This window comes from Aulonocara sp. 'chitande type north' Nkhata Bay, linkage group LG20 (genome assembly GCF_057382095.1).
Source record: "Aulonocara sp. 'chitande type north' Nkhata Bay isolate Kocher_YH1m ecotype deep benthic linkage group LG20, A_spYH_male_GT1.1, whole genome shotgun sequence".
NCBI classification, from domain to species: Eukaryota; Metazoa; Chordata; class Actinopteri; order Cichliformes; family Cichlidae; genus Aulonocara; species Aulonocara sp. 'chitande type north' Nkhata Bay.
In genome coordinates, this window is record NC_141363.1 from 29916864 (window position 1) to 30061042 (window position 144179).

At 40.7% G+C, this 144179-nt stretch overlaps 1 protein-coding gene and 1 long non-coding RNA gene across 4 annotated transcripts; both read right to left on the bottom strand.

Annotated features, from left to right (window-relative positions):
- Positions 1 to 18537: 18537 nt before the first annotated feature.
- On the bottom strand, positions 18538 to 119249 carry opn7b (opsin 7, group member b). Of its 3 annotated transcripts, none has more exons than XM_086277717.1 (6): positions 118975 to 119249; positions 34635 to 34722; positions 34386 to 34548; positions 33069 to 33196; positions 25304 to 25638; positions 18538 to 25198 (listed from the first exon to the last, which is right to left on the bottom strand). In XM_086277717.1, exons 2-6 carry the CDS (start codon positions 34720 to 34722, stop codon positions 24698 to 24700), a joined length of 1215 nt encoding a protein of 404 aa, XP_086133843.1. In that variant the 5' UTR covers positions 118975 to 119249; the 3' UTR covers positions 18538 to 24697. The 3 variants fall into 3 exon arrangements, with proteins under 3 accessions (XP_086133843.1, XP_086133844.1, XP_086133842.1); XM_086277718.1 differs by lacking the exon at positions 118975 to 119249 and adding an exon at positions 109938 to 110026; XM_086277716.1 differs by lacking the exon at positions 118975 to 119249 and adding an exon at positions 39160 to 39348.
- Positions 119250 to 127504: 8255 nt separating this feature from the next.
- Positions 127505 to 128058, bottom strand: LOC147305901 (uncharacterized). Its single transcript, XR_015126733.1, has 2 exons — positions 127794 to 128058; positions 127505 to 127706 (listed from the first exon to the last, which is right to left on the bottom strand). It is a non-coding gene; the product is annotated as an uncharacterized LOC147305901 (long non-coding RNA).
- Positions 128059 to 144179: the final 16121 nt, after the last annotated feature.

Consider the following 144179-nt stretch of genomic DNA (forward strand, 5'->3'; position numbering starts at 1 on the left):
AAACAGGTGTTCTGTGTACTGTGTTAATGTTAGAATAATTAAGACATTAGCATGCAACCGCTGTAATGATGCATGAGATTATTTAATCATTTTGCATTAAAATTCATAAAACTATCAACTGTGTCTGTTATCTCAGATAGTGATTCCAGTAAATTGCCTCCTGTGTGAGAAGTTTCTCTCATCCATGCCCTTTATTCTCCTTCACATTATTCATGTCTTCTGTTGGGGTCACGTTTGCCTGAGCAAACGTGAAAAAAGATATGTTCAGTAAAAAGCAAATCAAGATAAGCTGTAGCTTGATGAGTGAGTAGAGAGATTAGGACCACAACTGCTCCACTAAGAAGTTAATTGTATAGCAGCTTGTAGTGGAAAATAAATCCATATATGGGAGATAAGTTATATTCTGTCTGACAGCTGGAAGCCTTATCACTGCACTGTTGCATAATTAAGAGGGGATCATTTCTAAAGATCCCTATGAAGGCAGTCAGAAGGGACACAGTGTGTTATGGAAAAATCTTCACTCTATTTATATCATGAGCAACTCTGTCTTTGCATCAGGCCACTTTACCAAACTTGTATTTGAGAGAAGAGCTTGCACATCACCAGGTTACTGGACATACTGGACATTTTAAGCTCATAGATTTTAATTTTTTCCAAATGAAAAGCTGCACACAAGTCATAGTTAATGTCTTCATCAAAGCATTTTTTTGTATCTTTGATATTTTATCAGAAACCAGATATTTTCTAATGGGGCTCTTTATCTTCTGTGCAGATTCAAGCAGAATATATTTATGACGTTTTTATTTTTTTTCTGCAAGTGCAAGAAATTAGAAATAACTAAATACATAATCATGCTTTTGATTCTACAGGGTGGGCCATTTATATGGATACACCGTAATAAAATGTGAATGGTTGGTGATATTAAAGTCCTGTTTGTGGCACATTAGTATATGTGAGGGGGCAAACTCCTCAAGATGGGTGGTGACCATGGTGGCCATTTAGAAGTCGGCCATCTTGGATACAAGTTTTGTTTTTTCAATAGGAAGAGGGCCATGTGACACATCAAACTTATTGGTAATGTCACAAGAAAAACAATGGTGTGCTTGGTTTCAACGTAACTTTATTCTTTCATGAGTTATTTACAAGTTTCTCTTTCTTCACAGCCATTGACATGTCGAAGAGGTTAACACATGAGGAGCAGTTCAAAATTGTGTTGATATCTGGTGAACGCAGTAACCGGGTCATTGCAGCAGATTTCAATGCAAGACCCCCTACGAGACCACTCATCTCCCATGCTACAGTTAGCAAACTGCTTGATAAGTTTCGTGAAACTGGTTCAGTGTTGGATTTGCCAAAACGTGGATGTAAGAAAACTGTCACTAATGAAGAAACATCAGTGCCTGTCCTAGCTTCATTCAGCAAGAGCCCAGTGTTGGATTCAGTGAGGACCAACTCCTCTGACTAAAAACCTCAAGTGACATATAGTGTCAGATTTTACAAATACCAAAAGTTTGCACATTTTTTTCCTTGTCTTTTTGCACAGTCTGTACATTCCCTTCAGATTTGCAGTAGTAAATCTGAGAGGTTACTCTGGGATACCACATAAACTAGGGGCTGCAATCGCTGCACATTCTTCAGGGAGCTACTGCACACCAGCTTATGACCTGCAAACACTCAAATTATGCATGCACAACTAAGCTTGTTGACAGTTTGTGTTAAGGTCTCGTTTTTGAAAAACACAGTGAAAATCAAAGTTCGACACCAGTAAAATTAGATGCCATTCTTGGTTTCAGTTTCTGGTGAAAATAGTCAGCACTGATACTGCTCTTTTATTCAGAACACTTTACAGTCACACCAAAACCACTCACAGCAAACAAGGGACTGTCATATTTATCAGAAGACTCTGGAGTTCTGCATTTCGTTCAGGGGCATTTTGACATGTGGACCGGAGGGGCTGCCCTCAGTTTTGGAAAAAGTGCTGCAATGCTCTGTCATCCAAAAACCAAACAGAATTATATTCAACTGTTCAAATAGAGCTCAGCAAGTACAGGTCTGAAACATGGATGTGCAGAAGGGCAGCATAAATAAATATTTTACTCTGTGTTCCATATGTTAAAAATGTGATTTCCTAAATATGATCAAAACAGGATGTGACTCATAACACGCGGGGTGAAAGTATGTCATTTAGAAATTCACTTGTAGTGTTATGAGTCATTACGGGGGTTGTGAATGCGGGGTGAAATTAAATGGGGAGCAAAAGAGAGGGACAGAAACAGAGACATATGGTGCTGTCACAGTAACAGACGGGGTGTAGACATGCGGTAAGTTGCGGATGTGAACAAAGATGCAGGGTCAGCAATGGTTTCATACACACATACACACATACAAAAACCACATCTCTTCATCTTGCAAAGCTTCTGTATTTAAAAAGCATAACAATGCTCCCACTGACTGACAATAAGAACTGCTAAAAAGATTATTCAGCTTACTTTTCATTATGCACATTTTCTAAAATACAAACAGAGTGAATTATTGGGGTTTGGTTCTCTAACTCAAATCAAATCAAATCAAATCACTTTTATTGTTACATCACATGTGCAGGTACATTGGTACAGCACATGTGAGTGAAATTCTTGTGTGCGAGCCCCACAAGCAACAGAGTTGTGCAAAATACAATAATGTAAACAAGCAAAATACAAGAATGGCTACATCTGAAACTAATAAATATATGTACAATATATAATAGTATATGCATTTCTGGATGTGTATACTAAATGTTTTTCTACGTGTGTGTGTGTGTGTGTGTGTGTGTACACATATTTTACAAATTAAATAGCGTAAACAATAAATAAAATATATAAAATATACAGAGTTGAGACATGTGCAAAACAGTGGCGTTACTGTACAGTATGGAGTGCATAATGTTAAAGTTCCAGTAGTGGAGGTGAGGTGTCTATGAAGTGTTCAGCAGTCTGATGGCCTGATGGAAGAAGCTGTCTCTCAGTCTGCTGGTACGGGACCGGATGCTGCAGAACCTCCTTCCTGATGGAAGCAGTCTGAACAGTTTATGGCTGGGGCGACTGGAGTCCTTGATGATCCTCCCCGCTTTCCTCAGGCAGCGCTTCCTGTAGATGTCTTGGAGGGAGGGAAGCTCACCTCCAATTATCCGTTCAGAGCACCGCACTACTCGCTGGAGAGCTTTGCAGTTGTAGGCGGTGCTGTTGCCGTACCAGGTGGTGATGCATCCAGTGAGGATGCTCTCAATGGCACAGTGATAGAAGGTCCTGAGGATGCGGGGGCTCATGCCGAATCTTTTCAGTCTCCTGAGAAAGAAGAGGTGCTGCTGCGCCTTCTTCACTGTTTTGTTTGTGTGTACTGACCACGTAAGATCCTCAGCCAGATGTACACCAAGGAACCGGAAGCTGCTCACTCTCTCCACAGCAGCGCTGACTCAATGGCATTATTAGCATTATTCTTCCTGTTTGCATTCCCAAAGCTTCCAAATTATGGAAATAGTAGTTCCAAAAATCGATTATCATAGAGATAATGGCTTATGTTTACAGAAACTGTTTTTCAGTGAAAAAAAGTGCATTTTTGTACCAGATATAAGAGGTACTTGGCTTCTGTGCCAAGTGCCTTTGATGGGCTTGAAATCATCACACTTCATCAGACATCAACCGGAGACCATTTAAAAAATTAAGGCCATGATCTTGGCCTTAATTTGTTCTGTCCTTAAGGACAGAACAAGCTTACAGTTTTAGTGACACGGAGTTTTATGTCAGGGGAATATAAATGTTGTTTATAGGAGGTGGCTTAGAAAGGCAGATGGGCTATATTTAAAATAGAAGCTATAACTCAAAAGAATCAAAGAAGCCATGATCAAGACAATCTTCTTGTCATATAATGCTGAATTGTACACTTAAGTCATGTGTGCAAATGCAAGCTAATTAGACTGGATGTTAGGTGAAACTGGAATGGCAGATCTGCTTTATGAAGCATGTCTGCCTACAGTGAGGACATTAAAACATTCAGTTTAAATCATAAAATGTTCTATAGTCTCCTCAAATAACACAGCTGACAAAGTATCTGTATTAAATCCTTTCTAGGCAAGTGGGACTTCAGCAGCTCATTATCTGAATCAAGCATCGTGGTGGCTCAGAGTGAGGCATTTCTGTGGGACTCTGCATGCAGGGCTGCACAAGAACTAGAGTTGGCCCCAGGGCATCTCCTAAGATCTCATAATGATGTAAACATTTCACACAAGTTGTAAGCATTTTTAAAAACAGGATTAATGCTATTCATCATGTTTTCTATCATGTCTAAGTAGTCAAAGAACAAAGGATTTTTAACAGTCCAGGGTGTAATTATTTTCTGAAGAGACAGCACTGTAAGCTGTGAATGTCCTCCACGTGACTGTGTGTGTTATCTCCAGGCACTTTTTCCTACAGTCCAAAGACATGTGGTTAGTCGGGTAAACTGGTGAGTCTAAACTGGCTGTAGGTGTGAATGTGAGCGTGAATGGTTGTCTGGCTCTCTGTGTTAGTACCGTGACAGACCAAGTGACCTGGGATATGCTCCAGCCCCACTATGAGCTGAAATTGGTTGAATGGATGTATGGAAGGTGTATCTGGTGTTGTTTGTCTCTTTAACCAAGAAAAAACCCATATAAACAATAACAATTTATAAATAATAAATAATAAAGCTAAAATAAATAATAATAATAATAATAATAATAATAATAATAAAAAGAAACAAACATGTTCTCTCACTGTGACTGTAGTGAATGTTGTTATTGTTTCTGCTGGTCTTTACTTCCTCCATTAACATGGTCTGACTTGTATCACCTGATTCATGTTAATGTACATGAACAGGGTTAACATTTGGAGGCTTGAGGCTAAAGACTTCAGAGTTTGATGTGTCATAAATTATTTTGTGAAATAACCATAGTCCCCACACGCAGCTGATTTACATTTCATTATCTGTGTTTAAGTTAAAATTCAGGGACTGACACTTTTTTCCCAAAGCTTTGGTTCTTGGTTGCCATGGTGATGAGTGCCCTGTGGAGAGTCTGAAGAAAAAGTACATGCTGCATGGATGAAACATACTTACTCTTGAAATACATTCATTGTTTGCTAACTGTATCCACCACATTGGTTTTTACACAGTCAAGATGTGATTGAAGTGCAGACTTTCAGCTCTATTTTAAGCAGTTTAACAAAAGTATTTTATAAACTTGACAGACATTATTGTCTTTGAAAACAGTCATTTTCAGAGGCTCAAAAGTAACAGGAAAATTGTATTGTATGAGTAGCAGAGTCCTTTTTATTCCACGACAAACTAGGCAGGCAAAAGATGTTGAGTTGAACTTTTTGTTAGCAGTTCACTGGAAGTCAATGATGCAGTTGATGCACATTAGGGAAACCATCATCATTAATCTGACAAAATGCAAAACAGAATAAACCTACTCAAGAACAATCAACAATCTGGTACATTCTCAAAAATGAATGAATGCACTGGCCATGATAACGGCCCAAAGCTTGGTGCAAAAGTGGCCCAAAAGTTTCTCAAGGCAAATAAATTAAATATCATTCAACGGCCAAGCATGCTTTTCAGATACTGAAGACAAAACTTAATGCAGAAAGACCCACAAACAAGGAGCAACTGGAAGTGGCTGCAATAAAGCAGAGCATCTCAAAGGAGGAAACACAGCATTTGGTTGTGCCCATCTGTTCTACGCCTCAGATGGTCACTGACTACAAAGGATTTGAATCTAAGTATGAAAAACAATCCTTATATTTAACATTATGTTTGTGTGCCCAATTAATTTTAAGTCTCTGAAGACAGTGGACTGAACTGGGTCCAGTTCCTCAAGAGTTAATGCAATATTTTGTTAAACCCTCTGCACGTCAATCACATCTAGATTGTCTTAGTTAAAATAAAATAAAATGTCCAAAAAGTTATGACTTTATGTGAGTATTCTGATCATGTGTGACTTTATAACTGACAGCAAAGAAGTAAAATGATGGTAATCCGTCAGACTGAGAGCTTAATTTACTGCTTGTTAGTAAACTGTTGTTGATTTGTGAATGAGTGGATAAAGGGATGATTTTGAACACAGTCCAGAGGCTTTATTAAATCAAGTAATCAGATTTTCACTAAATGCTATCATGAGAAAGTATAACGTGTTTGGCTGAAGACTGACAGAAGCTCTTATTCATCGTCAAATGAAATGTTTGAGAGATGAAACAGAGATATCAGCGGCGGAGAGAACATTTACTTTACCCCCCTAAACACTTACTTGCTTAGGTCCTGTTTTGATCCTGAAATGACATCCTGAAATGACCTGTATCCCCTCAAAAGGAGTCCTAGAAGTACACATACACACATCTGTTAGTGTTTAAGAGACTATTTTGAGATGCTCTCCAGGCTTAAATGTTTAATCCAGTTAAATTTGTACTTCTCAGATTGTTAAATCCATCATGTGGAATGTCAGCTGAGTGTACAAGGTCAGCAAAACGTTGAAAGTAATTATTCAGTGAAAGAGTAACACACTTTTTCTCCTGCTTCTGCCTCAGCCAGAACCAGTTAAATCTAGTTTCATTTACTGCCCCTACATGTTTTTCAGTAAAGTGAGCTTCTGCTACCTTTATAAATACCTTTATAAGCCTGTAATGATCAGAGCACCCAGAAAAAAAACAACACACCTACAGCAAAAGATGGATTACAAATTTAGACAACACTTTCAGACAAAAGAAACATTAAAACAAAAGCAGCCGTCACTTTCAGTTAATTAATAGTTAAATAAAATGAAATTTAATACAATATACTGTCGAGTGAGTTCATTTTTCTAGACATGTAGAAAGTTAAATCACCACCACATTTTAAACAGCTAACTAAAGGTCCGTGTGTTTTCCAGGTTCATAGAACAAATCTTGCAAAATGCCACCTGAAAGCAGTTGTGTGTTACATGAATGCATTGAACTGATAGATGTTTTTTTGCCTTTGTAAGTCTATGTTGAACCAACCCCTTTTTCTCATACTACAGAAGTGACTTTCACTTTCCCACACTGTCAAGCTGATTGTGACATCATTGGTCTAATCCAATCATCTTTCTGCTGACCTTCTTCTGGCCAATCAGCCTTGACACTGCATAAATCTTACTTTGGATCTGTCATTCTCCCTTGCTGACGCATTTGTGCAACCCACCTCCTCCCCATCACCGCATCTCCATCATCACTCAGACTCCATTCAAGCCTCCATCTTCATCTCCAGCACCAACGTCATGACTCCAGGGAGTCCTGCACTAATTCCTATCACTGCTGGGATTCCATTCTGCTGTGAAGGTCCGTCGGAGTCTAACCACAAAATACTTCAAACTGAATTCTGTACATCAATAAATCATTTTCAGTTCCTTCTAATGGCCTCTACTTTTTGAAATACAAATACTAATAGTAAAAATGTTGTATTGTTTAAAAACTACACAAAAAACACTGAAAAGTAATAAATAAAGTGGAATCATTGTACAAAGAACAAAATGGAAACATTATTCATAGAACATTACTATTCATAGTATAGTATAAACAGTAAATTACTATCATATTCAAAGATAAACTGAATGTAAAGTGTAATGTGATTCAACAGTAAATTATGTCTACTGCAGTTACAGAAACTGTACTAGACGGTTGAAGGACTTTAGCAGGAAGTTAAGCTCCTCCTTGAATCGCTACCTTATCGTGGTGGAGGGGTTTGTGTGTCACAGGGATCCCAGGGGCTATGTTGTCTGGGGGCTTTTGCCCCCTGGTAGGGTCTCCCATGGCAAATTGGCCCTGGGTGAGGGACCAGACAAAGAGCGATTCATAAGACCCTTATGAAAAGGACACCGAGGGAACAGTTTACCCTGCCCGGGATAGGGTTACCGGGGCCTCGCCCTGGAGCCAGGCCCGGGGAGGGTGCCCGAGGGCGAGCGTCTGGTGGCCGGGCCTTAGTCCATGGGGCCCGGCCGGGCACAGCCTGAAGAGGAGACATGGGCCCATCCTCCCGCAGGCCCACCACCCGCAGGAGGCGCCATAGGGGTCGGGTGCATTGTGTGCCGGGTGGCGGCCAGGAGCGGAGGCCCTGGCGGACTGACCCCCGGCTGCCAAGACTGGCAATAGGGACATGGAATGTCACCTCTCTGGTGGGGAAGGAGCCTGAGTTAGTGCGTGAGGTTGAGAGGTACCAGCTAGATATAGTCGGGCTCACCTCTACACATGGCTTGGGCTCTGGAACCAGTCTCCTGGAGAGGGGCTGGACTCTGTCTCAGTCAGGAGTTGCCCTTGGTGAGAGGCGGCGGGCTGGGGTGGGTATCCTAATATCCCCTCGGCTTGCTGCCGGTACGTTGGGGGTACGAGAGGGTTTGTTCCCTGCGCCTTAGGGTCGGGGAACGGGTCCTGACTGTCATCTGCGCTTATGCGCCGAGTGGCAGTTCAGAGTACCCAGCCTTCTTAGAGTCCCTGGGGGGGGGGGGGGGGGGGGGGGGGGGGGTGCTGGAGGGTGCTCCACCTGGAGACTCTGTTGTCCTGCTGGGAGACTTCAATGCTCACGTGGGTAACGACAGCGAGACCTGGAGGGGCGTGATTGGGAGGAACGGCCTCCCTGATCTGAACCCGAGCGGTGCTCTGTTATTGTACTTCTGTGCTAATCACAGTTTGGCCATAACGAACACCCTGTTCGAACATAAGAGTGTCCATAAGTGCACGTGGCACCAGGACGCTCTAGGCCGTAGGTCGATGATCGATTTTGTAATCGTATCAGCAGACCTGCGACCATATGTTCTGGACACTCGGGTAAAGAGAGGGGCTGAGCTGTCAACTGATCACCACCTGGTGGTGAGTTGGATCAGGTGGCGGGGGAAGACGCTGGACAGACCTGGTGCACCTAAACGCGTAGTGAGGGTGTGCTGGGAACGTCTAGCAGAGGCCCCAGTCCGCGAGATCTTCAACGCACACCTCCGGCAGAGCTTCAACAGCATTCCGAGGGAGACTGGGGACATTGAGTCCGAATGGACCATGTTCAGCGTCTCCATTGCCGAAGCTGCTGCATTGAGCTGCGGCCGCAAGGTGGTTGGTGCCTGCCATGGTGGTAACCCCCGAACCAAATGGTGGACACCAGAGGTGAAGGGAGCCACTAGGCTGAAGAAGGAGTCCTATCGGGCTTGGTTAGCCTGTGGGACTCCGGAGGCAACCGACAGGTATCGACAGGCCAAGTGGAATGCGGCTCGGGCAGTGGCTGAAGCAAAAACTCGGGTGTGGGAGGAGTTCGGAGAGGCCATGGAAAAAGACTTTCGGACTGCCTCGAAGAGATTCTGGCAAACCGTCAGACGTCTCAGGAGGGGAAAGCGGTGCTCTACCTGCACTGTGTATAGTGCTGGCGGAGCGCTGCTGACGTCGACTGAGAAAATTGTCAGGCGGTGGAAGGAATACTTCGAGGACCTCCTTAATCCCACTGACACGTCTTCCGAGGAGGAAGCAGAGTCTGGGGATGAGGGGAATGACCCGCCAATTTCCGGGGGCGAGGTCACTGAGGCAGTTAAACAACTCCTTGGTGGCAGAGCCCCTGGTGTTGATGAGGTCCGCCCCGAGTTCCTGAAGGCTCTGGACGTTGTAGGGCTGTCCTGGTTGACACGCCTCTGCAATGTTGCGTGGAGATCAGGGGCAGTACCTGTGGACTGGCAGACCGGGGTGGTGGTCCCCATCTTTAAGAAAGGGGACCGGAGGGTGTGTTCCAACTACAGGGGGATCACACTCCTCAGCCTCCCTGGGAAAGTCTATGCCAGGGTGCTGGAAAGGAGAGTTCGTCCATTAGTCGAACCTCGGATACAGGAGGAACAATGCGGTTTCCGTCCTGGTCGCGGAACACTGGACCAGCTCTTTATCCTCTCCAGGATACTTGAGGGTGCATGGGAGTTTGCCCAACCAGTCTACATGTGTTTTGTGGACTTGGAGAAGGCATTCAACCGTGTCCCTCGGGGTGTCCTGTGGGAGGTGTTGCGGGAATATGGGGTGTCTGGCCCATTGCTACGGGCCATTCGATCCCTATACAACCGTTGCAAGAGCTTGGTTCGCATTGCCGGCAATAAGTCGGACTCGTTCCCGGTGGGTGATGGGCTCCGCCAGGGCTGCCCTTTGTCACCGGTTCTGTTCATAATTTTTATGGACAGGATTTCTAGGCGCAGCCAAGTGGCGGAGGGCTTTCGCTTTGGTGGCCTCAGAATCTCATCTCTGATTTTTGCAGATGATGTGGTTCTGTTGGCTTCATCAGGTGAGGGCCTCCAGCTCGCACTGGAACGGTTCGCAGCCGAGTGTGAAGCAGCGGGAATGAGGATCAGCACCTCCAAATCTGAGGCCATGGTTCTCAGCCGGAAAAGGGTGGAGTGCCCACTCCGGGTCGGGGATGAGTTCCTGCCCCAAGTGGAGGAGTTCAAGTATCTCGGGGTCTTGTTCGCGAGTGATGGGAGAAGGGAGCCGGAGATCGACAGACGGATTGGGGCTGCAGCTGCAGTAATGCGGACGCTGCACCTGTCCGTCGTGGTGAAGAGGGAGCTGAGTGTAAAAGCGAAGCTCTCAATTTACCGGTCGATCTACGTCCCTACCCTCACCTATGGCCACGAGCTGTGGGTAGTGACCGAAAGAACGAGATCGCGGATACAAGCGGCAGAAATGAGCTTCCTCCGAAGGGTGGCTGGCCTCTCCCTTAGAGATAGGGTGAGAAGTTCGGCCATCCGGGAGGGGCTCAGAGTAGAGCAGCTGCTGCTCCACATCGAAAGGAGCCAGCTGAGGTGGTTCGGGCATCTGACAAGGATGCCCCCTGGGCGCCTCCTGGGTGAGGTGTTCCAGGCATGTCCCACCGGGAGGAGGTCCCGGGGCAGACCCAGGACACGCTGGAGAGATTATATCTCTCGGCTGGCCTGGGAACGCCTTGGTATCCCCCCGGATAAGCTGGAGGAGGTGGCTGGGGAGAGGGAGGTCTGGGCCTCTTTGCTTAGGCTGCTGCCCCCACGACCCGGCCCCGGACAAAGCGGATGAGGATGGATGGTTAATGAACTGAGATCTCCAAATTTTGACAGCATCCACCTCTCTACATCTGTATGCAGAGGGTAGAACTCCACCCTCAGGACTAAGCTATTGCCCACCTTCACCAGACCACAGCATAGAAAACAGCATTCACCACCACAGTGTTAAAACTTTTCACAGCATCTACTAAAGACTCACTTACTTATATTGAAATTTTGAGGCATTGCCTGCATTGAAGTTAACATTACAGCTAATATTACAGTTTTTATATTTCTAATCACTATTGTCTGTGGCCTCATATTTATAATAAAAGTACTATAGATAGATAGATAGATAGATAGATAGATAGATAGATAGATAGATAGATAGATAGATAGATAGATAGATAGATAGATAGATAGATAGATAGATAGATAGATAGATAGATAGATAGATAGATAGATAGATAGACACTATCTCTACTTTCAAGATTAGGCTTAAAACTTTCCTTTTTGCTAAAGCATATAGTTAGGGCTGGACCAGGTGACCCTGAATCCTCCCTTAGTTATGCTGCAATAGACATAGGCTGCCGGGGGATTCCCATGATGCATTGAGTTTTTCCTTTCCAGTCACCTTTCTCGCTCACTATGTATTAACAGACCTCTCTGGAGGACGGGGCTGTGGCCCCCCCACACTCCCTAGCAGATCATTACATGGAGAAACCTTTGGAATGCAAGCATGCTGATCCACACAGGTATGCACACATGGGTATTCACAGACGCGGACTAAAGCTTTCTTGGCTGCTGCCTCAAAGCACACTGTGCGCTGTCTATCTTGCGTGCTGCACAATATCGTTTATTACTTAGTAAATACTGATATCTATGACTAGCTAGTTTATTGTGATGGTGCTTTGTTTTCTCTATTATTATGTTGCTCTTTGTTGTTTGCTGTCTCCTCTGTTTGTTTGTTTGTTTGTTTGTTTGTTTTTTCTCCATACAGGTGACCCAGGAGTTTTTTTTTTTTTTTTTTTTGTCTCTCTTCCCCCCCCTTCTCACCGTCTCTTCTCCCCTTGGGTTTTCTTTCTTTCTCTCCCCCTCTCTCTCTCATTCATTCCCCCTGTCCTATTTATTAAAAAAAAAAAAAAAAAAAAAAATGACAAAGGATGAACTGAAGCTCTGCCATCACGTAATGTCGCATACTGCTGTTTCTGATGTCATTTATAAAAAAACAAACAAAAAAAAAAAAAAAAAACAAAAAAAACAAAAAAAAAAAAAAAACAGACCTCTCTGCATTGAATCATATCTGTTATTAACCTCTGTCTCTCTTCCACAGCATGTCTTTTATCCTGTCTTCCTTCTCTCACCCCAACCGGTCGCAGCAGATGGCCGCCCCTCCCTGAGCCTGGTTCTGCCGGAGGTTTCTTCCTGTTAAAAGGGAGTTTTTCCTTCCCACTGTTGCCAAAGTGCTTGCTCATAGGGGGTCATATGATTGTTGGGTTTTTGTCTGTATCTATGAAGCGCCTTGAGGCGACTTATGTTGTGATTTGGCGCTATATAAATAAAATTGAATTGAATTGAATAGATAGATAGATAGATAGATAGATAGATAGATAGATAGATAGATAGATAGATAGATAGATAGATAGATAGATAGATAGATAGATAGATAGATAGATAGATAGATAGATAGATAGATAGATAGTGGTGTGGTGGTTAACACTGTTACCTCACTCAGTACTGAGTTTGACTCTACCATCTCCACTACAATCCAGAGATGTGTAGTTAGTGGGGTCACGTTAAATGGTGATTCTAAATTGCCCATAGGTGTGAATGAGAGTGGTAATGGTTGTCTGTCTTTCTGTGTAAGCCCTGCAATAGACTGGCGATCTCTGGCCTTATGACTGTTGGGATAGGCTCCACCCCTGAAAATGTTGAATTGGATAAAGGGAAGAGAATGGATGGATGGATGTACTCTAGATACTTACATTCTTGATCTCTCATATATAAAGGGCTAAACATCCTTGAACTAATCAGTTATAGTGCATTTTAGGAGGCACACATACTTTCCCACACAAATTTCACAGGCTACGATTTAAGAGAAGGATTTAAAGATTAGAATGATGGAACAAGACAGATGGTCAACTATATAGCATTGCCTGTCCAGTCCTGATAATCACATCTGACACTGACATGCTATTATGAAATCATATCATCCCACTGCAAGAAAAATTCTGTTTCTGAACTGCATGAATACTGTTGATCGTTGCAAAATGATTCCTTATTCCACCTTACAGTGAAAAAACAACGACCAAAAAACATGCAAATATTGCAGATAATCATCAGGAGGATTTACACACATCAATAAGTAACTGCAGGCACTGACAATAGTCTGCCCAAAGAGATGAAAAATACCTGCTTCTGGTTTCCAAATCTTACCTTATTCTACCTGAACATGACAGCATTTTAATGACCAATCATTTTCCCCGATCAAAGACAAGTGTCTACAACACCTATATTATAGATGTATCATTAATATTAAAGACATACAGTAGATTAGAGGCATTGGCACTGTCACACATCATTTGTAAAATTAGTTTTGAATGTCTACATGAGGAAAATATGCCCTGTCATTCAGTAACTAGGGGGAAATTACATAATGTCCATGTGAATAACAATAGGGGCTTCTCCAAATGTGGACCTTAACATGAGTGTGTATTATTAAAAATAGATCAGAAATGGCCTCTTTAAAGCCTGATCCATAAAACAATTGCCGGAAAAACATGTTTATTGATCACTCTGACAAATTAAAAAAATCTGGGGAGGGGCATCACACTGGTGATGTATGTAGAAGTGTCAAAACTCACAAAAAATGCCGTATCAATATGTCACACATGGCATTGCAAGATTATACACCAGTATAAGCAGTATGGCAAACAGCAGTAATAGTATAAATAGATGTTTTTTCATTTGACAGCGGATTGCAAGTAGTTGTGGAGTGGTTGAGCAACATCCTAAACATCTGGTTACTGCTTTCAATCGATTTTAGATTTTTGTCTAATTCATAAACACAGACAGTGCAATCAGTCTGAGACGGTCTGCACCAATAAGTGCAGCTTGTCTGGGACATCTGCCTTTGCAGTGGGGGACTGGACTGAACAGGTTTCCAACAGGTTGGATTCTGATTATATTTCCATAAAAATGAAAGCTGCTGTGTGCCCACTATATGGTTTGGTTGCTACCAGCTGACCAACTTGCCAACCGGTCAGAGAGTAGACATGTTTCCTTGGTGATTGGAGGTTGCCAGGGGTTGCTGACTGGTCACTTGGCTTATGTGACTAATTGCTTTTTTAACTTCACTCAATCATGATTTATTGAAATTATTTAAAAAAGACCCTGTGGCTGCTTATTATATGGGAAATAATCACCAACCTTAAAACAGAATATTTATTACAGTGTATTGTTTTTAATAGTCAGTGTTTTGGGCTCGAGTCTTAGAAAACCATTTAGCCTTTGGCACAGTTAATTATACAGTAACCTCAGTGGCTGTGTTGTTATTGCAGCTGCAGACTGGTTCACTCATGTGTTGCACTCACATTTAAAAAATTTCTGTTTGTGTTTCTGTATATTTTAGGGCGAGTTACTGCAAACTACAATTTACATACTACATGCTATTTTCTAAAGCACCCAAAATGTTTTGGGAGTGTATAAATTAAATCTCATACCAATTAATCTGTCAGAGCAATAATTTGTAAGTCATGTACACATTATTTTCTTCTTTTATGCTCTTTGCTTAAGCACAGAAAGGTATGAGTTTTCTTCTGAAAGTCTGGTGGGAAAACATTAATGCTTAACACAAGCATGCTACAAAGTAGGCAGCATCTCACTCTGTCTGAGGCACAGGAAATATCCATAAAACCTCTCAGAGGTAGCAATTATCCAAACACACTGATGAGCTCAGAGCACTTTGAATATCACTTAATTTCTACACATATTCTCAAGATATTAACGTTTGTTGAAACATTCTGGGTAATCTTTGTGTTGAAAAATGTAAATCCTATTTAACTTTTCCTTGCAGGTTGGGAATGTAAATAAAATACATAGTGTGGCTTGGACCCAAATTTTATGTCAGGAAAATCTTCAGAATGAAACGAGTGATTCATTTTGGCTTCATATCACTGTCACCAGGGTGCAGGATCTTAAAAATGAGCTAACTGTTGTTGGCAATATTATGACAGATGTGACTAGAAGAGACGTACTGGCCCTGGATGATGCTCAGGCAACTGAATGGGAAGATTAAAATGACAGTACTTCATTGGTTTTCAGGTGGGTTCTTCTTTGTTCACTACCGCTGGAAGGAAACAAAAATAGTGTTTCTATTACAGCTTTTTAATTAACTCTCTGTCCTGCGTTACTTTCTTCCTCTTACTTGATTTGTGGCAGCATGCCTTGCAGGTACAGGAGGGGAGGTGTTGGCAGATGATAACACCTCTAAAACTGACAACACCTGAGCACAGTGATCCATTTAAAACAGTTCTTGAAGCCCAGTTTCTGTCCTAGCTGACATTTTTTTGCACCATACTGCATCATACTCAACATTCTATCCCACCCATCTTCTCACAGCTTGTCTTAAACAAATTGGCTTGTTCAGTGACTTCTGCAGTGACATACTTCTACTTTTACAAAGACAGCATACAGAAAGAGACCACCATTGTGTTCCTTTCTGAATTGGTTGGTTATTTCAGTTGTGTCTAACCTACTTTAATACTATTCCAGCCAGAAAATCTAATTAGACTAATATCCTGTGTTCGTGGATGACTTATTCATGTATGGGAGATTGGATGTTATTATTCATTGATGAAATTATTGTTACTGGCAGTGTAGTGTAGTTTGAGTCACTACAGCATGCAGACTGTGGAAGTGAAGACAAGGGTAGGGATTCTAAATGAATTTTAAGCAGGAAATGATGACTTGGCTTAGGTCTTAACGAGGACATTTTTCACATCATAAGATGTGGAACCAGGATCAAGAGAAGAAAGAATCCAACAAGTAAATAAAATGCGAGCATAAGTGTGAAAGCACAAAGGATTTGATCCCTGAAACTATTAAAAACACTGCAAGTACTGGCACTTGGAGAAGAAGTTTATGATTAAAAGCTGTCCCTGAAACTGAAGCCTTGTTAAGATTAATTGTACTTCATTACTTTGAAATAAAGAAGGAGGAAAATGTAATAAATTCACATTTTGCTGCTTTTTGCTGACAGTGTATACAAGGACCTTGGGATTCATTTACATATGCTCAGCCCTGTTTACACAGCTAGTTCACTCATTATTTGGCTCACTGAAGTAAATTTTCACATAAAGGGACAACAGTCAGGCACCCTTCCTGGTGCCTTGGGCAAGATTAGGATTTGATGTGCAGCGATTTAGGTAATTAAGTAATTTATTATTTATATTCTTCACAAAACAAACCAGATGATGTCTGTTAGTCTGGATTCTTATTGATCGACCAGCTGCAATTACCATCGTAACAAAGGCTGTGGGAAAGTTGCTAGATGATAGTGTTGTCAATGTGTCAGGACAAAAACGCGGAGGACAAGCTTGTTCCAGATGGAAAAAGTTTGCTTTATGTGTTTGAATGTGAAGTGAATGTGTGCCTATATAACCTGTATTTATTTATTTTTATTTTTAGTAAATCTAACCTCAAAGTTTCTGATAATGAAAACCTACAAAGTAGAAGGATGCATGAGATATAATCTTGTTCCTTCTAGCTGAAAATCCTAGTTTAAACCACCACCTCATGTGTCTCCAGTTGTAAACTTTGCTTAGTGTGTTTGTGCTTTCTCATTTGCATTTTGCTTTATTTCAAAGTACTACCCTGCGAGGGGAAAAACACTGCTAAAGGGGTACCCAGTTCATTGAAGTATAACCAAATGGGGTCAGAATGTGACGAGCCGGCAGTGAGAATGTGTTGACTTAGCTTCTGCAGTCACTCCACGATCATACTTGCCTCCCCATCCTGCTACTGGCAGAGTGTAGCTATTTTGGCAGATGGCGTTCAGCAGGGACATCTTGTTCAGGTGAGGTAGCCAGATCACGTCCATCTGTTTGCATGGAGTGCAACTGCTCTCAACTATATCTAAATCTGCAGGGTTAATGCAATAAGCCAGGTGTGCAAGGAAAAGAATGGGAAAAAAATGATGGGCAGAAACAACAGCAGCTGATAGTGTTTTCAATCTCCCATGAAATAAAATGGGGAAAAAATATTTGGCTTTTTAACGTTGTTTCAAGGTCAAAGATGTTGCTAAAACATAGATTTAAATATATGAGCTCAATTTTTCTTTTTCACGTTCATAATATATCCACGCACACAAGAAAGGAAGTTCATGTAAAAACCTCTCATTTTAGGTGAATAGCTGACAAATAATCACCACTGTCAGTCAGGATTCGTGTTTTGGAAGTGCACACCGCTGTTGTAAAAGTCAATTATGACTAAAAGTCCATGCCATCCTCTTAATGAAACCCCAATAAAACATGATGTACATGTTTGTGTGTGCACACAAGCAGGACATAATACAAGAAAATAGGGATAGACACAAGTTACAAGTTAGCAGAGACAGAGAGAGGCTGACCTTCACCTCAGGCAATGCTTTTCCTTAGAACATTTTTTTTCCTCAAACTGAAGGCTGATGCTCAAAAATACACGGATCAGTAAAGTAATCTAGTTGGCGGTCACTTGACAGGACCGTCTGAGATGTATGGCTACAAGCTGATATGACAAAAAGTCTATTATTGACCTTTGGCCTAGGGTACTGCAGTGACAAGTGCACTCATAAGCTACTTCATGCTTGAACATGATATTTGCGATAGCTTTTTAATGCTTAGTGCAGAATCAAAAGCTGCTATGTTTTAGGTCAGGGAGGCCAATCTTCCCATTACTAACCTCCATGTTTTTCTACTGAAGATGAATGAAATCCCCACATAAAGACAGATATATGGAACTACTACCATATTATGGTAAATGGCCTGTATTTGTATAGCGCTTTACTAGTCCCTAAGGACCCCAAAGCGCTTTACACATTCAGTCATCCACCCATTCACACACACATTGGTGATGGCAAGCTACATTGTTGCCACAGCTACACTGACAGAGGCGAGGCTGCTGGACACTGGCGCCACCGGGCCCTCTGACCACCACCAGTAGGCAACGGGTGAAGTGTCTTGCCCAAGGACACAACGACTGAGACTGTCCGAGCCGGGGATCGAACCGGCAACCTTCCGATTACAAGGCAAACTCGTGGTTGGTAAGATCCAGTAAGTTAAAGTGAGGTAAGGCTCTCCAGGAAAAACACCAGAAAAGCAGTAGTGATCAGCAGGGGCTTGTGGCTATCCCGTCACAACAAGAAGCCCTGCCTATGTCTGATGCCTGAACTGCACTGGACCCAGTTTCAGTGTTTATGGTTGGAGGACTAAGTTGTGTCTTTTAGGGCTCTGTGTATAGTATTTAAAAGTAGTTAAAGAAAACCCCAATTAAATACCAAATAATATTTATTTATCATTCCATTTTACTTCTGAACAAATGATATTGCATTGGCTAAATATATGTTACACTTTTTTAAACAATCTTTAATAATTTTAAAACAAGAAACAAAAGCTGTAAACATTTTCACAGTGCATCTGAAACATCACTGACAACAATGAGAATAATTTAATACATCTAACGCATTTGTTCAAGCCTATGTAGTTAGACAGAATTGTTTTCATATACATACATACAGACACACATATACATATTTACACAACACATTCAGCTTTGTTTGTGTCTAAAAAGCTGAAGAAAGGTGCATCAAAACTCCTGGTGTTTGTGTACTCATGAACAAAACTGCATCTCAGAAAATAAAAAGGGAAACATGGACTGATTTAAAGACTTGGCTGTTTTAGTCAGAAAATTCTAGTTGCATTGCTCAATTACATTAATCTTTATTTACAATGCATTAATACAGCTATTATAACACAGTGCAAACAGAATGTAACGTAATATTCTGACCAAGCATAGACTCAAAGGTCTTTGCCATGTTGCCAGGCTGTATCTTGACAGAATATAGAGATACAGAAGATACAGATACAGAAACCTTCAGAAAGAAGGTTAAGATTAATATGATTAGCAAAAGTTTTAACACACTCTAATGGTGGGAACAGGATTTATTAATGCAAGGACTAACTATAATTGCACCAAGCTTGAACTTTTTCAGACAGCTCAGACATATTGGCACTAAATGTAACCTCCCTCATTGTAAAATGCTCATATAAGCTTGTTTAACAACATTAAAGCCTTCAAAGTACTTAAATCTTTCAATTCAAGTTCACCAGATGCATGCACATTAACATCATTATAGATAAGTTTTCCACTTGGATAATGGGCTTTATATTATGGCCAATTGAATATCCAGCCTTTTTTCTCTTTTCTATAGACATTAGAAGGGGGAAAAGGAAGTAAGCAGCTCGTTTGGACTGAAACTTGTTTGGACTGCATTTAAAACATCAAGAAAATAAAAATCATCACCATTTCAAGACACTGCAAGGTGTTGCTCCATCTCTATTTTCATGTTTTGACTGATATTTATAATAACATACATCATAATTAGGCATTTGTACAAACACGTATTATCTTCATCCATGCAAACAATCGACATGAAATCCCTGACGTCAGATATATACAATGCAATATTATTTGAAGGAGTAAAGTCAGTGTAGATTACCCAGGTGAATGGCTAGTAGTACAGACTGCACACCTAGGTACTTGCAATATTTGTTCATAGAGTAGAACAGAATAGAAAAAATAGACATCAGAATCAGATTTTCACAGTTATGTTTCCTGTTTTGAATGTCCTTTTTTTGCCCAAAGACTGTGGGCAAAACAGAGCCTATCAAGCACTGGACTTGAAGCCGAGTCTTTGATATGTTGTTTTTCATTTTCTTTTCTTTTTTATTATGTTAACCTGGATATTGGTAGAAAAATATGACAGTCCAAGACAGTATTTTTTTGGCTTTGACAGTTAGTGTAAAGGTGACTGTAACCTTTGGTTGCAGCATGACAAGCAGAAACTTCACACACTTCAGTTTTTATACTACTTTTCTCATGTTTAAAATGTTATAGTTACTATGAAACCACCATCATTAGTCACATAACAGAAAAATAAGTACAATCATTTGTTTCTTTCTAGGAAATGTTTACCATACCATCCTGCACACAGTTCAAAGGCTTTGTGTCACTTATTTTTTTCCAACCTGGAGGTTGTGGAGCAAGAAACAGCAATGAGCTGCTTACCCTGAACATCCAGGAAATCTTTGATATATAAATGAAAAGCTGAAGATAATGTTGTCTACAACATCCTCATAAAAAATAAAAAACTGACTCTATGAGTCCGTGGAGAGCCTGTTGTTGTCTTTGCAAAGGGAGCAAGTTTTCACATGTACATGAGTCAGCTGAAATAAACTCGAGCTCCAGACGGCCCGAGGCTTTCCTCACCTCATTTCACAGTTAGCTCCAGGTTCAAAAGATTCTCAAACTTGAACTTCACAACACTTGACGTGTATAACTCTTTTAATATGGCCAGACTCGAGATTTTCCATTGCTTTTATTCTCGTGAAACCTCACAAAATAGTTTTAAGAACAATCAGAGTTATATCACAGCAAATACTACAGATCTGGGCTTTGTAAACTCTGAGCTGAAGGTTGCCTGGGGTTATCCCACTTTAGAGACTGAAGCAGCTGTCATTTGGTGTTCAGCCAGGAAACAGCACTGCAGTAGAAAACGCAAAAGGCTGCACTGTTGGTGGTGTGTTGCATGAGGATGAAGACGCACCAACCTAGTATCATATCGCATTAAAGTACCTCCTGACTGATCTTTAGTGTCGGTGTGGGAGAGAGTTTTTATGCGATGCAGAAAGTGTTGACCTTATTAGCTTTGATTAGTCGCATAACCAAAATGGATACAATCATACTTATGGCCTTCCCTTATCTTAATGACATTGTAGTTAATGAATATTGTAGGAAATTATATATTCAATAAACTAATAAGATGTGACTAACTAATAAATAAAACTAAACTAATCATAAAGTCAGTAGTGGATCTGATTGAGTAACATATTCATGCAAAGCTGGTTTAAGTAATAGATGAGTCCCATCAGATGGCAAAAAACTGTGAAGTAATTCCTAACACCGAGACAAAAGTTAGAATTACAACACTATGAGACATGCTTCTGCAACCTACCTCTCTCATATTCTGCATTGCTGTCACATATTTAATGAGTATCTAGTGAGTTATCACATTTAATCACTATTCTGCCCTAACTTGTGTCTTTTCTTTGCAGAAGTAATTTCTTTAAAGGTGGAGAATCTGGCACTCGTTCATATCTGTGACATATATAAGTAAGTATGACTTACTTTAATTTATTCAAACTCCCTGGATTCACAGTGCTCATACGTGTTTCAGAAAGAATTCTGCTAATATTTTAAAAAATTCCTGGATTTGAAATAGTTAATAAGTTTGGCAGTGTTTTTTGGGACAATTTTATTAAAGCTGCTTAATAGAATAAATTGGACTTCCCCCTCCTTTTCTTTCCTGGCTTGTCCAAGGTTATACAGTTTACTGCCTGTGCACAGTGCCAGAGCAAGTGAGGAAATACTGTGCAGCTGCTGTTTTCGGCATCATCCACATTTGAATAATATTGTGTGCAGCTGTGCATATTCATTTTCATATTCAATAGACCTCACCACAAAGTTTTACATGCACAACACCAAAAAGAGAAGTACATAATTCTGCTGAATCTCCCACGTATCAGTGTTCTAGCCTCAGCAAACTGAGCAATGCTAATGTCAGCCTGAACACAACTTAAGTTCACAACTGAGAAATAAGCCTTGAGCTAACAAGCGTCTAAGCCCAGGGCTAAGTGTCTTGTGAAAAGCCCATGTGGAGTATTATAGTTCAGGTGGTATTAGTAATTTTGAATCCATTTCTCCATAAACTGTCCCGACTGAGGCTAGAGGAGTTATTGTAGCAAACAGCAGAATGCACCACATGTGCTGACCTGGTTGTTTTGCATGACTTTAAGCTAATTATTCCATGCCAAACTGAACGTGAAAGCAGAAAATCTGAAATGCTTTTGTAGTTTTTGTGTGTGTGTGCGCGCTTGTGTGTAAACTGCACAGAACTGCAGTCTTCGGTCTCAGCCTTTCTGTAAGAAAGGAATAATGGTATCAAAGTCATGCCAGTTAATCACAAGTTGCACTCCAGCACATCCAATTAATTTTGCCCATGGCAGGTCGTTTTGTACTTTTGAGTTGATGGCCTATGCTGTCGGGAGGGAGGTGGTATAAAATTGCTTGTTGGACAAACATTTCAGTTAACCTCATCCATCCTCACTATGCTTTTTTTTTTTTTTTTTTTCAAATTAAAATAATGTTGATGGGTGCTGAGGCAAAGCCTTGTGTCTCTCACATTAAAAACAAGCAAAAGAAGTACTAAAGGCAAGCGTTCTATCCACAGGCAGGCTTTTTTCTCCCATTTTGTTAAAATGGCTCTGATTAAAAGATCGCTCAGCTTTATTACAATTTTGGGTCTTAGTCTCATAGGTTTGGTGCTCAGTGAAGCCAGTAATAATAACACACTAACTTGTTTATTTGCGGAAATTTGGAACAGGACAACATTTTTTTAGTACCCTGATTAAAGCCTCTTTCCAAGCCCTAAGGCAACCAAAGATAATGAAAAAGTTTGTTTTCCTAAAGTGCTTGTTTTAAACCAAATAACCATCTCACTTTTTCCTTGGCTAGTTGGGCTACATTGTAGAGATGCTTCTGTGACATGAAAAAAAAATCCTAACCCAAAATATGAAAAATAAGCTTTTAAGTTCTAAATGCTGCAGGTGTTTTTTTTTTTTCATTTTATTTATTTATTTTTTCTTCTTCCTTTTGAAAAGAATGAAAATATGACCCAGCTCTGCCACCAAAGGCAACCTTATAATCCCAGGCTCGGAATTCAAGATAAATAAATCATCAATCAGCCTTTTAATGAGTCTTTTCCACAGTTAATGTCATAAAAGATACTAATTCATTTGCAGCAGAAATTCTGCACAAAGAAATTTCTTTTTGCTCTTTTAAACTGGTCTTCAGAAAGTGCTAAAACCACCCAAACAGAATCACTGACAGAGTTCAATGTAGTTCTGATCACAAACAGTTAGTGTCCATAAGTATTTGGACAGTGTTTTCTTTTTTTTTGGCAATTTTGCCTCTGCACACCATCACGGTGAGTTTTAAATCAGACAAGAAGTTTAACAAAAGTAACTGCAATAACCTAAAGTTTAAGTTCAGAAATTACAGTCATTTTTATTGTATTGTATTTTATTTTATTTTATTTTTTTTCAACTTTATATGTCCCTCAATTTTAGAGGCTCAAATGTAACTGGACGATTTACTGTCAAAAGGTTTCATGCCCAGATGAGACCTGTTCCATCGTTACTCTACGACAAATTAAAATTGATGAAAGAATTGGAGTTAATTGCTGAACATGCTTTTTGGTAGCTGTTCACTCTAAATGTTGATATTTTCTTTGTAGATTAGCCTAAAAAGTCATATAAAATCTATCAGAGAGATAGTCTAAGGAGCTTGGAAAGAAAGTGGCTGAACTTCTTTAAGTTTTGTGAAGATGTTGCATGAAGACTTTTCACCTCTTCAGTTCTATCAGAAAAAACATTAGGACCGGTGAAATCAACAACCTGGTGACGTCCATGTTCTAGATTTCAGCCAATGATTGACTGCAGCGTATTTTCATCGAAGTATTGAAAACAATAAAATTATGTTAGTTAGTCCAATTACTTTTGAGTCACTGAAAAAGGGCTTATTATAAAAAATGGCTGAAACGCCTAAACAGCTGACACTCTCCACTCCATCAAAATCTTCTTGCCTGGACAGAGGTGACTAGGAAAAATGGAAATAGAAGACAACATCTCCTCCTTGCAGATGTACCTTCTGGACAAAAAGGTGGCTCACCAAGCCAAATCTTTCCCTAAGTGCTTTGTATTAACACCCAAAGTGTCTGCTTTAACTATAGGAGTAGAGGTTTTGATTTCTCCTCGACAATGAGGTGAAAGCACTCTTTTCATTTTAGATACAACAACAAAGACAACAACAACAATAACAATAACCCTGTGGTCCTTCAATTTGAGGCATACATAAATACATAATATTTAAATACAGTACTCATAATAAACAGATAAAATGTGGTTCAGGGAGTAGGAAGTTTCATCGTCAGTTCCTCCCTCCAAGCCCAGCGTAAAATGACTTGCATGGTGACTCTTCAGTCTTGGTTTACACTTGAACTGATCACATAGTTGCTGACACTTGTTCATTTGACCTGATAAAATGCTGATGCACACACCAGTGAAATGTTTGGCTTGCTTATCCTCCTGTATTGGCTTTTAACCACATATTTTTTTGGCAGTATCACATATTTGAGGCATGAAAGTAGTTTTAAACTTTTTATTTCTTTTAAATCAGTCTTACCATTTTTGTTTGTTTGATTGCATTTTCACTTTCCCCCCAACTTGCACTTACTGTTATTTGGGCTTCATTCGTGCCACTTTTTGCTTCATACTTCATTTTCCACTTGTTCCTCTAGAGAAAGTCACTCTGCATCTCATTGGAGAGCTGGCTGACAGCCACTTCACTGTGTACGGATCCTTGAAGAATCCTGGCGGTTTGCTGAGGACTGTAGTCTATACAATTTTCTCTATTACCGTTGTCTGTTTCTGGGCAAGGACAGTGTCTGCAGGTCCTGTGGTTCTCTGGTAACCCATTGGATAACCTTGTAGAGTTGCATTCTTCTTTGTGATGGGACTGCCTGCAAATTCCCTTCTCTGCAGAGCCACCCTGGCACAAACATCCACAGAGTCTCCTTCTGCAATTCGCCACATCTTGACACAAGGACTTGCGAAAATTGGGCTTGAAAGCCAGGTAGACGATAGGGTTGTAAAGGGTGGAGGACTTGGCAAAGATAGCTGCCACAGCAAAAGCTATAGGTGGTACAGTTGTTGAGTTACCAAACGCTGCCCACATAGACACAATAGCATATGGACTCCATGCTGTCAGGAAACCGATGCAAACTGCCACTGAAAGCTAAAAAATAGACACAACACAGCAAATAAAATGCAATGCAAACATGAATTCATGAAGGAAATAATATTTAGTATAAGTCATTTGAAAAGAAAATAATGCACGTACCTTAACGATAAGCGCTTGTGCATTGGTGATCTTGTTCTGTGGGGACATATGCTGCTGCACAGCCTGGTGTGAGCCACGGACAGTCAGCAGGATGAATGTGTAGGAAAGAAAAATTATAGTGCAGGGCAAAATATAGCAGAAGAAGAAGAGACAGATGATGTAGCTCATAGCTGCAGAATTATAGTTCGGCGCATGCCAGTTGATGCAGCATGCTGTACCATAAGGCTCAGGCCCGTACTCTCCCCAGCCCGACAGGGGACCGACAGCAAAGACTCCACCGTAGCACCAGATGCCTGCAACCAGCAGGCATGCATGGACATATGAAAACTTGTTACCTAAAGACGAGTGTGAGAAGGCAGAGGGAGGACAAGAGAAAAGAGTTTTAGAATTGATTATTGACAGATAAGGACATAAAGAAGATATAGTAGGCTCCATTTAAGATACACTGTGATTTATTAACATACTACAAGTAGTACTGCACTTATCCAGCAAATAAGGGGCTCAGAAAAAAATGCCAAAACAACCCTGGCAACTAGTGATGTGCGATACCACTGATTTCCTTTCCGATCCGATACCAAGTAAAATTCAGGGTGGTATCAGTGATACTGATCCGATACCGATACTTTGTACAAAAACATATTTTATTTATTGTATCTTTTACTGTATCTCAAATTATAGCTTCATAATGATTACGGGACATCAGACTACTTGTTCTTATCGCTTAATAATGCAGAATTATCATATAGAAATAAAAAAAAACTGAAGTTGTGCCTACTTGAAAACATTGCCTGTAGCACTAAAGGACTCCGTGAGAGACGTCTGTCTCCCTCTAGCACCACCTGTCCCTCTCCTCCTCTTCAGTTCGCCTCAACATACACTCGTCATATTCTGTGATACGATTTACTGTGAGGTGTTTGATGAGGTTAGTGGTGTTGCCACAACACCTCACTGTCTTGCCACATGTATCGCAAACCACGTCTCGGCTGTTTGTGGAGGTAAAATACATCCATGCATGACTCCATTTACGCTCAGTCATTGTTGTGAGTGCGCACGCCAAGGGGCTGCGACACATTTATACAGCCGTATTTCACACATGACTATGAAAGGCGGAACATGAAGTAGTTCCTTCAAAAGTAGACAATTATATAGTTTCTTTCCACTGTGTTCCTGTTAAAGATAAACTACAAATTTACCCTAAATTACCAAAATATCGATATTTTAATATGAGAATCGATTCTAGAACATAAATGACTGGTATCGGAGGAATCGATATTTCAGTATCGATTCGCACATCACTACTGGCAACACTCTTCTAAAGTTGTTGTGAGTGAAGTGAAGATGAGAACAGAGGAAACCTTACTCATGACACCACACAGCCCCTTCAGCAGGATGCCAGCCCTTTTTTATGGTTCAAGCTGATGGTGGGGGGTCATTTTGCCCCAAGGCACTCACTCAACTGTGTCAGCAATTACAGTTGGCTTTTATCTGATTTTGGCCACCCCTTTCCCAATCAGAACTCCAGCTATCCACGTGGCACATGAAGGAATTATTATTTCTAAGAAAGTCCTCAACTCTCCCTTTTATAGTCTAGCCCACTGGAAGCTATTAGAATCATTCTTACATAAAGTAGCGTGAGACCAAGGATTTCTGAGGCGCAAATATGTTGGAGGCTTGCTCTGAGTCAATAAATTACACTTATTCTTGGTCTAACCTTCTGCTAGCAGATGGGATAAGTTGGTGTGAAACTCCTGTCACTGCATGTTTGCAATTATTGTCTGGATCCAAACATCCACATTGTTTTGTTTGTGTGCTTGTTTGACTAGGAGGGCTGTGTAACAGTGTATAAAAGCAAGAAAACAACACATTTGAACAAAGTTTCTTGCAGGAAAAAATATATGACAGTGTAATTATTTGTGCTCATTTGCATTTCAAACACATTTGCTTGTGAAGCTTGTAGTCTCTTGGCTTTTATTCTCTGCATTATAGACTGTGCGCCACTGAAAAACAGACAAGAGGAGCTATTTCATAACACAGCCTTCAATTATAATGTGCCTATTAGCCAAAGTTAGGACAAATCCTGAAATATCTGCATCATATACTGTAAGTGGACACTTTTCATTAGATGTATATAATCTCCACCTTTTCCATTTGTTTTGATTTTGTTTCTTGAACAGCTTGACCTGCTTTTCTATTATATTAAAGTACTAGAACATGCCTGTTAGGCAGGGTTTTACTTAGTGGACTATAAAGATGATCGATGCAGCCCCCAGTTCTGTGATCCCTGCAGTGTGTATGGGCAAGTGTGCAAAGGATATAAATGAGAATATTGCTTAAATCTGGCACTTAATCAGCACACCCATTCATCGAGTGAGGATAGTAATAAGGGTTCCTAATTAAAACTAAATTACAGGTTATCAATTAATTTATGCCTGCATATTCAGTGTTTTTTTTAAATTATGATATAAATTATGAATTATAGTCAAGTGCTGCTTCGGATTATCAAAGTTTCAAATATTAAAGAAAAGAATGGTTTAATGAAGCACATACAAGTAAATGATAAGTCTTGAAAATTAACCTTTATCAACCATGAATTCAGTGCTTTTTGGATGTGCTAACGGTGTATTGAAATGTTACACTGATCCAGAATCAGCTATTTGTGCTGGTTTGGCTTAGTCATAAATAACTGTGTAGAACAACAAATTCTCAGAGCCCACAAAACGTAACTGTGCTTTTTAACATTTTGTGGAGGAGTGCAGCAGCAGAATTTCCCTCAGTTTATAGTGTCCCATAAAACCCTTGGTTTCTATGGATTCAAGAGGAAAGGGCACCATATTACCATCAGATTTGTAGCAGTACAAACGCCAGCATGATGGTGAGAACTAAAGAGGTAAAATCCAGGATTAAAAACAAAATGCTAACTGTGAATAATTAATATATATGACACAATGAAATTTTAACTGGTTTATACTGTCCAGCTACACAAACATGAATGTTGCAATAAATGTTTCTCTTCCCTAATTCTGTCCCTGTTTTGAGAATTTAATTTCAAAACTTCAGCATTTCTAAATCTGGTCTTTTTTTCAATAATCAGTCTACTTTTACTCTTTTACTGCTGCTAATTAGCAAATAGCTGAACCCTTTTAGTTGTGACTGGAAAAAATCTCATTATTCTATCTGAACTCAATGGGAATTTTATCTAAAACTTTTAGACTATGGATGCAAACCCACAAATAAAAGAAGGTGAGTAGAAGTATGATTAGTGAAGCTTCGCATAGCAATAACACTAAGACTCTATTGGTATATATTGAAAAAAATTACTCACTTTAACCTGTGTAAAGAGCTGATGCTTTGAAGACGAAACTATTATTATTATTATTATTATTATTGTTGTTGTGCAGCCAACTCTATGATTACCTTAAGTACTTGTATGAATACGAAGCAGACCTTGAGTTAAGCTAATACAGATAAATAATAAAGAAACGGTGAAGAGGTTTGAAAGTGAACACGTAAGGACCATCGTAGCTGAACTAAAAGAGCTTTCAGACAAGCCTGGCACACAGTTTTGAAAGGTTGAGATCAAGGAATCAACACCTTGATTTTTAACCCAGAATAAAGATGCCTTTGATGCTTTCACGATATTTAGATAACTGAAATACTGAAATGTTACATTCATTACAGTTTTTAAGAACAATTACCAGTTTTTCTATAACATCTGAAGTGGTAAAAATGCACATGTGAACAACTAACAGTTTAAAACACACAATGAATGACAGGAAACACAAACTTTTATGTATTACAATTATTTGGATTCATTCAATTCATCTATAGCAGCCTTTCTTGCTGCTAAAGCTGCAGTCATTAGTTGTTTTCGGACAATGACACATTTCGCGTTGTAATTTCTGTCTTTGTACACACCAGAGTGGATGATTAAATAAATTGTGACAAAAGCGCAGACTTTCAGCTTTAATTCAAGGGGCTTAACGAACCATTAAAATAGTACAGCTATTTCTGGCCTTCATAATCTTCAGTGTAACTACTAATATAAACCTTGAGGAAACCCTCTTGTTATCTAGTCATGAAGACATATATTGACTATAGACATATCTTGATTATAAACCTTAACAATGACACGCAAACTACCGTGGAGATGGAAGAGTTTTTCTTAACCATGGAAATAATTCTGTCATCACGCACTTTAGTTCTCTTCTGTGGTCTCTCGTGCCTTTTGGTTGTCTGGTGGTTTATTTCGATTTTTCAACCTATACAGTGGGGCAAAAAAGTATTTAGTCAGCCACCGATTGTGCAAGTTCCCCCACTTAAAATGATGACAGAGGTCAGTAATTTGCACCAGAGGTACACTTCAACTGTGAGAGACAGAATGTGAAAAAAAAAAAAATCCATGAATCCACATGGTAGGATTTGTAAAGAATTTATTCGTAAATTAGGGTGGAAAATAAGTATTTGGTCACCTCAAACATGGAAAATCTCTGGCTCTCACAGACCTGTAACGTCTTCTGTAAGAAGCTTTTCTGTCCCCCACTCGTTACCTGTATGAATGGCACCTGTTTGAACTCATCATCTGTATAAAAGACACCTGTCCACAGCCTCAAACAGTCAGACTCCAAACGCCGCCATGGCCAAGACCAAAGAGCTTTCGAAGGACACCAGGAAAAGTATTGTAGACCTGCACCAGACTGGGAAGAGTGAATCTACAATAGGCAAGCAGCTTGGTGTGAAAAAATCAACTGTGGGAGCAATCATCAGAAAATGGAAGACATACAAGACCACTGATAATCTCCCTCGATCTGGGGCTCCACGCAAGATCTCATCCCGTGGGGTCAAAATGATCATGAGAACGGTGAGCAAAGATCCCAGAACCACACGGGGGGACCTGGTGAATGACTTGCAGAGAGCTGGGACCAAAGTAACAAAGGTCACCATCAGTAACACACTACAACGGCAGGGAATCAAATCCCGCAGTGCCAGACGTGTTCCGCTGCTGAAGCCAGTGCATGTCCAGGCCCGTCTGAAGTTTGCCAGAGAGCACATGGATGATACAGCAGAGGATTGGGAGAATGTCATGTGGTCAGATGAAACCAAAGTAGAACTTTTTGGTATAAACTCAACTCGTCGTGTTTGGAGGAAGAAGAATACTGAGTTGCATCCCAAGAACACCATACCTACTGTGAAGCATGGGGGTGGAAACATCATGCTATGGGGCTGTTTTTCTGCCAAGGGGACAGGACGACTGATCCGTGTTAAGGACAGAATGAATGGGGCCATGTATCGTGAGATTTTGAGCCAAAACCTCCTTCAATCAGTGAGAACTTTGAAGATGAAACGAGGCTGGGTCTTCCAACATGACAATGATCCAAAACACACCGCCCGGGCAACAAAGGAGTGGCTCCGTAAGAAGCATTTGAAAGTCCTGGAGTGGCCTAGCCAGTCTCCAGACCTCAACCCCATAGAAAATCTGTGGCGGGAGTTGAAAGTCCGTGTTGCTCGGCGACAGCCCCAAAACATCACTGCTCTCGAGAAGATCTGCATGGAGGAATGGGCCAAAATACCAGCTACTGCGTGTGCAAACCTGGTAAAGACCTATAGTAAACGTTTGACCTCTGTTATTGCCAACAAAGGTTATGTTACAAAGTATTGAGTTGTATTTTTGTTATTGACCAAATACTTATTTTCCACCCTGATTTACGAATAAATTCTTTACAAATCCTACCATGTGGATTCATGGATTTTTTTTTCACATTCTGTCTCTCACAGTTGAAGTGTACCTCTGGTGCAAATTACTGACCTCTGTCATCATTTTAAGTGGGGGAACTTGCACAATCGGTGGCTGACTAAATACTTTTTTGCCCCACTGTACATATATCACACAGAACCTTTGGGGATGTATGATACAGAATAAGAAAAAAACCCTTCTGCAACAGTAATTTTTTTTGGTCTTCTTAGAGCTACGCTGGAATTAAGCTATATCTACACTGGAAGCATCATACAGCCAGCCCTTTGATTCCTTGACCAAGTCAAATAAATAAGGTAATGCTAGCTAAGAGGCCAAATGTGGATATCAGATATGACTTGTTCATCCTAAACTGTAACAAGAATGGAACAAAGTATTGAATCATGTCATTCAATGAAGAAAGAAGAAATATCTGTTTAAATGTGCAGGAATGAAACAGGGAAAAAAGAGAGATGCATCAGTTAGGTCTCATTCCAAGGGCATGAAACATTGATGTTGTGTCAATTTGGTAGCATCTCACAGATATGCGCCACGTGTCATTTTTTTTGTCAGCGCCTTATGTGCACAGTCTAGGCAGCAGTGAGACAAACCTCTCACTCACATGCTTGTAATAGACTCCTGCATATCATTTTAATGGAAGGGGTAAACACGCATTGAGGTAATTTCCAGTGCCAAAGCCTATTTTCTCTATCTTCGCCCAAGGAAGTACTCTATACAACACAACCTAACCAATGAGTTAAGTCCATCCATTCATTCTTCCACTCAATCAAATTCAGGGCTGGAGCCTATCCCAGCTGTCTTAGGAGAAGAGGCACCCTGGGCCTGGACAGGTTTCCAGTCTGTCACAGACCTAACAGTAGATTGCTCACATTCACACCTGTGAGCAATTTAGATTTACCAGTTGACCCCAATAATTGGATGTCTTTGGACTGTGAGAGAAGCCAGAGAGAACCCACACAAGCACAGGGAGATGCACATGCAAACTCCACAAAGAAAGGCCCTGGCCTGATGGTGGAATTGAACTCAGGACTGTCTTGATGTGAGGCACCAGTGAGTCAGGTGAGAATAAAAAATAGCCACAAATGAAATAAATAAAAGGGTTAAAACAAAGCCAAAGCTCCAAACTCAAATATCCAAAAGGAGTATAAACAAGAAACTAGCATACTCCACCACCACTCCTCTCAATGCAGACTTTTTCTAGTAACATCCAATAATGCTGCTGTTTTGGCAGCCACTTAAAAAGCAACAACGACAACAAAAAAGAACAAAACAAAAACACCTTCTGGGTTTGTTTGTGATGTTATCTGCGTCTAACAAAAGAATATTACTTGATGCACTGCAATGTGTACGTGTTGGTAGTGTATGTTGTCTCTCTATGCTTTTCTTTCTCTCTTCTTCTCATACTCCCCAATGGCTACAGCAGATTGCTCTCCCTCCCTGAGTCTGGGTCTGCCAGAGGTCTCTTCCTGTTAAAATGAGTTCTTCATTCCCACTGCTGCCAAGTGGCTGCCGGGATAGTTGGATTGTTAGGGGGCCTTGGAATAATACTGTAGAGTCTTTAGTTACAATATAAAGCATCGTGAAATAATGACTGTGAAGTGATACTGGAAAGAGGCAGGGACACTTGCATCTTATGCCAACTGCATCCTGAGAACTCCCATAGAGAAACAGTTTGACACAGCAAAGTGGTTCATGTGAGTGAGTGAGCATAAGTTTGGTTGTGATTCAAAATGAGTTGCAGAATGAAAAAATGTTAAATGGAAAACACCTGAAAAGTTGCAAAAGGTTTCTGTAGATCATCCATGGAAAACAACCAATAATGGAATTACATTTCAAGTAAACTCACTGAGATCACACAGAATCTTATTTCACTGGTTTCACAATAACCCTAAACAACCATGTCTTTGATTTTCTTTATTGCCTCAGTTTGGGTCATTCTCGCGGGTCACTAAATTCCTTAGTGTTAAAATAGTGCATTGTTTTGCAATGTAAAGCATTAAAAACTGGTGTTGTTACCGTAGTTAGGACAGCAGACCTTGAGCCAGCAGACACAGGAGAGCACTGTTAGGTTGGTCAGACTGCACAGGCCAAACAAAACACCACAAAAGGCATACACAGTACAGGCTGTCTCATTAAACAACCACCTGAATGGAGAGAGAAAGAAAACAGAACATGTGATACTGTGTGATATTAAGTGAGAGTTTGCCTGCAAATTCCCTTTGGTGAATTTCAGTCAATGAGACTGCAATACATTTTCTGGTCTCCTGGATCATATTCAACTGTAGCATGCGGTGAAGCACTCTGACCCAATAATGGTGCATATGACAGCTATCAGCAGCAAATGGTCAGAGAATAAGACAGCAGGCAGACAATCATAGGAAGAGACAGAAGACAGACAAAGGTATTATGTAGGATGCATGAACAAAGGAGACATAAATGCTTTCCACATTATCTAAAACATTTTTATCAGTGCAACACATAGAAAATATTACAAAAATAGGAAACATGTTATTGTCCAAAGCTCAATGACAGTGGAGTTAAAAAGACATTTGCATTGTTTATTGTTTTTTTGCACAAATACTACTTAAAATCATACACCTGGAAACTTCACACAGAGTTAAACTGAAAATTCTGGCTTTTCATCTGCACTACACAGGGCCTTGCTATGCTACTTGTGTCTTTTTCAGCATTTTTTCCAACCTTGAGTAGCATCTGTAGTCATCTTTTCAGGCTGCAGTTGGGCTCAACAACCTTGTAAAGCCTCAGAGGCAAAACCCTCAGAGGCAGAAATCACTTACTGCTTCTTCCCAAGGTCTATGCTATGAGCACACAGCAAGAATTACAAGCAAAAATGATCTCAAAATTAGAATATCAACGTTTTCATAAATGTGGAGGGTTTTTTCAAATTTTGATTGCTGAAGTGACAATATCAGATATACCATTAATGTGTTGCAAATCTAGCATGATAGTATATTTCCACCTCCATTTTATACAAATGGAAAAATCACAAAATCCTTTAAAAATGCATTTATTTGTATTTTATCTGTCGTATCCACAAACAATCAAATATGATGAATTTATGTCTGCAAGCATCTGCTTACAAAACCTTAATTTGTCTTTTAATGCATGTCGTAAACTACTGCTCAGGCTGTTAAAGCCCTGGTTTTCGTCGGCAGCTACAGCCTTGCCTTTCAAACCACTCCTCTAACCTCACTCTTCATCTGTCTTTTTCCTTCTATCCTTGTCTCTCATGAAGATAAAAATGTGAAGATGACATAAAAGAGGACTAGATGAAATTTGAAAAAAAAATTGAAAACCTGAATTGTCACTCACATGTGTGTGTAGGTTGAAGGTATTGCAAATGGAAACAAGGTTACGGTCATGCTCAGGTCACTGATGGACAGGTTTACCACAAAGAACTCTGCTGGCTTCAAGGAGGACTTCTTTCTATAGGCCACGAACAGCAGGATGCCATTTCCAAGCACCGACAGCACACCTAGGACACAGAGCAATATAATGTAAAGAGCTGAAGAATTTGAGTCCACATTAAAAGGATTGACCTTGGGGGGATAAATCACTCACCAAAAATGGTGTAGAGCGTTCCCATGATGAAGTCATTTTCTTTTGATATTTTAGACATGAACAGAAATGTTTCGGAGGCATTTCCCATCTAGAACAAAAATGGAAAAACAGACGGGTATAATAAAAAGGAAGAAAAACACAGAATATGTGTTTTCACCCTCAGGCATAAAAACACAACGGCAAAAATATCTGCATTAAAATGTTACATACTGACATCTTTGGAGGATTGAACACAACAACAAAATAGTTCACCCTGATCAACACTGTGTAAATAGGAGGCCATATCAAGCATATTTCATCATTTACATCAGACAGTCATTAAACATATCAGCCACATAAGTAAGAATTCCTTGAAGTTGATGTGTTGGAGGGCAAAAATGGATAAGGATTGTAACTTAAGGTGACTTTACATGGGTCAAGTCATGTTGGGGGCTGCTACTAATTTTCATGGTTAGTACCTTCCAAAACTTGTCCAAGGAAGATCAACTGATGAAGCAACAGTGGGGACATTGGTGCCCAAGGAAAAGAGTGCCAAAACTGCATACTGCAAACCATTTTGTTTCACACTTAAATGTGCTTGTGATGGACATCAGGACTAGACCATAGGTCAACGAAAGACAGTGAGGGTGGTCTGATGAGTCATGTAATTCTTTTTCAGTATGTTTACAGGCATGCTGCTGAAGTGCTGGCTTGTCCTTTCAGTTCTCCAGATGTTAGCCTGGTCATGCATCCATTGGATGTGCAAAAAAAGTTATCCTTGTAACTTATTTTTCTTGCTATACTTCAAGAGACCAAAAGTCTTTTGGTTGCATATTGTGATTCTACAGAAGAATAGGCAAGTGGCTTTAATGCTTCCCCCTGCTTCTTTTTGAAACCTTCAGAAAATTCGCGCAGTCTCATCAAAGACTAGAGCAGAGAAGAGAAGAGAAGATGGTGCAGAAATCCGATGCCACCCTTCACTTCATAATCACTCTTATCTTGAAAGGCCGGCAGAGATGTGCATACACAGCATGACCCACTGCCAATACAGTTTTCATTGTGACCAACACAAGTTGCTGATGTAAGCTTTCTACAGAAAATTATGGGCGGAGATAAGATGGAAATATATTCATAGCCTTTCTATTTACTCAATTACTTCACCTGTACTGAGGGGCACAGGCAAGTTAAATCACCTGGGGTTAAGAGTTGAGCTGCTTGTGTATAAATCCCTATAACCATTCACACTAGAATTTATCTTCAAAGAGCCAGAGATTTCTTTGTGTGGGTTTTCTAATTCAATTTTATGTGGCCCTTATGTGGCCAAGCATAGCTTGTAAGTAGATACAGTCCTGCTCAAGTTTGTGTGTAAGTGTAAACACTTGCTTTAGTATTTGCATAAGTATTGAGATATGCAATTTCAGTATTTAAGTAGATTTTTTCTCATAAACTGCTGGATGTAATATGTGACAAGCTGTAGTTACTACATCAGCTGATATGTATACTTTCAAGCCAGCCATGTTTTGTGACATATGATTTTTCGCCTTTTCCCTTTTCATTTGTTTTTTAAGATTAAATAGAAATATGACCTGAAACATCATATTTTAAAGTCCTAAAAGTTAAATGTGAGAACCTAATTAATCAAATTATGTGAAACCATTACACTTGTTCATTTACCTAAGAAAAATAATTATACACTTCACGTTTGCAAAGGGCCATAATAAGTGAATCCCAGATTTATCAGTATGTTTGGTTAAATTAGAATTAGGTGTTTTCAATGGCACTAGTGACAACTGTTCGTAGGAAACAATTTTTATTTAAGAAAGAAGGCTCTAAAAAAAATTTGATCTTCACTTCATACCATGATGGAAAAAAAGGAGAAGGCTGGTCACGTAGTTGATAAATACTCCACTTAGACAGGGTATACACATGAAGGAAATTCAAGACTATTGATCTGCTCTTCATGAGCGATCAAACGTCACTCCAGAAAGAGTTCACAAGGAACTACAAGCCTGTCCCATATTTGCTAATGTTCATGTGTCAATAATCGTGAGAATACTGAGCAACAATAAAGCACTGCGTCCCAAAAAAGAGCACATGTGCACATCTGTTTTCCGCTAAAAATGAAATGATAGGCTTTTGGAATAATGTTTTGAGGACTGATGAGACATAGAGCGTATTGTCTTATGTCTAGGGAAAGAAAACCACTGCATTCCCATTTGTGGAAAATGGTAATGGTTTTCAGCCTGGAGCTTGAACACAGAGCAAGTTGGAGCAGGTTATACTGTATGTGGAGCATAGGCTACCATAGTGATATATCCTAGAGTGATCTACCCGAAGATACCAGACTAACGGTCTAACCCTGCCACACACTACAGGCCCATTTTGAAACTGAACCTTGACAGGGTCGTACAATTTGAAGGTGGAATAGAAGACAATACTAAAATAAAACTAAAAATGGGGAACAAGTATAATTGGGTGGACAGTAGCCAAAAGAGGGATGGTAACCAGGGAGTCAGGGACCAAGCTGAGAATTAAAAAGTTGATTGATATACAAATTTGTTTTTCAGAGATTCTAAAAAAAAGAGGCAATCTTTTTTTGCATGTTTTATAATCAGGTGCAGAGAATGGTGGTTCAATTTTTGTATGATGAGCAGAGAGCTGATTACAGTTTTTAGTGACGAAAAAAATGGTCAGCATGCAAACATAGAGGTATAAAGGAACCCAGAGTGAATGTATGCTGACCTCAAGTCCAGTAGCGAGAGCAAGAGGAAAATACTTACCAATGAACAGCAGAATTAATGAATTAATGAAAATAAGTTGATGAACTTCTAGTGCATGAACTTCTTTAAATTAAGATGCATTTTTTAATGTTCATTGAAAACAAAGTGTTTTTTTTCTCTTGATAAGTGAACAATTACACAATAACAATTACTCTTAGCAAAAATAATTGTTAAATTGTCATCATCACTGAACACGTTGCTGTTAAAAAACAAAAACAAATTCTGCTTTATAGCTTGTCTTTTTCTTCCATTCATGTAATGTGATCCCAAAGCAAAAGTATGCTGCATTTTCAGTCTCCTTGATTGACCTGAAATTTCAGAATCAGTTCAATAATCCACAGAATGCTTAAATCTTCTGCTTCTCATTCTCCTTCATCTCAACCTGACTCAAGTTTGACGACTTATCACCAAGGCAGCACCAAATGGATATCTCACACATGAAAAAAAACAAATGCATATTTATACCCTTTTCCTGTTTCGTGTAAAGCAAAACATCCCAAGACACAGCATTTGAAAATGAATGATGGAATAAATGTGCTCTTGTTGTGCACTCAGACTTTCAGACTACATTTTATGTGCAGTTCTGAGTATGTGCAACAAGTTAAGTGTACATGGGAGCCAAGCCAAACTTCCATTAAGGTTTTTTATGCCTTAATGAATAAACACTGAATATTCAGCATTCAGACATTTGTATTCAGACTTCATACCATGGCTGGACTATCAGCAAGTTGATTCTAAATGATTGCAAATGATAAAAAAAAAAATACTCTACCATCACATGTTGGAACAAAGTTTGTGCTAAAGCAAGGATATTTTCACATGGGCTGTCTATGTCTATGGCCCGAAGGGAGGTAAACTACTGTACTGGTCAACCTGAGTTGTTTGTGACTGCTATTATGGGTCATGAATGAGGAGATACTAATGATTTTATTGGCTAAAAAGAAGAAATAGTTGGTTAGGGTACATGAGAAGATGTGAGTTTGGACAAACAAATAGGTATGGACAAATACTTTATTTGTAATACTTGGGTGTTGCTGTTCACTCTCCATTATATCATTTAAAATTTATATTAGTCTTAATAAAAAAGTGTGTTGGTAGCTCTGGTTTCAAAAACATATATTTCAATTGGCAGTCAGTTCAGGAAATGAACCATTTAAATGAAGAATGTGGCAAAATTGAAAAGATCAAATAATGACATACAGCATACCTGGGCCTCAGAGACGCAGCTATGCAGACCTCTACTAAAATGTTAACAATTTAGTGTGATCCATTTTTAAAACATTTTCATGTTTGTTTTGGTTCTTTTGACGAGTTATTAATAGGGATGGGTATTGTTTAGGTTTTATCCGATACCGGTGCCAAATCGGTACTTTTGAAACGGTGCCGGTGCTCAAACGGTGCTCAAACCGGTGCTTAAAGAATGGAGAACACAAAATTGGTCCAAAAACCTCTCATGTTCAGCTGTTTTTTGTAAAAATATAACAATGTTAGCCTTTTCTGCAGCTATGGGGCATATATGGTATCACTCTTGGCTGGAAGCAGTGCTTAAACAATGGAAAAAACACAAACTTTGTCCTAAACCTCTCATGTTTAACTGTTTTCCACTTTTTCTTTGGTCATTTTAGCCTTTTTAGCCAGGGTGAAGGGAGTATCTGCCATCAAACAAGAGGACAGCCGCATGTAGCTATGATGATGTTTGCTAGTTCACCTTACATGCATTAATGTAATAACGTGGTTAGCCTACTCAACGTAAATTAGCTACTCACGCAGAGAAGAACGGCTGCTGCTGCCACCATCATCCGTCATCATTTCTGCTACACTGGCAGGGCTAGGGGCCAGGACTCTCCTCTTCGTGTTTTTGGGGGATGTTGCATAACAGGCAACCCACCCGCAGTAGATGTGCTCGGTGTGAGGTCTCGCAGCAAGCTATCAAATACAGCGCATTTCTGGGCTTTTAAAAAAAACGCTATGCGTCGCCAGGTGTTTCATCGGATTTGAGGTGTTACCTCCTTTGACAGTATCACAGTATCAGCTTAAAGCACTTGTTGCAGGCTGCTGAGTTTGCATCTTTTGCTGTGAAGTACAGCCAGACTTCTGACCGCTTCGCCTTGGACATTTTTAATCTGTAGCTCTGCTCTAACAGAACGTACGTACCTGGCCCCGCCTACTATCCTCGGAAACGTAAAATGATTGGCTAGATTCTAAAGTGTATCACAGCTCAGGAAAAAAAAGCACCGAAATAAAGCACCGAAATGTGCGCTGCTTTTCGGTCTGGTTACTACCGTTTATGTCAGAACCGGTGCCATCATGGCACCGGACACCGGTACCCATCCCTAGTTATTAATATTTGTTATTGCAGTAAAGTACTGCAGCTATAAAGTCAGACCATCTACAGGTTTAGTTGATAAGAAGCCTGATGCACTCAAACAGCATTATCGAGTGGAGGAAATACTGTAAACTACACAATCTTTTAGCTTACAATCACCTATTACTCTTCAGGAGGAATGAAAGATTCATATATATGCAATTATTTTAGCACAAAATATTAGGAAAATTTTTTTCTGTTACCATCTATAATTATTTATGAGTAAACTAAGAAACTACACCACAAAGTCAGGTAAGACACAAATAGCAGGAATTTCCACCGAGATTACTTGAAATCATATCACCACCTCTCTGTCATTATATTATTGTATTATTAAATAATTCAGGTTCATCTTGTTGATCATTTCAGGTCTTGGGCTACTAGAATGACACATTATTTAGGTTACAACTAAATATTACAAAAAATCTAGCTGTTGTCAGTAATAACAAGCAAATGAAGTAGAAGCTGTACTTCATATATTTGTTATAAACCCAAATTTACTACTCTTTTGTGTATAATTTAGGCTATTAAGAAGAATGTCCAAAAAACTGCTTTATCCATTTATTTTTTGCAGCCACGACACCTCATTTCATTTAGCATGCTTCCATAAAAATCAGAGATCAGCTATTGCAATAAACAAAAGATGCACACAGTTCCCGGGGCGATTGTGGCTCAAGAGTTGGGAGTTCGCCTTGTAATTGGAAGGTTGCCAGTTCGAGCCCCGGCTTGGACAGTCTCGGTCGTTGTGTCCTTGGGCAAGACACTTCACCTGTTGCCTACTGGTGGTGGTCAGAGGGCCCGGTGGCGCCAGTGTCCGGCAGCCTCGCCTCTGTCAGTGCGCCCCAGGGTGGCTGTGGCTACAATGTAGCTTGCCATCACCAGTGTGTGAATGTGTGTGTGAATGGGTGGATGACTGGATATGTAAAGCGCTTTGGGGTCCTTAGGGACTAGTAAAGCGCTATATAAATACAGGCCATTTACCATTTATTCCTTGTAAGGGGTAGAATTTGAAGTGTGATTTCATCTGGTCTACTCTAAAGAATGCAATATGCCAACAAAAAGAAACACTGAAAGAGCACAAAACAGAAAAGAAAATTCAGTACAAAAGGCTGAAAGAATGTAAAGCAGCTTTAATACGTGTAATTTTAAAGAATCTGGTTAAAGATAGATAATAACAAAAGCAATAAGGTTGCTCATTGTTTCAGCATAATAGGTGGTTTATGTCAGGTCTGAAAGATACCTAATAGCAGGGCTGAGCATCTGGGGTTGCCTAAGAAATAGATTAGAAAAGTTGTAAATGAATTCTTTACACAAGACAGGATTTGAAGGTTTCTTTATTGAAAAGATAAAATTGAAGGTTTTCTTTAGCACGCAAACAAACAAAACAAAACAAGAAACAAAACAAACAAACAAACATCTTTGCTACTGCTGAAGATTTATCCAAAAAATAAATAAATAAATAAAAAATAAAAGAAATCAGACTCTAAATCTACTGCTATTGGGTCTACTGCTGAAGATTTCTAAATCCCTCATCTTTAATAGCATGTTTATGCTTTTGCAAATAGTTTGAAAAGAGCCAAAGAACGGACTGTTCAGTTTTTGTCAGACTCTCATAGGAAACAAATATAATAGTAGCTGCAGATTTGGAGCCAAGTTATGCAGTTATTCTCAAACAATTTCAAAATGTGAGAATATAAGCATTCTCACCCAGGCAAATTGGCCCTGGGTGAGGGACCAGACAAAGAGCGATTCATAAGACCCTTATGAAAAGGACACCGAGGGAACAGTTTACCCTGCCTGGGATAGGGTTACCGGGGCCCCGCCCTGGAGCCAGGCCTGGGGAGGGTGCCCGAGGGCGAGCGTCTGGTGGCCGGGCCTCAGTCCATGGGGCCCGGCCGGGCACAGCCCGAAGAGGAGACATGGGCCCATCCTCCCGCAGGCCCACCACCCGCAGGAGGCGCCATAGGGGTCGGGTGCATTGTGTGCCGGGTGGCGGCCAGGAGCGGAGGCCCTGGCGGACTGACCCCCGGCTGCCAAGACTGGCAATAGGGACATGGAATGTCACCTCTTTGGTGGGGAAGGAGCCTGAGTTAGTGCGTGAGGTTGGAGGGTGCTCCACCTGGAGACTCTGTTGTCCTGCTGGGAGACTTCAATGCTCACGTGGGTAACAACAGCGAGACCTGGAGGGGCGTGATTGGGAGGAACGGCCTCCCTGATCTGAACCCGAGCGGTGCTTTGTTATTGGACTTCTGTGCTAATCACAGTTTGGCCATAACGAACACCCTGTTCGAACATAAGAGTGTCCATAAGTGCACGTGGCACCAGGACGCTCTAGGCCGATTTTGTAATCGTATCAGCAGACCTGCGACCATATGTTCTGGACACTCGGGTAAAGAGAGGGGCTGAGCTGTCAACTGATCACCACCTGGTGGTGAGTTGGATCAGGTGGCGGGGGAGGACGCTGGACAGACCTGGTGCACCTAAACGCATAGTGAGGGTGTGCTGGGAACGTCTAGCAGAGGCCCCAGTCCGCGAGATCTTCAACGCACACCTCCAGCAGAGCTTCAACAGCATTCCGAGGGAGACTGGGGACATTGAGTCCGAATGGACCATGTTCAGCGTCTCCATTGCCGAAGCTGCTGCATTGAGCTTCGGCCGCAAGGTGGTTGGTGCCTGCCGTGGTGGTAATCCCCGAACCAAATGGTGGACACCAGAGGTGAAGGGAGCCACCAGGCTGAAGAAGGAGTCCTATCGGGCTTGGTTAGCCTGTGGGACTCCGGAGGCAGCCGACAGGTATCGACAGGCCAAGCGGAATGCGGCTCGGGCAGTGGCTGAAGCAAAAACTCGGGTGTGGGAGGAGTTCGGAGAGGCCATGGAAAAAGACTTTCGGACTGCCTCGAAGAGATTCTGGCAAACCGTCAGACGTCTCAGGAGGGGAAAGCGGTGCTCTACCTGCACTGTGTATAGTGCTGGCGGAGCGCTGCTGACGTCGACTGAGAAAATTGTCAGGCGGTGGAAGGAATACTTCGAGGACCTCCTTAATCCCACTGACACGTCTTCCGAGGAGGAAGCAGAGTCTGGGGATGAGGGGAATGACCCGCCAATTTCCGGGGGCGAGGTCACTGAGGCAGTTAAACAATTCCCTGGTGGCAGAGCCCCTGGTGTTGATGAGGTCTGCCCCGAGTTCCTGAAGGCTCTGGACGTTGTAGGGCTGTCCTGGTTGACACGCCTCTGCAATGTTGCGTGGAGATCAGGGGCAGTACCTGTGGACTGGCAGACCGGGGTGGTGGTCCCCATCTTTAAGAAAGGGGACCAGAGGGTGTGTTCCAACTACAGGGGGATCACACTCCTCAGCCTCCCTGGGAAAGTCTATGCCAGGGTGCTGGAAAGGAGAGTTCGTCCGTTAGTCGAACCTCGGATACAGGAGGAACAATGCGGTTTTCGTCCTGGTCGCGGAACACTGGACCAGCTCTTTATCCTCTCCAGGATACTTGAGGGTGCATGGGAGTTTGCCCAACCAGTCTACATGTGTTTTGTGGACTTGGAGAAGGCATTCGACCGTGTCCCTCGGGGTGTCCTGTGGGAGGTGTTGCGGGAATATGGGGTGTCTGGCCCATTGCTACGGGCCATTCGATCCCTATATAACCGTTGCAAGAGCTTGGTTCGCATTGCCGGCAATAAGTCGGACTCGTTCCCGGTGGGTGATGGGCTTCGCCAGGGCTGCCCTTTGTCTCCGGTTCTGTTCATAATTTTTATGGACAGGATTTCTAGGCGCAGCCAAGTGGCGGAGGGCTTTTGCTTTGGTGGCCTCAGAATCTCATCTCTGATTTTTGCAGATGATGTGGTTCTGTTGGCTTCATCGGGTGAGGGCCTCCAGCTCGCACTGGAACGGTTCGCAGCCGAGTGTGAAGCAGCGGGAATGAGGATCAGCACCTCCAAATCTGAGGCCATGGTTCTCAGCCGGAAAAGGGTGGAGTGCCCACTCCGGGTCGGTGATGAGTTCCTGCCCCAAGTGGAGGAGTTCAAGTATCTCAGGGTCTTGTTCTCGAGTGATGGGAGAAGGGAGCCGGAGATCGACAGACGGATTGGGGCTGCACCTGCAGTAATGCGGACGCTGCACCGGTCCGTCGTGGTGAAGAGGGAGCTGAGTGTAAAAGCGAAGCTCTCAATTTACCGGTCGATCTACGTCCCTACCCTCACTTATGGCCATGAGCTGTGGGTAGTGACCGAAAGAACGAGATCGCGGATACAAGCGGCAGAAATGAGCTTTCTCCGAAGGGTGGCTGGCCTCTCCCTTAGAGATAGGGTGAGAAGTTCGGCCATCCGGGAGGGGCTCAGAGTAGAGCAGCTGCTGCTCCACATCGAAAGGAGCCAGCTGAGGTGGTTCGGGCATCTGACAAGGATGCCCCCTGGGCGCCTCCTGGGTGAGGTGTTCCAGGCATGTCCCACCGGGAGGAGGCCCCGGGGCAGACCCAGGACACGCTGGAGAGATTATATCTCTCAGCTGGCCTGGGAACGCCTTGGTATTCCCCCGGATAAGCTGGAGGAGGTGGCTGGGGAGAGGGAGGTCTGGGCCTCTTTGCTTAGGCTGCTGCCCCCGCGACCCGGCCCCGGATAAAGCGGATGAAGATGGATGGATGGATGGAGAATATAAGCAGTGAAATGACTGGACTTTGCATTGCTGCCACAAGATCTGGGCAAATTGGGCACTGAGCTGACCATGAATTCAGGTCAAAGTTCCTCTACAGCAATGTGAAAGACTGATATGGAAAAATAATACTTCAAGTTATTGCTGCTAAAAGTGCCTGTTAGTGTTCTTAGATTTCCATACACTGCTTTTGTACATTGGCTTAGTTTGTGTTAAATAAATAATCACACTGTGGACCAGATATTTTCTTATATGTCGTAATATGTAAAACTTTAGAATTAATGGAAGGTGTACTTTCTTTTTAACCATGGTTATACGTACTGGTTTTACCTTGAAAGATCAATAATGGAAATGTTCCACGTTAGGTTCTCTCTTTCTATATTTTAGCAATTTATTGGCAGTCTTGAGTCAAGCACTGGCACTGGAAGCTGATCTATATCACGCATGCTGATTTATGGAGGTGATTTATGGATTATATGTTATCAATGAGACCAGTATGAAGGTTCATAAGATCTCACAGAATGTGATCGTTTAGTGTGAAACCATTTCCTTAAATCGGGGTCACATCTAACAGAAAACATAACTCTCTGCTGACTTTTTATCAACACTGTGAAGGGTGCTAAAACTGTCTTGACTTCAGCTTGCCCTCTTTCCATACAAGTGACAAGCTTCAAAACAGAAGTACTGTACACAGAGAGAGAGACACACACACACACACACACACACACACACACACACACACACACACACACAGAACAGACCTTCACATGACACCACGTCTGCCTGTCTTTGTGATTATTTACGTTACCTCCCACTTCCTCCCTTTTACAATCTGCTCTTCTTGCGGCAATGTCAGGGGTACAAGGGGCAAGACTGGATTAGCAGTCCGAGAAGATGAAGTCAAGGCAGAGACACTTAAAATGAGAAAATGAAAGGGGAGGGACGTACAGCAAGATAGGAATGCATGCTCACCCCCATTAGTTTGAAAAGGGGAAAGTGCAATAAAATGTAAGAGAAAGTCATAACATGATTGTCAGCTTCTAGCCGAGTTGTGGAATTGGAGCTAATCACTGTAGAGAACGTCTTGGACAGTTTAAGCCTTGCTGTCACACAACCGGAACTTACAGTCTTCACGAATTACATGTACAGACACAAGGTTCAACAACAAAGAGCGAGGGCAAAATTTTCAAGGAGACAAAGGGAGGTGGAAATGTTATAAAAGGATTGTAGGCTGGGACAAATAGGCAAGGACAAGTGTAGGATGAGGGAAATCCTATAACTGAAATTGTCAGAAGCATCGAGGGCAGAATGATGGAGATTAGTCAGAAGAAATATGAGACAAAGAGAAACTTTTGTAGAAATGAAAACATCCAAGCAACTCTCACATATCATTGAATCCCCTTGTGGAAAGAAAAGTGATTAAGAGAGCTGGACACTAAAGAGTCCAGCTTTTCTCCTGAAGTTATTTGGAAAACAGATGACTGTTTCTCATTCACTGATCCCCTGAGTCTGATATCAAAGACAGCAGTAGGGGAATAACAAATTGCACATATTTGAATTTGCAAGTCTTGAGTCTTTGGAATAGTGGTGTTTAGCTCTCTATGGCATGGCGTCGCTCTCAGGCAACAAACCACATTTATTGGATGAAAAGAGTTTGACCTTTGACCTGAGTGTTTATTCTTCAGGAACCAAATCTGCACAGGATGCAATGTCAGCTACTTCTAACGCTAATATCATTTTTGAAATAAGTATACAAAAACATATGTGCGTGTACATGAGTATATGAAGAAGAATATTTTGGTGTTTTAAAGACAGATTTTGATTTCATTTATTTATTCAAATAGCATATTTTTTTTAACCTTTGTGTTCCAACATTATGCAGTTGGAACACTTTTTTAGGGCAATGATGCTGAAGCAGTCAGTGATTGATATATCAATCCCAAGAACCTCAAGCTTCTAAAAATGAGGGTGAAATATTTTTTTCTCAGAAAAAGACAAAAACAAAATTTAAATTGTAGCTTTGAAAATTAGCAAAACCAGCCTTTCTTGAGTTGTTTATAATACTGTAAATTGCTTTATTTGTTCTTATATATGCTGCATGTAACAGACAATACATTTAACTCTACATATCTTGTTTCTCAGCAACACTGTGCTTTAATGTTACTCGCTACTGTGATAAGGACAGCGTAAATAAACAACATCACAATTTCCTGAGTGAAATGCTTGATTCACAATGAATAAAATTATCTAGGGAAGAGCTATTACACACATGATTGAATTAGCATTAGTGTTGCTCATAATTAAAACATGCTAATAAGAGGCAACCTGCTAACAGATAAATTGATGTTTTGTTTTGGAAGAAATTACTGCTTTAATCATCTTTGGTAACATGTAGTCTTCAATTGTTTGCCTTCTTTCTTCTTTGTGCAAAGGGTTTTGATATTACATACTGAAATTCTGCAACCTTCTATGCTGTGTTGTTAATTTTAAACTATCAAAGAACTTATTGATTATTGGTTTAATCGTTACTGAAGTATTATAACAGAATATGATTTGCATGTAAATTCTATGTTCACTTTTCAACATTTATTTTTTTATCATCTTCTATATGTGGTGTGTATATGTTAAAATTGCTGTGACATCCCTTATGCCCCAGTTATGCAGGCCTAGCGACTGGTTAACTACTGCCTGGTCATCACTGGTTGCTAGGAAAATGTTTATTCCCTGACCGGTTGGGAAGTGGTTGTGGGAGGTTGTTAGCAGTATAGGTGAACTCAATCACAAAGGAAGAATACAATGTTGCACTGAAAACCTCAATCTGATTGCTTTGGTCACTTGCAGTTTGCTGTGGTCATCCTTAGTTAAAGATGCTGACTTTAATTCAATTCAATTTTATTTATATAGCACCAAATCGCAACAAAAGTCGCCTCAAGGCACTTCATAGGTACAAAGAAAAACCCAACAATCATATGACCCCCTATGAGCAAGCACTTTGGCAACAGTGGGAAGGAAAAACTCCCTTTTAACAGGAAGAAACCTCCGGCAGGACCAGGCTCAGGGAGGGGCGGGGCCATCTGCTGCAACCGGTTGGGGTGAGAGAAGGAAGACAGGATAAAAGACATGCTGTGGAAGAGAGACTGAGATTAATAACAGATATGATTCAATGCAGGGAGGTCTATTAACACATACTGAGTGAAAAAGGTGAGTGGAAAGGAAAAACCCAATGCATCATGGGAATCCCCGGCAGCCTACGTCTATTGCAGCATAACATAAATCTTGAAAGTAGAGATAGTGTCTGTCTCCAGAATCCAAACTGGAAGCTGGTTCCACAGAAGAGGGGCCTGAAAACTGAAGGCTCTGCCTCCCGTTCTACTTTTAAATACTCTAGGAACAACAAGTAGGCCTGCAGTGTGAAAGCGAAGTGCTCTAATAGGGTGATATGGTCCTACAAGGTCATTAACCCTTTAGAGCCGATCGGAGCGGGCACGCTCTGTTTTGCGTAACTATTTTTAAATCCCAGAAGCACTGCAACCACGTAAGCTAGCGCAAAAATTTTTTTTGCATATGAAACCGGAGGAGTTGTACTTACATCTTATGCCATCAGCTTGTCCTAGGTCACGGTTTCCTTCCACATAAAGCTTTGCAAAAACTGCATAAAAAGCGCTTGCAGGAACAAAAACATAACATTCCAGAAACACGCTTTGCCGATCAGATCAGCTGTTCATAACACTTCCTACGTTGGAATAGACATCAGCGCGAACTTTTGCATTTCCGCCATTACCTGCCCGAAACCGGAAGTGACGTCATTTTCGCGGAAATGTAGTCTTTTTTTACCATCAGGGCCCTGTGCTTCGTACGTCGCTTACTACATCCAAGATCAAATGAAACATCCAAGACCAAATCATCGCGCTAACTCTGAGCTCGCTATTCCGGTTCCCCGAACACACCTGTTGTTGACGATTAGTATAGCTGGATGAAGTAATGTGAGATCACTGGGTGGCCCAACAGGGGCTACGCATTGATAGTAGAAACATTGATCGGCAACCCTTTGATTGGTCGGCGAAAATGTCGAAGGAGCGCGCTCGGTATTTTTCGGCAGCAGAGCAAGAACTCTTGAGTGAGGGATTTCAGGAGTTTCAGAGTTTAATTAAAACGCAAGGGAACACTGCAAAGGCTGCAAAAGCAAGGAGAGAGGGCTGGCAGAAAGTTGCTGACAAATCAAACTCGTAAGTAATTCAATAATAACAATAATAATGGAGTGGATTTATATAGCGCTTTTCAAGGCACCCAAAGCGCTTTACAATGCCACTATTCATTCACTCTCACATTCACACACTGGTGGAGGCAGCTACGGTTGTAGCCACAGCTGCCCTGGGGCAGACTGACAGAAGCCAGGCTGCCATATTGCGCCATCGGCCCCTCTGGCCAACACCAGTAGGCGGTAGGGTAGATTTATCATATCACACCATATTATCCAATATTATATTACATTATATTATATTATAATATGTTATATTATATCCCCTTTCACATTAGAGCCACAACAGGACCCACTAGAACATGGGAACAAGTAAAAGTGAAATATAAGAATATTCTACAGAATGGTAATATTTATCACTTATATTGCTTGTCGTCTCTTGGAAAGAGACCCTGGAATACTCTGTTTGTTTGTTCATAACAGCAACCAAGAAAAGGGCAGAGCAAAAAAAAAGACAGGTGGTGGTCCTGCACCCCCTCGTCAACAAGTTGGTTAAGTGAATAATACCCTCACGGGAAAATCGATATCTCTCTATGAGCACACTGTCGCGCTGAGCTAAAGGATCCTGTCTGTCCCGCAATATACGCTGAATTCTGAGGACTCTCCTTATCAATCTTGCACCTTCCGCAATGGGTTGCTTGCGTAAACGGACAGGATATGACTGCGACAGACTTCCCAAATCCACCTTCGCTTTTATAGCCGTGGTCTCTCATCTTGATTACACGAAGTAATTTACAATTACTACTCTGAAATATGAATTACATCTGTAATAATCACATACATGTAATAGAATGTTAATAGTACATTTCCCTTTTTTAGGGAATGACCTGTATGTATCTGTGTGAAATCAATAAAAGGATCAAGTGCTGCATTATCTTTAGTTACATTGATGTTATTTATTTATGGTGAAACAGTGGTGGAATATCGCTGTTGCTTTCGTATGAATGACGCGGACATACCTGCGTGGCCGCGATCTAATCCTGTTTACATAAAGTAAACCTGCTCCCCAGCAGGTTTACGCTTACGGCTCTGTTGCTATGACAGCAAGTCCCGGATGGGCTTCGGGGAACCGAACGATCCAGGATCACGCGAAATCGTCAACAATCTCATCCAGCTAACTCACTTAGCGCGGTACGAAGAACAGGCCCCAGGGCCTCAGGGCCTATACTGGTCTTTTTAAAAGTTATCTTTGACTTTATGACTTTCTGTGTCGTTTCTGGGATGCTTAGGACTCATATTGCACTGCTGGAAATAGTTTATTTTGATGCATATGCTGCTTTTTTGCAAATTTGCAGTATAATATTTATTTTCGTTTTTCCTGCAGTGTATAAAAATTGGTGTATTTCAAAAATAAAACTATGAAGACACTCAAAATAAATTTCCTGTGGTGGGAAACTATGTTGTGCAACTTTTTTGTATTTACAGTATTGAGGGATAAGCCTCTTAAATTTCTCTAAGTACAAATATATGTTAAAAAAGCAAAAACGATTTTCAATTTTTTTGTAGTTTATTGCACTTTTTTGCAATTTATGTAATTACTATGCACTTAATGAATACATATTATTAAAATCTGGGCTATAATGGTTGTATTGATGTATAGCAACTTGAAATGCTCCCAAAAATGGCTCCACAGCATGTAAAAATATAATATGAGCTCTGGCGGACTTGGTTCTATGGTAGGTCTTAAAGGGTTAAGATAAGATGGGGCCTGATTATTTAAGACCTTGTATGTGAGGAGCAGGATTTTGAATTCAATTCTGGATTTAACAGGAAGCCAATGAAGGGAAGCCAAAACAGGAGAAATCTGCTCTCTCTTTCTAGTCCCTGTCAGGACTGTTGCTGCAGCATTTTGGATTAACTGAAGGCTTTTCAGCGAGTTTTTAGGACTTCCTGATAATAATGAATTACAGTAGTCCAGCCTGGAAGTAATAAATGCATGAACTAGTTTTTCAGCGTCACTCTGAGACAGGATATTTCTAATTTTAGAGATGTTGCGCAAATGGAAGAAAGCAGTCTTACATATTTGTTTAATATGTGCGTTGAAGGACATATCCTGGTCAAAAATGACTCCAAGGTTCCTCACAGCGTTACTGGAGGCCAAGGTAATGCCATCCAGAGTAAGAGTCTGGTTAGATACCATATTTCTAAGATTTTCATGGCCAAGTACAATAACCCCAGTTTGATCTGAATTAAGAAGCAGAAAGTTTTCGGCCATCCAGGTCTTTATGTCTTTAAGACATTCCTGCAGTTTAACTAATTGGTGTGTGTTATCTGGCTTCATGAGCTGGGTGTCATCTGCATAGGAGTGAAAATGTATGTACAGTGGGGCAAAAAAGTATTTAGTCAGTCACCGATTGTGCAAGTTCCCCCACCTAAAATGATGACAGAGGTCAGTAATTTGCACCAGAGGTACACTTCAACTGTGAGAGACAGAATGTGAAAAAAAAATCCATGAATCCACATGGTAGGATTTGTAAAGAATTTATTCGTAAATCAGGGTGGAAAATAAGTATTTGGTCAATAACAAAAATACAACTCAATACTTTGTAACATAACCTTTGTTGGCAATAACAGAGGTCAAACGTTTACTATAGGTCTTTACCAGGTTTGCACACACAGTAGCTGGTATTTTGGCCCATTCCTCCATGCAGATCTTCTCGAGAGCAGTGATGTTTTGGGGCTGTCACCGAGCAACACGGACTTTCAACTCCCGCCACAGATTTTCTATGGGGTTGAGGTCTGGAGACTGGCTAGGCCACTCCAGGACTTTCAAATGCTTCTTACGGAGCCACTCCTTTGTTGCCCGGGCGGTGTGTTTTGGATCATTGTCATGTTGGAAGACCCAGCCTCGTTTCATCTTCAAAGTTCTCACTGATGGAAGGAGGTTTTGGCTCAAAATCTCACGATACATGGCCCCATTCATTCTGTCCTTAACACGGATCAGTCGTCCTGTCCCCTTGGCAGAAAAACAGCCCCATAGCATGATGTTTCCACCCCCATGCTTCACAGTAGGTATGGTGTTCTTGGGATGCAACTCAGTATTCTTCTTCCTCCAAACACGACGAGTTGAGTTTATACCAAAAAGTTCTACTTTGGTTTCATCTGACCACATGACATTCTCCCAATCCTCTGCTGTATCATCCATGTGCTCTCTGGCAAACTTCAGACGGGCCTGGACATGCACTGGCTTCAGCAGCGGAACACGTCTGGCACTGCGGGATTTGATTCCCTGCCGTTGTAGTGTGTTACTGATGGTGACCTTTGTTACTTTGGTCCCAGCTCTCTGCAGGTCATTCACCAGGTCCCCCCGTGTGGTTCTGGGATCTTTGCTCACCGTTCTCATGATCATTTTGACCCCACGGGATGAGATCTTGCGTGGAGCCCCAGATCGAGGGAGATTATCAGTGGTCTTGTATGTCTTCCATTTTCTGATGATTGCTCCCACAGTTGATTTTTTCACACCAAGCTGCTTGCCTATTGTAGATTCACTCTTCCCAGTCTGGTGCAGGTCTACAATACTTTTCCTGGTGTCCTTCGAAAGCTCTTTGGTCTTGGCCATGGCGGAGTTTGGAGTCTGACTGTTTGAGGCTGTGGACAGGTGTCTTTTATACAGATGATGAGTTCAAACAGGTGCCATTCATACAGGTAACGAGTGGGGGACAGAAAAGCTTCTTACAGAAGACGTTACAGGTCTGTGAGAGCCAGAGATTTTCCTTGTTTGAGGTGACCAAATACTTATTTTCCACCCTAATTTACGAATAAATTCTTTACAAATCCTACCATGTGGATTCATGGATTTTTTTTTCACATTCTGTCTCTCACAGTTGAAGTGTACCTCTGGTGCAAATTACTGACCTCTGTCATCATTTTAAGTGGGGGAACTTGCACAATCGGTGGCTGACTAAATACTTTTTTACCCCACTGTATGTCTTCTAATGATGCTGCCTAAGGGAAGCATGTATAATGTAAACAGAATTGGTCCTAGCACTGAACCCTGTGGAACTCCATAATTAACCTTAGTGTGTGAAGAGGACTCTCCACTTACATGTACAAATTGGAGTCTATTAGATAGATATGATACAAACCACTGCAGCACAGTACATGTAATACCTACAGCATGTTCTAATCGCTCTAATAGGATATTATGGTCAACAGTATCGAACGCTGCACTGAGGTCTAGCAGGACAAGTACAGAGATGAGTCCACTGTCAGAGGCCATAAGAAGATCATTTGTAACCTTCACTAAAGCTGTTTCTGTGCTGTGATGAGCTCTGAAACTTGATGTTTGATATGAAAGGAAGTTGGAGATTGGCCTATAATTAGCTAAGACTGCTGGGTCTAGAGATGGCTTTTTGAGTACAGGTTTAACTACAGCCAGCTTGAAGGCCTGTGGTACATAGCTGATTATTAGAGATAGGTTGATCATATTTAAGATCGAAGAATTAATTAATGGCAGGACTTCTTTGAGCAGTTTTTTAGGAATGGGGTCTAAAAGACACGTTGATGGTTTGGAGGAAGTAATTGTTGAAGTTAACTCAGAAAGATCAATTGGAGAAAAAGAGTCTAACTTAACAAGTACTACTAAAGTACTAAAAGTAGCTGTAGATAATGTTACATCTGTGGGATGATTATTGGTAATTTTTCCTCTAATGATAAAAATTGTATTTGTGAAGAAGTTCATGAAGTCATTACTAGTTAACGTTAAAGGGATGGTTGGCTCAAAAGAGCTCTGCCTTTTTGTCAGCCTGGCTACAGTGCTGAAGAGAAACCTGGGGTTATTCTTATCAGTGATGAATAATAAGATGTTCTGGCTTTGCGGAGGGCTTTCTTGTAAATCAGCAAACTATTTCTCCAGGTTAAATGATGATCTTCTAAATTTGTGGCACGCCATTTCCTCTCCAGCTTATGAGTCATCTGTACTGCAAACGCTCACCAACGAGTGCTAAAGAAATAGCCAAAATTGCAACGTAAACTGGAAACAGAGAGGGTTTGCCTTCAATCTCAGAATTGAACCTTTTGAGATAAGTTGGTTTCATTAGGAAGGTGCAATGCCAAGGTGTTAGCCAGATGTGCCACAGGGTTGTAACAGGGTCAGTTATAACAATTTCTGAGTTCCCATTTCTTTCATGTAATCTTTTCACTACGCTCTGTTTGTGAATATAGCAAAAACTTTTATTTTTCTTTTTTACACCAAAACCCAGTTTACACTGCACAACACGTTAGTAAATCTGTAATACCCAAACTATAGCAAACATCTCCACACAGCCAGTTAAGGACACCTGCTTTTACAGCACCAAAGCTGATAATGATTATGGTAAATGGCCTGCATTTGTATAGCGCTTTTCTAGTCCCTAAGGACCCCAAAGCGCTTCACACTACATTCAGTCATTCACCCATTCACACACACATTCACACACTGGCGATGGCAAGCCACATTGTAGCCACAGCTGCCCTGGGGCGCACTGACAGAGGCGAGGCTGCCGGACACTGGCGCCACCGGGCCCTCTGACCACCACCAGTAGGCAAACACGGGGTTAGTATCTTGCCCAAGGATATTTGGCATGCAGCCAGGAGGCAGCCTGGGATCGAACCACCGACCTTCTGATTAGTGGCTGACTTGCTCTGCCACCTGAGCTACAGCCACCATATTAGAACAAATACAGGCAATTAAATACAAAGATCTGATTCATGTGCAATTACACATGAAGAGAAAAAGCAACACTCGCCAAAAGAACTATTTAATCAATCCTTTAAAATGATTGAAAACTCATTACCAGTCCTGACAATTTGAAGTCCTTGAAACAGGACAAGCGTATTTAAAAGCCTTATCCCTCTTAAAATTATTCTGATTCTCAGGAGAAACATTTGTAAAATATTGTGAGAGCTGTGCTGATTGTACATTTTACACATATATGCAAACAGATTGGAAAGAAGCAGCCGAAGAAGAGATTTGTATATAAAATTCAACCAATGGGAAGGTCTGCAGACATACAGAGATGACCACTTAGCAGCGACATACATAGAACAGGGATATATACTCAATTTCCACATCCACTAATAAAATGTAAAGCATACTGGTCTCTAAACTCTTTAGGTTACTGACCAGGTGCATTCAAAAGAGCAGATCACAGTAATACAGTAAAGGTATAAATAACTAATAAATAAATAAATAGTAGAGACATTAAGTGTTTCCTTACTTGGAGAGAGAGAGAAACAAAGTCCTTAAAAAACAAGAAATGTAATTTAAGTTTCAGCTTGGACTTACACACTTCTTGTCAAAACACTTGGAGATAAAAGGACATAATGAAACACTGCAAACAATCCTTTGTTGAAAAAAGGCTTTTTGCCAACAAAAACATACACACTTTGGAATACTTTATTAAAGCAGTAATAACACAGTCATATATTTTAGGCAAAGCCAACAAAGTGACTCTAGGAGCCTGTGGCGGGGACTAAGGACAATAACGGATTATAAAGCACCAACAACCGGTATGACGAACGCGGCCGTGACTCTGGCAGACGAGCTGAACACTTTCTATGCTCGCTTCGAGGCTACAGCTAAGGACTCCAACAATGCTAGTGCTAGCGGCGCTAACGGCTGCAGACAGGAAGATACTGCCAGCACCGGAAACGTGCTCGTCATCTCCGAGCATGAAGTAAGGAGAGCCTTCAAGAGAGTGAACACCAGGAAAGCAGCAGGACCAGACGGCATCCCAGGTCGTATCCTCAGAGACTGCGCATACCAGCTAGCTCCTGTGTTCACTGAGATATTCAACATCTCTTTATCTCAGTCGGTGATCCCCACATGCTTCAAAGAGTCCATCATTGTTCCTGTCCCGAAGAAACCCCACCCTGCCTCTCTCAATGACTATCGCCCTGTAGCCCTCACCTCAGTAGTGATGAAGTGTTTTGAACGCCTGGTCAGAGACTTCATCATTTCTTCACTACCAGACACACTGGACCCACTACAGTTCGCTTACCGTCCAAATCGTTCCACAGACGATGCCATCTCTCATCTCCTCCACACATCACTCACTCACTTGGACACTAGAAGGGGGAATTATGTTAAAATGCTCTTCATAGACTACAGCTCTGCATTTAACACCATAATTCCCTCCACACTCACCACCAAGCTGGAGCATCTGGGACTCAGCTCATCTATGTGTCAGTGGATCTCCAACTTCCTAACTGGCAGACCACAGGCATTAAGGATGGGCGGACATGTCTCAGCCTCCACCACTCTCAGCACTGGAGCCCCCCAGGCAGGGCCGGCCCGTGGCATAGGCCGTATAGGCAAATGCTAAGGGCGCCGTCCATCGGGGGCGCCACGCCAGTGCCACAAATGTTGAAAAAAAAAAAAAGTTGGTACTATTATTTCTAAATACAAAAAATAATCCCACGTTAATTAAAATGCAAAGTAAAGCTTATTTAATAGAAATATTATTTGTTACAACATTACACTACACTGCTGATGTAGGGGGGCGCCACCTAAAATCTTGCCTAGGGCGCCAGATTGGTTAGGGCCGTTTCTGCCCCCAGGGGTGTGTTCTGAGCCCCCTGCTGTACTCTTTGTACACATATGACTGTGTGGCCACTACCAGCTCCACCACCATCATCAAGTTTGTTGACGACACCGTCGTGGTGGGCCTGATCTCTGATAACAACGAGACGGCCTACCTGAAGGAGATTAGGAATCTGGAGAACTGGTGCCAGAGGAACAACCTCCTTCTAAACGTCAGTAAGACAAAGGAGCTGATAGTGGACTTCAGCGCTAAGCAGGAGAGGAACTACCAGACCCCCGTCATCAACGAGTGCCCAGTGGAGAGAGTGGACAGCTTCAAATACCTCGGAGTTCACATCACGCAGGACCTGTCATGGTCCTGTCACATCAACACCGTGGTGAAAAAGGCCCGTCAGCGTCTCTACCACCTCAGACGCTTGAGAGACTTCCAACTGCCCTCCAAGGTGCTCAGGAACTTTTACTCGTGCACCATAGAGAGCATCCTGACGGGAAATATCATAACCTGGTTCGGGAACAGCACCATGCAGGACAGACGAGCTCTACAGAGGGTTGTGCGGTCAGCTGAGCGCACCATCCGCGCCGAGCTCCCTGACCTGCACTCAATCTACAGCAAGCGGTGCTGGACCAAGGCCAGGAAGATCGTGAAGGACCTCAGCCATCCCAATGTAACCTGGACTTGTGTCCCTCTATCTATAAAGAGCACTGGATTCCAGCCATAACCCGCCGCGTACCATAAGAACGCCGAAGGTCTCCTTTCGCGTTCCTCAGGAACGCCGTGGGACGTGACAAAACGTCGACATGTTACGCCTCGGGAGTGAGAACGCTCTGGCGGTGCCTGTTATCGGACCCGAAGTTAGCAACATCCCCCAAGAACCCGAAGAGGACAGTCCTGGCCCCTAGCCCTGCCAGTGTAGCAAAAATGATGACGGATGATGATGGCAGCAAACATCATCGTAGTTACGTGCAGCTGTATTCTTGTTTGATAGAGTGATATTATATATGCCCTATAGCTGCAGAAAAGGCTAACATTGTTATCTTTTTAGTAAAAAAAACAGCTAAACATGAGAGGTTTTAAGACAAAGTTTGTGTTTTCCATTGTTTAATTACCGGTGTTGTATCAACAGAAAAATTTTGCAGAAAAAAAGAGACTGCTAAAACTAAAAACATAAGAGGTTTTTGGACAAAGTTTGTGTTCTCCATTCTTTAAGCACCAGTTCGAGCACCGGTTTAAGCACCGGCACTGTTTCAAAAGTACCAGTTTGGCACCGGTATCAGATAAAACGATAACCCTAAATGATACCCATCCCTAATTAAGTGTTTACTGACAATTGACAGTGATAGCGGACATCATCATCACAATTCCAACAATCCTCTCCACACAGACGAGCATAAACATACTCGACTATCACTAAATCAAATTTAACATGCATACACAAACACGATTTGTTATGACGCAAGTTCAGTTTACAATAGCGCTCGCTCATACGCTTTCTGGGTCACAAAAGTGGGGTGGCTGTAGATCAGGTGGTAGAACAGGTCATCCACTGATCGGAAGGTTGGTGGTTCGATTCCTGGCTTCCCCTAGTCTACATGCCAAATATCCTTGTGCAAGATACTAACCCCAAATTGCTCTCTGATGCATCCATCGGCGTATGAATGTGTGCAAATGTCACCTATGAAGCACTTAGAAAGATGTGCTTGTGCGAATGGGTGAATGCACAAGTTGTGTAAAGCACTTTGAGTGCTCAGATGAGTAGAAAAGCGCTATATAAGAACCAGTCCATTTACCATTTACAAAATAAACTTAACATATTTTCAGGCGAGAATGTGGGTGTGTAAACTTCAAATATCTGCTTGTTTTATCAAGACATCACATATATGCAGAAGTGCTCCGACGTTTTCGGACATGTCTGTTACCGACCACATCAATAGCTAGCCGGGGGTTCAAGGGTCACTAGAGCTGGTAAGAACAGCGGATTCCCGGCACATCATTTTCAGACCTCCCATGGTCCTTCACTTCTCAAGTTAAACATGATGTATAAGTCAATTAGATAACTTAAAAATATTATTGTTTGGCTTTTTTCAGTGTTTTATTTGTTCCTGAGTAAATCGGTTTGGCTGACATTAAAGTTATTAGATTCGATTAAATAAAACTTTATTAATCCCTTGGATGGGTTCCTCCGGGGTTTTCACACGGCTGAGTAAACATCAAACAGAAAACTGATTAAACAGAAGTGTGAAATGGTCGAGAATTTACACCAGTGTCCTGTTATATTTTAGATAATAAGGAGCAGACGGCTGAATTTATTAAACTCCACCAAGACAATGGTACGCAAAGACAATGGTACGCAAAGACAATGGTACGCAAATCTGAAGGCTAGACCATCCCATTTCACAGCCTCGTACTTCTGGCCTTCTCAGTCTTCGAAGGACCCAGTCCACGTAGACTGAGAAGGCTGGGTCCTCCGAAGGATGCATCGTAGGTTTTTGGACACAACTTGTGTCTTTACGGTTTTTCTAGCTTAGCTTACCTTGTAGTCGACTCGCTAGTAGACCTCACACCGGCACATCTACTGCGGGTGTGGTGCCTGTTATCAGTCCCGGAGTTAGCAACATCCCCCAAAAACCCGAAGAGGAGAGTCCTGGCCCCTAGCCCTGCCAGTGTAGCAGAAATGATGACGGATGATGATGGCAGCCGTTCTTCTCTGGGTCAGCAGCTTAATGTCGTTCGTGTGTAATTTATGTTGAGTAGGCTAACCACATTATTACATTAATGCATGTAAGGGGAACTAGCAAACACATCATAGTTACATGCGGCTGTCTTTGTGTTTGATGGCAGATACTCCCTTCACCCTGGCCAAAAAAGCTAAAATGACCAAAGAAAAAGAGGGAAACAGCTAAACATGAGAGGTTTTTGGACAAAGTTGGTGTTTTTTTCCCCCATTGATTAAGCACTGCTTCCAGCCAAGAGTGATACCATAAATCCCCTATAGCTGCAGAAAAGGCTAACATTGCTATCTTTAAAAAAAAAAAACAGCTAAACATGAGAGGATTTTGGACAAAGTTTGTGTTCTTCATTCTTTAAGCACCGGCTCGAGCACCGTTTAAGCACCAACACAGTTTCAAAAGTACCGGTTTGGTACTGGTATCGGATAAAACCTAAACGATACCCATCCCTACTCGCTAGCAGCATGGCCTCTTCACGTCCCTCCTGCACTTTCCTTCTCAATTGCGTCAGATGTTTAGTTACTCCTTGGCAATAATCATACCTGTAATAAGTGTAGCCTGTTTGCACCTCTGGAGGTCAGGATCACTGAATTGGAGACCTGGCTTTGCACCCTTAAAAAAAACCCATAACTAGCCAAGCCCCTGTGGCTGGTGCAGCCAAAGGTAGTGCAGGCCCCGCTAGCTGCCCCCCCCTCGAAAGACTGTCCTGAGCAGCTGGAGAAACAGAATGGCTGGGTGAGGAGGAAGCATAATCCTCAACAGAAGTCCCTGGTACACCACCAGCCCATTCATGTGTATAATTGTTTTTCCCCACTTTCAAAAGTGCCTCAGAAAGGAGAGACATCTAAGGCAAGAAGAGGGGTCCCTATTTGCCTCCAACTCTCTCAACAACACCAACGACCAGGACAAGGGACCACGACCTTCCCCAGTCCCCCAAACCCCTGACAGGCCATCACCCTCCTCCCCCTCCCTTTCTCCCTCCTCCCCACACCTGAAATTCACTGAGGAGATGATGGAGCGGGTCAATGCTGGGCTCAGATCTACCCCCCGTCCCAATCCCTTTTTGTCCCCCATAAAACCCCACCAGAGCGGCCAAAGGTTCGCCATCGAGCCCCACCCTCAACAGAGCAATCGAAGTCACATTGCCCAGCCTCGCCCCCCTTAGTTCCTCTTCATGCCCTGTCTCCGCAGTCTGATGCGTGATGTGTGAAGGGTCCGGGCTGTGAGGATTATGGCAGTGATGACTTTTCCCAGGAGAAGCTGGGACCCTGTTTACTAGAAGGTTTTAAAATTTCTGTACTTTTAGGTGACAGGAGACATGTGGCCTGGTCAAAACACAGAGAGCTGCACTCTAAAAGATCTTTAAACATAGTAAACATACCTTGTGTGCCACAGACTGCTCCCAAACACGAGGGGACAAGTAATACCTCTAAAACACTTAAGTTGGCTTTATTAAACATTAGATCTCTAGCTGGGAAAACATTTTTAATTACTGATTTAATCACTGAGCACAGCCTTGATTTTATGTTTTTAACTGAAACTTGGTTGGACCAAAGTAACAGTGGAGCTGTTCTCATCGAGACGACCCCTCCTAACTACAGTTTTATCAGTGAGGTCAGGGCGAGCAGGAGAGGAGGAGGGGTTGCTGTCTTATTTAATGAATCATTTCAATGTAAGCAGCTATCTCCTGGAAGTTTTCAGTCTTTTGAATATGTGGCTTTACAGCTGAAGGCCCCATCCAAAGTTGTGTTTCTTAATGTTTACAGGCCTCCCAAATACTGCACAGACTTTTTTAATGACCTCAGTGAACTGCTGTCTGTGATCTGTGTTGATTTTGACTGTGTAATTATTGCTGGGGATTTTAACATTCATGTGGACAACCCTCAGGACAAAGGGACTAAAGACCTGAGTAACACTCTGGGCAACTTTGGGCTGACTCAGCATGTAACAGAGGCCACACATAATAGAGGACACACTCTTGACCTACTGATCTCCAAAGGCCTGAGCATTTCAAAGGTTACTGTGTCTGATGTGGGCCTGTCTGATCATTACTGTGTTTTCTTTGAAAGTAAAATCTCAGCCCACACAAATATATCAACAACAGTGATCACAAAACGGTGTATAACTGAACACAGTAGTGCAATTTTTAACCAGGTCTTCCCATTAACACCTGACCTGCCCAGAGGGTCAGTCAATGAGCTCGTCAATAGCTTCAATGCTAACATGTTAAATGTAATGGACACTATTGCTCCCATTAAGGTGAAGGTTATCTCTGGAAGGAAAAAGTCTCCATGGAGAAACTCCACACTGGTGAAAAATGAAAAAAGAGAGTGTAGGAAAGCTGAGCACAGATGGAGAAAAACAAACCTCCAGGTTCATTATGACATTTATAAAGAGAAACTTCACAATTATAATTTACAACTGAGGAATGCAAGGAGGTCCTACTTCTCTGACATCATCACTAAAAACAGCCATAATGCTCGGGTCTTATTTTCTACAGTTGACAGGCTAACAAACCCCCCTGTGTCAGTGGCAGCTGAACTTCATTCGACCATGGCCTGCAATGACTTTGCCAAATTCTTCACTGAAAAAATCCAAAAAATTAGACAAGCAATTGGTACATCAACAGCAGATCCAGGATATGTACTGTGTCCACCAAAAAACTGTTTAAACACCATGAAACAGTTTCAACCTATTAACAGCAAAGACCTGGAGGACATCTTAGGTCAACTGAACTCCTCCTCCTGCTGTTTAGATGTCCTGCCAACAAGTTTTTTCAAAAAGGTCTCAAAGACTTTAGAGTCAGACCTGTTACAGATCGTCAACTTTTCTTTATTATCAGGTGTGTTTCCAGAATCACTAAAAACTGCTGTAATCGAACCTATACTGAAAAAGGACAATCTTGACAAGACACAAATGAACAACTACAGGCCGATCTCAAATCTCCCGTTTTTAAGTAAGATCATTGAAAAAGCAGTTTCTCAACAGCTCAGTTACTTCTTAAAACAGAATAATTGCTACGATGCCTTCCAGTCAGGTTTTAGACAGAACCACAGCACTGAAACCGCTCTGACCAAAGTGTTTAATGACATATGTCTGAATACAGACAGTGGAAAAATGTCAGTCCTAGTTTTACTGGATCTCAGTGCAGCATTTGATACAGTTGACCACAACATATTACTCAAACGACTGGAGAACTGGACAGGTCTTTCAGGAACTGTACTAAACTGGTTCAAAACATACGTAGAAAACAGGAAATACTTTGTATCAATAGGTAACTTCACATCTGAGCAGACAAGTATCACATGTGGAGTTCCCCAAGGTTCCATCTTGGGACCCCTTCTGTTTAACATCTACATGCTCCCACTGGCACAGATTATAAACAACAACAAAATAAACTATCATAGCTATGCAGATGACACACAAATATATATCACAATGTCACCAGGAGACCGAGGCCCTGTACAGGCTCTTGGTAAATGCATTGAGGAAATCAATGACTGGTTGTGCCACAATTTTCTCCAGCTAAACAAAAACAAAACTGAGGTAATAGTCTTTGGCGCCAAAGAAAAACGATTACAGGTCACCAGAGAACTTCAATCTATACATCTAAAAACCACAAACCAGGCGAGAAATTTGGGTGTAGTGATGGATGCAGACCTAAACTTAGAAAAACACATTAAGACAATAACAAAGTCAGCTTACTATCACCTCAAGAATATATCAAGGATAAAAGATCTGATGTCTCAACAGGACCTGGAAAAACTAGTCCATGCATTCATCTTTAGTAGGCTTGATTACTGTAACAGCATCTTTACAGGTCTACCTAAAAAATCAGTCAGACAACTACAGCTCATTCAGAACTCTGCTGCTCGAGTCCTCACTAAGACCAAAAAAGTGGACCACATCAGTCCAGCTCTGAGGTCCTTACACTGGCTGCCTGTCCGTCAGAGGATAGACTTTAAAGTTCTGATGCTGGCCTATAAAGCTCTGAATGGTTTAGGACCAAAATACATCAATGACCTCCTGACCCAGTATGAACCATCCAGATCCCTCAGGTCATCTGGATCCGGTCTTTTATCAGTTCCCAGAGTCAGAACCAGACACGGAGAAGCTGCATTCAGCTTTTATGCTCCTTATATCTGGAACAAACTCCCAGAAAGCCTCAGATCAGCTGAAACACTCAGTTTATTTAAATCCAGGTTGAAGACTCACCTGTTCTCAGCTGCATTTGAATAAAGCACCAAATCCACACTTTAAGCTTAAATTTCAAAACTTCAATTCAATTCAATTCAATTCAATTTTATTTATATAGCGCCAAATCACAACAAAAGTCGCCTCAAGGCGCTTCACTTACATTTAACTACTGATTTTATCTACTGTTCTGATTTTATCTGTTTTGATTTTATATACTGTTGTTTGTTTGTTTGTTTGTTTGTTTGTTTGTTAATTAGTTAGTTAGTTTATTTGCTTGTTTTAATCAATTTTAAATCATGCTTTTTATTTGTTTTTGTTTCTAATGTCTCTGTAAAGCACTTTGAATCACCTTGTTGTTGAATTGTGCTATACAAATAAACTTGCCTTGCCTTGCCTTGCCTTGCCCACTATGTGACACACCCACTGGAGATCAAACTCTGGTACGATTCTGGACTGAGACATGTGAAGCTACAAACATCAGCAACCATAGTCAATTGTCTTCCAGGGGCCAGAGCAGGCGACATTGAAGGAAATTTAAAACTGCTGGCTAAGGGTAAACGTAAATTCTGTAAAATTATAATTCATATCAGCAGAAATGACACCTGGTTACGTCAATCAGAGGTCACTAAAATCAATATTGAATCGCTGTGTTACTTTGCCAAAACAATGTCAGACTGCAGTTTTCTCTGGTCCCCTCCCCAATCTGACCAGGAGTGGTATGTTTAGCCGCATGTTCTCCTTAAATTTTCTGAGTGGTGTCAAAAAAACAATGTGGGCTTTGAAGAAAATTGGGAAACCTTCTGAGGAAAACCTGTTTTTTTAGGAGAGACAGCAACCATCCCACTTTGGATGGAGCATCTCTCAATTCTAGAAATCTGGCTAAATTCATTAACCCAAAATATGACTATTGGGCCTCTCTGCAGTTTCTCTCCTCCTGTTATCCCCACAAAACCCTTTAGAGACTGTATCTGCTCAAAAAACCAAAAAAATCGCAAAGAAAGAACAATATTGTATCCACAGCTGCACCAAAGAGTAAAACACTGAAATGTGGATTATTAAACATTAGATCTCATGAATTAATAATTGATCAACAAATCAATTTACTCTGCCTTACAAAAACCTGATTACAGCGTGATGATTATGTTAGACACAGAAACTGAACCCCCTATGAGGGTTCAGTTTCCATGATGATATGAGTATTGGGATTTTCTCTGTTTTCTTTATATTATTGTAGGGTCTTTACCTTACAATATAAATTGCCTTTAGGCAACTATTGTTGTTATTTGTTGCTATATAAAAATTAATTGAAATACAATTGAAAAATAAAATAAAATTGAATTGCTGTCGGTTAATTTATAAAGGGTATCACACTGGCTCACTACTGCACAATCACATACAGCAGTACAGGTAATACTGCTGATGCTGCCAAGCTCAAGGCAACATGCATGTGATGTAGAGAAAGTTTTATGACTAGACCATTAACCAGAATTTTTTTTTCCTTTTCATTTCTTTCTTGCACATTTTTATTTCTTCTGCTTCACTTTGTTGTCTGGGTACTCTTAAATATAAATAAGCCCACTCAGTGTAGGCAGAGATAAGTGTTAAGTTATTGGATTTTGATAAAGCTACACAGCTGCATACTGGATCAACTGGTCTTTCTGGTTTGTACATCAGTCCAGCTGTAAAGTAAAAAGAATTTACAAGTCCATTAAAAGACAGAAAAGAGAGGAAACAGGCGCGCGCGCGCACACACACACACACACACACACACACACACACACACACACACACACACACACACACACACACACACACACTCCTAGTAGCTGTGTGAGGTCAAGCAACTAGAAGCTTGGCACTTACCGAGCCATTACAAGCCTAGTTTAACTTATTATTAATAATTGCAAATCTTGCTACATTGACCCTAGAGTGTGTATGCTTTAAATCCAAATGCACAAAAAGGAGCATAAATAAAATACCCAGCCCGAGGGATGCATCTTTGAGAACTGAGCAGAGTCTAAACCAGAAGGAAATGATACAGTGGGAGCTTGTTACAACAAATAAGCACGATTATGTAAACAGGACATGAGTGATTATCTCCCAAAGCCCCCCTCCTCCCCCCTACATCCAGATAAGAAAGCCATGGAACATGAAGAATCCAGTCCTATGATTGCCCCCCCCCCCCCCCTTTTTTTTTTTCTTTCCCAGTGTTTGTGTCTTACCCTTCTATGATTAAAAACTCATCAATCATTCTTTACTCCGTAACCCAGTAACAAAATGCTGATGCATTCCTTGCTGCTTTCCATTTGCAACACATGAACTTGTTTAAGGTGTGAAAGGTGACCCGAGCTCCCTCTGGTCACATCACTGGTAGATTTTGAAAAATCACAGTTGTCAGAGAGCCAGAAATGTGGATATAACACATCATAACTCACAGTAAGTGTCACTGTGAATGCAGTTTCATACTTGCAACATTAGCAGTTAAAGCCAGCAGTATTTTCAGTGTCCAGTGATGTAGCTCAATCCAGGCTTGAGCTACATCACTTCTGACAGGGCCACTTTATCAATAACATACAATACTGTGCAAAAGTCACGAGTCAACCCACATTTCTTTATACTTTGCTTCCAAGGAGCCAGACTTTCTGTCAATATTTAAAGTGTACGTGAGTAATAGCTCTCCAGGCACTCTGGAGGTCTTTTAAAGTTTTTCTTTGAACATTTGCTGCTTTTACAACTCATTTTCACTCTTGTCCTTGTGCCTGACCATTTTGAGTGGAACGCTTTTTTTTGTTTGCTGAACACTGACCTATGAATCATTCAAGCGCAACATCCAAAGAAGAGCTTTGTCCTTGAAGAAGCCTTGAGAAGATTACTAAAAGAAATTACAAGATAGTTTAGATAAGAACAAAGGTGGTCATACAGAAAGACTTTAAAGCTTAGTAGAATTGAACAAACTCTGTTTTTTTGTAGTTCCATAGATATTTGCAGATGTTTCCCTAGAAAAACATAAAGAAATGAAAGGTGACTGCACAGTACTGTGTATCAGTTATTGAGGACAGAGGATAAACTACCCAAGACAAGCTCCATTTGGGGTTATTCCCTTCATTCCTCAACTCTGTTCCTGTTGTTGCTTCCTGCAATATGGTTCTTGATGAGCGAAAGAGAACGAAAAGAGAAAGAAGTTAAAATGTTTGTAGATGTATCCCATTGCTCCTCTTCCCTACCACAACCTCCTGTCTTCATCATTTAACCTGATGTTCCATTATCCCTAAATGCTATTCATTCCTCTAGCACCCTATTTCAGCCTGTTTCTCTTACATAAATATGGTTTCATTCTTTTTTCATCAGCCTGATATCAGTTCCATTGCTGTGAAGGCAGAGTAAAAAAAAATTCCATCGATATCTTCTGTTAATATGATGTTAAAATGGGGACAAGGGTTGAAATGTAGCAACAGCCATAAACTCTATGTGCAGCACGTCAGTTTCATTCTCCATACTGGAACTACATTAAACTGCATTTTTCCTTTTAAATAAATAAATAAAATTAAATATCGTTAAACTGAAAACAACACTCATAGAGACAATAGTTTAGTGTCTGTGTGAGTGACTGAGTATCTTGAGGATTGAATTTGTAGGCCACTGAAAATCACTGGTGTGTTTTATTGACATAATCTGTCTCCATTCCTATTCATTAAGTTTTTAAGATACCTGGTGGTGGGGGAGTCTATGAATTTGTCCAAAATATGCAGAATCTGTGCAATTAAAGAAAAAATCTTCACTGAATACCAACACATGTATTGTTGTGTAGTTTTAACAACAATATATTTTAGGTAGCATTTTAAGCAGATTTATCAAGTTTTTTGTTTATTTTTTGTCTTTTTAGATGATGATGGTTTAGCTTTATAATTGTCATATTTTTGTCGGATTATTACTGAGAGAACTACTATATTTCTTGATACCAGTTGTTAGAAAATCTAATAAACTGTAACTGTTAGAACAGAGGAGTTTAAATTGTGAAGGAAATGCTTCCTTGGTCTTGTTCTTCACTCGTATACATATCTTAGTATAACATGAACTGTTGATGAATGAAATGTAAAGGAGTGCATTGTTTCTTTTTTGCAAATGGGCTGAAAGGTGCACAAGGGTGGCACTGTCAGAACCCTGGAAATAGGTAAAGAGCTGTTCCCTTATTTCATCCCACGTGTAACCTGCTTTCCTGTCATCTTCCGCGACCACTTTTTGGGCCTTTTTTTTAAAATTTGTATTAGTTTTGCCTGTGCATTTCCACTTGCCACCCTGTGATTAGGTATGAATAATTACTTCAGTATTAGTACATAAATGTACAGCTCAATCCTAAAACACAAGCAAACACACACAAGTAAAAAAGAATTAATAGGGAGGCAATTACGCTGACTTAAATTGATGGTGAGCGAAGACTGTGTTGTTGTGCCCTGCTGGGCACCAGTGCAAGATGGCACACTGGCATGCTCCATCATTGAGTAAAACTCCTCAGCGACAGTTTGAGCCTTGGGGACTGATTCACAAGGCTCTTGAACACTTGAAAATCAATTTAAAAAATAAACAAAGTCAGATTGCTCCAGGTCCCACTCCTACCCTGATACAAAGCAGGCATAGCTAGCCTATGCAGCCCAACATTGGGAATATTATCAGTGATAATCCTTGAAATGAAAGTCAGGTCACTTTGACAAAGAACTCGTTTGCTTTCTACCCAGGTCGGAGATTCTCATGCACAAAGGGACAGAATGGGAATGCCTGGAGGAACATGTCTAGATTGCTAAATGCATAGCTGCCATGTGATCAGCTGATTAGACATTTGCATTAAAGAGCAGTTGCTCAGGTGTACTTCACAACGTGTGTAAGTAGTGTGGATTTTTGGCCATGTTTAGTGTAACTGATGTTAGCTGGATGCATCTGTTTCCTGATGTCTTAAAGCCTTTCTGGGGTGACAAAGAAAATAGAGCAACAGGAATATCCCACTGTGCTTCAATTAATTCAGTTACCAGTAAATATCAGTAATTATAATTTAAGTAAATATCAGTTGACTGGCACATTTCTCTAATGAGCAACCCAGGACCAAACTTAATCTTAGGTTATGAAACATTGCCACATGAAAATACAGGTTTGCATGTGGGGGGTCGAGTAACAGCAGAATCCAAAGCTTTGATCCTGCTGGTTCCTTTTTAAATGAGAATAGCTGATGGCAAGACTTGTAGACTGAGAGCTGCGCTGGCACACAGCCAGTATGCTGTATAAACAACTGAATTTCATAAAATTAATTACTATATGCAAATGTGTAGTTAATATATATTATATGTAAATCATTTTCATCTTGAAGTTGCAGTAATTTCAGACTTTTTCACTTTGAAGTTACTGTAGGGTGTACTATTTTAGCTATTAGCAGTTGGCTTATCATTTAATTAGATCCTGGACTGGACTGGACTCGCCACAGATCCAATACAGTGGGTCATATTTTAAGTTAACTAAACTTAAAATTAACAAACCTTTTAAAGTAACAAAACTTCAGTTATTAAAGATAAGTAGACTGTACTTAGTTCCTACATGATATTTTACAACGTACCTGTTCCTCTTTTTGCACATCCCTTCTTCCCTTTCATTGTGCCTGTTCCCCCTTTGATCCACAACCTGCTTTTGACGTCCCTGACAGTATTCCTTTGTTGGATTTGTTTGGATCCCGCACCTGGCAATAAAGTCTTTGAACTGTTCCTGCTTCTTAGATAATCATTACTTCAGCCACGTGTCAGGTACATTCGACCAAGACATGATTCTGTTTGATTATTTTTGCTTAAGAAATCTTAGGTAATGCTGACTGTTTATTTAAATTACTTTAAATTAATGTGGGAAATCGAAACATGTTGTCTTTTAATGGCTTGTCCAAGAACAAGTGAACTATGACATTTAGGTAAACCATGTTTGTAGTTGTACTACACTAAATCTTTTTTTTTCTTTAATTATTCACACCGATCAGTAGATAAGTCTGTCTAATCTTTTAATCCCTGCAGATAACTGAAAAATAAAACATGCCCTGCATGTTTATACCTGCTCCCCATGCAAGAATTTGAGTTTTGGAAATAACTTCAACGCCTCTACACATGACAGCCATCTGTGTTTGTATTTACTATGTCCAAATGCTTCACACATTTCAGTAGACTGCTGCAGCTTCCTGTTCCTGTTTTTTGTAGGGGGCACCGGATTACAGAAACAAATCTGTTTTGTATCTTATTGCTTCTTTTTTGAGCTTTTTGTAGCAAAAGTAACATGTTTAATAAAAGGTGTGTTAAAAATTCAACATTTAAAAGTAAAATCTAAAAAAAATGATAATTAGATTACAACAGAGAAAGTAAAGCTTTAGTGCATGGTGATGTAGATGATCTCAAGACAGTAATGTAAAAACAACAGAATTCACATTTTTCTTGAATCCCTTGAAAGCGAGTGATTCCAGCTCATGGTCATCTGGTCAGCTGAGGACTCAGATGACTGAACTTATCACTTGTTGCCTCTGGTAGTGAACAACTGCTACGGTTGACTCTTTTGTTATGTCACCTCAAGATAGCCTGCCTGTCAGTGTCATGATTACCAGTGTAGTGAAAGCAAGCTCTAGGTTGGGCAGATAAAAACCTGAAAAATGGTCTTAAATTATGAAAAGAATAAGCAGGGTGTTACAGAGATTTGTCTTCAGTTGATCTAATAGAAAATGACATGATAGCAATCATATAATATGCTGTAAGCTGTATAAGTGACTCTAAGACCATGAAATGCTTTCAGATCCTAAAAAGTACATTTACTCCTTAGCTAATAGAGTGAAACACAGTCATATTATTAAAAACAAAAAACTGTGTTTTCTTTTTTGATGGTGTGAGTAAATTCACACAGCATGTAGGGATGTTCATTGTCCAAAGGTGCACAACCTTCCATAGTGCATGACACCATGTGTGTGTTACTCCAAACAATGAAGCTCATGTAAATCAAATCCTTTGCTAGGGTTGCTTGCGCTACACATATACTCTGACTTCCACCTGTTATATCTCCATCTGTTCACCAGTTTGTCTCTGACAAATTTCAAATGGCACAACAACACTCATCATTAGTGGTTCCTCTTGGTGTTCTTACTTTGTCTGTAATATCAGTGAATCCAACAACTCTTTCTTTACTGAGACAATAGACGGGGGCGATCGTGGCTCAAGAGTTGGGAGTTCGCCTTGTAATTGGAAGGTTGCCGGTTTGAGCCCCGGCTTGGACAGTCTCGGTCGTTGTGTCCTTGGGCAAGACACTTCACCCGTTGCCTACTGGTGGTGGTCAGAGGGCCCAGTGGAGCCAGTGTCCGGCAGCCTCTCCTCTGTCAGTGCGCCCCATGGTGGCTGTGGCTATAATGTAGCTTGCCATCACCTGTGTGTGTGTGAATGGGTGGATGACAGGTTGTGTAAAGCGCTTTGGGGTCCTTAGGGACTAGAAAAGCGCTATACAAATACAGGCCATTTACCATTTTACTGTCCCATCTTCTCACCTCAAGTTAAGCTTTGGGGTGCTGTAAACACAAGGCTTGGGTATTTATTTACACAAGGGTTTTTTTCTTTGTGGCAAAGACATATAGATGTATCTTGTTTGTTTGTTTTGTGTGTGTGTTTGTGAGTGAAAAGGAACAGGCTAGACTTGGGCTTCATTTCTCATAGAAACAAGAAAAGAGTTTTTGATTGTTTACCTCCGAAAACCAGGGTTCAAGCAGCATCATTCAGAAATGGCAAGTTCTGCCATGTGTACGAAAGAGTTTCAGGCTAAAGGAGAACAAAGATTCTTCTCCTCCTTCATAAATCATCTTCATGTTGCTGGCTTTTTCCTACAATGTGGTCTCTTTCCAACCTCTGAGTTGAAAGGCAGCAAAGAAATATACTTATGAATAATTGTCTGTTTAAATTTCAGTAGGTTAATCTAAATATGATAATTGCATGGCACAGAAAGAAGGAAAACATTTCAGTTTGATGGGCAGTTCTCCAACAAACCACCACTGCTGAATACATCCCAAACAACATGCAGGTGTTTGGTAAAAAGACACAGTCAAACCTGAATCTCATTACATGCTGAAAGAGCAGCATGCAAAGAAAAGGGATAAGGAACAAATCTGTCACAGGTGAAAAGGAGACTGCCAACGAGAGAAAAATGTTTATGTCCCAAAATGCAGTTTCACAAATTAGAAAGCTGATACGTTTGCTTCTTTCCAACTTTCTACAAAATGTTAAACATTCGTTTGAGAAAATCGTGATTAATGCGGATTGATGTGCACTTAATGAATTATCAGTTACTGTTAAAACCAGTTTAATTATGATACAACCAGTCTTGTTGCAAGGCAAACATTAATGCTGTATTGTGTTCAGGGGAAGTGCTCTAAATATTTTAACAACAGGAAAGATCAAAGGAATGGGTTACTGGATGGAGGGAGAAACATTTTCCAATGCCGTATTCCTTACATAACATATTTCAAGTGCTTTGAGTGTTTCAAAATAAAGTTTCCATCTTTAGTTGGCGTGAGTGTACATATTTCAATTTTGCAGGAAAAACGAAAGACATTTTTTCATGTTCAGAATATATATAGATTTAATAATTTTCTAACATGGCAGATACCTTTTTTAATGATGTATTCTTATGTTAATATATAAAAAAGTCACTTCTCATAACATACTTGCTGCTACAAATTTCCAGTTTCTCCTCCAAAAATAATTACAGGAGACAGATTTGCCGGAGGAGGGTTTTGTTCAGATTGGTAAACAAATTTGTTGTTGTTTGTTAGTTTGTTTTTCAATGCTGTCTTCAATTAAACGACAGCAGTGAACTACTTCCTTCATCTCTTATGGGAGGTTTGTTTAGTTCATTGCACAAATGTGCCACCATATAAACACAGTATTGTTGCAATGAAACTCTCTAGAACATCATACACACTTTAAATACACTGTGAATATGTTTACCGTTTCTATTACAATGCATATACTCTTGCTGAGGGTTTGCTCAAGTTTAACTGGTTGACGGTAGGCATATATGTTCATTTTAAAACTTAATGGAACATTGTGCAGTATGGTGGTATTTTTAAAACTTCAGGGTTTTGCTCGTTATTTTCCTGCATGCCTGTATCCACCATCCACCTGCTGCCACTGTTGGCAGCTTTTGAGAAGCTACACTTCAACCACAGCATGCATCTGTCGGGTCTGAGTCTTGTGTTCTAAAGGTAAATTACGTGAGGTTAAAGTCGAGTTCCACATATATATTCCATGTGAGTTGGTTATGTTAAATACATTTAACTGGCCTCATGCATGCTGTATCACATTAATATTTACATTATTTATGAGCCTTTAGGAATTCCTGCTTCTTTGCAAACCTACATTTATGCAATTAAAAGAAAACACTGAATGAGACTAAGACTGACCATACATCCATCTGCTAAAGGAGACATCACAACCGTTATGGAGACCAGTTTTAGTCCCTCAAATGTGAAAGCTAAACCTGAAGACTTATTGTCATAATATCAAGAGTGTTATCCTTGTTACAAAAAACAAACAAAAAAAAAACAACAACAAAAAAACAAAAATAAATGAAAACAGAAACAATTTAGAAAAAAATAAAAACTAGTCCAAAGGAAATGAGGAGTAAACTAGAACATCCAGGGAAGGCATGCCAGCAGGCAAAGACCACAGTACAAATCAGCAAAGAACAAGAGGATGACTAGGCTGTTTATACACAGACACATAAACAGTGGAAAGAAAACAGATGAGTAATGAGAAGCAGTGATAACTATCAGAATACAGTGAACACAGAGACAGGAAGTAAAACTTACACACAAAATGAAAGAAAACAAACCTTCCAAAGTAAAACACTGTAAAACTGAGGAATGCTAACACAGACATTCATACCAATACAACACAAAAACAACCTACAGGATACATACTGAACACGACCACATGAAGACTTACACTACACCTAAACATAGAAATGACACACACACACACACACACACACACACACACACACACACACACACACACACACACAGAGAGAGAGAGAGAGAGAGAGAGAGAGAGAGAGAGAGAGAGAGAGAGAACAACTAATACCACAAATATTAACAATAACTATATTTAAAAGGCTTTAAAATGACTTTGGATGAAAATCAAACCAGTAATCCAAACCCTAAGAATAGAAAGCCTATAATATAGCAAAGACTCTAGATTCAAAACAATGCGGGAATAATGATAAACAGAGAAAGACTAAGGATAAAACAGAAAGAGAAATAAATACTGCAAACAAACTGTCAAAATTAGGAAAAAGTAAAAAAAACTCAAGGTTACAAGTACAAATATAAGCACATGAGGACTCCAATCAGCAAATATCAAGAAAAATAATGCTACAAAACCCAACAAACAGACCAAAAGTACATGTAAAGGATGCCTGCTAGGTTATAATTAGAAAAAAACCAAAGAAACAAATACCATAAGCATAACTAGCTCTTACAAAGGTCAAACTTTAGATATGAATCAAATCTAAAGTGAGAACTGAACTCCATAAAACTCGAAACCCTGGAAGGAATAAAAGCTTCACTAGAAATAAATCAAAAACCAGAAACTAAGAAACAAAAAGCCCAGAATCCAAATATTAAAGAATACTAAACTCAACACCTAGTGACACATGCCACCAGTGCACTATGTATAAAGTTCAGTTTGGTACAAGACAAAATGAATAAGTTTAACATTTGTGTAACATTGGCGTATTAGAAACACTAAATCAATCTCTAATAATATTTTTTCTTAAATTCTATAAGAAAGTCAATTCATTATCGACAGATTAATTTGTTGATCTCTGGGATTTTGAATGTTTTTTTGTCTTCCATTCTCAGCTTTTGACCACTTCTGGCTCTGTGATAAGGGTCAAGAATACAATGTAGCTCGCAGTAATTAAGCACACACAGTCTCTCACCATTTATCATTGTGGTCAACATCTGGTTTACAGTAAAAACAATGCAAATCAGAAGAAAATAACTAACAAAAAAATAAATAAAAACAAAAAACTTGCATGACTGTCATTTCTAATTCCTCATCTGTCAGAATCCAAATTCATTTCCCATTTCCATAAAGTAGAAGCACACTTCTGTGTGTCCTGAAAGGCCGCACGAAACAACTGTGAGAAGAGCAAAATACATGCACACAAGGTAGAGATTAAAAAGAGCCATGTCTAACTTTGTTTAGAACTGGTAATTTTCTTAGAAGTCCTTGGGCTTTAAATAATGAAATAAAGATAAGACAGTGAAGGCAGCGTGTCTCTGCTTCTGTTTCTGGCATGTGGCTGATGGCAGCCCAGACTGCGCTTCTATTCTCTAGTTGATATCCTGAGATCTCAGTGCAAATAAAAAAGCTTTCAGAAACACTGCACCACTCCTCAATATACAAACAACACACACATAACACAGCCTGCAAGATTAGCTTTGAAAGTTCATTTTATCAACAAGCGTGAGCCAAGCTGAGAGACAGATATAGGTACGGCAATGAGACAAAGAAACATACTTCCGCACTGCTAGACAGGACAGTCACATGCTTTGCCTAAACAGTGTATCCATATCTCATAAAAGAATGATTTGTTACTAATTACAAGCATGATTCATTACTAATCAAAAATGTGAACATGACTCGTCACCACATGCCCTGCTTGTTTGTCATGGCATTAGGGTATTTTTAATTCTAGATATAGTGATTGAAGACATGTTTTTCACTTGGAGTGCTTAAACTTAGGGGTGTGTTTTCATAATCGATTCATCGATTAAAATCGATTCTGGCTTGGATAACGTAAAATCGATTCATTAAAATCCTGAATCGATTTTTTTAATATAAATTTATTTTGCCCGAAATGCCAGAATCTCTGGTGACAGCTCGCTGATTCTGATCTGTCGGCGGGTCCGCGCTTTGTGAGCCGATTCTAAAGCTGTTAGTTTGATCTCTCTCCAAACAATATTGACCGAACCAGCAGCAAAAGAAAATCCAAACGCTTCACATAAACATCGTCATGAATTCACTCTGACTTTTACTGTTTTTCTTCCACCGCGATGCACAGCTCTCTCTCTCTCTCTCTCTCTCCCTCCCTCTCTCTCTCTCTCTCTGTACTTCAACAACAATTTCCCCGTCTAAAAATCTATTTTCTTCATTATTCGCTTGCTTGTTACGCACCAGTCTACTGTTGTTTACAGTGCTGTCAGCCGCTGTTTTTTTCCCTTTTACATTCTTCCGAAAAGAAAACCTAATTTCTGCCGTTCATTACTGAACAAATTTAAACTTTTTAAAATTATTCAAAATGCAAAACGCTCAGCTGTGTCTCTAATAAAACCGCTGTAACTTCAGAGATAATGTTCATATGTTGATTAATGGTTTTCTTTCGTTTTTGATGTACTGCAGAATATTTTTATAAAATCCCAGGCCAGGAAAATCACCTTCATGTTTTTCTGTGTTTTATCTTCAGCTACTTTGACACAAAGGCATCTGCTGTGACGCTCACACCTTTGATAAAGTCTTCCGTGTGTCAGCTTCCTTTTTATTGATACAAAAATATGTAAATGTACTGATCTGAATTATAATATTTCTGACTGTCAAAATTTCCCAGATTTAAATCGAATCGAATCGAATTAAATCGAATCGTGGATCGAATCGATTCGGGACCTTGTGAATCGGAATTGAATCGATTCTAGAAATCAGTGACGATACCCAGCCCTACTTAAACTGTGCCTTTACTGTCACAGCGTGGCCATCAGGAACAATAAGTGGACCCAAGAGCAGATTCAGAATGGAGGCTTGGTAGCATGAACTGAGTGCTTTGTTTACAAAGTGAACACAAGAAAGGCATCTTGAAAACATGAACTAAAGCTCTGAACATGATTATGAATGATTAACATGAACTATGAGATTCTAGACCGAGATTAACTAAATGCAATACACATGGACAGTGAGGTTCTGGGCTAGGGCGACTGGATTCAGGTGCTCGAACTTGACAAACAAAATGCGGATCGAGAGCTGGTGGTCTAGGCCACTGAAACAGAGGGGGTCAGGGCGGTTCCAAGGATTGAATGAATACTGTTCCGGTTGTCTGCAGGTGAAGTGATGCAGGAGGAGGAGGACGTGAGGTAGAGACCTGGGTGAGTCCAGTGGAGAATTGTTCAAAGGTTTTCAAAACAGAGGAGTAGGGAGGCAGGCAGGTGAGGCTGAAGAGCATGCAAAGAAATGTTACCAGCTGTGGGTAAGCAGAGGAGACCAACATCCAGGCGTGAGAGGCTATGGCAGTGGTTCCCAAACTTTTTTTGCTGGGCCCCCCTTGTTTTACAAGAAAAATGTTCGCGCCCCCTGTCTCGCGCGTGCACGAGCACAAACACAAACACATTCTCCAACCACACACACCCATATTTCACACCTCAAACATTTAGTAAACAATTAAGCAAATACAAGTAATCTGCAATAAATTACAGGTAGTAATAAAATAAACTACTAACTATGTCCACACGTACACGGGTATTTTTGAAAACGCAGCTGTTTCGTCCACACGTAAACGGCGTTTCAAATCACCGAAAACTGAGATTTTTTAAACTCCTTTTTTGCATTTACGTGTGGACGAGGAATACAGAGTTCGTCACGCAACGTCAAAGGGATGTGCCTTTTTTTCACGTCACGCTGTGCGCAAATTATTTTTTACATGAGATGAATTGCAGAATGGCAGATAGAGACAAAATACTGTTAATCTGACTATTTTCAGGTTTTACACGCTTACATATACACACGCAGTTACTGTCCCTCCTAGGGATGGGTATTGATAAGATTTTAACGATTCCGATTCCATTTTCGATTCTGTTTAACGATTCGATTCCTTATCGATTCTTTTTTTTTTTTAAAGGAGAACACTAAAGTCGATTAGCTTAGAACTGTGTTTTATATCTTCTCTTTGAACAAGATAGAAATTTAGGAGTAACATGGCCTTACAAACCCAACAGTGAGATCTTAAGAGAGCCACAGCCTACGGCTCTTCAATGGGGTGTCACAGGGTCCCCAGGAAAAAAAATGTATATGTAAAATAATAAAATAAATATTCTCCTGTAGCAATAACAAAGTTTAACATAAATTATTCTGTAGCAATTACACAAGAATATCCAGTAATGTCCTGCCTACAATTAAACACATTCACTTACCAAAGTGAAATCGGGGGCATCTGCTGTGGCAAATGGGTGCAAGCCTTTGACCACAAACTTAGACACTGCTCGGTGACATTCGTCTATCCTGGCCTGAAAGGAGACGCTACCGGTAGACTGCAGCGAGAACTGCCAGCATCTGAGCCAGCCAGACTCTGTCTCTCTCATCATGGTTATCTAAATGCAACGCACAGTAATAGCAGGTTTTGTAATAAGGTAAATCGCGCTAACATAATATGCAATGCTAATTGATTAGTTACCTGCAGTATAGAATAGAATAGAATAGAATAGCCTTTATTGTCATTGTACAGAGTACAACGAAATTGGAGTGCCACTCCCTTGGTGCAAGTTTCAACAATAAATATAAATGTAAAATATAAAAAGTACAAAAAAAACAATCGTAAGTACTCAAACAATAGTATGTACAATATATACAGGATAGCAGCATTAATATAATGACAGTATGAATAGCAGCATAATATAATGACAGTGACGGTATGGAATAGGTTCAATTGTTTTTGTGCTTATTTACTACGGTGATAGCTCTGGGAAAGAAGCTATCCCTGAATCTGTTTGTCCTGGTTTTATGTGACCTGTACCGTCGGCCTGACGGTAATAGTTCAAACAGTTGGTTGCTGGGGTGAGAGTGGTCCTTGATGATATTGCCAGCTCTGCTGAGGTACCGAGAGTTTGCAGTGACCTCCAGGCTGGGCAGAGAGCAGCCAGTGATCTTCTGGGCTGTGTTGATGACCCTCTGCAGTACTTTCCTGTCTGCAGCTGAGCACCCTGCATACCATGTTGTTATGCCGTACGTTAGGATGCTCTCTATGGTGGCTCTGTAAAATGTCACCAGCAGCCTCTCCTCCAGGTTGTTCCTCCTGAGCACTCTCAGAAAGTGGAGACGCTGCTGGGCCTTTTTAACCACCGCTGTAGTATTTGCAGTCCAGGAGAGGTCATCAGATATCTGCACGCCCAGAAACCTCATGGAGTGTACCCTCTCCACACAGCTCCCGTGAATGTAAAGTGGGGCCGGGTCTGCTCTGCCCTTCCTGAAGTCCAAGATAAGTTCTTTAGTTTTCGTGGTGTTCAGTTGGAGGTTGTTAACTGAACACCACTCAGTCAGTCTGTTGACCTCATCTCTGTAGTCCGACTCATCCCCCCTTGAGATGAGTCCAACCACTGTGGTGTCATCCGCGAACTTTATGATGGTGTTTGAGAGATGGGTAGGGGAGCAGTCGGATGTGTAGAGCGTAAACAGGAGGGGACTCAAAACACATCCTTGTGGAGACCCGGTGCTGAGTGTGATGGTGCTGGACCGGTGGGGGCTGAGTCTGACAGACTGTGGTCTATTTGTCAGGAAGTCCTTGATCCAGAGGCAGATGGGGGTGGAGAGTCCCAGGTGAGACAGTTTCTGGACCAGGATCTCCGGGATGATATGATTGAATGCTGAGCTGAAGTCCAGAAAGAGCATTCTCACATAGCTTCCTCGGTGCTCCAGGTGACTCAGCGCAGTGTGGAGTGCTATGGTGATGGCGTCCTCGGTGGAACGATTTGTCCTGTAGGCAAATTGGTGGGGGTCCAGAGTGGGAGGCAGACCGGCCCTGATGTGCTGACAGACCAGTCTCTCAAAGCACTTCATCACTACAGGCGTAAGTGCAACAGGCCTGTAGTCATTTGGGCTGGCCACAGCTGTCTTCTTGGCGATGGGGATGATGGTGGAGGTTTTGAGGCAGGGTGGGACGGTGTTTGATGACAAGGAAAGGTTGAAGATTTTAGTGAAGACTCCGGTCAGTTCGTCAGCACATGCTCTGAGAACCTTTCCATGTATTCCATCAGGACCTGCCGCCTTCCTGGGATTCACTGACCTTAGAACACACCTCACTTGGTGCTCCCTAAGTGTTAGTGTGCCAGTGCTGGGGGCGGGTGGAAGTGGTGTGGCAGCTGAGGGCTTGGTCGTCTCAAAGCGGGCGAAGAAACGGTTTAGATCCTCAGCCAGTGAGGCATCAGTCCTAGATGTTGCCTGGTTATTGCTTCTGTAGTTGGTAATGTGATTGATCCCCTGCCACATTTTTCTGGGGTCGTTGTCAGCAAAGTGATCTTCAATCCTCCTCCTATAGGCAGCCTTAGCTTTCCTGATGCCTCTACTCAGGTCTGCCCTGGCCGCCCTATACGCAGCCCTGTCCCCTGACTTGAAGGCAGTGTTGCGGCTTTTTAGGAGGGATTGCACTTCGCTATTCATCCAGGGTTTTTGATTTGGAAACACCCTGACCCTTTTGTTGACGGTGACATTGTCAACACAGTTCCTGATGTACGAGAGTACAGTGTCCGTGTACTCCTGGAGGTTGTGGCTGGAGAATAAATCCCATACAGTTGTTGAGAAGCAGTCCTGCAGTTGAGAAAGGGCTCCTTCAGGCCAGGTTTTTATTGTCTTTGTCTGGGGCTTTGTTTTTCTCAGCAGGGGGGTGTAGGTGGGGGTGAGGGACATGCAGAGGTGGTCAGATCCAGCCAGGTGGGGGAGGGGTGTCGCTCTGAAAGCATGCCTGATGTTTGAATAGACATGGTCCAAAGTGTGTTCTCCTCTCGTAGCAAAGTCCACGAACTGGACAAATTTAGGAAGCACAGTCTTTAGGCACGCTTTGTTAAAGTCGCCGGCGACAATAAAAACCTCATCGGGGTGGGCAAGCTGTTGTTTGTTTATGGTGTTGAGCAAGAGGCTGAGAGCCATGCTAACGTTAGCATCCGGCGGTATATAAACAGCTATCACAATAACTACTGTAAACTCCCTCGGGATGTAAAAAGGTCTGCACGAGACTGCCAGAACCTCCAAATCAGGAGAACAGTGTGTGTGAATGATCCTGCTGTTACAACACCACTCGTTATGCACGTAAACACATAGCCCCCCTCCTCTGCTTTTACCTGAGTTGCTGTTTTGTATTTTTGTAAACAGTATTAACGGGAGAGGACGTGGAAACGCTACCGCTGCTGCTGGGTTGAGCTTCGCTAGTCCGGAGCGGATCAAAAACACGACATTCGTTGAAAGCAATCGCGTGTTTTTTGAGCAAATGCTTTTGCATATTCGTAGTGTTTCCTCCCTTTGATGAAATCTCTACTTTGCAAGTATTGCACGTTGCCCTGTTGTCATCCTTTCTCATAAAGTGTAACCAAACTTTTGAGCGTTTGTGCCGCTCAGGCGCCGTGTTTCCTACTGGGTAAAAGACGCTACTCAACGTGATGACGTCATTCGGGGCGACTGGAATCGATAAGGGAATCGTTTTTAAAAGTGGCAAACGATTCCAAGGAATTGAAACAGTGGGAACCGGTTCTCAACAAGAACCGGTTTTCGATACCCATCCCTAGTCCCTCCATTTAGAAAGGCAGAGGCATCACGGTGTAATTATTTTACGTGTAGTTTTTTTTTTTCATGTGTAATAATATTCAACATTGCTGTCAATACATTTTTCAAAAAATGCCTCTCTGTGCAAAATGGGTTTAAAAACATAAACAACTGTGGGATAATGTTTGTCTGTGATTTGAACAGCCCAGCGCTGCTCCCGACGAAGGAAAAAACATTTCTGCAGGGGAGACCTACCTTGGCACTTGTGCAGGTGAAGCCAAAGGGAAGATATGCTTCACCATATTTTCTAGTCTTTGGCTTAGAATGAAGTTGGTTTGGAAACATATTCAGATATGCTTCATCTCATGCTTTGCGTTTCTGTGGGCGCCCCGTGCTAGCAGTGTCCAAGCGTTTTGTCCCCCCCCCCCCTCTTTCATTCCGCGCCCCCCCTGCAATGGCTCTGCGGGCCCTACACTTTGGGAAGGTCTGGGTTAGCAAGGTTGGTTAAGTATTTTCCATGATCCGAATTGGTTAGCAGACAATCTGGCAAAGGCTGGTTGAGAACAGTCGTCTTAAATACAGCTGATCTGATTAGCTCCAGGTGGGAATCCTGGGAGGAGCGATGAAGGCTCCACCCAGAGGGGGAATTACTGTGACTCACCCAGACTATGATATTTACTTGTTTTTGCTAATGAAGAAAGGTAGGCCTAAGAAGTACAACAAGCTGTTCATACCTGAGGCCTTAGAAACTCCCAAGAAAATACTCACAGCCTTGACAAGCTGTTCTCCACTGAACCATCCGAGGTGTACTCTCAGTAAAAATCTGAAAACAGCCCCACCAAGGCTGGAGACGGAGCAATACTGGAAGAGCATATTGGAGGACACAACCCATAACAACAACGCCCACAGACCACAGCAACCTTCCTGAACAGAATCAAGTAACCACCATAGCTGCAGACATCCAAGAAAGAATCTCAAGCATGAAGAGTTGGACAACACTAGGCCCTGACAAGATTTACCTCTTGGCTTAAGAAGCAAACTGCACTCCATGAGAGTTCGGCAACAGAAATGAACCAATTGCTAATGGATGAGACACACCCAGAGCTGCCAAAAGCCAGACAGTTCTGATCCCCAAGGATCCACAGATGTGATCAGTCAATAGCCTCAGCACGGCATGCAAGCTCCTGTTGGACAGGCACATTGCTCAGTCATTACATGAGCAGCGTTGAGAAAGTGGCAAAACACCAGAGGGAAAACACAAACTACTAATAGACTGATAGAGCACCCACTGAAGAGTGTAAGACCAGACTGACCAATCTGTGCATCTTGTGTACTGACTACAGTAAAGCCTCAAAAGAATGCCTCACACATTGATCCTGGAGAGTCCAAAACTATACATGATCAACAGGAGCAGTCTCTTGGTCTACCACACCAGGAAAACCCCCAGACAATCCATCACATGCACATACTGTAACAGCAGGGTTCAAGATGCTAGCTGGCAGGGCATCCAAGATCTCTGTCCAGAAGAGCGCAGTCCTCAGGAAAAGTAAAGACAATGCAAAGACAAAGAACAAGTCAGGGATGAAGCAGGAATGACCTGACTTTTAATGAGTGCTTTATCAATACTAACTTCTGATCCAAAATTTAGATAATGTTGATACCAATTGTATACTAAAGAACTGATGGAGAGATAATATTTAATAAATGTAATAATTCACAATTTTCCCTTTATTCATTTGTCATTTCAGACATACAAATTATTTTGAATCATTTTATCCTGAAGTGTACAACCATCTCGTGTTTTCAGAAGGACTAATGGCATTGACCATTCCTTTTAGTTTATTCGTACTGTGCTTACAAGATAAGTTACAAGGTAAGTTATTAACTGTGCCCATAATTCAGTCATATTGCAATTCAGTCAGAGCATGCTGGAAAAAAAACTTTAGCATGCACCCATGGCTTACTCTGAGGCAATGAGTATAATGTGAATACTTTTTAGTACTTTACATATATTTAAACGTTTCTTACTTGTTTTTATTTCTTTACCTTGTATAACTTATAATGTAGATATAGCTCCGAGCAGAAAATACTTCTCCTGGGACTGCAATAATAAACGGTAAAGCAGAACAGATAGCAGATCACTCTTTCAAACTTATTTTAATTTAACTGTGTAACCCACAGTGTTAATTTCATTTTGTATAGCCTGCAGCAGCTCTGTTTGTAATTACACCCACTGTAATCAGTGCATAAAAACTTGCATTAATTCCAACATTATGTTCCTCAACCCTTGTATGCTCCATCTCGAACGCTAATATTAAAAAAATAAATGTTTTGCTGAAGTGAAGTAATGAATTAATTAGGTTTTGTAATGCACAGTTTTAAATACCACACCCCTGAAAACAATATTTTGTACTCTTAAATGTTTTCATGCGTGCAAATAAAAATAATTATGTTATTCTGGCCAATTTATTATAAAATAGTTCACTTTTTATGACTGTTATTTGACTGTTATTATAGCCAGCCAGCAGTTTAGGAAATTGTTTTCTGATAGATTTTCACTGGGTTATCAGCTGGGAGTTAAAGAAGACTGTTCACTCTTGCAGACAGAAACAGGCCACTGGCTTCCTTCACTAAGAGTTAGAAACAGTAACTCTAGTGAGCAAATAACAGCATCAAACTGTGGCTGATCATGTGGATTTTATGGCAGATCTGTGCTGTTTCGATGTGTTCACAAGGGGAAGGTTTTTGACATCTGAACAGAGCGCCTTTCAGGAGCACTCTCTGACCTATGGAGAAAGGAAAGAAACACGGGGACAGTCTCTTCTCATATTTTTTTTGGATTTCTGGATGCACAACTTATTATGGTAAAAAAAAAAAAGAAAAGAGAAAAGAAAAAAGAACGAAAAAGTGGAATTTGAATAATATGTCCCCTGTGAATAAGTAAATGCCTACCTTATCATCTCAGTGTTTTCCAATTTCCTTGGCTTGAAGGACATTTGTGGTGATGGCGTGTGAAGATTAAATATCAAAGTTTAGTTGCTAGAGCCTGGGTTTGTTTTCCACATCAGGTTTCTTTAAAAATAATCAAACTCTGAACAGAAGATGATTTCTGTGAAGCTGTTTTAGTAACTGGCCAGTTTTGTTTATTATTATTGTGAAAAAAAGAGGGTCTCAAATGAGACATCAACTGATACACTCTTCTGACTGGGCTATCATGCACATAAAGTATCGTGTGCATGATATTACAGAGACTCTGTATCTGGCTATTAAAGTAATATTGTTTGTTTGCAAAACATGAATTTAACTGTACAAATGCATTAATGAAAAGCTTAAATTTAATAAAACAATCTTCGCCCATTTAATCTTTTGCTTGCTTCCAAAACTTCAAATGTCTTACTTGCATGTACAAAATTACACAAAAACGTCCATAAGGTTCAAGGCAGTATAAAGAAAAAGCCTTCTTCTGTTCTGTCTGCAACTTTTTAAGCTAATCTGTTGAGTGCAAATGCCAGCCCTTGTGACTGGAGTTGAGGAGCAACTTTGGCTCAGTCAGGACATATAATGGGTGCTCAAGTCTCCTCTTGTCTGGGCAGGAGACTGAAACCTTAGTTGCCCCTGATGCGACTGATGTGTGAATTTTAGATTAAAAGTGCTCAGATGTTGTACAAAAATCCTTTGAGGGCTCAAATAGAGTTGAAAAGTGCTACACAAGTACCAGACTATTTACTATTTAGTACACTTAATATAGCATGAGTCATCTGTTGGACATCTGGTAGATCATGACTCTATTGCATCTGACAGGCCAGTTGGGCTATTGATGTCACATGTGACATCAATAGCCAACCCCTTTTTGACATTTCAGTATTTGAATGTGTACTGGGAATACTTTCTAGAGGGCAGCGGATGTGTCAGACAGCTGCAGAAAGTTAACATGTGATTAGTTAAATTAAAAAGCTGTCAGTGTCTGCTGTGCAGTGGGGTTTTTCTGTCTTGTTAAGGTCAATATTCATATTACTGCAACTGTGTACTGTCAGAATATTAGATTTAAAAAAAAGTCTTGCAGTTGTCAGTGTTTTGTGGTCTTTGTGGGCATGGATTTTTTGCATGTGTGTGTGCCTGTGTGCATTGCTCATTGTTTTGGTGCTCTGCATTGCATTAAGTGTTTTGGGAATTTAGGGTTTCAGCCTTTTTCCATTATGCTTCTGCACGAAAAGAAGTCAAACAGTGGCATTTGGTGCAGAGAGAAGCACAAGTCTCAGGTGTTATTTTATTCTGAGTGGTAGAATGATGGTGGTTGATGGTGATTCTAACTATGAGTGATGGACAGGTGTTTATTTCTAACACCTGCTCTCACCTGCTCCTCAGCACGCAGAACTGTTTAAGTCAAATCCCCAACTGCAGTTTTGTTCAGGATTATTTTCTTATGCACCTCTGAACTCTCTTTATTGAAACTGCTGTTTTTACGTCTCTTAGTGGAAGTCTTGCAATGTGCCTCTGCAATGGGTGCTGGATCTTCTCTAGTGTCAAAACAGCAAGAAAAATAGTAAGAAAGATAGTTACGGGTAGCTAGCAAACGATTCAGCAGGAATTTTAAAAAATTGTGAAACTGTCAAATGTTCTCACCAGGGGTGATTTTAGCCAAAATGAAGTACCCCCAAAGATATCTTCCTTTTTTTCACAATATTTGCTGTTTGTGTGACACACTACTAAAAATATAAAAAGATTACAGTACTTGGTTGAAACGTAACATTTCAACAACGAAAGTATAGATACACCCCCCCCCCCCCAATGTTCCCTCTAGTTTTTCATGTGTCTGAGCGAACACACAAACTCCCTGAGCGGTCCCTTGGATCACTATGAGCGACATCAGACGTGTGCGCTGTGGTCACACCGGCATCTAATCCATCCAAATTACATGGTTTATTAAAATAATCAAATTACACCATTTACATTTATGTTAGACTATTTTTAATTAACTGCTTTAACCCACTTACAATGAAAATTTAAAACAAAATCTAGTCATTGACCTGTGTAGCATGTTACTAATATTGGAAGTAAAAATAACTTGAACTCCAATTTCGAAAACACAACTTACTTTTTTCTTTTCTTTTCTTTTTTATAAAGCTCTGACTTGTATTATGAGTATGAGTCTGTGGTCTGGGAGAGGGTCCTGTCTGCAAAATATAGTATATAATGACCAATGCTGGGCAATTAATTATATAGTTACTTTTTCAAAAAAGTAACTCAGTTTGGCAAACAGCAAAGTTTTTTGCAGCTATATTTTTTTAAATGCAGCCAAGGCATTTTTAAATAAACATTTCAAACTATTTACAGAACAATCAGTTGTTCTGCGTCAAATTTGATGCCACACAAATCATTTGTGACACTCCAAAAAATATTTCTGTCCACTATGAGATAAAGGAGAACAACAGTCTGATACCTGCAGGCCTGACAACAGGAGATGTGTCACCTGTAACATTCAGCAGTCGCCTCATTGTTCTGACACACACAACAAAACTACACTACACACTAACTACACAAGATTTGCGCTAAACGTCTTAAATGTCTCACATCTCAAAGCACCGCCGTCACTCCTAAAACTTCCCCCCGTTTCTTAACAACTAGATGCCACGTTGCCATATCATTTTTTGATTGGTCGACATGGTACTTTTTTGGACGAATAGGAAAGGGAGAGGGGGGTTGAGTTTGTTTTTGCTCACAGGTGGAGAGCGCTTTCGAGCCTTTTTTCTTATAAAACGCAGTTTTTACCGTTTCTTCCCGCAGTAAATATAAACAACGGTAGTATTCAGCAAGGAAACCAAACATTGCAGATATTTTTTATCATAACTCTGGTTTTACGTGGCCTATCAACACAATTTAAAAACTGGTATAAAGTCCACACTTTTTCCGTCAATTGTTCCATCTGTCCTGCTCACACATCTCCAATGGTTGTCCACGTTGTTATTAACGTGGCTTCACTCCACATCAGCCACGCCGCTTTGCTAGCTAAAACACGGGTGTCGGCACATAAGGACGCTGTCATAGTCTGTCAACGACGTTGATTAGCTGCATATATACGAATGTAAATCGCATTACAAGGGTTACAAGTTAGTTGACTGTTGTGTTATCAGTGTTTTGTGTTCAGAATTGCCAGTTACTTATGGCATTTGGTACCAAACCAATTGGTACCAAGTGTGCTGTGACGGGGGTGGAGGAACGGCCATCCAGTCAGAGGCTGGATGCAGCGGAGTGGAGACGTCAACAGGAGGAGGATGCTGACATCAAGCCAGTGCTTGGGTGGATTGAGGAACAGCGACAACCCCAATGGGAGGAAATCGCCATGTTGTCACGGGCCACAAAGGGACTCTGGTCCATGTTTAATGCCTTGCGGCGGCACAATGGAGTGCTGCAAAGGGACTGGAAGGAACCGGCTACGGGCGAGACGAGGTGGCAGCTGGTTGTCCCGCGGGCCCTGCAGGAGATGGTGCTTCGCGCAGTGCATGGGGCCCCAGGGTCTGGCCACTTTGGTGTCACCAAAACACTCCGCCGCCTCCGGCAGGGGTTCTATTGGGCCCAACATAGACGGGATGTAGAGGACTTTTGCCGCCGCTGTGACAGCTGTACAGCACGGAAGGGACCCACAGCCAAATCCCATGCCCAACTGCAACAGTTTCCTTCAGGGTACCCTATGGAGAGGGTGGGGATGGACATCCTGGGTCCTTTTCCCCGCACAGAAAGGGGAAACCGCTATATCCTCACAGCTATGGACTATTTCACAAAGTGGCCAGAGGCATACAGTTTACCTGACCAAGAGGCCGAGACAATTGTGGATGCCCTGGTGGAGGGGATTTTCAGCAGATTTAGGGTGTCTGAAGTAATCCACACGGACCAGGGCAGGAACTTTGAGTCCCGTGTGTTCGCGGCCATGTGCGAGAAACTAGGCTCCCATAAGACCCGTACAACTCCCCTCCACCCACAGAGTGATGGACTCGTTGAGAGATTTAACCGTACACTGGCAGAGCAACTGGCGCTAGTGACGGCTAAACACCAACGTGACTGGGACAGTCATGTTCCCCTGGTCCTCATGGCATATCGTTCGGCGGTCCAAGACTCCACTTCGTGCTTCCCTGCCCTTTTGATGTTGGCCAGGGATGCTGATGGGGACCAACCAGGTCCTGACTATGCGAGGAAGCTCCAGGATCGCATGGATTCTGCTCATGACTTTGCTAGGAGGAAACTGATAAGTGCGGGGGCGCGGCAGAAGAGGAACTACGACGTCCATTCCAGAGGCCGACATTTTAAGGTGGGGGAACTGGTCTGGGTGTGCAGCCCCCAGGGGAAAAAGGGCAGATGCCCTAAGCTGAACAGTGACTGGGTTGGACCCTGTAGGGTCTGGAACGTCTGGGGGAAGTGGTGTATAGGGTAACTGCCCCCAAGGGGACGGAGAGTCGCCCTGCACCGGGACAGACTGGCTCCCTATCGGGGTGCGGCCACTTCACTGGCACAACAGGGTGGGCCGCAGACGGACATGGACTCCACCCATACAGACTCTGCCACCACCATTGGGACAGCCCCTACTGTGAGTCCTGTGAGCCCTGGGCCCACAGCCACTTTGGGCGTGGCCCCTCCCCCACCTCCCTCCGGGCACCTTCGCCCAAGGAGGTACCATAGAGTGAGAGACTTTATCCACCCTCGTGGGCGAGGGACTTTGACGGGTCGGGGTAATGTAACGGACTGGGTTACAAGTTAGTTGACTGTTGTGTTATCAGTGTTTTGTGTTCAGAATTGCCAGTTACTTATGGCATAGTTGGACCACACCCGCAGCATGGTGATTTACTGAGTGTCCTTGAATGTGCAGTAGTCTAGAGGCCGGTTGGCCTGTCAATCAGATCAGCTACCAATGACAGAGAGTCTGGAGGAGAGCAGGTGTGTGGTTGGCTGAGAGTGTTCGGGGGGTGGGGGTTAGAGAGTGTGTGTGTGGGGCGGAAGAGAAGGAGAGTGTCGGGGGTTGTGCTGTTGCTGAGAGGCACTTTTTCGCTGTTGTTTTGGCGTTGGCTACGACCCACAGTAGCCCGTGTTACTCTTCTAAATAAACACCGGTAACTGGAACGCTGATCGTCTGTGTCTTCTGTCGAGGGACGCTACATTACTTTCAATTCAGGTTAGATTTTTTTGTGCGCAACGCAGATTTTCTGTGCGCAGAGACCGTGCCAGCAGTGCGCAATTGCGCACGTGTGCAGCTTAGAGGGAACATTGCCTCCCCCCTTCCCAAAATGGTTTGTTTTGCGGAGCAGAGGTGTGAGTGCCTGGCTTAAAACAGGACATATTAGCTGCATTTAACCTTCAGTTACTCTTTATAGTTAGGTTGGAGTCAGAACATGTTTCTTTTTGTCATGGTCCTGGGTCGGTGACCCAGCGCTTTTAGTTATCATTTTCTAGTTTATGATGATGATTATTATTGTTTGAGTTCTATGTGTTATATTTGGTCTGCCTTTGAGTCTGTGTCTCTGTCTGTCTATGGTGTCACCCCATCTGTTTGTGAATCTGTCTGTTTAGTTCAATGTCTTGTCTGGTTCCATGTGTCTGAGTTTCCTGTTTTATTGTGAAGGTCTGTCGTATGTGAGTGTGCTCAGTTTACGTTTCCCCTGTCTCGTCAGCTGTGATTTCTCCCAGGTGTGTTCCCCTCCTGTCTCTCATCCCTTGATTACTGCCATCTGTGTATTTAAGCCCTGTGTTTCTCTGTGTCAGTGTCGCGTCGTACCCTCAACACGCAGACCTCGTGTAACCACACCAGCCCAGGACCTCCACATCCAGCAGGTTCACCTCCAAGATCGTCTGAGACCAGCCACCCAGACAGCTGCTGGAACAATTGGTTTGCACAACCAAACAATTTCTGCACAAACTGTCAGAAACCATCTCAGGGACGCTCAACTGCATGCCCGTCGTCCTCATTGGGGTCTTGACCTGACTCCAGCTCGTCGCCGTAACAGACTTGTGTGGGCAAATGCTCACATTGCTCACATGGCGTCTGGCACGTTGGAGAGGTGTGCGCTTCACGGATGAATCATGGTTCACATTGTTCAGGGCAGATGGCAGCTGAGAATGTCCCAGTTCTTGCATGGCCAGCATACTCACCGGACATGTCACCCATTGAGCATGTTCAGGATGTGCTTGACCGGCGTATACGACAGCGTGTACCAGTTCCCACGAATATCCAACAACCTCGCACAGCCATTGAAGTGGAGTGGACCAACATTCCACAGGCCACAATTGACAATCTGATAGACTCCATGCGACGATGTGTTGCACTGCATGAGGCAAATGGTGGTCACACCAGATACTGACCGGTTCTGGGTCCCCAGACCCCCAATAGCGCAAAAAACTGCACATTCCAGGGTAGCCTTTTGTTGTGGGCAGTCTGAGGTACACCTGTGCACTACTCATGATGTCAGATCAGCATCCTGATGTGGCACACCTGTGAGGTGGGATGGATTATCTCAATATAGCAGATGTGCCCACTACCACACATTTGGACTGATTTGTGACCACTGTTTGGGAGGGATGGTTATATTGTGTATCTGGAATGAATTTTAGGTCTCTACGTCCATCCCATGGGGAATGGGAGCAGTAACAAAGGTGTTGCGTTTATATTTTTGTTGAGTGTATGTTCCTAGTGTTTGGTCTCCTGCTCCAGTTTAGTGTTTCTTTCCAGTGTTTCAGTCCTTGGTTCCTCTGTTCTGACTTTTGGTTTTCTTTTGGTGAGTTTAGTTTGTAGGAGGTTTTTCCCAGCAATAAAGCTGCGCTTTAAGTTTCACTTCCGTGTCTGAGTTCTGCATTTTGGGTCCACCACTCCTGCTTGCCTGCCACACAGCGATTCATGACACTTCTTAGCTGAAAAACATTACACCCAGGTAACCTGCAGTGTTGAAAACGACGATGTTTGCTACCCTACAATCTGTCCTGCTCTGTAGTAAAATCAGCGACATTTGACCGTCCTGTTGCTCCCATTGAAATTTATATAACCTATTTAAAATCTAAAACCTAAAATTGTCCTTAGCCTACTGTTGTTACCACTGTCCTGTTTGAAATGGATACTGTGGCGTGGGTGTGGTCTCTGGCCGGCTGCAGAGGAGGGGTGACGCAGTGAGCTCCCGGGGTGGCGCAGGGGCGGGGTGAACAGGTGTGCTGAGAAGTGAATGTGATTGTCACTCTTTATATGTTCACAGTGACAGTCGGAGGTGGAAGGGCGGACGTGACAGCAGAGAGCGGGAGTGACTGTGTCCCAGTGAACTGAAAACCACAGTATTAATAAAAGTATTGCTGTCCTCACACCTGTGTCCTGTGGCTACTTTACAGGACAGTAGCTAACTGACTGGATGCCCATTAACCTCATAACTCCTGTTGTGTGTGTGTGTTTGTGTAGAGAGAGACAGCCAGGTTTATAATGGATATAAGGAAGTCACATTCAGGTAAAAGTGTAAAATCAAATGATCCGTCAATCAAGAATAATGTTGGATCAGTGTTTTAATATTTATATCTTTTATTAGATGTTCATGTGGTTTGGTTATTTGCCTTTTGGTTGAAAGTACACTGAGAGAGGACTTTTTGTTAGTGAGCTTAATAGTTTTTTTTTCATATTAATGTCATTTTTCATCTAATTGAATACAATCTGTGTATGATTGTCAGTCCGAACAGGGAGAGAGGAACGAGGGGAATGTGAGGAGAAAGGGCAAGGTCAGGAAGAACCAGGTAAGAAAACAGACAGGGAACAGTGACAGGCAAAACAAAAACTGTTAAACCGACAAAGTGAAAAAACCTGATTTTACTCAACACAATCTGGAAGTTGTGTTCTCCCTATATTAAAGCTGCTATACAGAATCTGCAAAACAAACTGGGTTGAAACATTTTGACCCTCTTTAACAACATTCCAACATAACATTATAATTGATTGGGGAGATGAAAATTAATGATATATTTTTATGTGGTTCAGCCACAACTCTACTAAAACCTCAGCCAGTAATAGGTAGGCCAACTTTTGGACCGTCCAGTTGTCTCTATGACTGCCGCAGTACATACGTGAGGAGCTGTAAAGAGAAGCAGAGTGCTCTGTTTATATTCTAAAAATGTTTTAAGCTTGTTTCAAAGACTATGTACAGCAGCTTTAAATGTTTTCCAAAAGCACACATACACTTACTTTATCAGTGTTTCTCAAACTTTTTACAGTGTGTACCACCTGATAAAAAATGTCAAGCTCTCCTAAGTACCACTATGAAAGCATGAAAGTCATAAATCTTACAACACAAAATTTGTATTATTAAATTAGTCAAATTAGTATCTGCAGTAAAGATTTTTTTCATGCATTGTATACGTTCACCACAGGCAAAGTTGCCTCTATTTTTATATATTTTTTTCTATATATTTTGTAATAATTTATTTGTAATAATTTATTCTGTTTTGGGAGTGTTTTTTTATGCATCTGTATTGGATGCATAACTGATGCAGGGACTGACAGAGACAGGGAAGAAGTCTCATTTAGGGCTGGGTATCGTCACTTTTTCCTAGAATCGATTCGATTCCGATTCACAAGGTGTCGAATCAAATCGTGGATCGAATTGATTCAATTTGATTTAAATCTGGGAAATTTTGCCTCAGACAGTTAGGAATATTATAATTCAGATCAGTACATTTACATATTTTTGTATCTATAAAAAGGAAGCTGACACTTTCCACACTTTATCAAAGGTGTGAGCATCACAGCAGATGCCTTTGTGTCAAAGTAGCTGAAGATAAAACACAGAAAAACATGAAGGTTATTTTCCAGGCCTGGGATTTTATAAAAATATTCTGCAGTACATCAAAAACAAAAGAAAACCATTAATCAACATATGAACATTACCTCTGAAGTTACAGCGGTTTTATTAGAGACATGGCGTTTTGCATTTTGTATAATTTTAAAAAGTTTAAATTTGTTCAGAAGACTATTGAACGGCAGAAATTAGGTTTTCTTTTCGGAAGTAAGTAAAAGGAAAAAAACAGCGGCCGACAGCCTGTAAACAACGGTAGACTTGTGCGTAACAAGCAAGCGAATAATGCAGAAAACAGATTTTTAAACGGGAAACTGTTCTTGAAGTATACTGAGAGAGCAAGAGAGAGAGAGAGTAAGAGAGAGAGAGAGAGCTGTGCATGAAGTGTGGAGGAAGCAAAACAGCAAAAGTCAGAGGGAATTCATGACGATGTTTTTGTGAAGTGTAGTTGGGATCTTCTTTTGCTGCTGGTTCGGTCAGTATTGTTTGGAGAGAGATAAAACGAACAGCTTTAGAATCAGCGCAAAAAGGGCGTAAACACAAAGTGCGGACCCGCCGAAACATCAGAATCAGGGTGAGAAAGGTGGCATCTCACTGATTCTGATCTGTCGGCGGGTCCGCGCTTTGTGTTTACGTCTTTGTGCAGAATCCGTGTACCTGCTCTCATTTACTGTTTTAGCTGTTTGGTGGTTGTTGAAATTTTGTGAGGTTTAACCTGAGATTCTGGCGTTTCGGGCAAAATCGATTCAGGATTTTAATGAATCCACATCACGTTATCCAAGCCATAATCGATTTTAATCGATAAATCGATTATCAAAACCCACCCCTAGTCTCATTGTGACAAGTAAAGTGTATCTTGGCTGGCTGGGCAGCTCTCTGGGTGCTCAGCACCCCCAAAGCTCTGATCCTAGAATCGCCCATGGTTCTCACCCTTCACCTTCTACACTATGGTGGGCTGTTTAACTGAAATGTTTTTGCTGTAAACGATTCTCAGTGATCATCCTTCACATTAAATTCAGGTCAGTTTGAAGCAGAAGTTGGAAGTGGTGCAGCAGTTCAAGTGGTTAGAACGTCCAGGGAGTATCATAAAAATAAGAACCACCCTGGAAGCTTTCTGGACATGTCTGAGAAGATAACCACACACTTTTGAAATGCCAACTGTCTGCAGAGAACCATTTCAGATTGGAAATCAACATTTTTGATATGCACACATTTCTGTCATGACAAATGCAAAGCATAAAGGAACCAACTTAAATAAGTTACAAATACTAAGGACTTTTATGGGGAATATTTATTCTGTTTGGGTATTCAAACTGTATTGTATAGTACTGTATGCACACCAGCCACACTATCAAAACCACTGACGGGTCAAGTGAATAATGCTGATGCTGAAGCTATTTTCTGCTGGACATTCTTGGTTTCTGGCATTCATGTCTATATTATTTTGGCATGCATCTAAACTCCATTTCTCCCCAAGCAAACCCACTCATGGGAATGGCATTCCCTGACACTAGTGACCTTCCTCTAGCATGATAATGCACCCCACCACACTGCTCAAGAAAAGCTAGAAAAAACAGCACAGCAAAACTGCCCTGATCCCCATCCGACCGAGTGTACAAGTGATGCACCAGAACAACCCTGATCATAGAAGACTTTACACACAGATCTGCTGCAAACATGTGACACCCACTGTGGATGTTATCAGTCCAGATCCTGTATCCATGTGTCAATGTGTGAGGGGCTGTTTAGTCATGTAACATGACCAGTGAGGACAATGACTGCATTATTTCACATCATCACATCACCCAATGACAGTATTCTGGTAAAATAAAAATCATTTCAAAAACAGGATCACTTGCCAAGGAAACACTTTTGAGCATATCATTGCAATTACCATGTAAACCACATCTCTGCAAGCCACCACAACTTTCAGTAATCCGTTTCCCCGATTCGCTACAAAATGCTCTGTTGTTCCAAAATAAATAAATTATAATTTTTTTTTTATATTACATTACAAGTTAGCCAGTCATGAACTTCAGCATAATGGCCTTCAAGGCTCTAACATCCTGACTGCAATGGAATGAACAGAAAACAAAAAAGCAAAAGACGACTTACTAAATTAATCCAAGAAGACATTATCACTGTAACCTCAGGCAGAGTCACTGCTCTACAGCTCTCCTTAGATGAGGTCAAGATAGATAAGATTGAACACTTCAGATCAGTGCTTTATTTTAACCTCACAATAAACAACAAATGAAGTATTTGGCCTGCTGTTTTCCACAAGGATATCACTGAGGAAGAATAAAACCAAAACACACAATAGCATTTTTGTTTGTTTTCTATGAACTGCTGAACTGACCAGTTACACAGAGAGAGGGGAAAAGGGGGTCACAAATGCTTTTATAATATACAAGGAGCCTTGTGTAAGACAACAATGAAGAAACTGTTTCAAAAAGTGTACAAATTTCATAAGACACTGCTTAATTTTGTAATTCAATAAGTAAAACTTTAATGACAATCGCATATTTACGTACATCAAACCCATGTTTATATCATGGTTAAAAGTTACAAGTATCTCCATATTTCACTGGTTATAAGAACAGGCTGTGAAGGATTACCAAAAAAAAGGGCCCAAACATACAAACACATCCAAAACTTGCGTGCCATTTTTATATACCATTTTCCTTGTTTGATGGACACTGTTAAAAATGTTTTCTTAAACTCTTAAACTATCTCTTTCTTAAACTATCTATGCATTTAATCAATAAGATAAAAGAGAAAGAAGGACAATTTCAACAGCATCTCTTAGTTTCTACGTGATAAAGAAATGCTCCTGTAGTGAATGAAAAAATTGTAAATTTACTTCCTAAATTGTAAGCAGTAAAATGGAAAATCACAGAAATCTATAAATTAATTATCTTGGTGTATTGTGAATGGCTATGGGGGAAGTCCAAAATTTGTCCTACTTCATATTGTCCGAAGCCATCCAGCGGACCAAAATTGAATCTTTATCAGACCAATTCTGACCCCCGGACACTAGATTTGACACCCCGGCTATTCACCCCTAAGAAAAAGATTATGGAAAGAGGACACCTTTATAATAAAACACAAGACAAAAATATCTCATACTTGAAGGAACGTATACCTTTACGTGTACCTTTATGTACTCTCGAGGGAGACTTGATAAGAACACTGCATATGAAGGATTCATGCATTCAGGCTATTGTTTAACGTCCACATGGGAGCTGAACAATAGGCTATACTGTGTCATAAGAGTTCAGCCAAAGGAGTCTTCTTGAACTATAATAGTTAATTCAGTCAGCTGATGACAGAATGAGGACATTAATGGGATCTTTTTTTAGCAGTATTACACAATCAATGACTTTATTCAATGATGTGGTTCTTTCCGTTACAAAGAAAACTCAAATCCTTGTTTGGCACAGTACTTTCTTCCCTTTTTCCAGAACCTTGGCACTGAATATGTCATACACTTTAAGTTATAAAATATGTATGATGATGTATGCGGTTCTGCTTCTCAACCGAAAACACTGACTTTCAATCAAAGCAATAAAAATATATTCTATTGTAGTCAAACTGTCGAGTTTGTACTTAAAACTTTTTGGTTTTTTATTTTAAACTAAATGTCAGCATGCTAATATACACACTTTGCAATTATGCTGATGTTTACAGCAGGAATAGAGATTACAATGCATTTTGCATAGTGAAGATCACAAACCACAAACAATTAAAGCAGATGGAGTCATGGAGTCATGTTTTGTACACAACTTGCTATGTTCCATAGTGCTGGAAAGAATGCAGACCCGCTGATGGCTCTTCCTGAAAAGTCAAAACCTCTTTTAAGTTGTTCTTCCTGAAGGAAACAAAAACTTCTTTTTTCTTATTCTTTTTTGTGGGTTGCAACAGCAGAGTCATCTACCTCCATTTCACCCTATCCTCTTCTGTCACGCCAACCCTCTGCATGTCCTCCTTCATTACATTCATGTATTGTCTCTGTGGTCTTTCACTTTTCCTCCTTCCTGTCAGCTCCATTCTCACATCCTACACTTAAAACAGTCATAACACCTGAAATAAGATTTAAGTCTGCTTTTATTGTACAGTGCAGTGAAGAAGAGAAAGAGAGTGGGGGAAGAAAAGAAAACAAAGGGCCTCGGGTTGGAGTCAAACCCTGACTGCCTTGCAACCCAAAGTCACCTGCTAAGCCTGTGAGCCCAGCCAACTCCCTGGAAAAAGGATATTTTAAGGGTTTTCAAGAAAATGAAATTTATCTGTGGGTAAGGTTGCAATTGAACTTAACTTTTAATTTATTTACATCTAGCTTCATACATTAAATATGAAGCTAGATGCTGAAATCCACACACAAATCGTCTGACAGTTATTATAATCACATTTATAGTTTATAAGCATTTTACCATGTTGGCTTGGCACATTAGAATACCAACATTGTCCAACACATAGTGCAGTTTCCCAATTCATCCTCTGGCAATGATAAAAGCCTGTGTTACACTTAGAGTACTGACAACCCACAAAAGATATTCCAGTTAAATTAAAAAAAAATCAGACTTGCTATGGTATAGTAAAAAAAACATATCAAAGGTCTCAGTAGCATTCTTCTCCTGTCCACAAATTGTAGAAAATTGCATAACAGTCTAACTAATAGGCCAACATTCCTTGGAGCCATGCCACTACACAAAAAGCAGAGGTGTCACAGTGTGCCTTCAAACAAACATCAAACTGTTTTCAGCCTAAACAGAAGGAACAACAACACATAAAGACAATCCTGTTAGTGTATCCAGCACCAGTGCTTATGAAGAGACAACTTGCCAGTTTGCAGTGTTTTCCAAATCTCATGTGACCGCAAAACAATGCATCCAAGTTTTGACAAAAATCACCCACAGATACTGACTTTTAAAGGGGATTAGCTGGGAATTATATGACTGGTACTTTATGAGAGCTTAGGGAATCACACATAAGCTTAGGTATTAAACCTGTATGCTAAATATTTGATGTTTTCTCTACTTCAACCAATATATAACACAAATCGTCATATAAAAAAAAGATGTATGTAAAACGTATGACTATAAAAACTATACAATTTTTACATTTTTATCCAGTAGTAGCTGTGTGTTTGGTGAGTATATACTTTAACAGCGATTTGTTCCCTTTGAAACGGCACAGCCGCACTATTCTCATGTTGCAGAGTGAAGAAGTCATTTATTATAGCATGCAGTGACCCAGAGGAAGGCTTACACTGAAGAATCTAATTTTGGTTAATCAAATGGCTACAATGGAGAAAAGCTACACCTCATTTGCATTGTCTGTTGGCTGATCCACGGTAATGGAGTGAAAGCTGCAGAACATGTGCATGCCAAAAAGCTTCAAGAGAGATAAAGTGCTGGCAGGATGCCAGTGCTTGGTCATAAATGTAATTTACACCCACCTCAAATCAAGGTCAGACATCTATAAAAAAAATATTTCACCGATGTTTCACTTCTAATTTCAGACCCTTTCTAAACTCCCTTCTAATTACTTTACAAGCTGGGTTATATTCAAAATTGTGAGTTCCATGGCAAAGGAAATAGGATTTATGGTGACGAACAGCTTGATCCTGAATCTTGATATGAAACTGACCAAAGGAAATGAAGTAATTGATAAAGGGGGGCAGAAGGGAAGAGATCATTAGACTGATTCAGTGGCAGATTATTTCTTGGACAGATGCTGACAGAATACTGAAATAAACACATTAAACTAGACTCTTGAGACTGCTCATTGAGTAGATTTACCAAAGTAAAGCCATTGACTTCCAAGCATTTGCTGTACCTTGAATCCAGGGCTGTAACCAGGGAATTACTGAGGTCCAGAATTTTGCTTCTTGATGCGTCATATTTCAAATTTAGCACCTGTTGTCCAATAAAAAATGGATAAGGCTATACTTCTAAAGAGACAAGGTCCTAGAGATGCAATATAATCAAAGCCAGAAATTTAGAAAAGTCTGAGGGACTTTATTTTACACAGTTTCCCACTTTAGCTGGAGGAGCTGTTTATGTAGAAACATGGAAGATGAGTGTTTTTTGTATAAAACAAGGAAATAAAGTAAACCTTAAAAAGTTATTTATTCACTTGAGATTTAAGTAGCTCAAGAGCAAAAGTTATTCAATGTCTTTGACCCTACTCATTCCCTCCTGGCATCTAAACCAACCAATTATTATTCCTCATGAGTCATGCGTCAACCTAACCCTCTAAATACAATCAAATTAGAGGCACTGTGGAACAGGACATAATTTAGGAAAATTCCTGTTGAGTCTTTTCAAAGTAAAAGCTATCTCAATCCAGATGGATTATTTACCAGGTAGCTGAGGGAAAATATATATCCACAATGACAATGTTACAGTTCCACTATACCTGAATAGAGCACTCACTCACAGCTTGTCACATACGTTGGCTAATAAAAAAAACTTTGAAAAACTTTTATTTAAGAAATTATAGTCCATTTCAACATAAAAGACCCCCCCCCCCTCCCCCACAAAAATGTTAGCACGAGTCAAATCTTAAAACACTGGGTACCCTTTTTGCAATGTACAGTCCAATGGATTTCAGCAGAAGTCTATCAGATGTTGCCTTAGGCAACTGTTCTCTACTCGTAGTGTCAATGTTACAGTGAGTGTTGGTTAAAAGAAAGCCAGGAAAAAAGGCTTGCGTTTGTTCAAAGTTGTGACAGGATGCATTAAACTGAAACTATGATGCGTTTGGTTGTCTAGTGAGGAATAATTTCATTGGAAACAATCCTTTCATTCAGTCAGCATTTGTATCCTGCAGCCCAAAGACCAGTCTGTAGTCAGTGCATTAAAGCAAAATTATTAGTGGCCATGAAGATCTGTGTTAGACAAAAACAATGCTTGTCTAGTTTCTTATTGAACTTATCTGACATTAATGTATGCACTGTTTTCATGTTGTGTTAAATGAAGATACTTATTACATATAGGGAGAGAGTTAAATGTCTACAGGTGGATGGTAGGATGAAGGTGGAGGGGGTGTGAGAGAACTGTCAGATGGAGAAATTTGAAACTTTGCAGCCTAAAAACAACACCAAATTGTAAGGCCCGAAGAAACTGCATGTTACCTATGTATGAAGCAGTGCAGCTTGGGATGTCTGCCTGAAAAAATCTTCAGGCTCACTCCATTTTGAATATCCAAATACAAACTGTTTAACCGCCAAAATACAAGTCAATAAACATCACAAATGTAGTGTAGCGTTGTTTTTGAAACAATCTAAGAAGCCAAAGGAAAATAGATCATGCAGCTCTGACCTCTCTGTTACTGTCGTTAAGAGCTTTCACTACAATGTGAGGAAGTGATATTGCTGAAAAACTGATAGAAAAAAACTAAATGTCACAGCTTGCCTTGGCAGACCGTGTTTAGGGTCGAAGAGGACCCAAATGCAGACACTTAGAATAAAACTATAATTTCACAAAAGGCGAGCAGTTTATTTGTGGCCGGGAAAAGGTACAAAGCAAAAGGCAGAGGTAAACTGAGGCAAACCTAACTAGAACTAAACTGGGAAAACTAAATGCTAAACACAATAGACAAAGAATAAAACCTTGAGCATGATAAGAACCTGGACATGGAAAAACCTGGATAAATGATGGCAAGAACTCGACAGAGGACTTAAATACACAGAAGGGTAATGAGGGAAGTGGAAACACCTGGGGAAACACAGCTGACACAAATGAACACTGCTCGCACTACAGGCTTGCTTGTTGTTCCTAGAGTAAGTAGAATGGGAGGGAGAGCCTTCAGATTTCAGGCCCCTCTTCTGTGGAACCAACTTCCAGTTTGGATTTTAAGATTTTAAGATTAGGCTTAAAACTTCCCTTTTTGCTAAAGCATATAGTTAGGGCTGGATCAGGTGACCCTAAATCCTCCCTTAGTTATGCTGCAATAGGCATAGGCTGTCGGGGGATTCCCATGATGCATTGAGTTTTTCCTTTCCAGTAACCTTTCTCACTCACTATGTGTTAATAGACCTCTCTGCATTGAATCATATCTGTTATTAACCTCTGTCTCTCTTCCACAGCATGTCTTTATCCTGTCTTCCTTCTCTCACCCCAACCAGTCGAAGCAGATGGCCCCGCCCCTCCCTGAGCTTGGTTCTGCCGGAGGTTTCTTCCTGTTAAAAGGGACTTTTTCCTTCCCACTGTCGCCAAAGTGCTTGCTCATAGGGGGTCATATGTTTGTTGGGTTTTTCTCTATATCCACTATTGTAGGATCTACTGTACAATATAAAGCGCCTTGAGGTGACTGTTGTTGTGATTTGGCGCTATATAAATAAAATTGAATTGAACTGTATTGAATTGAACATGACACCACAGAGGAAGCAAAACTAAACACACTGAACATGGAAACAAGACTTTCAAAATAAAGCAGGAAACATGGAGACACATGAACTGGAACATGCAAGCTTGACACAAGAGACAGAGAGAGGGGCAGGAGAGGAGGAGGGACACAGAGGAGAGAGACACAAGAGGAACCTACACAGACAAGGAGATAATACATGATAAACAGAAAAAGACTCAAGTAGACATGGAGGATAACATAAACTAGACTAAACTTCAACTAAGACGAACTAATAATAACCCCTGAACTTAACCTTATCTCATAAGTAATCAAAAATGACAAAATAACTCAAAATGCTGGGTCACAGACCCAGCCCCTTGACACAAATATTCCCCTTTGAAATTGTCACAAGGCAGATGCTACTGTCACTCAAAGAGCACATTTATCCACTCAGATCTGATTATCTGTCTGTCAAGCTCAGTTATTCTCCACTTAATTCTCTGACTCTCTGACTATTCATAAACAGTAAATATATAAATTTGTCTTAACCTTTTAGATGCTGCAAACAGAGGATTCTCAATTCATGCTAGTCACAGAAAGTAGGAAGTAGCGGGAGATTATGAGACTTTGTGGCTCGGTCAAATGTCTCAACAGTTTTATGTAGATAAATAGAGTCTAAACATGTTTGACACTGTATCTGAACTTGTTAAGTCAAACCTAAGGAGTAAAACAATACACTGGTGAAATCATATTGACTATGTGCATGAGAAAATGCTAACTTCCTGGTTTGAGACCGGATGTGGGGTTGTGCATTTCCGGCAGCTTTACTTTGCGGTCAATCGCTACTGCGAAGATATACTCCAAAATCATGTCCAAAACTCGAAAACGGAAAGATTGCGTTAAGTTACAAAGAGCAGAAGGTGGGAACACTCACTGCTGTTGTGTCATAAAAAATCTAATGATCAATTTTGACGTTTAAAGAGTTTAGATCGATCAGTTGTTTACATCACTCAACAGCAGAACTGCATTACTGCAGCAGAAGACACATCGTCCACATTCAGAAGCACATCTCTGTATAGTGACTAGAGATGGCACGATACCACTTTTTTATGTCCGATACGATACCGATATCATAAATTTGGATATCTGCCGATACCGATATGAATCCGATATAGTGTTTTTTAAATATCTTGCTGCATTTTGTATAAGTTCATACTCAAGTTTAAAACAACAACTACACTAAAGCTATTCTGTTATACCTGTATGCAAAAAAAATATTTCATAGTTCAGCAATACTGATCAATCTAATAAACTTAAACCTACACCATCCTCCCTATTCTGGTATTTTTAAAGAGTACTTAGCATAAATATTAAGCAACCTAACTAATAGGGTTCCAACTCCCAGCAACAACAAAAATAAATAAATAAAAAATAGGGAACCACCCCTCACGCTCCACCTCATGATGCTTAATCGACGTAATCAACCTTAATTTGATGCAGTGTGAAAGAAAATACACAGAAATCAATTATTTTTCAAGAAATATTAAATAGATTCAACATCTTTCTTCAACAAAATTGCAGACTGCACAGATGGTACCTTCCCAAAGGAAAAAGTACTATAGCTTACTAGGGTATATTAGACTTAACAGTTACTGTATACAATAATGGACTTCTATACATTTTACATCAGATTAAAACTTTGGGTGTAAGATTCAGATAAATATTAAATAATTAAAAGCTCGACATTTTAAATGAGAATAAGAAAGCAAAGTATGTCTTTGTGCCCCCTTTTCCCTGTTAATGCCCTATCGGCCCCCCTGGCTAAACTTTGCTAGATCCGCCCCTGCACAGTTACCAGCATCAGCTACTTAGAAAAAGATCCTGGAGTAGAAAGTAATATTAAATACATTCTAACAACAGCTGATCAAGCTTAAACGTGCTGCTGTTGTTCAGCCGCTGGTTTCCTCTTTCTGGTGCAAAGTGGGCCAAAAGCAAACAAGAGACATGGACTCGCGACAGAAAAGCCGATCAGCTGATCATTAAGCAGTTTCATGATTGAAGTAGCAGCCGGAGAGCGAGAGGCAGTCGCTCATTAAGCTTAACGCAGGAATGCTTTACAAACATTCAGAGATGGACTTACACACTTGCTTTACTTCTCTCGGGGATAACTTTGTCGGAGATGAAATGCCGGGTTGCTAGCAAAACTCCAAATGCTATCCAGACCACCGACAGGTCCCGCATGCCACAGCCGCTCTATCACGTGATGCATACTGCTCCGACGTGCTAACATTCTGAGGTGAGTTACGGCGTGTTGCAAGTTTTGTGAGGTGCTTTCCTGATATTTAATGGATCGGATTACATTTTTTATTTTTCTCCGATATCCGATCCAGTAATTTAGGTCAGTATCGGACCGATACCGATATGTAATATCGGATTGGTCCATCTCTAATAGTGACTGGTCTTATGATTTAAACAGGCAAATGTTCAGCATTCAAACTACAGGTGAAGAATAGTCAAACCAGATGTTTCCCCCGTTATGTCGATATCAGCTAGTCAAGTACACAGCTACACAGCATGTTAACAAACCGTGAAAAAAGCCACACAAAAAATGAACGATTGCTGGTAACGGTTTCTATACATTAGTATTTATGAAGGGTATGTTGTGACTTACCTTCAAAATTACAGCGGTCCCTCGCTATAATGCGGTTCACCTTTCACCTCGCTGTTTCGCAGATTTTTTAGTGCAAGTTTGCACGTTTTTTTACGTCACATTGTGTCCTGCGACCAGACGATCTCCTCCGTGACGTCTCTCCCGTACAGTACAGAATCGCTGCATCGATCGCTAGCAGTGTGACTCTGAAGTGCAGTACTGTATGTCCACAATGTCCACGAAACGTTTTGTACCGTCAAAAAATAAAATTGGCTACTTGATTTCACCTATCGCTGGTTATTTTTAGGACATAACACCCGCGATAAACGAGGGACAGCTGAGAAATATAACATTTGAATCCCTTTTCTCTTTTGCTCTGAGGCGCGGGGCAAAAATATCGACAAGTCGATGAACATCATTTACAGATATATTGGGTAAATACCCAAGACATCTATAGAAATGTAAATCGCCGCTTGATTCATTCATTTGCTTAACTTGTTTTGGACCTTAAACCAGGCGCGAATAGGACACCGGAAACAAAGCTCCCCACAGGAGTTTCCGCACCGGAAGTAGCATATGCTAATGTGCACATAGTCAATTAGTGTCACTGTTATTTTGTATTGAATTGTAGCCTCATATGAATTTTGATCCATCCATCCATCCATTCGGTTCCGCTTATCCTTTTCAGGGTTGCGGGGGGCGCTGGAGCCTATCCCAGCTGTCATAGGGCGAGAGGCAGGGTACACCCTGGGCAGGTCGCCAGTCTGTCGCAGGGCCAACACACAAGGACAGACAACCATTCACACTCACATTCACTCACAAATTCACACTTAGTGGCAATTTGGATTATCCAATTAACCTATCCCCACAAGCTGCATGTCTTTGGACGGTGGGAGGAAGCCAGAGTACCCGGAGAGAACCCACGCAAACACGGGGAGAACATGCAAACTCCACACAGAAAGACCCCGACCTGATGGTGGAATTGAACTCAGGACTTTCTTGCTGTGCGGCAACAGTGCTAACCACCGTGCCACCGTGCTGCCCATGAATTTTGATATGAATTGGTTTTTGTATATATGCGTTGGCGTCCTAAATGGTGCACAGCTCCAAGAGACAATGGATTGATTGGAAACATTGTATACAGTGTATATAAATGGCATCAATGACACACATATTCCTATCAATGCCCCAATGATACTGCACCAGCCAAAAGCAAATAGAGGGGGTGACACTCTATTTTCCTCCAAGCCATTGTCACAAAAGCAAACTCCACAACCTCCTTTACTATCATTTGTGACATGAATGTGCTATATTTCTTGATCCCTAAACTCCCTAAAGTGTTTTTGCTGACCACAGGTTCACAGATTTGTAAGTGCATTGCTTGAATGATGATATATTTTGTTCAACTCACCCTTCCACAGAAATGCAAAAGAGAAGGTGGCAGTAAAATATGAGTCTCTAATGCCGGGCTCACACTGTGCGATTTTGTCAGTCGCGCGATTCAGCTCCTGCTCAAACTGTACGATTGACTCGCAGGAGTTAGAAGTTCGTAGGTCACGATGCAGGGTCTCACACTATACGACCCGATGCTCGGATGCGACCTGAGTGCTCACACTGTGCGTCCATAAAAGGTCCATGAAGGTTATAACAGAAATTCTGTCGCTCCCTCTCCCTCTCTGTCTTTCACTCACACAGACACGCACACCACCACCATCAACTTTGCTAAATTGCTAATGAAAAACATTGATCAGGCAGCTGTGATTGAGCAGCAATGTCTATCCAACTATTTTCACGGTTGTTGTGGTCGTGATAATTTTGTGAGGCCACATCGAAAAGGCTCGGATGAGCTTTCCAAAGTTCTACAAGTGCCTCCATCGCTTGTGTCCAGATCACACGCTGCACTGCCGTGCTGCGCCGTCTTTTTCGCTGACATTTGTGTTTGCGCGTGCGCAGTGTGACAAACTGCGGTGACACCCTCACCTCAAACAGGTTTGAAATCCTCACGACCAAGCGATTGATGATCGGAAGCTGGTCGTGAGGTGTTAATCGCTTCTCGTTACCCCATGTATACTACATGATGCACGACACACGATGAAGGCCAAAATCGGGCCAATCGCCAAAACGGTCGCACGACTCAAAAATCCCCTCAAAATGGGCCAAAAATCGCACAGTGTGAGCCCGGCATAATATGAGATACTGGAGGTTGTATTCTTGTCTAAAATATACTGTTTATTCAGTGACTTGTATTTTTACAGTATTTTTTTGTTTTTCCACTATATAGAATAACATCATAAGAATATATCAGTCACAAGCTTTGTACAACAAACAATGTTCATTACACAAGACAAACTGTGAAAGAGTATTTTTTTCTTTTACTTTCTCTGTGTCTGCCGCTGTGATGGTTTCTGGATCCTGGGCCATCGTAAGACCTCAGGCACCGGCGGCTTGGTGTATTTTTAGGCAGCCCTTTCTTCATCACACCTTTCTACAGATCTGACAGTTGGCTAGCTTCTCTCTGTGCTACCTTGATCTTGGCCATCATGGGAGTTACTGCTGCTGGGTACTGTTCATCTTATTGCCAAGCTTCTCAAGAATCACTGTTGCCTTGGTGTAAATCAGCTACTTTGGTTGCAGTGATGGATTGGCCTTAAAGCAGCATTCACATCTTCATGTAGTCTTGGTAGTATATAGACTCTTTAAATAAGTAAATTGTGAAATTCTGATACATTGGCAACAGTGACAGATTTCAACAACTAGAAATTACACCCCTGCTGCAGGTGGTTTTAGCACTTCTATGAATTTCTACAATTTATGGGTTCCTGGAGAATTTTGGCGTGATGACATTTATAACTTTTTCCTGTGAACACTAATTAATTTTTGCTGCCTCGTGTCAAGAATTAATCATAAAACTTAGCTGACGTATGACTTCTCCAGGCCTCTGTAGCACTTTCATGTCTCTTATCTTTACGGTATGGTGTGAAGGCTTTTTAATAATATTTTTTGTTCTGGATGTTTTAGATTAGGAAGACATGAAGTCCTGAGTACCTTTGGTAAATGCCAAATCATTAGGTACAAATAACTAGGTAATACCTGAAACTGCATAACTTTTGGAGCATTTATGGTCAGCAGGGATATTTTTTATGAGTAATTTTCTACAAAAACCCTGACGTCAGGGTTTTGTAGAAAGGTTTTGTAGTTTGCTGATAAGCTGTTGATGTCATACACCAAAAGGATCCTGCCTTATACATTATACAGGACTTCTTTGTGATTTTCAGCTTTTATTTTTATAGCATGAAAACGAGTATTTTTAGCATATTGGATACAGGCAGTCATGTTTTTCCTAAACGGTGTAGTCTTTTAAAACCCTATTCATGTGTTTGGAACAGCCAGCGAAAGCTGTTTTTCCTGACCTTGAAATGCATTTTTCCCTTGTAGAAAAATACATGTGTGGATGACTGTTTTGTGCCAGTAGGATGTCCAGTGCACAGACTGGAGGTGAAAACAGGTAGGAGGTTCATTCATATCAGCAGGTACAAAGTGAGTTATTTGTATATTGGTGGAACATGTCTGCTGCAGTGTGAGTTTTTCAACAGTTGGGTTATTTTCAAATTCTGGTTCTTTATCTGAAACTGGTGAGCATCATATTACTACATTTTTTAAAGAATTCAGAGTGTGTCACCCTCAGACCTGACACAACTGAGGTGGTTATAGGTTGATAGAAGGTGTGGGGTGGTACTGGGGATTTGGATCTGTGTCAGACATGAAAAGGGAATGGCAAGAGGGAGAATAGCACAGAGATGTAATGTAATCTTTCAGAGGAAAAGAATGTGAGAGATGAAGAGGCGACACTGTAAGATATGTGGACTGTTCTACTAACTGCTTGTCTGAATCCTAAATGAATCATCTCGAAGTTTATGGCAATGGAAAGCCTGTGTGCATAACGCATGTGGGAGTTTGCAGTGCACAGAGTTTCTCCACCTGAATCTGGTATTCTTGGTTTTATATATTTAATCTTATAGGTGTTGCTGATGCTTTGTTCTGAATGACTGGAGGGAGGATTATGAAAGACAACAAATGGGTACTTCCCATTTTTGTTGCCATGGATGCATCTTGGGAACAAATTTGTTGCTGTTGCAAATTGATTTTACTTGAGTGATTGGACTTGCTTTTTTTTGAAGATGGCAAAGTAGTAAATATTTAAATATATCCATATGTATGTGTGCGTGTGTGAGAGAGAGTATTTCTGTTTGTGTGTATGGATATGGATTTACAGATAGAAGAGAACTGAAAACCAGACAAAAGACACATACTAAAAGGATGCTACATGCTCCAGCTGTAAAGACATGATAATCAGTTCTAAATCCAACAGTGTGTTGATTTTGTTATACTTGCTGGCTAGGTTGTTGGATATGTCTATTCAGCTTGCCAACTTAAATGTGCTTGCCTAACATTAGTGTAGGCACATTTTAATAATCACATATAGACAATATATGACACACGCTATATGAAACACAGTAATATAGTTATTGTATTGTAGCTTCTTAAGTGTGGGAGATTACAGCACCATATTTAAAGAGGAACGGAGACAGACATCTGGCAAGTATGAACACAACCTATTAAATTACCAATATAACTCAGTGTGTAAATGTGATGGAATTTAGCACACAGGTGTGTGTGTGTGTGTGTGTGTGTGTGTGTGTGTGTGTGTGTGTGTGTGTGTGTGTGTGTGTGTGTGTGTGTATGTGTTTTTATTTATGCATTTGCTAGTGTACTGGTGTATGTGTGCAAAATCATGTTCATGTTGTCCTTATAGTCTAAGCTGAGAGTGACAGCCTCATACATAATGCATTAAGAACATGAGGATAAGGATAGTTGACATTTGGTTGCCCCCCCCCCCTGGGGGGGACTACGCTCTCAGATAATCACACATGGGTATTAATACACACACACACACACACACACACACACACACGTTGCTGTACATAAGCCAAAGTATACAGTATTTCTCATCCGGGTACTGTAAATGGCAGATGTTCAAGTCAGAGTCAAAGGCTGGATTCAGCTCTGTGTAACCGTATTAAACAATAGCTGATTAAACAGCTTAAAGCACAGTGTGCATGCAGCATGGGCTCATGTGTCTACAATGCTTAGTGAAATGTGAGAGTTACAGTCAAATATGTATAATTCAAGCATTTTTAATTCTTATTCTTTGGTTGCAATTACGACACAGTTACATTTTTTTTTCATTTTTATAATATTTGTCCAGAATGTAAAGTGTAGCCACACTGCATCAGTTATGGTATTTAGACCAGCATGTTACATAAGTTCATGTTGTCTACTGAAGCATATACAGTACATAACACACATAACTCGGTGACACAGACATGTAGGAAGCAGCTGCGCAGCCAGGGCTTACTGCTGCAAGAACACTTTTATTTTTAAACCGTCTGTTTATTTCATCAAGAGGAGATCAAATGTGGGGAATGATATGAGCATGTCACAACAAAACTTAAAGAGCTGTCTGAACATTTTAGATTTATGTTTGTCAGTCATTTACCGGTTTACTGTTTTGTATAGTTAACTAAAACCGTGCGTTGGGTGAACACTTTTGATTATAGAGTTATAAGGTTAAAGTTTGTGCCAGAAAAGATTTTTATTTTCAACCTTTGACTCACCTGAGTTAATCTCCTTGTAATGTGAGTAAATTTAATTTTAAAAAGGCAACACAGCACATGAATATTGTGCCACTTGCGATAATGTCAATATTGCACCATACTAAATACATCAACACTTAAGTTGTGTTCGCGCTGAGGGCAATTTTTAATAGCCAGGGAACTTGTGACTATGGGCGAGAGAACCACAAGAGAAGGGAAGTGGGTTTGGAGCTGAACTCGATTAACAGGTGAATATCAGCTTCAACTCAAGTCGCAATTTTGCTTTTCAAAAAGAAAACTATGCTCAAGAAAGGCTGTAAAAAAAAAAGAAAGACAGAAAGAAAACAAAGGCTGTACGACAAGCCGAGGAATTTCAGAAGAGAATGGTATACATGCGAACGGTGTGACGCAGTGTTTAGAGAAAAAAAATTAAAAGATACCCTCCACTAAAGGTGGTTATAGTGTGAGCATTAGGCTGAGAGTTGAACGCCCTAATTTGACACAGTTGGGTATTTAAGGCATTTACCATTGTCATAATTAGTACCAGTATAGTCTGGTACTATTTGCCCTCAGTGAAAACTTTACCTGTGACATCCTCAAATCCCAATTAATCTCTTAAGCCCCAAGCCTACCTGATCTCCTGCTTTTTGCCCCCGTATCAGGGGGCGTAGGGGCTTAAGAGGTTAAAAATGATACCAATTAAAGAAACATGAAAATTACTTCAGGGAACCATTATGATCTGATTTTATGCTGAACGTGAGCCTGTGAAACAGCAGGGCACAGTCAAAGGAGCTGGTTACCTTGCTCAGAAGTTGGATTCCGACTGTTGCCTGCAGCTCTTCATCTACACCTCAGTGTGGAAGGTCCTTCTTGTTCCACTTCACCCTGCATCATCTTAGACTGATTCACTGTTAAAATTGTAGAAAATGCCAGTTTTTTTGTTTTGTATGCAGTTTCAGTGATATGAGATCGCTTACAAACACACTGCAAAGTTTCCCTCTGACTACTTCATAATACAAATGCTTTTAAATATAGCTGTTGTTAAATGTGTTCAGCAAGATTTCTTTTGAAATCCTGACTGTTTAATTAGCATGACTAAAAACATTTTGTATGAGAGACTTCAGCTTGTAGTACTGTAAATTTTGCAGCATGTTTATGATAGCAGCATATTCTCAATCACTCTTTGGCAACAGTGTAAGTTTATTTAGTCAATAATTTAATTTTGACATTTTAATTAAATTTCATTCATTTTTTTTATTTAATACTTATTTAATCGTAATTTGCAAATTTAATTTTAAAGACTTTAAAATTAATTAATTAGTTAATTAATAAATTTTTTAAAGAATTTAGTTAAAACTCTTTTCTCATCCAGATAATTTCAGGCAAGGCCTTGCATAAACAACATACTGCAGCCTTTCGCCAACTAAAAATATCTGGTGGCATTTGCATGATGAAACAAATGGATACAGCTGGACTGTTGAGCAGCTAGACTTCTCTATCAGAAAATAATGGGACAACATTCCTCTCCCAAAAGTCCAGCAGCTCAGTACCCAAACATTTACGTACTGTTGTTAAAAGAAAAGGGGAAGCTAAAGATGGGCAAACATAGCTCTATTTTTGAGACATGTTGCTGTCATCAAATCGAAATGTCCCTACTTTTTTTTTTCTTTCTTCAAATGGTGCATTTTCCCAGTTTAAACATTTGACATCTTAGTCACCCTTTCTATTATTGCTCGGTAATAAAGTGGTAAAAGTAGGGTAACAAGGCAAAAATGAAATCTAAATAATTACAGCTCAATTACCAAAGTAATAACCACTGAATATCCAAGTATCGTGGCAGCAACAGTGGTCACATTTGAGTAACATTACACTAAAATGAATATAACTGGATAATAAAGGGCCAAAAACTGGGTGTAATAATGTGGCTGCACTGCTCGGTAATAAAGTGGTGATAGTAGAGTAACAAGAATGTCATAATGTGTGATTTCTAAGTTATTACCACTAATTACCTGTGGTAGTTTCTGTGTGATCATCAGGAACCACAGCTGCAAAATTGCCTTTAAAGTGATGCACACTCACTATTGACTTAATTAAATCTAAAACCGTGGTAAAAAAAATAAAATGTTCTGTGTACTTTTTTTTTCAGCCATAGAAGCACATCATCTAACGTGTAAATCTCTAACATCCACTGAATCAAGCAGTCTCCTTCTGTGTGTGTTGCTGTACTTTTTCTGAGAACCGATTATCCAGGCACACTGCTGGGGACTCAAGTAAGTGCACCCTGAAGTTAGAGGTCGGCGGTCTCATTTTAGGTGCCTTTTCGCTGTTGCTAGGCAATGGGTGTAGCCTGTCACTCTAGTTGCTAGGCATCATCACAATCAAAGGCAAATTATTTCATGTGATGATGTCACACCTAGTATTGTAGGATATGGTAACTCAGAGAAGTGATTTTTTACTAAGCGTTTTAAAGAACCATTACTACCTCAATGAGTTGTCAATGAGTTGTCACAGCTACTGTCAAATTACAGCCACTCAATGTCAATTGTTTTATTGGCGGGCATTTGACTCTTGCCTTACACAGTGTATATTCAGCTTTCAGAGTGTTAACATTTGATGAGAAGCAAGAAGTGCAATGTGTCTGCCTTCAGCAAACATTAGGTGTAAAATGCATGCAAATTATTACCAATTCAATAACTGATATTCATTGTAGGTTGGAGAATTGAGAGGCTTTTCCTTGTGTTTGTTTTTACTTGAGCCCGCAGCTGCAACAGAGCAGATAGTGAGAAGCAAACATGATTTCCCCATGCAGCAAAAGTAAAAAGTCAAGACATGGTTAATGAATCACTTTGGTAACTCCAAACTGGATTCACTCAATTAATGCTGTTAAACTGCATTCCTACACACAAGTTGCAGATTAGGACACTAAATTGCAAAGAAATGCTTCTTTGGACACACTGAGGAAGTCAAGAAATTCTTAACTTTTATTAGCTCTTTGTGTTTGTCCTTAAAATGCAATTTCATATGGTCCACATACAAAGCATAGAGTAGAGATAGTGCTGCGTACAAGGAAGAGCTAAGGATTTCAAATGAAGTAGTCTATAAATAGACTAAAGAGAGAAAAACAAGGGTCTTTTTGATGTAAATTGGGGTTCTCAGCCGTTCTGTGTATTTGTAATGTATTAAACTCTCAATGTGGTAAGAAACAATTGAGAATGAAAGCAAAGAGGGTATTGTGCTCTTCGGTGTCACATTATCCCTTGGGCATGTCCTGTGATTTCTGCTGATTTGTGCTGGGAAGAAGGGGAAATCTTTGACAAAATTGTTATGGTCTTTAGAAGCTCTGAGATCAGACTCCAGCTAAAAAAGCTCTTTGTAGAAAACTATGTGCTTTACACTTGTTCTGATTCTCATAATGCCCTAAGCAGCATTTTCCAACTTTCTGTTTAAGACATTCTTGAATGAAGCTGGGATTTGTGATCTGTTGTTTATATGGTTTTGTATTGGGTTTTATTTATTTTTGTTTTTTAATTTGGAAAAGCAGTGAAGAGCAGTGTTATTGGAGGGCCAGATATGTAAAAGATTTATTTTATTGATCCTGTTATTTGGTTTTAAGCCTGTAAAATTTCATATAAAGGATAAAGATTATAAAAAGACTGTTTGAATTTTTTTAACAAGCGATAAATAATTTTGACCTTTATTACTTTGACTGTAAGATAATAAATATTATTGCTGCATTAGACCAAACAGAGTAATAAAAAAAACAAGTTGCCGTTCTATCACCCAAGACTTGGACTGATTGTAATAACACAAAAACACTGCACAGTAGACTGTCCGTATACACTGTAACTGACTAAATGCAATTATAATTCAATTATACCAATGTAGCTAATTATGGTAGAAGCATATTAAGATGTACTAATACTAGTGCTGTCAAAATTATCGCGTTAATTGTTAAGATCAACGCGAAATGTTTAATGCATTAAAAAAATTTAACGCTGATTTTGTTTTTTTATTAATTTCCTGTAATCTAAGACCTTTAAATTCATGAGCACCTCTGGAGGAGGGGGCAACAGTGTGCTATGCTGGCGTTTGGCCTGACAGAAATGATTAGAAGAAGAAGAAGAAGTGACACCATGCTACTATCTAGCTAACACTAGCTAACACACGCAAGCATGGACGAGGGCAGACTTTTGGGTGGAAAGTTTCTCTTTAAGAAGTTGCCTGATGGCTTGTTGGACAAAACGAGAGTAAGATGCACAATTTGCAACGCTGAATTCAAGTACCACAGAAGCAGTTCATCACTGGCGTATCACCTGAGAGCAAAACACCCAACTGAATCCACCTCTACGGGACCTCGCCAGTCTACGCTTCAGGAGTATGGTGCTTGTGGACGAATAACAAAAAATGTGAGAGAAAAGGTAACCAATTCCTTGGTTGTTTGGATAGCTAAAAACTGCCGACCAGTTAGCATAGTAGAAGATGATGGACTGAGAGAAGTCATTCGTGCTGCATCAGGAGATGAGTGTTACAATCTGCCCTCGAGAGGAACCATTGTGTCGAGACTGCACACTTTGTATGGGGACCAGAGGGCTCAGCAGTCCAGCAAGCTTGTGCAAGTAAGGAATGTCGCTCTCACCGGAGACCACTGGACTTCGGTGAACAACGATAATTACTTAAAATATAAAGAATAAAAAAATGTAATTGGAGCCAGGCTATTAATAAAGTAATTGAGATTAATCGCAATTAATAACAGAAAATTGTGAGATTAGTTAGTTAATTTTTTTTAATCTATTGACAGCACTAACTAATACATCAACTACTAACAGTAGATTATCATTTAATTTCCTGTCAGATTCTCAAACATTCATTCTGCATCTTCATTAAATGTGCAAAAAGATGAAATTCAAATGACAGACATCAAGTTAGCAAAAGTAAATGAAACATGATTTAGTTGGCCCACAGCCGCACGCTTGGTCTTACTAGTTAATGCAGTGGTTCCCAAATTAATTTTTGCTGGGCCCCCCTTTGTTTTACAGAAAAATGTTTGTGCCCCCCCCTGCACGCGCACACACACAAACGCACGCTAACACTAACGCACGCTAACACTAACGTACGCTAACACATCCTCCAACCACACAAACCCATATTTTGCTCAATTGCGGTTTATTTCACACCTCAAATATTTAGTAAACAATTAAGCAAATACAAGTAATCTGCAGGTAGTAAGAAAATAAACTACTAACTCTTTTACGCTACGTCCGCACCTACACGGGTACTTTTGAAAACGCAACTGTTTCGTCCACACGTAAACGGCGTTTGGAATCACCGAAAACTGAGATTTTTTAAAACTCATTTTTTGCGTTTACGTGTGGACGAGGAATACAGAGTTCGTCATGCAACGTTAAAGGTATGCGCCTTTTTTCACGTCAGCTGTGCGCCACGTTATTGTTTACATGAGATGAATTGCAGAATGGCAGATAGTCAGATTAACAGTATTTTGTCTCTATCTGCAGGTTTTACACGCTTACATATAAACACGCAGTTACTGTCCCTCTATTTACAAAGGCAGAAGCATCATGGTGTAATTATTTTACGTGTAGTTGGGTTTTTTTTCTGTGTAATAATATTCAACATTGCTATCAATACATTTATCAAAAAAAATGTCTCTCTGTGCAAAATGAGTCTAAAAACATAAACAGCTGTGGGATCCCGTTTGGAGAGCCAGGCGCGTGCTCCCGACGCAGGGAAAACCAATTCTGCAGGGGAGACCTGGCACTTGTGCAGGTGAAACCAAAGGGCAGATATGCTTCACCATATTTTCAAGTCTTTGGCTTAGAATGAAGTTGGTTTGGAAACATATTCTGCGATGCTTCATCTCCTGCTTTGCGTTTGTGTGGGGCGCTCCATGCTAGCAGTGTCCAAGTGTTGTTTTTGGGGTTTTTTTCCCTTTTCATGCCGCCCCCACCCCGCAATGGCTCTGCCTAGGGGGCGGGCCCCACACTTTGGGAAGGTCTGAGTTAATGGATCAATGAGCCTTTCCGCCAGTTTGTGTGTGAACATAATAACCACATGTGTGGCTTTCCACTGGAAATATGATGAATCTTCATTCATAATGCACTCCTATACACCGTCAGTGACCTCTTCCACTTACATCTCACCATAAAAACAAGGGTAATAAGGCTTTTTTTGAGTGTGTGCGTGTTCATGTGTGTGTGCATGCCCTCTTTATTCATAATCAATGACGTAACCTTGACTATCGTTCTAGCATGCTAGCACTTTCCCCAACTAAATAGATTACATTAATTTGTTCTGGCAACTCTTCAACCCATTTTAAAGGAAAGATGTAAAATAACAGGAGCAAATAGAGTAAAAAGTAGTAGTCCGGAAACATCAGGACACCAACATGATGTAATCACCTTGAAGAAAGAGCAGATGTGGTGAGTGGTCAATATAAAATATCACCTTCCTAATACAAAGGTACTTGGGAGTTCTCCTTCATCTGCTCCATAAACCTGATTTATTGTGGACTCAGCCTTTCACACCCACTGGTACGTCACTGCAACCCGCCTTCCCTCCCACATTGATGTGGAAACTGATGCTTGAAATGACACCTCCATAAAGTCACAGAGTGCGACTAGCTGGGTTATATCATGGGTTATAAATAAATAAAGTCAGAGTCAGATGACACATACATACACGCATTCATCCACACACGCTAAACATGTGCCACAAATAGGTGTATACTTTCATAATAAGTAGGGCATCAACCAGCGATTATTATGAGGATCTTAAATGTCAGAAATGAAAGACAAAAAGATTCACCATTCACTGAAGTCAAAGGGATGTCTTCATAACTTCATGTTAGACCTGCAACTAATAGCTCAATTTTTAAGATTAAAGAATCATTTGGTCTTTAAAATGTCTGAAACAAAAACAAGGTCACAAAGATCTTTGAGGATTCATAAATAATTTCTGATAAGGCTGAAATTCTTGCCAGTCTGAACAAGACTTTCATTTTCTCTGATTCTCTTAACATTACTTATCAGATTCCCTCTAATGTTTGCTCTAATGATAATATTCTCAGAAGTTATTCCTTTAATTTTCTTCCAGAGACAGTCCCACAGGTGCATAAAGCCCTCAAACATTTGGAAGCCCACAAGCCAGGAAGTCGGCAGGTCCTTTTAACCTCAAACTTTTACTTTTTAAAGCTAGCAGTGGATTTTATTACTCTGCTTTTGCCATATCTTTTTAACCCTCTCAAGGCAGGCGTTGCCGATTTGCAACAGTTAAAAACTAACAACCTGATTACCCCACATACATATTTTATTTGAGTTTTTTTTACTCAGAAGTACCACTGCAGGACTTGGTTGTGCATTAGCAACAAAAAGTTTACTTTGAGCCTGAGAGGGTTAATCTCTCTGTGGCAACTTATACAATTTATCCAGATAAAAAAACAGCATGCAACATTGAGCTTTTTATTGACATCTATAAAGCTTTTGACTCTGTGGATCAGTTTTAAACTGAAGACTTGAAGACCCATGTAGGAAGGCTTTGAATAATATCCTGTTGGGCAGATTTCAATGCAATCGCCCAGAGTACCACTTCTAGCCTCCTGGGCTCATCTGAAGATGTGCCCCAGAAATTGGTCCTCATCTCGGACTGATCTTTCTATTCATATTGATTAAAATATTTGAAATTCAAACGTCAGCTTTTTCACATAGAAGTCTACTTTGCAACTGCCTCTAGTCAGGTTGTTTAAGTCCCACTACAAATCAATACTCCACAGAATTCCCAGTTTGATTTAAAACCCTGCATTGTTCTCAAATGCTAAACCTTCCACTGAAATTCACTGAAACTTTAATTTATCAGTACTTTTTATGTATCTCAGATATTTATCATGTTCATTTTTAAAATCACTACTGTGGCTACGTAGTGTTTTGTTTGCCTCTGCTGATATCTTATCAGTGGAGGCGTTTGTGGTCCTTGAATTCTTAACATTAATCTTTTCCCATGTCTGATCCTCATCATTACATATACAATTACCAGCTACTGACAGGTGAGATTAATTAATACTGTTTCAAAGGTGTCAGTTATGTGAAGGGGGTGGAAGCTGGGGTATATATCCTATTAGACACAGTCATTCCTTGGAGAGCTAAATGTGGGTAAGTGATAGGACCTAAGAGATTTTTGAAAAGAGACAAACTGTGATGGGTAGAAAGGGTCAGATGGCCATGTTCTGCAGAGGTTAGTGGAAGGAAGGAAAACCAATGCATAGGTGACAGGGATGTGGGCATAGTGATGTGCATTGGAAGTAAAGGCTGGCTCTGATCTCTAATGTTGTCACACTGCAAGAGCTGCTGAGGAATGGTTAGAGGACACACCAAAGACTTCTAGGCATTGACTTGTTTTCAGTTTGATGTATCTTCTGTGCTGTAAGAACAACCTTACAATGTGACTGCTGCTAAAGTCTTAGTGCCTAATGCTACAAGTTGCCTTTAGAGTCTTTGTTTGTTTTACAAGTCAAATATTATGCAGCTGGTTTGTATATAGCCTCCGTAAGTAATTAAATATCTTTGCTTTGCCTGTCAGGCTTTTCTAGTCTAGCGATGCTGTGATCATCAAATTAACAGATGCACAAGCGGTTAGATTTCTCCCTGTGATACTTTTGTTTTTATCTTTAGCACTAAACACCTTTGATAAAGATTTTATCGAGCTGTGATTAAATTGGAGAACCAAAAAGCTTGAAGGCAATCACATTTGATTTAGCTATTTGGGCAAGCTTTTGCGTCATACAACAGTTCAAGAAGGCATCATTGTAACTGAGCAGAATTGATTAGATAAAATCAAATCGAGTATTGTTTGGTTAGCTCATAAGATAACCAACATAAAGGATTTGTTCTTAGCCCATTAACACAAGAAAGTCTTTATTCACATTTGACCTTTCCGTGTCAAACTCTGATGGTAAACTCACCATAAAACACCAAAGCAAATAGAGTTAGACACACTGGAGTCTCAACATGAGGCACGGAGAGACAGAGAGAGATTCTGATAGATACAGCTGGCATTACTGAGGGAGCAACGTATCTTTGGTCAAGCTCCTCAGGAGAGACACTGATGATCCCTATTTATGTTTTATGAGAGTCTTCACTACAAGTACATTCACTGACACAATTTACAGACACATCAACCGGGAAATCCGAGTCGCATGTATGGCAGGGGTACATTTTGCTCCATGTTATTCAAGGTTAATCAAAGTTTAATAGAATCTTCATCTTATAAAATACACTCGGTGTACAGAGTAAATGACTCAAAGGTGTTTTAGCCATAGCTACTGTGATTCACATGACATATTTAAAGTGACTTTAATTCAATAGATGATGAAGCAAGAAAACCAAATAACTCAACAGCTTAATCTTTTAAACCTACACTTACACGCTCACCCAGTCACCTTTTATTGCTTTAACTCCTTAAGGAAAAGAGTTACTCTTGGATGTAAGAACATATAGTAGGATTGTGTCTTCGTTAATTCGGTAATGTAAGAGCTTTGGGATTTCAGCACTTGATATAAGCAAGTCTATAAAAATGTGTGTACATGTTAAGCAGGTCAGACAATAAACAGTGAAACTTGAGCTTGGAACAAGCTTGGGACAAGCTCAAGATGTACTTGGCTACATGTAGTTTCTTTATTTAAAAAAAATATTATTCTAAATTTACAAAGCTTGTACAGCAATACTTTATAATCAGAAATTCAGTATTTGAGCAAAGAAACAGAAAACTTGTACGAGTCTGGTTACAACACCAAACACATCCAGTCAGTAAAATAAATGATCTCCTTACCTTAATGAGAGGGTATGCCAGGGTTGGCTGGGGATCATGGGTGTTGAGTCAGGTCCAGTGCAAAGCTGGTTAAATCTTCTCACACGTGTGGTAGTGCTATGAAAACCAGTAGAGTTGAACATGCATAGCCACTGGTAAACTCTGGTGTATACTACGCGCTCAAGCGCTCCCTCACCGAGTGAGCACACAAGTCGTCAGCAGCAGCAGCCCGACAGCTGTGCTCGGGGAGATCCAAGAGTCGTCAGATAGAAACAGACATGCTGCCTTGTGCTGCCGGTCTCTGCTCTCCAGCACTCTCCTCTGTCTCTCTGTCTGCAGCTCCCACTCTCTCACCAGTCTGTGTTGCTCTGCTCTGTCTCTCTCTCCCCCCTTAAATCTCGCTCTTGTACACACATGCATTTTCCACACTGCATCTGCTGCCTCGCTTTCTCTCACAAACACACACACGCGTACATCTCTCTCAATTTTTATGTTCCAGCATTTTTCTTAACACACCACGTTCTCCTTGTAGTTACCCCAAATACTCTTTAATGGTTTTAATGTCTCTATATTTTCCAATTCATTCTAGTTACTTTTCCCTCTTTACAATCTCTCCTCCCAGTATTTTTTTCTGTTATCACATTTTCACTTTTAGCCCTAACCCTTGATGTACATTGGATTTTAGAGATTTAACATACTATACAGGAGAAAGACAGAGGCACTGAAGAGAGAAAAATGAAAACAGAAAGCTAACCGTGAGAATGCAAAGGCACAATGACACACGCGCACAAAATGAATATCTTAATGTGGGGAGTTCTCGGGAGTGGACTGGGGCACAGGTTTGACTTTGAAGTGCAACTGAAAGCAAAATGTCATGCTTAATGTTCGCTCCCTTAGCACAGTTTATTGCTACCAGCAAAGTCACACTAGTGTGGGTGCATTTGCTCCCCAAGTTGCTTGAATAGAATTTCACAAGGCTGGAGAAAAAGGGGTCCCAAAAGCTGCAACAACACAGAATTTGCAGACCACACTAATTATAAACTATTTACATTTTCATACACAAGATAAAAATTTGTCTCAGCTGGAGTTAAAACACATGAAAATTTCAGAAGATTGTGTGACGGGGGTGTAAAGTGGGAAACGATTAATTTCCAGTGCCCCTTATTCAGCATTCATGGGTCTGAGCGAATGCATCTCAGCAATAGCAACATCACCATGTTAACAAAATCTATCCACATACAGGCAGATATATACAGTGGGGCAAAAAAGTATTTAGTCAGCCACCGATTGTGCAAGTTCCCCCACCTAAAATGATGACAGAGGTCAGTAATTTGCACCAGAGGTACACTTCAACTGTGAGAGACAGAAAGTGAAAAAAAAATCCATGAATCCACATGGTAGGATTTGTAAAGAATTTATTCGTAAATCAGGGTGGAAAATAAGTATTTGGTCAATAACAAAAATACAACTCAATACTTTGTAACATAACCTTTGTTGGCAATAACAGAGTTCAAACGTTTACTATAGGTCTTTACCAGGTTTGCACACACAGTAGCTGGTATTTTGGCCCATTCCTCCATGCAGATCTTCTCGAGAGCAGTGATGTTTTGGGGCTGTCGCCGAGCAACACGGACTTTCAACTCCCGCCACAGATTTTCTATGGGGTTGAGGTCTGGAGACTGGCTAGGCCACTCCAGGACTTTCAAATGCTTCTTACGGAGCCACTCCTTTGTTGCCCGGGCGGTGTGTTTTGGATCATTGTCATGTTGGAAGACCCAGCCTCGTTTCATCTTCAAAGTTCTCACTGATGGAAGGAGGTTTTGGCTCAAAATCTCACGATACATGGCCCCATTCATTCTGTCCTTAACACGGATCAGTCGTCCTGTCCCCTTGGCAGAAAAACAGCCCCATAGCATGATGTTTCCACCCCCATGCTTCACAGTAGGTATGGTGTTCTTGGGATGCAACTCAGTATTCTTCGTCCTCCAAACACGACGAGTTGAGTTTATACCAAAAAGTTCTACTTTGGTTTCATCTGACCACATGACATTCACCCAATCCTCTGCTGTATCATCCATGTGCTCTCTGGCAAACTTCAGACGGCCTGGACATGCACTGGCTTCAGCAGCGGAACACGTCTGGCACTGCGGGATTTGATTCCCTGCCGTTGTAGTGTGTTACTGATGGTGACCTTTGTTACTTTGGTCCCAGCTCTCTGCAGGTCATTCACCAGGTCCCCCCGTGTGGTTCTGGGATCTTTGCTCACCGTTCTCATGATCATTTTGACCCCACGGGATGAGATCTTGCGTGGAGCCCCAGATCGAGGGAGATTATCAGTGGTCTTGTATGTCTTCCATTTTCTGATGATTGCTCCCACAGTTGATTTTTTCACACCAAGCTGCTTGCCTATTGTAGATTCACTCTTCCCAGTCTGGTGCAGGTCTACAATACTTTTCCTGGTGTCCTTCGAAAGCTCTTTGGTCTTGGCCATGGCGGAGTTTGGAGTGTTTGAGGCTGTGGACAGGTGTCTTTTATACAGATGATGAGTTCAAACAGGTGCCATTCATACAGGTAACGAGTGGGGGACAGAAAAGCTTCTTACAGAAGACGTTACAGGTCTGTGAGAGCCAGAGATTTTCCTTGTTTGAGGTGACCAAATACTTATTTTCCACCCTGATTTACGAATAAATTCTTTACAAATCCTACCATGTGGATTCATGGATTTTTTTTTCACATTCTGTCTCTCACAGTTGAAGTGTACCTCTGGTGCAAATTACTGACCTCTGTCATCATTTTAAGTGGGGGAACTTGCACAATCGGTGGCTGACTAAATACTTTTTTGCCCCACTGTATACATCTGCCAAACTACTCTCTGTGCTACTTTTAGCTACAGCAGGTGTCTTCAGATCCGCATTTTACCACTAGTACACAAACACAGAAAGACAGACTGAAAACAATGCCGGCCATGCTGTCGCAGCTGGTTGAGATGTCACATCTGTCTTCATGACTTGAATGTGTGACATGACATACTGATGGGCGATGGCATTACAGAATTTTTCCAGTCTTTTGCCCTTGACCCCACTTTTTTAATATGCATCGCTTGCAGTGTATTAAAAATGTAGCTATGGTTATGAAAAAGATAATATTTCTCAAATTAAAATTTCATATTTAGTCTTTTTCTTTCAGTTATTCGTCTTTATCATCTCCCTTCATCTTACCCTATTCCTAGCATCATCATGCTGTCACACCAACCCTGTGCAAAACACTTCTGAAGAAGAGTTTTGAATGTCCTTCAAGAAGTCCAGAGAACTATTCTTGAAGACTACGTATAAATATTACAAAAAAGCTTATCTAACAGAGTTCAGGCAGTGTTGAAGAATAAGGGTGACCAAACTAAATGCTGACATTGAAGTTATTTAAAATTGTAAAACCCTTGCTTTATTTCCATTTATGTCTGCACCTATTTCCCCTTTTCCTAGAAAAATAAAAATACATGAGGGAGGATTTTAGAGTTTTGCATACTATTTTGCAGAATAAGACAACTGTTGAAAGCAGAGTTCGTTCCATTGTAGACAGACATAGAGACAACACAGTGTTGGACAGGTGCATACTTGACATGTAAACTGTAACGACAGATGAGACAGGCTGTAGGTAACAAATGCTGAGTGCACACATGGTGATACCCCATAGCCCATCACTGATAGCCCATCTAACACAAGAATAAGGATGTGCAATTCTTCTCTAGTACAGGGCAGAAGAGGGGCTAACAGTGGCTACCTGTCACCCACAGCAAAAACGATCTGCATTTGAATCTTCTGCAGATGGGCCCTTTGGTACGGAGTTTGCATGGTCTCTCTGTGCCATGGGTACTCTGGCTTCCTCCAGAATAAAGTGCTGTATGGGCAAATGTTTCTTGTAGTCTAAAGTCCTTTGAATGTAATGATTTATTTATGAATGAATTGTAAAAATTTGCATGCAGCGAAGGATTGCTGATCAATGAATTTTTTGTTTATTCTGGGGGAGCGAACGTCTTCTTCATCATTATCAGCACATTTTTTAATTTTAGTACAAATACTTAAAAGTGTAGTAAAAGTAATCAAAGTGATAAAGTACAGACTCTGAAATGTACTCACAGTAAAAAGTCTTTAGAGAACATTTCTACTAACTATTTTTGTGCAAAGAGAACAAACAAAAATAACTATTTTTGTTATATTAGTATTTGTCTCCACATCTAAACAGACTCCACACAGCCACTCTGCACCAGGGCAACACAATGTTTGGCTCTAAATTCAAGACAAGCTAATCTGTTTGTCCTAATGTTACACGTGAGCTCTAAATTTCCAATTTAACAGATATTGCAGAGAAGTCCTCAACTTTAAATGTAACCTCTCTTCTTCCTCTCCTGTCCTGCCTTTCTTACATCTTTCACCTTCTGTGAGTGAAGCCATCTCACACTCTGTTCTCTTCCTGGGAAAAACAGCACCTGTAACTTTAGTTGGCAGACAAACTGTGTGAGAAATTGCACAATTCTTTGCTTTGTTTCTGAAATTTGTTGAATTGTTTGAACAATTGCATTTTAAATTACCTGCCACTTAAAAAAAACATTGCTCTCTTTGTGCTCGCTCCTCTTCTGTAGCGCTAGCTTGTTTTCCTCAGTATTCACTATTTTCCACATTAGTACCTCCTGTTGCTAGCCTGTCACACAAACTATATCTGCTGTTGATACAAGATAATTACTTGGATACAAAAGTGGTAATTAATTGGTAAAAACTTACACATTACTGCTCTCCTTGTTTCCACTTTATTACACCACTATTACCACATTATCACCGAGTTGTGTTGCCAGGTCCTTACTCGAATTAGAAAGTAATGTCACCACAAAGTCATGAACCCACAGTCAAAATATTTCCTTTCCACCTTCATTCCTGTCATTAGCTCAAGTGTTTGCATATAAAGAAAAATCACAGCCACCATACCCTGTTTATCCTCAGAATCTAGCAAACTAAGGATTTGATTGCTTTCCTGAGGAAGCAGGTTATTACAAATATACCATTTCATATAGAACATATAGAGTGAAGTATGTGATCTATGTTCCTTCACATGTTCTCATGCCAGGCAAAAAAGAAAATCTAAGGACAAATAAGCAAAAAAACAACACAAGTCTGCCAGACAGCCGAAAGGCTGGATCAAAAAAGGCGGACCCAAAAGCAGACTCAACAGAAGGGAAGTTTCACAGGAATGGAAGGTTTATTACATCTTTTTCTCAAGAGACTGAATCACAGGGGAAGGAAAGAGACAAGAGTCTCCTTACTTTGTTTGGCAGAGCTGTGGAGCTTTGAGGGGGAAGGGGAGTGTCCAGGTAAGTGTTGAGGTGTCCAAACAGAGAAGGATACAGGAGGGGAATTCCTTCGACAGGTGTTTGCTGGAGCAGAGAGCCGGGCAGGTGAGTGATCTGGGGAATCCTGAGAGCAGGTGAGTGGTACAGGAGCCGTGGATGTTGCAAGAATGGCCAAAGGGACAGTGATCCAAGGAGTTATTGAAATGTAGGAAAATATGTCCTTAGGCGTGGAGACTGTAGCACAGGGAGACGGAATATTAACATTTGGAAAACAAACTTGAACTCATACATGGAGGCTGATTTACCACTGGGAGTAGCAGACGATCTGGCAAAGAGTGGAAATCAGCGCTGGCCTTAAATGCAGGACTGCTAATTGCTGCCAATGGCTTGCAGGTGAGACTGGGCTGGCCCTGGTGCCAGACTCCGCCCAAGACCAGCGAAGCCAAGGTGGAGGAGCCGAGTGGAAAAATAACAGAAACACAACACTTCCCCAGATAATGGCGAAGTAAGCTTGTTTTTTCTGTACGGAGTATTTAGTGACTTTTTCCACATTTCAGATCCAAACTTGATCCATGAATATCTGAGAACACTGATTGGTTTACCTGCTTGAGTTATCGGAGTCAGCCTCACTGGTTTGACAACAGGAGCTGAAGCAATGTTTGTAACTTCCAGCTGTTTCAGTTAATGAAATATGGCGTGACACAGCATGCGAAAGCATTATCCATAACTATTCATTATTTCAAGTCAGAACTATCAATTACTCCCGAGATAGATTCTATCAGGACCTAACAGCAAATAAAAATCTACTCTGTGCAACTGAGACAGTTGAACTGTCACACAAAGACGTTTTATACACAGCAGTTGCCCTCAGGTTGAATCCTGAGCTCCATCATTGCTGTTGGGAATGTTTTACAGTCATGGGCCACTTTCTTAGAACGCTTTTGCTTTCAGAACTGCCTTAATTCTTCTTGGCATAGATTCAACAAGGGGCTGGAAACAGTCATCACAGATTTTGGTCCATATTTTGACACAATATCATCACACAGTTCCTGTAGGTTTGTCAGCTGCACGTCTATGATGTGAATCTCCCATTGCACTATATCCCAAATGTGCTCTATTGGAATGGGATCTGGTGACTGTAGAGACTATTTGAGGACAGTGAAGTTATTGTGATGTTCAATAAATCAATTTGAGTTTTGCACATTATCCTGCAGGAAGCAGCGATCAAAAGATTAATATACTGTGTTCATAAAGGAGGGACATGGTCAGAAACAATATTCTGGGAGGCTGTGACATTTAAACAATGCTCAGTTGGTACTAAGGATACTACATTGATCTCTGGCATCAGCAAGACTCAATCAACTCTTCAGCAAACTGTGTCTTATTTAATATTTTTCTTTTTTTCTCTGGATCATTCTCTGTAAACCACTGTCATGGTCCTGGGCCATGTTGGCCCAGTATTCTTAGTTTTTGTGTGTTTTTGTATTTTGTTCCCTATTTATGCCTTGGTTCCTAGGTTATTTAGTTAAGATGTTCCTTATTTGGTTACCTCCCTGTGTGCCCCTGTGTATCTGTGAGCCCTCGTCTCTCCTTGTGTTTTATTCCATGTTTTCCCCAGCCTGTTATGTCTGTGTTCCCCCCGTGCTCTCTCTCCTCCTGTCTGAACCTCTGTGTACTTCCTGTTTTACTTTGACAGTCTCTCGTCAGTATGCGTCATGTTGTGGTCACTCCTGCCCTGTCTCGTTATGATTATCTGTGTCAGCTGTGTTCCCCGTGTGCTCCCACTTCCCTTGTTAACCCTCTGTGTATTTATGTGCGTGTCTCCATCAGGTCAGTGTCGCGTCGTCAATGTCTTCTCCCCGAACCTGTGTGTCTTTCTGTGTTCCCATGGTCTTCTGTTAGTATTCCCAGTTTAGTTCTGTTCCTTTGTGAAACCTGCAATAAAGCAGTGATTTTGAGTTCAGTTCCTGCCTCCGTGAGTTTTGCGTTTGGGTCCTCATCTGCCTCCACACAGCCAGTTCATGACAACCACAGAATGTAAAATACTCAAACCAACTCGCCTGGCATAAACAAAGTCAAGGTCAGCTAAATAACCTCTCGTCCCCATTCTGATGTTCAGTTTGAGTTTCAGCAGGTCAAATTACCGTGTCTACATGACTAAATGCGTGGAATCTTTTAAAACCGAGATAGAACCAGTCTTTTGAGGTAGCAGCACCAATGTTTCCTTTATATTTCCCTCAAATGTTATTTAAATGTCTGCTAAAAACACATTTCTGTAAGTACATTTGTTCATGATCTATATTTTGGTTAGTATAAATTTGACTTTTCATGAACATTTACAGTGTTTATTGCATCTGTATTTATGTCTGTACAGTGGTGTGAAAAAAGTGATCCCGTTTTTTTTGTATGTTTGTCACAATTAAATGTTTCAGATCATCTAACAAATGTAAATATTGAACAAAGATAACACTTGTAAATGCAAAATGCAGCTTTTAAGTGAAGGTGTTTATTATTAAAAGGATAAAAAGTGATTGCCCATTAATCCTAATAAATGGTTGGGCCACCCAAAGCAGCAACAAATGCAGTTAACCATTTGCAATAACTGGCAATAAGTCTTTTACTGCACTGTGAAGGAATTTTGGTCCAGTCATCTTTGCAGAATTGTTGTAATTCAGCCTCACTGGAGGGTTTTTCAAAGATGAACCACCTTTTTAAGGTCATCTGAATTAGATTCAGGTCAGGACTTTGACTAGGCTACTTCAAAGTCTTCATTGTGTTTTTTTTTAAGCCATTCAGAGATGGACTTGTGTTTTGGATTATTGTCCTGCTGCAGAACTCAAGTGTGCTTCAGCTTGAGGTCACAAACAGATGGCCAGACATTCTCCTTTAGGACGTTTTGATAGACAGCAGAATTCATTGTTACATTTACTGTCCTGAAGCAGTAAAACAGACCCAGACGATCACACTACCACCACCACATTTTACTGTTGATATGATGTTGTTTTTTCTGAAAAGCTTTTACTTTTATGCCAGATGTAATGGGACACACACCTTCCAAAAAGTTCAACTTTTGTCTTGTCAGTCCACAGAGTATTTCCCCAAAAGTCTTGGGGTTTACCAAGATGTTTCTGGCAAACCTGAGCTGAGCCTTTTGTCACGGGCTGCGACGGCAGACCGTGGAGTTGTAGAGAAAGTAGGGCCCAAACGCGAGACTCAAGTGAAGGACAGTGGATTTATTTATGGCGAGTGGACAGAAACGACAACTATATACAATTCAAGCACTGTGACTCCTGTGGCGATTCCTCCAAGAATCCCACACAGTGCACGTGTCCATAGCAGTGAAAAGGTGACAACTCCAAAAACCCGATTCCACTCTGTGATTTCCCCTCGTGACGACGTTCCTGACTCCCGACTCCTGGTGACACAAAAACACACACAGCTCAGCAGGCAGCCTTTAGTAGCGAAGCCGATCACAACACACTAATCTACGGAGGTACTTAACAGGTTCGACTTAGTATAATCCCGCGCCGACTGGGGCTCCGCCACCTTCTTAAATAAGGCGCCCCTCATGAAGCCATCAGCTGCAGCTGGTGAGGGCTAATGGGCGGCAGGTGCGGCAGTCCCTAGTGCGGGAACACTTCCGGGTCGCAGTCCCCTCAGCGACCCCAAAACATCCGGGAGCACCCAGGGAGAAAGGACAAAAAGGGAGAGAAAACCACCATAACATATGGAAAAACATATACAAGAAATACATGAGCTCTGGGTCATCAGACCCAGACCATGACACCTTTATGTTCCTGTTGCTCAGGAGTGGTTTTTGGCTTGGAACTCTGCCATGCAGGCCATCTTCGCCCAGTCTCTTTCTTATGATGGAGCCATGAACACAGACCTTAACTGAGGCAAGTGAGGGCTGCAGTTTTTTGGATTTTGTTCTTGGGTCTTTTGTGATGTCTTGGACAGGTTGTCGGGGTAATTTTGGTCGGCCAGCCACTGCTGGGAATGTTCACCTCTGTTCCATGTTTTCGCCATTTGTGGATAATGATTCTCACTGTGGGGGAGAGATCTCATTTACTTTGTTTCTCATTTGTCCCTGAATTTCCTTGGATCATGACATGATGTCTGGCTTTTGAGAATGTTTTGTTATACTCCACTTTGTCAGGCAGGTCCTATTTAAGTGAATTCTTGATTGGTGACTGACAGGTGTGGCATTAATCGGGCCTGGGTGTGGCTAGAGAAATTGAACTCAGCTTTCCAAAGTTGTGATACATGTTGTACATGATGTTATAGCAGATGTGCTGGTGGAGTGGGGGGCACAATCACTTATTCACACAGCGCCACCTGTGGGCCACCTTCATTTAGAAACTGCATGTTGTGTTTACTTTTATCTTTATCTTAATTTTAAATCTTTTGATGATATGAAACATTTAAGTGTGATGAACATACAAAAAATAGGGAATCAGAAAGGGGGGAAACACTTTTTCACACCGCTGTATGTACTGAACAGACACCTTAAAATTATTTTTGTTTGTTTTTTTTTACCTACCCTAATATCTCGATCATGGGTGCCTCTCTTGGCTTATTGTCTCTCTTTGTCTTTGTCTCTGTTTTTTTTTTTTCCTTTCTGTTTTAATGATATGAGTGCTGGGACAATCTGTGGTTTTTGACAAAAACCAGAAGAAAACAGAAATGGCTCCTAGGAATACATGGAGTGTTTTGTTGAGGAAAAAAAGAGAAGATTGTGGTCACATGTTAGTACACACTGGACTGTAACAAATCAGTAATCCTTGTGTCTCTCTCCAGCATGACTACAATAGGACACACACTGATGCACTTCCCACGAGCTTGTCAGGGGATTGCTATTGAATAATCCATTTGACTTCTTATGATTCTTAGACCAATAGATGTGGAATCATCATGACTGAATGCATATTTTCAGATTTTGAGGCACCACAGCTTTTTCAAATTTAGCGTAGATAGTACAGAATCTTAGGTTGGAGAGTATTTACTACATAAACTATTTTCTGTTGTAATTATAATGCATCAGTGTGCTATGATAATATCACGTTTATCTGTTTCCCTATAGCAGCCATAACAGCTTAGTACAATATGTGTTTTTATTAACTTCTCATAAAACATACTGGTTCAAGGATAAATTACAGGGTTTTTACTAAAATTATAAGAGTTTTATACAGCACCTGAGCCAACCTTTTTTCATTTCTGGTTGCCTGGTTGTGTCTTATCTTTCTCTGTGTCACTGCAGGGTCAGGTAGGGCCCCCTCCAACCGCCGACCTCCACTACCCAGTTTCACAGAGAGAAAGAGAAACAAACATACAATGACAGTGAACCAGGTGCAGTGGAGATAACACACCTCTCAAGGCTTATGGGTATTTTAGTTGTGTTTTAGTGTTTTTCTGTAGGTTACATATGTTTTTTAGGTTCCAATTCTAAAGTTGGAAAATGAATTTTATTTTCATTGCTTTTTAAAAAGCTGTAAGTGCATAACTGAACGAACTTTCACACAATATAATGTCATGTAACAGTATTCATTGTGACATATACATATTCAACACCATAATAACATAATAATTGAAATAGGAAGATATGCTGCACAGACATTTGAGCATTACTATTATCCAGTGTAAGCTCCGTATCTGTGATTCCAACGTGTTTGTTCTCTGTTTCAGAAAGATAAATATCTTTGTCTTAAAATGGTCAAAAAAAAAAAGATGTCAGAAGACTCCAGACTGAGAGTTGATCTGTGTTTAGCTATTCATCAGTTAAACAATCTTTCAAAAGTGGGGATGATTTATTACTGTGATACCGTTCCCTATGCTTCACTGAGCTGATTTCAAAAGAAAAATCTAAGTGTACGATCAGCTAAAAATGAACCACAGATTACCAGCCAAAGGATTTAATTAATATTTAGCCCTTGTAAACAGCTATGTGCATGATTCTGCCCTAAAACAAACCAATCAACAGGCATTATGCTGTGAAGACAAAGCGAGTAAGACAGAGAAAGAACAGAGAAATCCAAAACACAACTGATGAATGTTTTTGGGAGTATCGACTATGTGCCATGAAAAAGACACAATATACCATCATGAAAACATAATCCCACTAACGCATTATGGTTTGGGGCTGTCTTGCACCAACTAAAGGAAAAAAATTCCCAGTTTTATTAAGTTAGGTGATTACTGCAGGTCGGGATGTCCTTAATTTGAAGCTGAGTGAGACTTGCGTTGCGACAGGAACCACCAATAACTGCAAACACTGAAGTCAAAGGAGTTTGCAAAGAAAAGCGTCTCGACTTCTTTAAGTTGCTTGAAGATGTTTCACCTCTCATCCGAGAAGCTTCTTCAGTTCTAAGATCAAATGGTGGGGAGTCCCAGATTTAAGCCTAGTGGGAGTGACCCCCCAAAGAGGGACAAAAGGACCCCTTGATGATCCTCTAATCGCCTGAGCCAAGGTGTGAAACTGGGTGTGGGTCCCAATCAGCCAGGGTTTCAGGTGAGCTCTTTGTGAAACCTGGCCCCACCTTATCATGCAAATTCCTGAGATCAGATGGCCCAGGATGTGAGTGGGCGTTAAGGCGTCTGGGAAGGGATCTCAAAACTGGATTATAGATGGCAGAGAGTTGGTGTCGTAAACCCTGTTCAAAGATGGTCGCTCACAGTGGACATAGATGGCTTCTTTCACTCCTCTTTCAAACCATCTGTCCTCTCTGTCCAAAATGTGAACATTGGCATCCTCGAAAGAGTGTCCTTTATCCTTAAGATGCAGATGGACTGCTGAGTCTTGTCCTGTGGAGGTGGCTCTTCTGTGTTGTGCCATGCGCTTGTGAAGTGGCTGTTTGGTCTCTCCAATGTAGAGGTCTGGGCATTCCTCGCTGCACTGTACAGCATACACCACATTGTTAAGTCTGTGTTTTGGAGTTTTGTCTTTCGGGTGAACCAGTTTTTGTCTGAGCGTGTTGCTGGGTCTGAAATGCACCGGGATGTCATGCTTGGAGAAAAACACTGAAGTAAATCTATTATAAAATGTCTTCAAACAAATAAAACCCTCCTTTTGTAGCCAGCCATAGGCCAGAGATGAACCCAGTACACATGCTGTAAAATAACCTTGAGACAAACACTTACAATAGAGAATGTTCTCCTCAGTATTGTAAAGCAACACACTCCACACACACTACACAGCTATCTCTATTTATTTAAATATTGTAAGGCTGTTGAGCAGACAAGGCCTGTGCATTTATTAAATCCAAGTGTAAATTTAATAAAAAATGCAATAAAAAGCAGCAACTGTCACCACTGAGCTATATATTCATATGTTTATATTTTTTCTCTTTTTGTTTCCATTTCTTTCCAAAATTTCCTTTTTTTACTTTTTTTTTCTTTAAATATTTACACTGAAAATGTGCAGAAGAAAAGGTGGGCGGACTAATGAGCTATAACTGCAAAAAATATGTTTGTTTTTTTTCATTCAAGTCGTTGAATTTGACCTGTCATCACCCATGAGGAACACTTTATTGACTTGGCATGGATGAACAGTAAACTAAGCGTTGGTTCTCACAATCATTGTCACTGTGTAGGCAGAGTGCTACACACAAGCATGCCTAGAGCCGCTGAGATGTGTCAGCCTTTCTCCCTGTAACACGTAAAAAAAATGTCAAAACATTACATCCTTCAGAATAACAGTACTAGCACCATAATACACCATTAGCGTAACTAATCTGTCTTGGGCAAGTTTCCAACATGCACACAAGTTCTAGGAAGATATCACTCAATGCAGAAAAGCAGAACATTATATAGATTTGGAAAATGCCAAGCAGGCGATATACAGCTCTTTTATTGTGATATATAGACGAGCAATAACGTGGGCTTTGCACAGGCCACATACTGTAATGTAGTCATGACGATGATGAATTTGAATGTCAGTTCATCCAACTGAAACAAAGTGATAAATCACTAATTGAGTTTTACAACTTGACAAAGAGATAAGAGTGACCTTGCACTGGAGTAAACAAGCAAGCGTGTCCCGAGTGTGATCAAAGACGCACACATGCTAATGACTAGTGTGTGGATGTGGATGTGCTCCTACATCACGGAAACATAAACATAGCTAACATTCTTTAAATAGTTATAGCAGCATAAATATCCTTAAGAGTTTGATGCATTTTGATAATGTACAGTTAATGTGTTTGCTTGACACACATATGCTTGTTTACGTGGTTGAATTTTTTTCTCTTTAAGTATACTGAGGACAATAAAACAAACAAACAAAAAAATCCCAACAAGCTTGTCTCAGTTTTTGTTTTTTCAACCACACCACATCTCAGTCAGTCAACCCTTCCAGAGCTTCTCTGCATGTTTTGATGATTATTTCTGACACTTTCTCAATCCTCTGGCTCATTTTCAGTCCATGTCTCCATGTCTGTCCTCTATGTAGGTCACACATGCTACTCTAGCCACTAATTTGTCTTATGTCAGATAGTTGGTTCCAGTTAATGAAGCAGAAAGCTTTGCATCTATAGTTTGTTTCTTTTTACCCTTTTAGAAAGAAGAAAATGTTAAGGACAGTTTGTAAAAAAAATAAAAATAAGGACGCTTGTGAGTAGGGATGGGTATCGTTTAGGTTTTATCCGATACCGGTGCCAAATCGGTACTTTTGAAACGGTGCCGGTGCTCAAACGGTGCTCAAACCGGTGCTTAAAGAATGGAGAACACAAAATTGGTCCAAAAACCTCTCATGTTTAGCTGTTTTTTGTAAAAAGATAACAATGTTAGCCTTTTCTGCAGCTATGGGGCATATATGTTATCACTCTTGGCTGGAAGCAGTGCTTAAACAATGGAAAAAACACAAACTTTGTCCAAAAACCTCTCATGTTTAACTGTTTTCCACTTTTTCTTTGGTCATTTTAGCCTTTTTGGCCAGGGTGAAGGGAGTATCTGCCATCAAACAAGAAGACATCATGTAGCTATGATGGTGTTTGCTAGTTCACCTTACATGCATTAATGTAATAACGTGGTTAGCCTACTCAACGTAAATTACACTCGAACAACATTAAGCTACTCACGCAGAAAAGAACGGCTGCTGCTGCATCATCATCCATCATCATTTCTGCTACACTGGCAGGGCTAGGGGCCAGGACTCTCCTCTTCGTGTTTTTGGGGGATGTTGCATAACAGCCAACCCACCCGCAGTAGATGCGCTCGGTGTGAGGTCTCGCAGCAAGCTATCAAATACGGCGCATTTCTGGGCTTTTAAAAAAAACGCTATGCGTCGCCAGGTGTTTCATCGGATTTGAGGTGTTACCTCCTTTGACAGTATCACAGTATCAGCTTAACCCTTGTATGGTGTTCGGGTCTGTGAGACCCGTTTTCAGTTTTTCTTAAAAGAAAAATTAAACAATTAATTATTTTTTCAACCTGAAATTCATTGGCTTTGGCTTATTTTCTGTGAAGAACATAAATCTGGACTAATTTTCAATGACCTCATACTGTACCTCCCCCCACGCATTTACATTACATACAAGGTGTTCGGGTCCACTGGACCCAGGTCTAATAAAAGTGTTGAAAGTGCAGGTCCTGTGTTCCCACACTCTGTCCTCCTCCTTTCTGGTGCTGCTGATAGTGTTTTCTTCCCCTCCTGCTCCCGCACAAAGTTGCAACATTGTTGAAAATTCAACTATCAACACTGTCTGCTCTGACATTCCCACACATTTTACCCTCTTTCTTGAGGGATCCAAAATTTTTTTTCTCATACCCTGTCCCACCTGCAAATTAGGGGCATAATACTATAAATAAGACTTTGCCAGTGTGGTTCTTTACCACAACTGATCAAGATGGCAAAAGATTATCTGCTGCAAGGGCCATCCAATTGATTTTGGAAGAGAGGGGAGCTTCGGATGACGATGTTGACAAAGAGGTTTCAGAATATTTCACATTTCTGAAAATTCAGAGTCTGACAGTGACTTTGAAGAAGAGGATGAGGTTGAGCACCATTTAGTAACAAAACGAAGACGAGTACCCCATCTGCAGCCAGCTCCAGGACCAGAACAAGCCCACCAGACAGCAGGTGAAGAAATATGGACGTCAATAACTGGTGAAATTGAATGGTCTTCTTGCCCAAGAAATGAGCCACCCTGCAGAGCTGCTACTGTGATAAGCCAGGGCCAACACGGCTGACAGTTACTCATGTGCAGGACATCAAGGCTTCATTTGAGCTTTTCATCCCAGATTCCATCCAGAAAATTATTCTGGATTGCAGTAATCTAGAAGGAAGGTGTGTTTTTGGAGAGAGGTGGAAGGAGATGGACCAAATTCATCTAAGAACCCCAAAGGCCTACTTTGGGGTTCTTATCCTTGCAGGAGTTTTCAGGTCCAAAGGGGAATCCACAGAATCCCTGTGGGATGCAGAAACCGGCACGAAGCTTTCCGTGCATCAGTGTCTCTGGAAAACTTCCACAAAATTTCCAGGATTATCTGTTTTGATAACCGAGACGACAGACCAGCTCGACGGCAGAGAGACAAGCTAGCTGCCATCAGGACAGTGTGGGATAAGTGTGTGCACCACCTCCCCCTGTTTTACAACCCTGGGCCTAATGTCACCATTGATGAGCAGCTGATCCCATTTAGTTGTGAAACATATTGCTTCATGTGTAAATGTGTTGTGTCTTTCCACTCACTCCACTTGATTATAACTGATTTATTTTTTTTATAACATTTTATAAAAAGAAACAAAAAACGAGAAGCACATTAATTCATAAATGTGATCTAACAAAGGTAAAGGGAAAAAAATAACCATGTTTGCTGTTCATATGGCTTGTAATTGGGATGAAGTAAACATCTGTTGAGTAATTTAACATAAAATTGTTTGATAGTGTTAATTTGGAAAGCCAAAACTCTGGCGGGTCCACCAGACCCATGAACACTGGCTGAGTAACAAAAATACGAACACCACACAAGGGTTAAAGCACTTGTTGCAGGCTGCTGAGTTTGCATATTTTGCTGTGAAGTACAGCCAGGCTTTTGACCGCTTCGCCTTGGACATTTTTAATCTGTAGCTCTGCTCTAAAAGAACGTACGTACCTGGACCCGCCTACTATCCTCGGAAACGTAAAATGATTGGCTAGAAGTGTATCACAGCTCAGGAAAAAAAGCACCGAAATAAAGCACCGAAATGTGCGCTGCTTTTCGGTCTGGTTACTACCGTTTATGTCAGAACAGGTGCCATCATGGCACCGGACACCGGTACCCATCCCTAGTTAGGTGCCCTAGATTCATTAACACTAATAATCGTCTTTGGTTGAGCTACACAAATGACATGTTACAACACAGTTGGTTCTAGTTGGAATTCTGACACCGGTACCCATCCCTACTTGTGAGTGGGTGGCAGAATGGTTCTGTGGTTAGCACTGTTTCCTTACAGCCAGGATGCATTGGGTTCAAATGCAGCCTGGGGCCTTTCTGTGTGGGGTTTTTATGTATTCATCGTGTCTGCATGTGTTTTGTCCAGGTACTCCAGCTTCCTCCCACATTTTAAAGACATGCACAGGGTTAGATTAATTGGTGAATGAGAGTGTGAATGGTTGCCTGGTGCTATGTGTTTGTGATAGATTGGCCACATGTACTTGGGTCTACCCTGCCTCTTGCCCTATGACAGTTGGGAAAAAGCTCTAGCTCAACTACTGTGCTGAATTCGGTAAACAGAAGAAAACAGATTGCTGGATATTTGTAAGCATTCACAGCTTTTCTAAGGTCTTGCCATAGGATGTCAGTCATGTTGAGATCTGGACTTTGACTGGACCATTGCATCGACTTGATTTTTTTTCTTTGCTGGCATTTTATTTATCTGTCAGACACACATTCTACAGCTAGTATAAGTTGTTTGTGCTGATATGCGGTGTTTGGATTTTGCCAATGTGCATTCAGAGGTGGAAAGAGTACTCAAAATTTGTACTCAAGTGCAAGTACTGTTACACTGGTTAAATTGTACTCAATTACAAGTAAAAGTACTGGTGTTAAAAAAATACTTGAGTAAAAGTACAAAGTACTGTTCTCAAAAACTACTCAGAGTATTAATTACTTTTTAACAGACTGATGTTTTATTCTGTTGTCAATAGCAGGCATTCAACTCGATTCACCAGTATAAATATCTATGTTCAAAGCACATTTTTCAGATGAACAAGGTATAGAAAGGTAACTTGTTTTGTAAATAAATGTAGATATAAAAGGAGGAATTTTGTTTGTTAAAACAATGACAAAAATGTTTCTGAACATGCGTAGAACCATTTAAACTTTTCCCCATACACTGAACAACAGGCAGGTAAGTGTCTTAAAGTCTTAGCATTTCTTTCACACTTTACTTTCTGAACCTTTTGTTCAGTTTCAGCAAGAGCTGGTTTTCTAAATTAACAGAGGCAATCCGACTTCGTTTGGCAGTGAAGAGTAGACCAGCACAGCTAAAAAGTCGTTCACACGCAGCAGAAGCAGGCAGAGCTGTGTTCAGTTTAAGAGAGAGGTTTTTGATGGCTGAGAAGGAGTGCAGCAGCTCCATGGTGTCTGTGGCACAAGCAAGATAACCATCAAGCTCAACTGCACTTTGCAGCCTTCTGGAGATTGGTCTGGAGAAGAATTCATCTTCATCAGATGACTCTCTTTGCTGATCCTCACTCTCATGCTCTGTCGTTTCAAGATGTTGTTTGATGTATGTCAAGGCTGTAATTGCAAGTAGATAACACAATTTTGTTATTTAAATTTCAGTGATTATTCCTGAACACAAATTTAAAATCGGCAAATTCTCAAAAAGGATTGTTTAGTATTCAGGACAGACCATCAATAACTTACAATGTATTAGGTGAAATACTCACTTAAGCATGTGTTCAAATGTAAAAATACACAAAAATGGGATCACATGAATCCTTACCAGCCTCTGTTACATCTGCTCTGTCAGTCCAGGAAGTCTTGAACTTGGGTAAGAGGACTGCAGCTGCAGCCAACTCTGGATCCTCCATCATCGCTCCAAAACGCTTTTGAAGGCCATTTTGCAGGGCTCTGATGAGTGGCACGCATGTCTTGCTTGATGTCTCCAGCCTGCTAAGTTTGGACAGTAGTTGTTGGATTACTGGCAGGAGCCATCCCATAAAGGAAGTGGACTCAGACTGAAGGATGTTTGAAGCTTTCACCAGTGGCTTCATGGTGGTACAGTACTCCCTTAGGAATGCAACTTCTGCAGGACTCAACCTGTAAGACACAACAACAAAACCCACCATGACTATAATAGGGATCTTCTGATTTAATATTAAGAGTCTGCTCACGTTTTTAACCATCCATTAAGGAAAATTCACAAAATTTGAAACCATATTGGTAGGTGTCCAATTTTACTCACATTTTCACCTTGAACTCCTCACAAATGCTCCTGATGGCATCTTCCCCCTTCTCATCAATGATGCGTATTATCCTTTCAATGGCAAGGTAGGTTGAATTCCATCGTGTTGCATTGGGACGAATGATCTGTAGCTCACACTTGTCCTCTACCACTTCATTAGCCAAATGAGATCGGCCAGTTTTGTTCCAAATGGCCTGGCATTTTGCAAAGGTTGCACGGGAGAGCCTCTTGTAGGTTTCATTCATGCTCTCTGCTAGGGCAGCATCAGTTGTTGCCACAAGGTTTAGCAGGTGACATGCACATCGCTGATGAGGCGGAAGTTGATACTCCAAACCAGAGTCTTCATCAAGAATTGCACTTGCCTCATGGTAGTCCCTATGGTCAGTCAGGTCAATAGTTTCTGGGTCTGCTTCATCTTCAGCTTCATCTGCATCATTTTGTGCCCCAAACATGTGGAAGGCCTTGACAAAGTTGGATCCACTATCAGTTGTGGTTCTTACAACTTTGCCTCTAATCTTGTATTGGCAATGGATATCATCAAGCGCACCAGCAAGCATGTCAAATGTGTGAGACCTTCTCAATCTTTTGCATGCTAGTGCTGCAGATCTTCTTTCCAGGGACGCTTCCTCTATCCAATGGCATGTGACTCCAAGGTAACTTTTCTGATGAGCTGACCAACAATCAGTAGTGGTAGCAACAAATTTGACTTTATCCAATGCTGCAACCAAAGTCATCTTCATGTGATCAGCAGCTTCACAGATTCTGGCACGGACAGTGGGTCTGGAGATGACTTTGGCTTGAGGTTGTAATGTGGTAACCAATTCTTTGAAAGATGGCTGTTCTACCACTGCAAATGGCTGTAGACCCTCACATATGAAATTGATGACAAGCTTGTCAACAGTTGCTTGTGGAACATGTTTGTTTGCAGCTCTCAACATCAGGTCTGGTAACTTGGCTTGTGTATTTGCTGAGAGCTTGTTTGGTGTGGCTGTGGTCTTTCGCTGTCGAGATGTTGATGCCACAGTGATATTGTACTGCTCAGTCTTCGATGGATGTTTCCTCTGTAGAGATAAATATTATCATACGTCAGGTTCATACATTACTTCATAACATCACTGTGATTAACACTAAAAGAAAACACATTTTTAAAACATTATTCAACTAGACTTGAGCTAATCTTTGATTGTTGAGCATAGTATAAAAGAGTGGTGAATTGGTCAAATTTTGCAGATATATTGCTGTATTTATTCACAAGTGTAAACCAATTTTGAACGATCATTGCAAAAAACATGAATTTCTGTATACATTCTAAGTTCTGTAATATGTATACTATCTGTAAAAAGAGTATCGACCAATGTATCAGTATCTAAATTTTTAACCCCTTTTTATCAGTATCACCCTAAAGTTTTCAGTATTAGTCAGGTCCTAAAAATACTAAGAGAGCAAAATATGTGTATCTAGCAAATCTAATTTAAGAAAAGGGATCACATACACAAAAATGCTGCCCATACAGCTAACAAATAAAACCAATCCACATTATGTTCTTTAAAAAAAGATATCATATTGGGAAACATATAACCCTACTGATTAAGAGCCATGTCACTATGATAGACCTATATCAGGCCAATGATACTGATCAACTGATCCATCAATCGGGCTCTGGTACATGTCAGCTGAGAGCTGGAAGATTAATTTGAGATGCAGCTCAGCACTGTGTTCAAGTTTGTTTGTTTTTTTGTTTGTTTGTTTTTTTTAAATAGGCCAGCTGATTGTAGGCCTGTGAGTTTTAAATGACTACAAGTTTAATTTATTGTAATGACGGTGGTTATCCAAATAATAAGCTAAAACATTCCTACGAATTGTAGCTCAGTTATGCATGCACACACGCACATTAGCTAGCTCCGTCTTATTTTAATATCAGGCTAACCAATGGCGGTGACAATATCTTAGCCAAACTAGTAACCTTAACACACATGAAAAATAAGAAAGCAATATCATACACGTATAGTTGTAAAACCTCTTACCTCAATGTGTTTTTTTAGATTAGATGCTGAAGTCTTGTAAGCTGAAATGACTGTAGAGGTCAAACAAAGTTTGCACTGCATCTGGACGCTGTCTCCTTTTCTTCCTCTGTACACGAAAAATTCCTCCAGGTATGGCCACGGGCACGCGTCCTCCGTCTTTTCTACGTCGTTTTCATGGTTGACAGTGTTGTCCTCTGTCTCCATTTTGGCTTCTTTGTCTCCAAATCTTTCGTCTATAAAGTAGTTTATACTCCACCATTTAGCACCTCCAGACACCTGTGCCTGCTGCTGCAGCGGAGTTTATTCTTTGCTTACGTCTTAAATTGGCGCGGTTGCGATTGCACGGCCTTATTGGCTGCAAAAATGCAGACGAAAGGTTTGAATATTAATTCAAATTGTGGGCGTACTCAGTAGTGACTTTTGATTTTATAAGTAGCGAAGTAGATTACATGGTGTAAGTTGTACTCAAGTATGAGTAAAATTACACACTTGAAAAATTACTCGTAAAAGTACAAGTACCCAAAAAATGTACTTAATTACAGTAACGTGAGTATTTGTAATTCGTTACTTCCACCCCTGTGTGCATTACATTGCCAGACTTGTTCAGTTGTTTTCTGATTGCACTCTAACATCCTAACTGAAGCCAGTAGAGTCTGAGATGTAGTCTGTTTTCTGTTTTCTTTGAGCATTGCAGGGTCTGACCTTGCAGTGAATTTGCAGGAATGTCCCCTCCTGGGAATATTGGCAACTTATTGTTTTGAATGTTTTTCCAATTGTAAATAATCTTTCTCACCGTAGAATAATGGCCTTCAAATCATTTGGAATGGCCTGATGACCATCCACAGACTGGTGTGGAACAACAATTGTTTCTCTGAGGTTATTGTTAATGTCTGGCATTGTTTTAAAACACACCGCAATGCTCCACACCCCATAACCTCCCCAAATCACTGCTTTTAGAGTGGTGTTCATGCTTATTGATGATCAGCTTGTCAAGTATACAGTATTTGAACTACCAGTGCCTGTTTGCTACTTACCCTCTTAATTTCTGTGGAAGTTATAGCTGTAAGGATGTAAACTTTCGTGTGCATGCGACTGCATCTAATACTACTTATTAGCTTTTTGCCAGTCTACAGGGAGTCCCAGTTCCCTACTGAATCTTTGCAATCATCTGGATAATCATAGTCCTAAACATCTTGATTTCTCAGTGTTCTAATAAGAAACAACTCTCATATTGCATTTTTCTTTCATCTTGCAGTCCCCTGACTCCAAATACAACAGTGCATCTCCAGGCACTCCGTTCTCAGTCTCTGCACGTAACTGGATTGTTTGGTTGCTGCCTGTATTTCAGTAACAGACTTACTGTCTTATAGTTTTGTAAAATTTGCTGTGGACAATTTGCACTGCAAGCATTGAAAGCTTGATTTATGAAGTGAAAATAACTGACAACATTATCCTCTGTCAGTATGTGCAGGTGTCATAAATGAAAAAGCACATGGTGTCCGTATTGTGAATAGGGCTGTGTGTGCTCTTGTCTCTCTACTCTCGTGTAAAATACAACTCTGCTTGAGCACGTCTGGCTCTGTGTTATGAGTAATGTTGGGTGAAAGTTAATTCAAAGTTTCCCACTGAGCTCTAAAATGTTCTGTCTGCTTATCTCCACACCTACACCAGCCAGATCTGCACCTTTCCTTTGTTTCACTCACCAATTCACACACGCATACAGAGATTTTTGTTTTATTGTTATAAATTCTGTTGTGTTTTAATAACATGTTCTGAAGCCATCTCACTGCCATTTCACACTTTTTTCTATGTAATGTCATGGGTTAGCTCTAATATAATCACAACTGGCACCCATCATTTTATCAGATTTTTTACTTAGTATAGTGTTTTTAGGATTTCAAGACCCAGAGTTAATGATTTATGAGAATGATTAAGCCAATAAAGTGACTGGATTTGCATCTCTTTATAAATGAAAGCTCTACAATCTGGGTTTAATCTTTCATAAGTTTCAGTTATTAGATTTGGCAGTTCCTTAAAATTAAGGTGGTGGCTTTCATTTTTAAATAATATACTAGTAGTGGCTTTGCAGTACCTACAAAGCAGTATGAGTTTATATTTCTACTGTAGTGTACCATTGTGCAAAGGTCTTTTTACCTCAGTTTCCTTTACTTCTTAGTATTTTGCTTAAAGGAGACAGACTTTCTTGTTCATTCATTTTCAGTCCACTCTTTGTAACCAATCATTTTCAGGGAAGTATTTTTTGTTTGTTTGTTTTAAGCTACGTAAAAGGTACCCAAGTCAATGGATGAATCATTGTTTTGTCTTTTTATCTTTTGACATTTTGTTACTATTCAGTTCAATTCAGTTTTATTTATATAGTACCAAATCACAACAAAAATTGCCTCAGGACACTATATTTTAAGGAGTAAAGATCTTACAATAATACAAAGAAAACAGAGAAAACCTGACTAGTAATTAAATGAAGAGAGGTGTATAAACACACAGTGAGTGGAGAAGGTGACTGAAGAAGAAATCCTCCAGCAGCCCAGACGTATTGCAGCATAACTAAGGGAGGATTCAGGGTCACCTGATCCAGCTCTAACTGTACACTTTAGCAAAAATGAAAGTTTTAAGCCTAATCTTACAAGTAGAGATGGCGTCTGTCTCCCAAATCCAAACTGAAGGCCAAACAGAAGAGGGGCCTAACTAATAATTAAATGCAGAGAGGTGTTGTGACAAAGTGGGTGAGAACACCATTTGTCCAAAGTCTTAGTTAACATTCTCTTTTTGATTTAGCCATATCTCATATCTATACTGTGTTAGTGCAAAACATCTATCCCAGGTTTGTTTATGTTTTGCACTTTTACAGATTATATAACATAACATCTTGGTTTAAATCAATTCTGACAAAGTTTGTTAAGTTAAAATGTTATTTATTTTAACTGTTAATTTGTGCAGTCTGAACTCACCTTACCTACCTGTGTTCCAGGAACAAAAGGAGGAAATATGGTTTTATTTCCTATAGTACTTCCTGGTTAATCTGAGGTCACAGGAAGAGACCAGGTGAAGAAGGGAGAATCTTTGTAATTTAATAAAGCTGATTTTAGAGTGCTTGTAGAGAAATGAATTTGTTGTAATATGTATTGACTATACCTTAGAGTTTTATTGCTAGGAAGGAGTAGCAGTATAGGTTTGAGTATTGAAATGTTTGTCTCACCTACCTAATGGAATAGTCCAGGGGTGAATGGACTATTTAAGCAGATGAATGCAGGTGTTTAGGGAAACGACCAGGTCAGTGTAGCTGTGTGCATTTTGACCTTAGTTTAGTTTGGTTTAAGTTCAGTTATGTTTATTTGTACTGAGTTAACTATGGAGCTGAGTTTCTTATTTATTTTTGTAAATATTGTTTGGTCACAATATGGTGAATGAATCACTTTCTACACTGGACAGCATCTGTCTCCTGCACTTCTTTGGCTACTTAAGTCAAGTTCTACCACAGGTGTATAAACACATAATGAGTGAAAAAGGTGACTGAAGAAGAAAAACATTTAGTGCATTATGAGAATCCCCCAGCAGCCTAGACCTATTGCAACATAACTAAGGAAGATTCAGGGTCACCTGATCCAGCCCTAACTTCACGCTTCATCAAAAAGGAAAGTTACTAGCACCCTATAACAAAAACACAGAATTTGCTCCCATTTCCCACTTTAAAAGTGCCAATGCTAACACAGTTTGACAGTCATGAAGTATTATTTTTGCACCAACAAGGTGATTCCAAAAGAGTAATTAGCTGAAAACCTGGAATTGCACTGTGCCCTTAAAAAAATGAGGTAAGTGAAGGATAAAAGAAGAAGTGGCACCCGTAATAAACGATCTACACTATGAACAGTATCTGAAAGTCATGTCCCTGAAAATTCCAGCATCCTGACGCAGGACCTGAGAGACACAGTTGACCTTCAGTTGATCCATCTGCTGTTTGCTGAAGCCCCATCAGAAATGCTGAATCTTTTTTTTTTTTTTTTTTTTTTTTGCCTGTCCCGTTTGGCTCTTTTGCCATCAGAATTGTTGTCTAAGGGCAAAGAAAGATGCCCAACGGATTTACTTTACCAAATTGACCATCCCAGCCTTGCCGTAATGGTCCATTTGATTCACCTTTTATTGTTTATTTTATTTTCACTTACTGAATACGGGACAGACTTGACTGGGGGAAAGAAGGGGAGAAAGAAAGAGGGAAAGAGAAACAGCTGAGAAGAGGGACGGGGGAGAAGGGCAAAAGACAAAAACCAACAGAACGGGCAGAAAAAAAAAGAAAAAGAAAAAAAATGCATATATCAATCACCTGGATCACCTGCTGAGAAAGAAAAAAGAAAACAAGCAGAAGAGAACAAGAGTAATAGAATAAACAACATCACAATGATATATGGGAATATGACAGTAAATACTAAATATTAAACATTATTGTGCAGCACATAAGATC

What these genes read in the sequence shown, in the direction of transcription:
- opn7b (XM_086277716.1), bottom strand. Translation starts at nt 39,192, where the DNA reads ATGATGGTGGCAGCAGCAGCCGTTCTTCTCTGC. An exon ending in GGTCTGCTGTCCTAACTACG is followed by an intron (nt 25,639 to 33,068) that starts GTAACAACACCA and finishes ACTCGTCTTTAG; the next exon opens with GTAACAAGTTTTCATATGTC. An exon ending in CACAAGCGCTTATCGTTAAG is followed by an intron (nt 25,199 to 25,303) that starts GTACGTGCATTA and finishes TCTATTTTTTAG; the next exon opens with CTTTCAGTGGCAGTTTGCAT.